The sequence below is a fragment of the Bidens hawaiensis genome, unplaced genomic scaffold (genome assembly GCF_021521415.1).
Source record: "Bidens hawaiensis isolate Kalapana, Puna unplaced genomic scaffold, B.hawaiensis_p1.1 tig00001461_1, whole genome shotgun sequence".
Classification (NCBI taxonomy): Eukaryota; Viridiplantae; Streptophyta; class Magnoliopsida; order Asterales; family Asteraceae; genus Bidens; species Bidens hawaiensis.
Window position 1 is genome coordinate 1,112,745 of NW_027491082.1, and position 103,009 is coordinate 1,215,753.

The following is a 103,009-nucleotide window of genomic DNA, read 5'->3' on the forward strand; positions in this document are numbered from 1 at the left end:
TTGAATTTAATTAAAAGAAAATTTTTGATTGGTGCAAAGAATTTCTTCAACTTCTCACACTAATATGATTTCTCCATTGAATTCAAGCCTATATATATATATATGATTAGGTTAATTTCAGAAGTGTTTATTATTGCGAGAAGTGCAAGAAGAGATTATAACCAATCACATGATTTCTTTTCTATTTTCTGATTATTTATATACAAGGGTATATTAGTGAAATATAAAGTGTTTTGTTTTGTAACTCATTCTCATTAATGGTTTAATAATTAATGATAAATTACTAGCAAACGGTAAGTTACAAATTATTATTATTATTATTTTAATTTTTATTACTATCATCATCATATGATCTCAAATGTGATTTTTTCCTCTTTGATTTCAATCAACTAATGTAGTGTAAGCTTATCTATATAATGCAAATATAGCTACGTAATGTGATTGTGGTGTAAGCACACTTTAAAACGTTGTGTAGTTACAATTAATGTATGTCTTGTCACAACCCAACCTAAGATGGAAATGCCGGAGCGTGATCCGATTGCTCACAGCTCGAATATACTATCACAATTATAAATGAAAATATCTAATTAATTCTTTTAATTCAAATATACACACAATAATCAAATACAACAAAACAATTCAACAAAATAAATACAATCAATTAAATTTAAGTTTGTCTTCAATATAACCTATGGTCTTTACTAAATATCCAAACTTCAATCTAAGCAACCTGCATATGCGTAGAAAATGGAGTTTGTCAACAAAACATGTTGAGTGAGATGATTACCAATTTTAAAACATTAAATAATAGCATATATATGTATATAGTTTGATAAATGATAAATGATAAATGCACAAACCAACCATGTGATAATAATCAATCGAATCATAACAAATATGCATATAACCAAATCATGTGTGCCAATGAAATCGTTACCAAGCGAATCGGGCATTGATTACAATGACTAAGGTTGTCGTTTTACCTTTGCCAAGCGAATCGGGCTCCAGTTACTAAGACGAGCGTATGATCATACTAATGAGAACCCTCTACAAGGGGATATGTTGGACCTCTCCGAAACGTTATCAAGTAAACAATTAAACATATAGCAACTAGCAAATAGCATTCAACTGATATTCACACAATGATTATATTTACGATTTTGTGTATATATATAGATAGAAAATATGAATAAGCATGCATATGTCCCCAAAACATTTGAAAACAGTAGATAAAAAGGGGAATGATCAAATTCACCTGATGGATTAAGCCAAATGGGAACGAACACGACAAGAACGATAATCACAACCTTCGAGAATTACCAACAAGGATCATAATTAAATGATGTAATGAGTGAATTATAATAATATAATACATATGATGACTTTAGGATTCGATATGATTTGAGTTACAATTATGTTTGTTATGTTATGGATTAAACGATTTATCTCTACGGATTTTTGTTATTATTTAATTATAAGAACCATTGTTTGTTATAAAATCGGGTTTACGTACAATTAGTTTTAAATAAATATGAGTTAAGACCTATTATCATAATAAACGTTTAGATATATAATTATCATAAAAATTTATATTTTAGATTCCTTAAGAAATTCGACGGTAAAGATATAATTAATACCTTTAATATGTTTTAATATGTTTATTAAAAATAATACATATATATATACACATATATATATAGATATATATTTATATAAACACAAGCAAATTTATAAAGACGTTTTTACAACGAGATATCAATATTAGTATCGGTTGTTAATAAAATAATATTGGTTCATTATTAATAATAAGATATATGTGTATATACATATACGAAAACTAGTAACGAGATTATTGGACACGAAAAACTTAACTCTTATAAATGTCGTTTTTAAAGAAAATATTGTTTATTTACTAATTAATATATATAATTCATTTAAAACATTTACCATATTCAAATAAAAAAAATACCAAAACACGGTGCTGGCTGACTCGAACCCGCGACTTGGAACAGCTCAAAAGCTTAAACACACACACCCTTGCCGTCTGAGCTAGGGTGTCAGTTGATTAAGAACTGAAAATGATTTGATGTATACATAAAGTAGTGAAACCATATTCTGATTAAGAACCCTAGGTATGAAATCGCTTAATCCGTTCATTATTGGTTAAATCAATGTTAGGGTTTTTGTATAGAATTTCAAGGCGAACTTACTGATATATTTCATTACCTGTTGCGATGCTTATGCACGGTCCAATTGGAATCAAACAGAGCCGGCAACGAGGGTAACTAAAACGCGTATCTCCAGACGTCGATAATACAATCAAACATAGGGGTTTAGCTGGCGACGCTCTGAGTATTGTGCAGACGAGTTTAATTGCATTATGGTTAAGCCTAGGACATATAATCAATTTTAGGGTTAGTCGGTTCCTAGAGATATCAATTACGAGTTTTATTTGATCTTGTTTCTAAATTAATGGAGTTGGTTATGCCGTTTAAGGTAAGAGCAATCATAAACACGATTTAATTCCAAGTTTATGACGAGAATTGTGGCTCAAGTAAGATAAACGGGCATATGGGTATGGTTAACGGGTCATGGATCATGGGTTAATGGATCTGATTTATGGGTTATAAGGTAATATGTAAAATTTGTAAATTAGTCTCTGAAGATTTGGTAGGGAAACAGTAAGGGTTTAAAGTTTATGTTTGGGTTAAAATTGTATACTTTTCAAAGTTAAATGTATTTTAAATAAATATAAATCGTATAAATATTTCTCGATAAACGTGATACTTTCATCGTTAAAATTTCCCGATCCTAGGATGGGTCGGGTTATAGATATAAGTTCGTTTGTTGGAAAACCCGATTTGTCATACGTCTAGTGTAGGCAAAATTAATGTAATGTAGTGTAGGCACACTTTTCAAATATTGTGTAGTCATAACTTATGTAGTGTAGTGCCTGTTACTTTTAAATGTTGTGTTCCCATAACTAATGTAGTGTAGGTACATATCGTTTGACTGTTTGTATCTAGACAACGACGTATGTTCGTACATGGGTATGTGTGTACATACGTATTTGGGTGTACGTTGGTGTGATAGTATGTATGTATGTACGTAAGTGTTTAGGCATGTACGTCTGTAGTTAGGAGGGATGTATGTGCGTAGTTGTAAAGTTTCATATGTAGAGGGTTTTATATAGGTATGACTTTGTGTAAGTGCATATGTGTCTCGGTATGTACCTGGGTATCGGTAGGTATGCATCGATGTATGTAGGTATGCATGTATATATGTACATTTTTAATATCCAAATAAACAACTTTAATTATTATTGTCTTCATTATAAGTTCCTGTGTGACATCCAAATAAACAGCGAATGTGTGAAATAAAAAAAGATTAAATTCCAGTGTAAATATCCAAATAAACAACTTTGTTAAATATTATGTTGTCATCATTTTAGTATAAAATTTATTATAAACAAGTTGTATCTAAAAATAAAAATTTTATATTATGTACTTGCAAAAAATAAAACACATTAAATGTTTAATTACCGTTTCTTTTTTATAGCTACACACTAATGACTTCTTTGCCCTTGTAAGCAATTAACATATGATAACACGTTCTTGATATTTACTAAATTGCTATGGTGTAACATAAACCATTTATTTGTTTAACAATGGTTTAAATTTACTTATCGCACTTCTCGCTATAATATCACTTCTCGCAGGATTCATCCCCTATATATATATATATATATATATATAGGGGGTGGTTCAGAAGAAAAATGAAATTACTGTGAGAAATGTGAAAATCGATCTGAACCATTGATCATGTGTAATCAATGGTAGAAATCAAAATTGGCATGTTTGTAATTACCATGACCTTAAAATAAGCTCATTTTAATTGAAAAGGACAGAATTGTCATCTGCGTATGTGCACAATTGAATCAAAATTAATGCTCATTGTCTAGTTTCCCTAATTAAATTAATGTTCATCACAGGGTTTCTAAATTAATGCTATTTATATAAGAAGTATAAATATAACTTAGTAGCTATTAAGTAGCGTGTGGGGGCTTTTATTTTAAAGTTTGAACGTGTATATGTTTTGTATTGTGTCATTTTAATTATCTTTAGAAAAAGTTGTATGTCTATGTAATACTAACATAAAGCAATATTTGGTAAGATAAATAATTGTGTGTAGGGTGTGTAGCATAATTTGATCACATTATGAAGGGTGTGTATGATAAAATTATTTAGTGTCTAGGGTGTGTAGGATACTGTTGTTAACGATTTAACGTGTATTATGTATTGTATGTAGGATAAATATGTTTACTTTATATGGTATATATATTAATTGGTGTGTAGGATAAATACGTTTATTGTGTAGGGTCTGCTGAATAAATATGTTACTTATTAATTGGTATGTAGGATAAATACGTTTATTGTGTAGGGTCTTTTGAATAAATATGTTACTTTTTGGATAAAATTACTATTCCACTTGTGTTGAGTGTGTAGGATCAATAAGTTTATATGTGTAGGGTGTGTAGGATAAGTATATTGTAATATGAATGTATAATAATGAATCTTTAACTATATTTAAAAGAAATAATTAAAAAACATAGTAAAACGTTATATGAACAAGTAAAATAATAACCAAATTAACCTAAAAAGAATGTTAATGTTTTTAGTTTTAAAAATAACAAAGAAATAAATTAAAATCTAGTGAAACTAAAACTTTGATATATAATACGGATACAATTACACATATATTAGATTTAATTGAATAAATTATTTGTAACTTCCCATAAAATTATGACTTACCAAATATAATAGAATACACATTTTACTACAATGCCCCTATTATTAAATAAATGATAAAAACAAAGAAAATTTGTGATTGGTTGGATTTATTTCACACACTTCTCACATTATGATCATTTCTCACATGAACTATATATATAGGATTTAGTTCATTTCAAAAGTGTTTCTTATTACGAGAAGTATGAAAAGTCAATTGAACCAATCACAAATTTTCTTTTATTATTTGTTTTTATATATAGATAGGGGTATACTAGTAAAAAATGGTTTGTTATATATATGGCATGTAATAATTCATGAAGAGTTACATATTAATTTAATATTAACCTAGCTTTTTTTTATTATTTAAATTTATTGTTAATGTGTATGATTTGAGAGTTTGATTCCATCGGTTGAATTGGGAATACGCCATATATCAAAATCAATTTGATATAGGTTATTGATTATGTTCTTGTTTGTCCCATGCATTAAACAGGACATACTCGACATGAAAATTAATACATAAAAAATACATACTACACAACATATATGAAACTCATACGTACGCCATACACTTTATCAATGTATGTATTTACATAATTACATAGGCATGTACATACGTAGTCACTTAGGTACCTACACACGTGGGGACGTACGTACGTAGGCATGTAGGTATATTCGCACATAGATACGTACGCACCTACGCATGTATGTGTGTACGTACGTACCTACACTTCATATGGATACAAGAGGTTTTTACCAGTTTTGTCACTGCACTCTTGCAAATAACAAGATATTCATCATCCATAAAATTAGATGAAGCATTTGTAAACCTTCAAAATGATAGTACACCAAAAATGTTAAATGATTTTCAAAAGAGAAATTTAATTGTGACTTTAATGGGAAGATTTAATTGAATAGCTAAGTAATTATGAGTTATACATTTGTTTTTAATGATTGTACATATAAATTACTAACATAACCTTTTTGTTATTAAAGTTCATTAAAATGGTGAAAATAAATTATAAGAGTGTTATTTTGAGTAATGACCATTGATCAAACAAAATCAATGGATGAGATTCACTTCTCGTTGTAATATCACTTCTCGCAAGATTCATCTCCTATATATATATATATGGGATGATTCAGAAGAGAAGTCATATTAATGCGAGGAATAAATCTGAGCCATTGATTTATCTAATCAATGAAATATAATATGATGACAAACTCGTAATAAATAAGAAAGCAAAGCATGGAAGGTTTTTAAAAACAAGGGCATCATGGACTTTTTGCTTGGACAATAATCATTTATTAAATGGTCGGTTTTTATAATCTCATTAAATAGAGAACATATACAAAATGATTCTTTCTAAAATCCAAATTTTGAAATTTGAAAACAAACTATAGGATTATCGTCTGCTTTGTGTTTATTATTCCAAATTTTACATAAATTGTTGTTTTTTTTTTGTAGGAATTACTTCAACTCAATGAATAATATTAACATTGGATTATGTGGGGATTATTTCAATATGTTGGAGTGTATGAATAATTTCATTGTGTGGGGGATTATTACACTATGCAGATAAATGATAATAAATTCACCTACACAAGTGACATAATATAATAAAAAATAGATAATATAGGATGAGGAGATAAAAAAGTCTTGGTGTAGGGATTATTGAACTCTGATATTCACCTACACAAGTAACATAATTTAATTAAATATTAACAATGTAGGATGAGCAGATTAAAAGTAATCTTGGTGTAGGAATTACTGCACTGTGTGAGAAGATAAAAAAAATTGGTGCAGGGATTATTGAACTGTGGTATTCACTTACACAAGCAACACAATTTAATTAAAAATAAAGAATGTTGGATGAGCAAATTAAAAATAATCTTGGTGTAGGAATTAAGAAGGATGTTGCACTGTGTAGGTGAGTGTAGGATAATGAAATAAAAAAGAATCTTAGTGTTTTTTTAATTCGATTAAAAATACAAAAAATGAATAGTCTGGAAATGATTTACGATTAAGATAAAAGAGTTATAACTAAAAACATAATTAGCAAATAAATAAATTAATTAAGGTGGAATAATAATGAAACTTCCATAAATTTAATAGTTACCAAAGATAATATGTTTAATTATTTACCATTATACCCATAGATTTAATTAAAAGTAAAAAACAAAAGAAAATTTTTGATTGGTTGAAATAATTTCTCGCATTTCTCACACTAATATGACTTCTCTCATTAACTTAATATATATATGTGTGTGTGTATAGGGGTGTATATGGATATCTTTCTTGTTTCAACTTTTAGGCTGCTAAAATTGTGAAACAAGTGTATTCAGGAATTCTTCCATATGATAAAATTGTTACTGCTTTCCTTTCTGGTGGCGTGTGGGATCTGCCCAAAACGTGCTGTTTTTCACCTCTTGTTTCGGTGGGACCATTGCTTTCTATTTGCTAAGCCTCCTGAAGTAATGTGTGAGATAATGGATGTGTTTCAAAATATGTGATTCACATCTGAATTCAAATATGATGGGGAACGGCTAGGTAAAATGTTATTTAGTGAAGTTGTAAAACATTTACATCTTTTATGAATGGGTAACGAGTTTTACTTGATACAGGTACATTATTTGGCGGATAGTATAGTTTAGATATATAGTAGAAATGCTGAATGGAACACAGAAAAATTCTCAGCATATAACAGAATGCTGAAAGAAACGCAAAAAAATTCTCAAAGACTCATGCCGGCTGGTTTTCATAGTAATACATGCTAGTCAAACAACCATTCTTAGTAAGCAACACATGCCAGTCAAACATAAATTTTATTAGAGACCGTAAAGCGAAAAGCAAAGTTAAAACATTTTTTGATTATTTGTACCTCTATCCTCTTTTTATGGTAATAGTAACTTCATTCTTCTTGTTACCTTGTTGTTGCTTTGCCACTTTAAAACCAAGCCATGCAATTAGCATGATTGCATTGAGGGCTGGGTACTTCTTCAATAATTTTTTCAAGCACGTTATTGTAACGAAGTCAATTTTTTTCAAGCACGTTAGTAGTTTACCCATCTTATTCTTTGTATACTAAGTTTTGAATGATTCAATGTCAAGCTACATGGTCTTACCATCAAGTAACTTTTTTAGCACAAGAAAATAGAGAACTTTAATTTGCCTCAAGGGTCACTAGTTATTGTATCTTATAATAGAAAAATCAACTTTTTAGAATAGCATAAACTTCATTCATGGCTTAGCAAGATCTCATTGAGTTGCATATTGTCATTAAGCATAGTAACGTATTCAATCTGTAAATATCTGATGTAGCTTTATCATCATTATCGTCATTGACAACTTCTACTACATGTATCTTCAGAATCGTGCACGATTTGAGCATGTACTACATTTTACACTGAAAAGTCTTCAATTCACACCAAGAAGTCAAATAAGAGATTTAAAACAGGTTAAACTAGAGCCATTGCAACTGATGAATGCTAATGAAACATGTAAACCTAGAAATTAATAAAAAAAAATTGTGGAGAGTTTGAAGTATGATTAGGCACAAAATGAAATTGGTATGGAAAAAACTTGAGCCGAAAAGAAAACATTGTGGCTCTCAATGGAAGAAACAGTTTGGATTTCGATTGGGAGAAAATTAAGCGTGCTATATTGGTTGAATGAGCAACGAAATGTGCCACTACTGGTACCGAAACTACAGATTTTATTACAATAACGAACCTGTTTCGATTGGGCATCAACTTCAAAATCAAGGGTTTAGTTCATAATGGAAGACAAGAATTTTTAAAATACGGCATAAAAGGGCAAAAGAATACATAACTCAAACACACTAGCTTTGCAACTAGATTTTTAGATGAAGAATAAAATGGGAGATGAGAGAAAGAGGGTGGATACTAAAGTTTAAATGTGTATTGATACGGGTCGGATCCTTACCCAGAGTCTAGTTTGTCCATAGGTATTTCGGAATGAGATGGTGCTAGTTCAATTATTGTACCATACTATACCGAACCTACATTGTACCACCTAAGAGGTTGTTCAAAAAAGCAAATAATTTTAACCCATGTCCTTTAGTTTCAATTATTATTTTATTATTTCTTTTACAAATTCTTTACAATCATAATTCTACTATACATGCGTACATTACATTTATTAGGATTTGAACCGGTCGCCACCACCACACTTATGGGAGGGAAAACACTATACCACTAGATAATTTATCATGAGTTCGGTTAGAGCTATTTAAGGCTTGAACCTACGTGCTGACTAAATATTTGGATATATGCTATCAATATATAATTAATTTATTCTGTTAATTAAAATTGTTTCTTGCTAGTTTATCATCATTTGTTTTTCTTTTATTCGACCCAGTTTTTGTCTCAACTTGACTTGATCCGTTTTCATTAATTACCTGACCCAAATCTCCCTTGAAAAAATATTGTTTATACCTATAAGCTGTTGTGTGTCTGTTACATGTTAGTTAGCTTATATAGGTACAAGTGGTCGTATACGTCGATTGCATGTTAGCGTATAAGCTGAGTGAATACTACGGTACTATAAAAGTTGATGTTTTGTTTAATTATTAGATTGTGCTTTTCGCCTTAATTTCCTTCAAAACTTAATCCGAACACCATCTTATGTTATTATGGATATGATCATTTTCTAGCTTTCCATATAAAACCAAAAGTTGTTAGATATATCACAAGTTTAATCTTCTTATAAACCTTGGGAATTGCCCATGAATTGCAGCTGCAATAATGCTCTCGACTGAGATAATTGCGCAATTATCAATCCTACATCATTGATTCACATGTTCTCAAACCGCCCTTGCGAATCCGTATGCCACAAGAAGATGATTTGCAGTAGTTGAAGACTTAATGTTGGTGGTTCATAAATGTTGAAGTACTTAAAAGGTTTTGTAGATAAATATTAAAGTTATTGATTTCAAATATTATACTAACTTTACTTTTTAATGTTAATATTTAAATTCCATAAATATTATAAGAGAAAATTCTTAAAATAGTTCTTTTTGGAGAGAAGATTCCAAAATAGCCCTTTTTTCCTCAAAATAATTTAAGATTTGGACTGGCAAGACGCATTGGAAAAAGATAAAAATAATGAGGGAGCAGTCCAAATTTTGAAGGAAAGTAGACGGGATTTAGGAAAATAATAAAGGTAAAGTCCAAATTATTTTGTAATCTTAGAGCAAAAGTCCAAATTTTTCCAAAATTTTTTCTTTCAAAAAACCGTCTTGAGAGACTGCTTTTTTATGTTTCCTACCTTTCCCGCCCATATTTTCAAATTCTTGAAAAAATATATTTTTACAATTATACCCCTGAACCACCACCACCATCACCGACGTCGTCGGCCCCACCCCATCACCACCACCGTAACTATCACCATAACCCCGCCTCCACCGTCAATTTCCGTCGCCGGAGAAAACCACCACCACCACAAGCCTGTAATAATACTCCTGTGCCGAAATTGACGAAGATGACCACAAGCCTTCACGGGTATGGTGGTGGTGGTTGGTTCGCTAATGCCAACGAAGAATATTCGTGTTGTCAAAATTGTTTAATACTTGCAAACACTTACCTTTTATATATATATATATATATATATATATATATATATAATACCCATCCATCTTCATCTTTCTTCTCTGCTGGCAGCTCATCAAAAACCTAATTCAACTTCTTCCATGTCAACAGATCTCCGTGTAACCAAGCGTTTCAGAAATTCACTCAGCAACGACCAATCCACCATGGGTGAACCACAAGCCTTCACGGGTATGGTGGTGGTGGTTTTCTCCAACGGAAATTTGACGGTGGAGGCGGCTATGGTCATAGTGACGGGGGTGGTGATGTGGTGGGGCCGACGGCGTCGGTGATGGTGGTGGTAGTGGTGGTGGTTCAGGGGTATAATTGTAAAAAATATATTTTTCCAACAATTTGAAAATATCGACGGAAAAGGTAGGAAACATAAAAAACAGTCTCTCAAAACGGTTTTTTAAGACTGTTTTTTGAAATAAAAAGTTTTGGAAAAATTTGAACTTTTACTCTAAGATTACAAAATAATTTGGACTTTACCTTCATTATTTTCCTAAATTCTGTCTCCTACCTTACTTTCCTTCAAATTTTGGACTGCTCCCTCATTATTTTTATCTTTTCCCAATACGTCTTGCCAGTCCAAATCTTAAATTATTTTAAGGAAAAAAGAACTATTTTGGAAATCTTCTTTCTAAAATGGGCTATTTTAGAGGTCTCATGCTAACTATCAAGTTGGGGCCCTTTTAAAAAAGTTCATATAAACCCTCCTTCTTTACCCAGACTTAAGACCGACGTTGACAAAGTTTAATTTTCTATTTTTTGAAGTTATATCTTGAGTTTGTGAAAAAAGAAATGTTTACATAATTTATATTTCTGGCTTTATTGATTCGAATGGATCATAAAATACGCAAAGTTAGCAATGTAAAATTTGGTAGATTAACATATTATAAAGTAATAATAAACTAATAAGTTATTACTAGCCTCAAATCCAATGATATCTTAATCGGGCACATCCAAATTATAGCGTAAATCCAAACTTTAAAAGAACACCTGCAGACCTCGGTCACTTGGCGGCTCATATTAAAAAAATAAAAAAAATAAAAAAGGCGACTCATAAACACATTTCAATCGGCAAACCCAAAATAAAAAAAATGCAAAATACAAATTCAAATCGCAATAGAAAATTCCAAAGGACCAAAACACGTTAAACATTCCCAAATCACAAGAGCAAGAAATACAATCTCAGTGGTATAAAAAAAGGCGATTTGGTCATTCTCGCTTTCCAAAAATGACGAATTTTGGAGACGTTAGAGATAATTCCGTATAACCATATGCCATGTCCAATTGATTGATGGTGTCAAATTTTTATGCTTTGAAGTCTTCAGCTTCTTTTTAGCATATATATATATAACTCATCTTCATATTATTAATTAACAATAATACAATATATATATTAATAATTTTGTCCTACAAATATGAGGGCCTTAATAAATTTGTGGCCTCAAGCCCTTGTTTGGGTCACCAATGAAGTAGGGCCCGGCACTACTTAGGATATATTAATATTAGTTAGCAACAAAACAAAATCAACTAATTTACATGTGGGTGTGACGATGGTGGATAAAAGGAATTAACAGCCAACATGAAAAATCGGGAGCAGCAAGGAAGGCTTCCTTGACGGTTGAAACGTTGGTTAGCAACCCAATTCTTAAATCTTTTGCAAATAATCTCTAAATCAAAATCATGCTTCCGGTTACCCCCGCTAAATCCTCATTTTTGCGCCCCCATCATAAACAAAAGGGAAAATTCCCTAAAGGTATGTGCGTCAATATATATATATATATATATATATATATATATATATATATATAGGGGAATGTTATTGTACAAACTCAAAATTTGTGCTAAACGTGGGAAGTGAACAAAATAGTAGTGGCAGATTCGTTTCATAAACCACTATGTGAGTCACGTCTTTCTCCTGTTAAAGAAGCATCTTCAAACTTCTTGTGTAGAATCTATGTATGCTTCGTTAATTTGCATCCAATGTTCGCTTTTGATTCCAATTATATATGGATCTTGTTGAATTCATGAAACAGAGCCATACTAATTAATTGAATTGGATCTCTCATCTGAGATTAGTTAGTATCAACAATTGAATGTAAATAGAATACGAATAGATCTTCAATTCATGATATAGAAATCATCAATTCCAATATCCAATCAATCTGATTTTGACTTTTTGTTAGAACTATAACTATTAGATCTTCGTAAATTTAAACCAATCTTCACGAATTGATGATGAGATCATGAATATATGCAATCAAATCATGATTTCAAATTTGATGATATTAATTTCCTTCAATTAGTTAGAAACTTCGAACCATTGAATAATTATTTTACCCAAGTTATAAGATAATTACACTATTTAGAAAAAATGATTACTCTACTTTAAAAAATAATTACTCTAGTTATAAATATAATTACACTACAAAAAAAAGAAAGAAAGAAACTAATTAACACTGCAAAGTAATTCCTGTTCTCATACACATAATTACTCTACTTATATGGCTAATTACACTTTGTAAATAGAGTAATTAATTTTGTTATCATGGTTGTTTTATAAACTAAAGTTATTATTGTGTATAAATAGAGTAATTATTCATATGTGTGTAATTATATGTTTTGACTATATAACTAAAAATTACATAATTACTTTACTTAAGAAACTAATTACTCTACTCCTGAAATCTAGAGACACAATGTATGGTTACATAATCACTTTAAAAACAATTACTCTACTTATATTTGATACTATAACATAATTACTCTACTTATATATTTTTATTATTGTACATGTAATTTATAATTACTTTATATGTAATATAAAATTACTCTAATTGTAATTTAAAATTATTCTACTGGAAATTGACTCAATGAGGTTCAAGCTCTGTAAAACCCCAATAGATTTGTTGTAGAGCATGTCCAATGAATTCTTCATAAAAACAACAAATCAAACAATTGGGAAATTCAATTAGCTTTTATTGATGCGTTACTTCGATTCTCAGGCTCCAATTGAGCAACGCAAAATATTCAATTTGATTCGCAAAATTCAGCTGATACGATTGCTGAAAATTAAATACATTCTAATCGTTTAATTTCAGGCTTCATATGAACACGTTTAATTGACCACGGACGTTTAATTGAACGTTCAATTGAAATTGTAACATAATTACGGTTATGCCACCGTGAGTTTTCCAGATTGTATGTGGTTCGTACGTTTAGTATGAATTTTTTATTTAAAAACATGTGGTTGAGAATTGGTTTCTGGAGTTTTCACAACTCAAATGAGTTTTCATTTGAGTTGTGAAAACTCCAGAAACCAATTCTCAACCACATGTTTTTAAATAAAGTTTAAATCTTGTGATCCACAATTAAAGTGAATAAAAAATGTAAATATAAATATAACTTTTTCTCTCTCTTGAAAACATGTATAAAAATTAGTAAAAAATGTTTAAAAAATAGCAAAACATTTTTTTTTATGTTTCGATGTTTTGTATTAAATGTTACAACATATCATGTAAAAAAAACAATGTTACATAGGGTTTTCACAACTTAAGTGAGTTTTCATTTTATACTTTGCCTATATATATATATATATATAGGGGTGAGATCTAATGACAACTCCTCTTAAAAAGAAAACTTAAAAACTCCTAAAACACTATTTTTAATTTAAAAAAAAAAAATTTGAAGTTTCTTTTTTTTCCATTATTCTTATATTGTTGTTATTGGTTAAAAAAAAAAACCTTGTCAGTAACCTCATCGGTATAGTGCGCATGTGTAATAGTGTGCATTGCATATATGCAAAAGTGTTTGTATTGCATAGAATGCAACACTATTGCATATATTTGATACACACTATTGTATAAATACAATATAAGACTAATACACATATCGAATACACATTAGTACGCATATGTAATACAACATTAACACACATGTGCACCACATCGCCTTTTATTTTATTATTATTTTTTTCCATATAATACAATACTACTACACATATACAATACACAAATATTGAATATATGCAATAAAACACTATTAAACTCAAAAATCATAGTAATACACATGTGTAATACAACGGTATAGCACAGTAATACGTATATGCATTACATCGGTTTTTTTATTTATTTTTATTTTTTCGAATGAAATATAAGAAATTATAAGAATAATAGCTAAAACATAATTTTGAAAATATTTTTTTTATTTTTAATTAAAAATAATTTTTTAAGAGCTTTTAAGTTATCTCTAAATGTGAGTTTTCTCTTGATCATCTATATATATATATATATATATATATATATATATAACATGGGTTGAGTTCAAATAGGAAGTTTCATTTTCCTAAGAAGTCTAGGAAGGATGACATTTTTGTCCATAAAAATTAAAACCCAGCACTCTTCAAAAAAAACACACAACTCTCCCTATCCTCTACCTTTCTCCCACCGCCACCACCTGCAACCTCCATCACCCAACTTTGTCGCTCGCCACTGTCGCCCACCGCCCTCACCTGTAATTCCGGCCAAACTTTCAACCCTAAACACAAACAAACACCACCGTAACTAACCGGCCACCGCCGCCACCTCGATTTTCTGGCATTCGGCGTAATAACAGAAGAGCGCTACTGCTCCGGCAGCGGAAAAAGTCGACGGTTGCGGATCCAAATACAGCGACTCAGACCATGTTGCCGGAAACCACCAACACCATTTTGTCTTTCTGCTTCAACTCAGGTCGTCCTCTCCTCCGCCTTCGGCTGCAGATCCAAATCCGGCGACTGTTCAGACTCCGGTTACTTCCAGTGGCGACATCAACTCCTCCCTCTTCTGTTGAAACTCTATTGTGTCTTTTATTTTATAGTGTGTTTTTTATAATAGTACGTTGCAATGAGAAAATGTAGAGAGAGAGAGAGGGAGGGAGGGAAATGGAGAGAGAGAGAGAGAGAGAGAGAGAGAGAGAGAGAGAGAGTTGAAAGTAGTGGCTGTGTTGAAAATGAAACTTTGTAAAGAACTAATGGAGTGCTTGGGTTAATTGAAATGAAGAAACACAATAAAAATATATTATGTAAAAAATAACAAAGAAAATAAATTAATTTGTTAAAACACAATATATAAATGATTATGTTAAAACACAATTAACAAAAACACAATGTTAAAACACAACGAAAAAACCATTATGCTAAAACACAATATTAAAAAACACAATGCTAAACACAATAAAAAAAATATCATGGTAAAACACAATGCTAAGACATAATTAAAAAAAACAGACTATAGTAAAACACATTTTTGGTAATGGAAAAAAAAACACAATAAAAAAACAATGTAAAACACAATGAAGTAAAAACACAATAGTCAACACCTATAACACAATGCATAAAAAACCAACTAAATTTTTTTTATTTTTATATAGTAATATGGTACTCATATTAAAGATACAAAAGTACTCGTTATTATGATGGTTTTTTTTTTAAAGCAATGTCATATAAAATAGTTATGGGCGTTTTAAAATGATGAAGGAATTTGCATGTGACTTGCATGTGGAGAAAGAAAGCTAACTATATGTGCTATTCCTTTTTTGCCCTTTCCTTTATTTTATCTTTAGTTTTCTCACAAACTAACCTTAACCCTTCAAATCTAAAATCAATTGATAAGATTACTTCTTATCCTTCCTACAAATATCATACTTCAAATCTTATATAACATTACCACTAATTAAGTAAACGAGACCCGGACCAACAAGAAACAACCAGAAGACAGACGGAATCAAACTCTTACTGTATAGAAGCTATTAGTACGTGTAATATCTTCAAAATTATATTTCAGATTAACGCTTCAGTCACCGGAATCGTCAACAGCCACTGTAACTATATATTCAGGACTTCAAACGTAAATTTGGAATCCTTACCTCAACGTACGAGCAAGAACAAACCAGAGAGATGAGATAGCAACGATAGTATCACACGAGCGCTTATGGGCTGAGAACAAATTCACGTCGGGTAACGAACTGAGGCTTCTTTGTTTGTGGTGGTAGCTTCTATGAGGCGGCGGAACGGAACCAGATACGAATAGCGAGCAATGAATTGAATGATTATGGTTTCATGAATATAATGTGCCTATTTGAACTAGGATCTAAGGATTCGTCCTCCAGATTTCTCGACTAGTTAGTTGAAACTGATTAGACTTAGAGGTTATAACTTAGAAGTCATTTAAAATAAGATAAGGTCAAACCAATAAACTTGAGTCAAACTAAAAAACTCCAAAGTGATAATAGTGGAATTAATTTGCATGCAGTCACTTGTGGATAGTGGGTACCAAATTTAAATTTAGATACTTTATATATTTTCTTTATCTTTTCTTTATTTCAAAAGAAATAATTGGTCTATCATCATCATCATTATTATTATTATTATTATTATTATTATTATTATATACACATGGATGAGTTGACACTACTATTCGATCGGTTTTACTAATTATCAACTCGTTAATATCCGTCATAATTTGATATGTATTAATTGTTTTTAAGTTTTTGAAAATCGTATATTACAGATACCGTCATCGATCGTTGCATTTCGATTTTTGATCATAGTCATTTGCTTACGTCATGTTTTAAGCTATCGATGTGATTTTTGACTGATTATAGATGTGATGGATAGATTGATTGAGTTTGATTAATTACAGTGGATATTAAGGTGTTGATTAATTTTCTAATGCTTTAATCTCTTCTAATAGCAACAGAAGTTGAAGTAATCAATAGATAGATATTTTAATCTCTTCTAGGTCTAAGTGTGAATTTTGGTAATCTATTGACTGAGGGAGGATTAAATAGAAAGTGTTTTTTTTTTTGTGAGAATTATAGAAATCAATTAGAAGAGAGCAAAAGAAAAATAATAATTAAATAATTAAAGGCAAAAAGGTAAAGTGCAGGTTCTTTAGAAAAGGAATTTTCTTAAACTAGCCTGGTCGTTAGTTTCAACAAGCAATCACGTGAATCCGTCCCGAGTAACACTCCGAGTTCGACTAACAAGGTTGAAGATAAAATAAGCAATTGATGATCATTGAGGGGATTTCAACTGCCAAGTGTCTCGTTTGAGTGTTGATTGGATCGATTAAGGTAAAAACCTTAATTGTTTTTTGCTCCGGTTTTGTCGATTGTTTCTTTTCTAGGGTTAATGGCGAAATCCGAACCCGTACAGGTACAATGCACCTTAGATTTGTGGGTTTTCTACAAAAATTGAAGTCAATTGAAAGGCTTTGTTGATGGATATGCAGTTGGTGTGTTTAATGTTTTGGGTGTTTGGACGACCACAGTTGGTGTGGGTTTGTCAGGTCAGTGCTAATATTATACATGGTGGTGTTTTATGTGTTGTTGTCAGTAGCATATATGTGTTGGGTTGACATATTTTTTTTATGTGTTGTGATTGTGGTAAGGCTCTGTGTTAGTTCCTCTTGCGTTGTTAATAGATATATGGATGTTAAAGTATGTTTTGTTAGGTTAATGGTGTTATTTTCATACTAATGAAGATGGTGCTGGTAATTAATTTAAGGGGCACATAGTATAATTAGGCTGTGTTGGTTAGTTCTAAGTTGTTAAGGATAATGCAGTTTGTGTTGGTAATGAGATTATTGATAAAACATGTGCTTATTTGATTTTGTTTGTTCTTTCTATCAAAAGTTGGTGTAGTTAGTTTAAACTGGTGTGATTATTGATGTTAAAGTGTGTGTTGTTAAGTTGATGGTGCTATTTCATATTAGTGAAGATGGTGTTGGTAAGTAATTAAGCGGGGACATGGTACTATTATGTTGTGATGGTTACTATTTAGTTGTTAAGGTTTATGCAGTTTGTGTTGGCGATGGGATTGTTGATAAAGTATGTGTTGTTAATTTGTTGTGTTAGTTCACAGTATTAAAAGTTGGTGTTAGTAAGTTCAAAGTGGTCATGTGATTATACTAATGTGTTTGTAAATGTTGGTTTCTAGCAATGCGTTTGGTGGGATTTTTAAAATATATAACTATGATTTTAATTTTTATTCAGTAATCAGGAGGTAAAGTAATAGAATTGCATTAATTAAGAGATTTTTAGCAAATACACAAACATAGCTTCAAATCCAATTGTCTTAGTTAGCGAACATGGAGGTAATTACTTATTTGTATTCTTTAATATAACAAGTTTTTAATTAGAACAAACATGTTTTCTTTTAGAATATATTATTATTATTATTATTATTATTATTATTATTATTATTTGGTTTTGAAGGTGGCAAAGTGTCAACAAATAAACGTGTAACAAAAATAAAAACACAAGTGATTAATGTTGGATCGAAAACAATGACTTCGAAACCACAGAAAAGAAGAGTATGCAACGTTGCCAAACCAAAAACATGTGCTTGTTTATTTTGCTTTCAATGGTATCAATGATATCAGCACATTATTTTATTTTTTGTGTATTTTTATGCGTAGGAGCAGCTCGATGTGTGATTCATGTTGGCTTTCAATGTGAAAGAAGCGAATCAATAGGGTGTGAGATAATGTTTAATCAGAAAGAAAAGGTAAATCTTTTGAAACAAGCACGCCAATCCCAATGGTTATTTAAAAAATATATACAGCAGCAACATGATTCACAAACATGTAGCGCGATGTGTTATCAACGTTGGGTCTTCAACATCAAAGAAGCGAAATGCTGGTGTGTGTTAAATTCTGAGATCATCAGCAAGAAAAGGTTAGTCTTTTGAAAAAAAATAATAAAAGAGCTAGCTTGGTTGGTTAGTATCATTTAGTGTTGGATTAGTGATATTATGTTGTTATATTGATATATACCTTTGTGTTGGCACAGTTATTTCAGATGTGCTGACTTTTGTAAAATGTATTATTTTTAGATGCGTTTTTATTTACCCTTAGTGTTGTCTTTTGTATATAGTGTTGGTTTAGTTATATATCTTTTGTTTTTGTGTAGTTAATTATTAATTCTTTACTATAACATGTGTTGATTACAATTCCATCAGCTGAGTAAGAGTTCAACAAGGGTTATGGTGCTGGTATTGTTTGTCTTCTAGTTGGCATTATAACTAACACATTTTTTGATATTTTCCTTTTCTTTTCGTCATCCACATAAATTATGTGTATTTTTTTAAATGTTACTAGTTTCTATATGTTGGTTGTTATACATTTGGTGGTTCAACCTAGCTATTTAGTAACCTTAAATCGCTTGTTTGTTTATTCGTTTTTTTTAGGAAAAAATGATTATTTTCTCCTATTTCCGACACCCACAGTTTTGTCTGGTTATAGTACTGCCCATTTAAACTAAGTATCATGATGTACCATGTTGGCCAAATTCTAGAAAGCTATGTGTTGTTTTTATAAAATTTTTGCTATTATGAAACCCCCGTATTCTTATAGTGTATTTGTAAATTTACGTCGTTAGTACAATCCTTTAGCTTAGTTCTTGCCGTTATAGAAAACATCATTAATGTTAGAAATCAAGCAACAAAATTTTCCAACATCAACACATGTTCCATAAAGTACCTAAATGAGTAACATAAAGTGTCATAGCAAAACCATGGTTATATATGAACATAAACACAATAGTACACCAGGAACACCAGCACATAAGTAACAATTATGTATAATTTACAACATAACAGTACATAGCCTTCCATAAACTTTCCATGTTCTTTATAGATTACCAACATCAATTGAAAACTCACAAGCCCATGTTATAAATAGTATATCATATGTATTATAGTCGAGTAACATTATAAATGACAACACTATATGTTTTAAATAGCACAAAAACGCCGACACATTTACGGGTTTATCATCATTAATCAGCCCTCAAATATGAATAAACTGCTACGAATGATATCGTAAAAGCAATCCTATCACTTTTTCTCCAGATTACTCTACAAAAAAAAAAGAAAAAAAAAGAAAAGAAAGTTGTTTCAACATCATAACATATCATAACCTTAACTCAAAACAGCAAATCAATACATTAAGAACAAGGTAATACAACATAACAACTCACAATAATACAAACAGCTAATATAACAACACATCACATTAAAAACACAAACACTAATAACACAACTTAACAAACACCACCAATATAGTAACACACTAAAAGTTCAAAATTTATAGCATAGTTTAACAGCACAAAATACTAACAACACTTGGAACCTAATAACACCACACTAACATCTTCAACAGATATAAAACACAATAGACTTTAAGAAGGCACCGGATTAGACTTTTAGTGTGTCACTTGTAAGCAACATTTTTTTAACAGCATAGCTCCTAAACAGCATAACCAACACAATCATACATACAAACCAACTACCCCTATCATTTAACACCTCCCTCATCCAAGACAAAGATACCTAAACGGGCTAAACCAAAATATTTTCAACACGTCCCTAACCATCACATAGCCTTCACTATCACAACAACACCTAGGAACACAAACAACACGTATATAATGTGGACAAACCTAACCAAACCAACACTGACATAGACGCAACACATTCGAAACCATTATAATCCAACTACATGCACATCATCAAGGGAAAAAATAGAAATCGTACTAAGATTTTTGTCAAAAATTGTAAAATCATACGGCAATTTCGCGTCGATGGCATCGGATTTCGAACTAGGATTAGAAGGATTTTTTTACCCTAATCGCTTCAATCAACACAAATACAAGACACTTACTAGTTACAATCCCGTTGACGATCTTCAATTGTCTCATTTTTATCTTCAATTTTGTTAGTCGGAGGAGGTGGAGTGAAATCCGGGACTACACAATTTGGTTAGGGTTTGACTATAGGTTGAACACCAACTAGCAGACAACTTTTAAGCACTATCCTCTTTTAAAAAACACACATTTTTACCTATTTGCCCTTTATCAACCATTTAAACATTATAAGACATACAGTATTGCTTGGAACAATCTCGTCCCTTGAATCTAATAATAAATGGCTAGTATTGTTTCCTACGTTTTCTACCCAACACATGGTTTCTACCATATCCAAACTATCTATTGACTACTTATTAGAAGTTGATATAATCAGTCAATAGATAGATACTCTTTTGATTTTGATAAGCTATTGATGATACCATGTGATTTGGTATATTTGCTGAATCATCGATCTCTTTCCATTAACTTTGGATATATACACACAAAGAATATCAACTTTGAATATATACATGATTACTCATTTACTCAATAGGTAAACTAGGAAACAGAATAGCCTATATTTTATTTTCTCACTGTGAATTGCAGGCTTTCCTACAGTGTAAGATGTGGCATGCTCAAACCGGGCACGGTTCTGAAGATCCGTGTATTGGAAGTCATCAATGTCAAGATGATGAAGAAGCTGGAGTAGATTTAGAGATTGAAGACTTAATCACTGCTGAGGATATGCGACTTGATGAAATCTTGGTAAGCAATGAATGAAAAGTTGATTTTTATGTTATAAAATTGATATTTTATTGTCTACTTTGTCTACCATGACAAAAAGTTTTAGCTCAACAAGCAGCCACTCCAAAACCAAAGAAAGAGGAAGGATTTACCCTGTTGAATAACCCACTGGTACAAGGACTTGACAAAACGGACTTCTTCAAACTATCGTGGGTCAAAAATTTGCTGAAGAAGTATCCTACACTAAATACAATTGTGCTTATTGCTTGGCTCCTAGTCAAAGTCGCAATGTATCAGCAAAAGAAGAAGACTAAGTTTGTCTCTCTAAAAAAGTATATCCTTTCTCTCTGTCTAAATAAGTGTATCCTTGAACATAGCATCTACTGTGTATATGAAATTCCTTATTTTGATATAAGGTTTGATACTTCTCATCATAATGATGATGTATGCGAAGCCTATTTCCACTTATAATATCCTTTTTTGTTTGTTATCAATAAACCATTGAATGTGAAAATCTCAATTTTTATCTCATAATAATTTTTGTTTATTTAAGTGTTTTCATTTATGTTTATTTTTCTTTGTTAAGTTATGTTTTTTTAGATTTTAAACACACGAACATAAATGAACACAAATGTTCATTTTTTAAATAAACGAACGTGAGCATAAATATTTGTTCGATTAAGTGTTTGTGTTCGTTTAAAGTTAAATGAATGAACACGAGCATGGCCTTGTTCGTCTTCGTTTACAAGCTTTCATTATTCACATTGATGAATATATCGGTCTAAATCTCTAGGCCCTGCCGATTTTATTTTTGTCCGTGAACCGTTCGTGAACACGTTCATTTCCTTAATGAACAAACACGGACATAAAATCTTGTCCGGTAAGTGTTCATAGATTGTTCGTTAACACATTATTTTCTTAACAAATGAATATGAACATGACCTTATTCGTGTTCATTCGATTCATTTATAGCACTCACTCTGATTTACTTTATCATTCAAAAATCATTTTCTAAAAATAATATGTTATAAGTAGGTGTAGCTTTAAAATCTCAAACAAGACAAGTTAGTTTGATAATTTCCAACATTACTTGGTCAATACATTGATAACCCAACACCATAAGACCATATGCTAATTGCTATGGGCGATCTTCAGAGGGCATAGAAACACCGCCACGGAGCGCCGTTGGTGGGGGCGCGGAGGGTAGAAGGGCCGTCTGGACGATCGCGGAAGGAAGGGTGGTGAGCCCTCTCTTTCTTCATCACTCACACACACACACACACACACACACACACATATATATATATATATATATATAGGCTAAGTATAAAATGAAAACCCACTTAAGTTATGAAAACTCTAGAAACTCATTCTTAACCACATGTTTTTAATTAATGTTTAAATCTTGTAGTCCACAATTAAAGTGAATAAAAAATGTAAATATAAATATAATTTTTTCTCTATTATGAAAACATATATAAAACTTAGTAAAAAAATGTTAAAAAATAGCAAAACATTTTTTTTTGATGTTTCGATGTTTTGTATTAAATGTTACAACATATATTACATGTAACAAAAAAAAAACAAAACAATGTTACATAGGGTTTTCACAACTCAAATGAGTTTTCATTTTAACATTACCCTATATACATACATACATATATATATATATATATTGGGCGCCCAAGGGGCATTAACTATAGCGGGGCGGGCTTCGATGTCCCGTTTTTTACGAAGCGATGACGTGACGTTGACGTGGCGCCGTTGAGAGGCTTTAAAGCCCCTCATTATAGCGGATAGCCTAATATGCAAATATCAATTCTTTTGTGTCGGGCTAAACACGTCAATTAGAACTTACCTTCCTTGGGAATCAAAGTCTCGCAGATTTTCTCCTCTCTTTTCAATGATTTGTCTAAAGCAATCAAGTATATACAATATATTTATTATATATGCTTTTATTAGACCATATGCAATGTTAATCCCAGTACCTTAGGGAGACATTATCTGACATACATATCATGAAGGGATTATACTCAAATATAAGAGTGCAATGGATAACCCTTCAAATCACTATTAAATGTAAATAACATAAACATTTGATAGGTTAGAGTTTGTAGAGAAAAATATGATTAGTCGGAGACTCGGAGTGGGTGGGAGGTGTTATGTTCAATCCCCCCGCCCGCCCAAACTAAAAAAAAAAAAAAGCCTCAGGGTGTAAGGGTGTTTAGGGGCTATGTGGCACTCTTAACGTCCCACTACGCATGCTCTTATAAATAAAAATAAATGAACTACTTCTTTTCAGTAACTTATGAGTAAAGATATGAAGCAGCTTTCAATTTTATCTGAATAAATCAAATACATCGAACCCGATAACCCAAACCAAAACGGATCATTTTTCAATTCAAAAAACTCGTTCGAACCCGAACCAATTTCACCAAGAACCTTTTTGACCCAAACCTAATGGTTTTGAGAAGAAGAAAAAAAATATATATATATGCGCCTCTACCACATAGGAATGCGGAAGAAGAACGTTAGTTTAAACCCGGTTAGGACTTAGGAGCCTAGGCGCAATACATCACACAAATGTTTACAATTTAGGTGTTACAAAGTCATTGAAACAAATATCGAGTCGAAAAAGCACATTTCTCCCTCTCTTTTGAGAAGGAATTATAATTTAAGAATTTTTAAAATATGGCATTTCAAAGGCAAAATTTGAATGCATAACTAAAATATGGCTTTGTAACTTGGATGAAGAATAAAATGGGGGATGAGAGAAAGAGAGTGCTTACTAGAGTTTAAATGCGCAATTGATTACGGGTCAGATCCTTGCCCACCCTCTAGTTTGCTCACGGTTATTTGGTATGTTAGGATGGTACTGGTTCAATTGACGTACTATGCTAAACCAACATTATATCGTCTAAAAGGTTGTTCAAACAAGCAAACAATTTTAACCTATGCCCTTAAGTTTCAATTAGAATTAAATTTTCTTTTTTGAACATACCATAATTCCCCCATACATGCATACATTGCACTTAAAAGATTTGAACTCACCACTATATTTGTAGGAGAGAAAACACCATATCACCAAACTAATTGGTCATAGGTTCAGTTAAGAGTTATTTGAGGCTTGAACCTAAGTGCTGACTAAATATATAGATAAATGCTATGGATATATAATTAATTTATTTTGTTAATTAAATTGTTTCTTGCTAGTTCAACATCATTTTTTTTTATTTTACTTGATCTTGTTTTTGTCTCAACTTAACCTGATTGGTTTTTATTACTCGACCCAAATTTTCCTTGAAAAAAAAATATTGTTTATGCTGTATATGTTTGTTACATGTTAGTTAGCTTATATATCTAGAAGTGGTTGTATGTGTCGGTTGCATATTCGCGTATAAGCTGAGTGAATACTACAGTACGTACTACAAAAGTTGATATTTTGTTTATCAACTTGGGCGTTTTCACTTGGTGATCGTCTTAATTTCCTCCAAAACTTTATCCGAACACCATGAATACTACAGCACTATAAAAGTTGATATTTTGTTTATGAATATGATCATTTCCAGCTTTCCATATAAAACCAAAATTGGTTAGATATATCACATGTTTAATCTTCTTATAAACCTTGGGAATTGCCATGACTTTGCAGCTGCAATAATGCTCTCGACTGAGATAATTGCGCAATTATCAATCCTACACCATTGATTCACATGTTCACAAACCGCCCTTGCAAATCGGAATGCCATAAGAAGATGATTTGCATTAGTTGAAGACTTAATGTTGGTGGTTCATAAATGTTGAAGTACTTAAAAGGTTTTGTAGATATAGATATTAAGATGTTGATTTCAAATATTATAACAACTTAACTAGGATAAAGCCCGTGTGATACACGGGTAGTTCAAAAAAAAAACAAAATTGAATATTGTGAATCTATAACAGTTAAGAAAAAAAGAAGGTTAACATCAATTCATCCTAGTTGAGTTGGTAGGACACAAACATTTTAAAAGCAATGTAATGGGTTTGATTCATATAACAACATGTTTTCCCTTTTATCCTTCATGAAGGGAAATTGTAAAAATGAAAACTTGTATACTGGTATGGATGGTCTAATTAAATGATATATGGATATATTGTTTTGCTTTAATAGTATAAGGTAGAAGGTAGATTACTTTCTAATGTTAATATTTAACTAGTGTTTTTAAAGTAGAATACTATCCAAATTCGAAAGAAGGAAATAAAGATATAACCACATATTATAGACTTGTAGATAGGGGTGTTCATCGGATCGGATAACGGGTTATTCGGTTCGGATTGTTCGGATTTGAAAATTTTGAAACCCTATCCGAAATCCGATCCGATCCGAATTAGGGACATTCATATCCGATCCGAATTGAATTCGGATGGATTCGGATCGGATTCGGATAATCCGAAATTATCCGAATAATCCGTATAACATATATACAAACTTAAGTTTTATTAAATAAACATACAAAACTAGACAATAAAAATAAAACACTACAAGAACAAGAAAGTTAAGTAGTGTTAGAGAGTATAACGACCACATTTTTGTCTATGGTGTGTTAGGTTAATTAAACGAATAATGAAGTTATGGTTATAAAGTTATTATAAATGTTAATGGACTTGGCTATATATACTAATAATATGTTATATATTCGGATTATTCGGATATCCGAATAATCCGAACTATCTGAAATTTTTTGAAATCCATATCCGAATCCGATCCGAATCCGAATTAGTTATTCGGATATTCGGATCGATCCAATCCGAATATCCGAATAAGAATTCGGATCGGATTAATCGGGTTTCGGTTTTTTTTGAATTGCGGATTTCTTGTACACCCCTACTTGTAGACACCTCTCCAACTCCTCAAAAACATGTTATGGGAGCTGTCTTGTCACATTTTGGTAAAGTCCTCAACGGCTCAACAGGATCACGAGACGTTTATGTGGTGTTACTACTTTTATTTTATTTTTTTCCTTTTTTTTTGTGTGTTTCTAGGTCGTTTAAGAGTAATTTTCCATTTTGTTTTTACCTAAATATTATATGTTTCCATTGAGTCAAACGTTCAATTTTTCAATTGTCAAAAAATGTATAAACACACGATATTTGATAAAATTAAAACATAAAAATGTAAAAGTATTATATCAGAAAACGCAATGTTTTCATAATCGGGTTGGAGAAGATATTAAACTGGTGACCTTACCAATGCAATGTATATAATTGTTACAATAATCAATTAATCATATTAGTTAGATCGAATATAAGTGGTCCCCAGGTTGTTACTACTTTGCTGTATGTATATGTGTTTGTCAGGTTGTTATTAGTGGTCCCGGGTTATTACAAACCAACCAATGCAAACAACTTGCATTTACCTCACAATGTTTACATGTTAAGACAATGTACCAGTTAAAATAATAATATTAGGTAACTAGGGACATTTTAGTATTTTTACTTTGTATTAGGGGCTTAGGGCTTGTAAGTTCTTCTAGTCTTACATCTTATCTTACACTTCTAATAAACAAAAATAAAGATGCTTAAGTGTCCTAACCATATTCAATTCTAGCTTAAATTTCTTTCCTAATTCTCTAATATTTTCTCTCATTCATCCTAGCTATCTATGGGATACGGGTTAAAACCATTTTGACAAAAATGTTATAACTTAGAGAATTAAGAGAAGAATTAAGCTACGAGTGTAAATCTAAATAAATTCATTTTATCATATTTGTTATTTTATCTAGCTCTAGAACCATGTATACATAAGATTTGTTAATATATAAATTAATAAAATGAATTATTTGAAAGAAAAAAAAAAGATACAAAATAAAAACATAAAATAACAAATGTTGCTTGTGTTTATAGTCCTTATGGTAAAATTACAAATGTTATTTATTTATTTATTTTGAGAACTTTGAAGTTGTGTTTAAACTTAAGAAATATTGACTTCTAAATGAATCATGTTTGCATAACATTTTGTAAGTATTTAATATAATTATAATTTTAAAAGATTGATTTTTTTAAAATAAAAAAAAAATGTTTGCAAGTATTTTAATAGTCTTGGATATACTGTAAATTTTTTGTCTTGTGTTTAAGAAAAGTAATTGCCGTACTTAAATGATTTAGGTGTACAAAAAAATTACCGTTTAAAAAAAATGCAAAATGGTTTATATATGTATGAATCATGTAGGTAAGAACCTAATAAAAACCCCAATGAACCCAAAATGGCATGTTTGAGCCAAGAATGTCAAGTTGGTCGGGGGTTGTAAAAAACTTATGGCTTTCATCAAAGAGCTCGTTTGAAATCCATTCATTTCCATACGAGCTGAGCCCGAGTCAAGGTAGGCCCGACTCTTTGGCTTGTTTGACTGACTTGTTGGCTAATTTAAATTAAGGCCGAAATTTTAATATTATATAGGTTTTGCATACATGGGTTTGAAGAAATATTTTGGTTGGTTAATAATCTATGGCTCATCACAACAGGTTTTGTACCCATGGGTTTCAAGATATATTTTGGTTGGTTGGGTCTAAGGAAATGTGCAACGGTCTAAACCTTCGCTTAAGTAAAAAATGAAATTCGCACACGCATATGTATTTCAAAAAGCACATGCATTTGACATTTAACCCTAAATCATCAAAGGCCACAAGGTATGTTCCCAAAAGAAATACAGCTTATGAAATATTGTAACACTTAATAAATCTAAAACATGATCTACCTGCCTAGCTACAAACACAAAAAATATAAGTAAATAAATAGAGAGTGCTTATGTTAAAGTTGCTTGCGTGAACAAGACTAGAAATCCTGCCTCCGCTTATGATAATAATATGCCATTCATCTTGGGACTTTTCAAATCTTGTGACCTATCTGCAAAGATTAATCGGTCAAAGAAACTAACTTATATACAATTCTGATGGGGATATAAAATACTTAAGTATAATAAGATGGAAATTTAAACTGTATATTATAGGGGAGGCTTTACACATTAGTAAATGAAAGAAATCCATTTTGCTTGTTTTTTTAAAGCAAAATTTAAACTCACGACTCGTTCGTTCGTTAATACATACCCAACCCAAGTGGACCCTGGATAATGCGATGAACGAACAAAAGACATGATCACCTTAAACAATCCACCATTCATAAGCGCACTAACAGACATTACTTTAGGAGTACCCTTCATGCCGGAAACCAATGATATCGCAACCCCATAACCAAAATCGGCCACCATACTGCAAAGATGATGATCAAATTAAAAAAATATATAACTAACCACCAAAGACATGTGCATTAACTTGAACGCAACATATGTCTAATTACCTTGTCTGGACATTATCTTCCTTGCCTATTATGTTTTTCATGACATAAAATATGGTTGCATCACAACTCTTCATGATAGTTAAAAGTTTAGTCTTCCCCAAGTAGCCTCTTGTTAGAAAAGATTGTACCAATGGTGTGTACCCTCCAAAAACGGTATAAAGCTTTGGATATATTAATATTAGTCAGCAACAAAACAAAATTAATTAATTTACATGTGGGGGACGATGGTGGGTAAAAGGAATTAGCTAAGCACATATATATAATTGATAAGAGCCTCACTAACAACAGCCAACATGAAGGAGGAACCGAGTAAATCACGAGTAGCAAGGAAGGCTTCCTTGACGGTTGGTAAACGTTGGTTAGCAATACAATTCTTGAATTTTGCATGTAATCTCTAAATCAAAATCATGCTTCTGGTTACCCATCGCTAAATCCTCATTTTTTGCGTCTCCTGTCATAAACAAAATTAATTAAGTGGTGTACTTGATGGGTTAAAAATAAAAACAATGGTAAAACAGAAAGAGCTTAGGTTAAACTTTTTTTTTTTTGTTTTTTTCTGCGGTCGTGATGGGCCGATAGCAAATTTAAATAAGCCCACCGTTTTATTCTTTAAGTTTTATTCATTCAAAATAACCACATATATTCTATAATTCTATATTGACATATTCATGTTATTTTATAAATGGTGACAAAAATAAAAATAATGAAAGAGGATGAGACGAATTTATAGAAAAAAAAAACCCTCTAAAAATATTTAAAAAAATCATAACTCAAAATTTAATTAAAAAAACAAGAAAAGTAAAAGCACAAAAACGTTTCCACCGTCTTCCTTGTTCTAAAAAAAGTCACAATGTTGAGGATAAAAGATTGCGTCTTTTTATTTATCATTATGTTTTGTAGTATTTTCGTCGTTGATTGTGTTTTTTTCCTTGACATTGTGTGCTTTTCTTGATATTGTGTTATATTAGTCAACATCTACCTATTCTAATAAAGTAAAATAATTGTGAACACTTGTCATCTTTTAGTTAATTCTCACAATTTTTTTCCCTTCAAAACTACTATCTTAATTGACCCTAATATGTGTAATAGATTAATAATTATTCACTTTCCTTTTATACTCTATTTATACATTTTTATAAAAATAAATATTAACATATTATTTTACTATGTATTCCAAAATAAATATTTCATGAAATTCAATCAATAACAAACCATGCTTGTCAAAGATTGAAAAGAATATAATATCAAATGTTATCATTAACATATTGTACTATATATATATATATTATAGAAGACTATAAAAAAAATAAAACTCGAATATTCTTTCATTTTACAAAGTAATTTTTTAATGATTAAATTATTAATATGTGCTTAAAAGTCTATCCATTTTTTTAAATCAATCAATTTATCTATTATTATCATTATTATTATTGTAAATTGTTATATAAATTAATAAATTATAAATATATGCTTTAAATCTTTTCATGTATTTTTCAGTTAATTTACTAATATATATATATACACCAATCACCTTAGACATAACAAAGTTTATCATATTTAATTTCTTAGTTTTTTTTATCAGTATTGTTTCGGGTTTTTTGTGGAATTTAAATTTGATTTTTATGGATCAAAAGTTGATAAATAGATTGTTTGGCACAAGTTAACTACATTTAGATTAAAATTTACACGGGTAAAAAATGGGAAATCTAAGTATTTTAAAAAGTTTGAGAATGCAAATAGATTTATTATCAATTTTGTTACGGGTTCAGCGCGTTGGCTTGAAAATGTCAAACAGATGAAAGTTAGAATTTTAAACATGATTCGGGTTTCAAAATTATTTTCAAGGGCATTTTGCAAATAATCAAAAGGTTCGGGATTTGACAAATTGACTATTTTCCCCTCAACTATTAAAATTTAAGAAAATGGATTTCGAACACTTTCTATATGTCACCCCCAGACCTATCAATGCTTACAACTTTTATCAAATTTGAAATATATACGTAAACATAAATTTTTTCTTTAATGGTGATCAGAACGTTGTATGGAAGCATGTCTTGTAAAACTATGCTCAAATGAAGCAAAATATTCACAAAATCGAATGGGTTAATATATAGTTATGAAACTTATCAAAATCTTTTTCATGGTTCAGCTCAGAATAACATAGTTCTTGAAGAACATCCGTCGTTATAATTTAATGTTCTCCTTTATTTCGATCGGTGGTAAATTGATAAATATATTAATAAAGGTAACACTTATTCTGTATTTAGGCTGAGTGGTTATAACTACTATTGTTTGAGAAGTCTTATTCCTGAAATTGGTTAATAACGAAAATTCTTTCAAGTATACATATATGACATTGAGAATGAAATTTTCAATAGAATGAGCGTTCTCGGATACGTTTCTGCATGTGCTTTTTTTTATTAAGCTCATTTAAAAAATCATTTTGTGATATAAATAAAATTAACTTATATACACATAGTATAGATACAAGTATGGATGTAATATATTTTTTCATACACGTTATGCAGTTATTTGCTTTACTTGTAATTTTATAATTTGGATCATACTGTGTGTGACACGGGCTCTAAAGCTAGTTGTGTTATATTTTGTTCTGCATTATGTTATATTTTTCGATCTATTGTGTTTTATTTTATTTATAATTGTGTCTTTTGTTAATTTTTCATCGTTGTGTTTTGTTTTTGGCATTGTGTCTTTTCTTCTTTTTTTTTCTTGTAATTGGAATGACGGTGGAAGCATTTTAGTTTTTAAATTTTATTTTATTTTATTTTTTATTTATATTTTTAGTTATGATTTTTTTATTATTTTTTGAAGTTTCTTTTAATGTTTTTTTTATCATAAATTCTTCTCACACTTCTCATTTTTATCTTTATTTGTATTTTAACTTTTCTCACAAACATTAATACATACCTTCACTTCGATTTTCTTTTTTTTTTTCATAGCTCAATTGTGTTCTTGGTATTGACTTGATTATTGAGTGGTTTGTCAAACACCATCTTCCTATTTATATTAGTTGCTAAACTAATTTTGAAACACTCATGATCTAGGAAATTCTAAACAAAAATCGTGCTACATATTATAGATATTTCTATGGAAGTCTCCAAAACAAATATTTCAATTACCTTCCATAGTTCCACTTCCTTTGTTTACCAAATTTCTTAAGTTTTACGTATTTATTTGAACCTTGATTTATACGTGTCGTAAGTGGGAAAATTGTAATCTTTTAATTACTGCATTTTTCTCGTAAGTGGAAATTTGATCGTTCAGTAAGTTTGTTGTAGTCAGACACTTAAATGCTTCATCATTTACGCTCTATTTCCTAGTTCAATTAAATAAAAGAAAAGAAAGGAAAATTTTTCTTTTAATTTTCTTTCCCTTTTTTCTTTTTTCCTTTAAACTATCGCTTTTTTCCTAGTTCAATTATATTTAAACTCTTGGAATGTTTTATAATCTCGTTTTTATATTTAGACTCTCGGAATGTTTTATAATCTCGTTTTTATATTTAGACTCTCGGAATGTTTTATAATCTCGTTTTTATATTTAAACTCTTGGAATGTTTTATAATCCCGTTTTGATATTTAAACTCTTGAAATGTTTTTAAACGAATTTATATAGGCTTGCTTACAATATGGTAGACCTTGGGATGTTAAATATATATATATATATGTATATACATTATTTTTTGGCCTATATCTGGCGATGTTGTAGTCGTTTCGACTACTGATGTTGTGTATGCCTACTTTGTGTTTGCATGCACTGATGTTACGTGTTTGGGTTGTACGTTTGCTCGACCCTGATGTTATACGTGGATGTTATATATATATATACTGTGATATATATAGAGATGTAATTGAAAGGATGTTTACATATACATTTTGTATATGTATGTATGATGATGTTTAGTTCGGTAATGATGATTTGATGAATGTATCCTTGTACGCTTTAAAATTTTTGGTATGACTATCGTAACTATTACTGCTGATATTATTTACTTAAAACTTGAACTCACTCGGCTCAAGCTGACTTTGTGTGCATGTTAGATTGACTTTCAGGTTAAGAAGTGGATGCTACCGCTTGGACGTGTTGCATGCTACTCGGGAGGTTGAAGGCATATCTAGTCGAAGAATTAATAATGCAAAATGTTTCTTTTAATTTATCACTATAAGCATTTAAAATTTGGTTTTGGGTCACTTTACTGGGTTTTGGGAATTTTGATGTTATCTATTCCGTTGTTTACTACTCTGAAACGATTTTAATGAGATGAAGATTTCAAATAAAACGAATATTTTATTTACAATTGATTTTGGACACCTGTACCCGTGTTTTGGGATTTTTAATACTTAGACTTTTCCGTTGTTATTTACTCTGAACTTGTTTTAAATACAAATAGTCGTTTGGTTTTAAATTTTTGTGAATTTGTTGATGTGATTACCAACTGTAGGATTCCCGGGATTCGGGGTCTTACACAACAATTTCAGAAAACAAAAGAGAGCATTAGCACACCGTTAAAAGTTATCATTTACCATAAGATATAAGAAAGAAAACGAAGAGTAGTTTTTACCGAAGGGGATGTTGAATCTCCTTTTTTTTTCTCTATCTTAGGCCCGATAATGTAATTAATATTAATAAGTGAATGAACAAGTTAGCAAAACATGAACTTCTGATTAATACTTACTTTAGCATACATCTCATCATTAAGCGTGTTCTATTGACAAACTTCCAATATCTTAATCTTAGGAACAGCTCCAGACTTCAAAACAATGATCTTGTTGACAAAGTGATTAAACAAACATGTTATTAGTTATTGTTGACAAAGGATCACCGGTTATAGCGAAGGCGATTGCAGTTAGAAAATTATGAGAGAAGCTAGAAAATAAGATATATCATTTATGGGGTAACTAAAATAAGATATAACAGAAAAAAAAAGTATTATCATTTACCTTCGAGGATGTAAAATCATCCTAAATCACATTCTCCATTATCAAAATAAAACGTAGAAGTCACCATAAGCCATCTTCTTTAGTTCATGTATATATAATTAATGTACTTAGTGCATTCGTCATTAGATTCAACATTAACAAGTGAATGAAACAATAACTTACTCCATCCAACCAAGTTAAATTATCCCCTTCGGTCTTTTGCTTTCTCTCTTGTAGTTTACACTTGTATGCATAGAGAGATCACAATGAAGGAAGATGGTCCTCTCCCTTCCACATTACCACACCACACTTTACTATTCGTCTTAGCATTAACAACGTCTTGTTCTACGTATATGAAAGAAAATGTAGAAGTAGTTGAGCTGGCTACAAAGATGAAGATTAACACCATAGCCCGATAAAAAGGACCTAAACCAGTTTTCGACAACCTCAAGATATGGAGAGGCTACCCACTCTGGTTCTTGGACTCAACAATGCTTAATGCATATGAATAACACCAATCATGGAGCTTATTTGAAAAACAATTACTATCTTGTATTGCTTCTAAATGTTGAATGTAGGTATTTACATAAAGCATAGGATTCGATAAATGGATCAAGGGTTATCTTGAGGTCTAGTCAGCATAGATCAAGGACTAAGTAATTCGAAAGACGGTGTAGTTAGCCACATATATGCAAGGGCTGATGACGACCGTTTTATGGGGGTGCTAATTATGGAAGGAAGGCGGTACCACCGGTCATGGCGGTGGCAACCACGGTTGGACCGCTTTCCTCCCTTTAAATCTCGTCTTGCTAAAAAAACTAGCACTGAAATTCAATAATAAGAAGACAGTTAGACATCCACTTCAAAATCAAAGGTTTAGGTTTGTAATTTAAGGCTAAGAATGTTAAAAATGTGGAACTAGATTTCTAGATGAAGAAAGAAAACAGAGAGATAAGAGAAACAAGTTGGATACTAGAGTTTAAATGCGTAACTGATTCTAGGTCGGATTCTTTCCCATCCTTTAGTTTGACCACGAGTATTTTGGGTTTGTTAGAGATGGTACCGTATTGAACCGGTACTGCACCATCTAAGGGGTGGTACAAACAAACAAACAATTTTAATCCATGCCCTTTCTTTCAACTAGAGTTATTTGAGGTTTAATTTAAGTGACCGTTAAAAAAAGAATTTAAATGATCTATTAAATTGTTGGATGCTTGAATATAGGGTAGGTTTATGGTAAGAAAATATAGTTGTTAAGAAGTATGGGAACAGATTTGGGCATTTGGATCAATATAGTTGATGATTTATATATACAACTAGGATAATAACCCGTGTTATAAACGGGTGGAAAACATATCAATAAACAATATAAAATGTAAAAAATATATTCAATAAACACAAATATTTGAAATAAGTTTTTTTACCAGCAGATATTACAAAAAATGTTAAACCATGTCTATAACATAAAAAGAAAATACTTTATAAATAAATAATTCAATAAATATAATGCTAACAACAATTAGAATAATTAATATCATAATTACATTAATAAGTTACAAAAATATAAAGTCAATATCATTGATTAAAATTTTATTGTGAATATGTGAAAAATAGATTTATGGAAGGTTGATGACATAGAAGCCTATGTGAACAACCTAGCTGAAGGACATGTGGACAAAATTATGTTGCTTTAATATATTAGTTAGATGTCCTTAAAAAACCGTATAGTGTCCGATTTATATGGGGTGTTTTATTTTAGTAATGAGATAATAATATATACTATTTTAAGACTTTCAACACTTCCTACAAAACTATTTATTATTTTATCCCTTCTTGGATACATGCTATGAATATAAATAGTTTACTTTGTTAATTAAGCGTTTCTAGCTATTTCATCATCATTTGTTTTTTTTTCTTTTACTCAATCCAATTTTTGTCTCAACTTAAGCCGATCGATTTTCATTACCGACCCTGATTTCCTTTTAAATTTAGGGTTTCATCACTATTTATAAACACCTTTACTTTCAAGCAATAACAATTTCCACTTTCTAAGAGATGTTTAAACCCACAAAGCATATTATGTAAAAGAGGCTTGATTTAATAGGGTTTAGTTTTAGGGGTGTTTGGGATTCCTTAATTTACATTCTTATTACTTTTTATTAAGTTAATAAGTTACAACATTATAACTTATAAAACTTTTCCTCTCACGATATAAACAATCCCAAACACCTTATTACTTTTCAAAAAGTTAAATTTAAGTTGGTGAAAATAAGCAATCCCAAACACCTTCTTAGACTACTTTTACACTTATGGCATGTGGGCAGGACTGAAATCAATACCATATCGACATCGAACCAATACCAATACCAAAAATACTGATGCCAAATTTCTGAAAAAATGAGTACCGTATACCGCACTGTTGATACATGATACCAATACTCATTACAATATGTTTATCTCTACACGGTATCAGTACCGCCCAAAAATACTAATACCAATTTTATGAAAAAGTGGGTATAGAATACCATACCGAATTCGTCAGTACCAAATGCTTATTCCTACTTGTGGGCCAGTTTTGAGTTTTGGACTACTTGATTTATTTATTATAATAAGTCACGGTTGGAAGAAAACACCTGAGACTCTTATTGGGAACCCTTAGACAATTCTTATCCTTTTTCATATCTTTAAATTCAAAATTACACTAAAAATTACTATATTTTGTTCCTCTATTTCAATTAAATAATATTTTTTATACATTTTCTCTCTCCCTTAGCCATTGGCATGCCCTAGCCTTGGCCAGAAGGTCCAATTAAATTGGGGTAATGGTTAAGACTTGACATTCTTGAGGTCTCAAGTTTGAAACCGACTCAAGAGGGATTCATGATGTCTCACTCATGCATTAAAGAGTTTCAAACGATGTTCAAATAGAAACAAAGAGGAAATTACGAAATCAGTTTTTTCTATGTGCATGTATACAATCCATTGCGTTCTTGAATTTTGCCGAGTGATTTTGAGTTTTACAAATGTTGGTTTAAATTTAAGGTATGGTTCTCATGATGAAAAGTCGGTGTAAAAATATTTAAAATATGAACGAACAAAGCCGATGAATGAGATCCAAATTTGAGTAAACTACAATTCATTTATAATAATTTACTTTATATTTTAAAATTACTTGTTTGGTGGTCTTTAGTATATTTTCTTTTAGATATTCAAAATAAATCAAAAGTTGCTCCATATCTTTTCTCCTAAGTTATTAAAGATGTTATTCACCCATTTTAAATTTTCATGAAAAAAAAAGAAAACATATATAGTATTTATATGTTCCAGAAAAGAATATTTGTTTGCTTTAGAGAAAGTAATTGAAAATTAACTAAATAAAGAAATTAAGAAAATCTAAGAGATTTTCATTTCCAACCAAGGTAAATTATAATTCACGGGTTAGCCCCTACAGCTAAAACAATTTAATGACTTCTATAGCCGATAGATAGCTCGAACTAAACAATATAAAACTACAAGTTTTTCATGAAAAAACAAAAAAAAAAAAAACTCGTAGAGTACACTATTCAAAGTTAATAATAAATTTAGTCTAAACATTACAAACACAGTAATATAAGAAAAACTTTAAAGATATAGTAATGAAACTAAATCTTGTTGAGAACATAATAAAGTCACAATATAGCATATAGCACATAGAAAATAAACTTTTATACAACTAAATAAAAAACTAAATAACCATAACCTTAGTTCACACCCGTGATACACTTGATACAACGACTCACAGTCTATAACACGACAAACTCAACACAAAGACAAAGTTAGTGCCCGGGAAACAAAGTTAAAACAAGTCATCGACACAATTAAAAAACGCATGTCTAGATGGATTTAACCTACCTAATCCATTACAACACCCAATGAAATGTTAATATTAAATTGCAATTGTATGATCAATATAAACAAACTGATTATAATAAAGTGACATGTAAACAAACAACAATCTGTGTCGTGACCTCTTTTGGATAGCAAATCCGATTATACTAAAAAAACAAAGTTTTGAGTCTTGGGTGTCGAAGAAAACACGACCCGTTGAACCCTGGTTAAAAAACTGAAATTGCAATTAGAGAGAATATTAGGGGTTTATATAAAAATAATAATCATTCCACAAGACCCAAGTGGAGTAATGATGAGCCTTCTCACCTCTACGCTGTCTTTTGTCTTCCACCACTTCTCACACAAACAAACAGTCCATTTCTTCTCTTCAGATCCAGGTTACTTTGTCACTCTCTGCTGCCATCTTTGTCTTCCATTTTATAGCTTCCTGTTCTATTCGAGTATTATTTCGACCCTTTTGGATTTAAGTGATTCTTGAACTTAATATGAAGTTATAGTTCAAGATTCATGTTTCTGGGTGGTTATTTTTGTTGAAGATTTTATACCATCTTGGGTGAAGTTCATTTATTTATCTAGGTTAGATACAAGTTAATGTATTTGGAATGACTTGATTTGGTATATTTGAGTGTATTAGATGCTGGTGTGAATTGATGTAGATTGTGCCCACCAAGTGTTTGTTAAAAGTCTTGACCTATTTTATGTACTTTTAGTTTTTAACCAGTGTTGCAATAATAAGTATTATTAATCGTCGACTAGTCGGTGAGCTGCTGATTAATTTTTTCTGCTAGTCTGTAACATTAGTAGACAGCCGGTCAAACTCGGTCAAAAATTGTCAAATCGGTCCAAAGCTGACCTTTATTATTATTTTTTTAAAAGGCAACCGGACCTTGGTTTTCTCGTTGATTTGTTATGTTTACGTTTAATTGTTTGTGTTTGAAGTATTTATGTGAACATTTATACGTAGATTCTCAAAATTATATGTATATATAAACTATATATAATTTTGAAAAATTACTTATAAATATTCCAGTCCGGATGAATCGCTAGTCGGGTACATACCCCCACTGCTCGACTAGCGATTAGTGAGTTCTACAATACTGGCTTTAACTTACTATTTTTTAAGCATTTTTTTAACTATTTATGGCATATGGTTAATTTCCAACTTGATGGTTGCAGGGTTTTGAATGATTTTATGTAGTATCTGTCTAATTTGATATCATAATGGAAGAAATACAATCTCAATCGGAAAACTACAGATCTTCATCATCTTCAGCTAGCAGTCCTGCAAGTAGAGTGCCATCAAGTAATTTCTTTTACTTAAGAAAACAAGGAGCGTTAAGACAACCGATTTCATTTGAAGATTCACCCGATTGGGGAGATGATAATAATACAGATGTGGAGGTTAGAGTGGAAGAGGGCGGTGACTCCATAAACACCGCCACTACTCCCATTTCACCGTCTCTTTCAAAGCTCAACAGTGGGTCCCTACCATCACCACCGTTACCAGAAGGCGCGGTTGTGGCTAGAAAGATTGCAGGGGCTACTGTTGTGTGGAAAGATTTAACGGTTACAATAAAGGGTAAACGAAAGTATTCTGATCGGGTTGTTAAAAGTTCAAATGGTTATGCGTTACCTGGCACGATGACTGTGATTATGGGCCCTGGGAAGTCGGGGAAATCTACGCTGTTGAGAGCACTTGCTGGTATGTAACATGCCTTTTAAAAACACAATGTGATGTTAACGTTTTTTGAACCATTTCATGCAGTAGTTTTTTACCAAATATGAAATTTGTAATCATGCAACTAGCTATTGTTCTTTACTATTTAATGCAACGTGTTCTTACAAAAATGTGTAATTTGTTACTATATAATGCAACATATTCTTACAAAAATGTGCACTTTTTGTATAGGCATATGCAACTTACATTTTTTTAACCATTTCATGCAATAGTTCCTTACGAAAATATGCAATTTATAATCATGTAATGCAACAAGTTATCATTTTTACTATTTAATGCAACATATTCTTACAAAAATAAGCAATTTGTAACCATATTATGCAACATGTTATCAGTTTTTACCATTTAATTCAACATACTTGTTACCATACGTATGATAATTGCACTTTCTTGTAATTTTCTCAATTATAATTGCTAATTTTATCAACAATATTTACTCATTTGTAGCTTTAAATAGATTTAATAGTTTCCCGTTCTCTTTTAGGAAGGTTGGATGATTCAGCCAAAACATATGGTGAAGTATTTGTCAACGGGGCTAAATCGAGCTTGCAGTACGGATCCTACGTAGGTTTCAAGATTTAACATTAAATGACACCACTACATTTTGTGGGTCCCACAACTTCTAACTAATCTTTCGTTTTCTATATACAGGGATTTGTTGAGAGGAAAAACACACTCATCGGTTCATTAACCGTGCGTGAATTTTTATACTACTCGGCACTACTTCAACTTCCCGGTTTCTTCTATCAGAAAAAGAGTGTGGTAGAGGATGCTATACAGGCCATGTCATTAGGTGACTATGCAAATAAACTCATAGGTGGCCATTGTTACATGAAGGGTCTACCTAGTGGTGAAAGAAGGCGAGTCAGCATTGCTAGAGAGCTTGTGATGAGACCACAAGTCTTGTTTATAGACGAGCCACTTTATCATCTCGATAGGTGAAAACTCTAAATCTATTTACCTGTTAAACGGGTTGTGTTCGCGGGTCGGTGGATCCAACCCGACACGAACCCTAAAATCATTTCAGACATGTAAATACGAACACGACATGAATATTCGTGGGTTGACATGAACTCGACCGGGACCTGAAAGTTTGACAGGAACCCGAACATGAAGATCATGTTAGACATATAAAGTCATGTGGGTTGACATGAACATGACCAGAACCCGAAAATCGTATCAATTGTGTAAATCTGAACACAACACGAATATTCGTGTCGGCCCGGAGGGTTCATGGTTACTCTTTTAACCCTTTTATTTTTTTGAGGATGGTTCGACCCACAAAACTGATAAATGCTTTTACTCAACCGTTAAACCCAAACCCATAAATCTCATGTTAGGTTCGTGTCGTGCCAGAAATTCACACTTCTATTTGCCCACAATCCACCCTTAGTTTACCATTTTGCCCTTTATTAACAATCACCCATTTTCAGTGTTTCTGCACTTTTAATGATGGTGACATTGAAGAAGCTTGCAAGCACCGGTTGCACTCTAATTTTCACTATTTACCAAAGTAGCACGGAAGTGTTCGGTCTTTATGACCGAATTTGTCTTCTTTCAAATGGGAATACCTTGTTTTTTGGTGAGACGTTGGCTTGTTTGCAGGTAAATCATCTAGTTTTTATAAGTTCGAAGAAATTAGTCATTTTGTTATATGTTTTTATAGTTACTGAAAGTATGCATATTATATTTTATGATCGTTTAGCACTTCTCAAATGCTGGATTTTCTTGCCCGATTATGCAAAGTCCTTCTGACCATTTTCTTCGTGCAATAAACACTGACTTTGACCGGATTATTACAATGTGCAAAACTTGGCAGGTAATACACTAATTTTTTCCCCATCTTTCTTATAAATATTTTTTTTGTTAAATATGCATAAAAATTACAGCTTGGGTTGGGGGTGTTTATGAGTCGATTTTGGGTGCAAGTTGAACCAAAAACCGAAATTTGGTTTTTGGTTTGGTTTTTGAAAACCGTTGTTTTTTTTATTGGATTTTGGTTTTCATTATGGGTTTGGTTTTGGTATTTGCGGTTTCACCATTTGGGCTTGAAAAGTAATCGGCTAAAAACAGACCCAAAATTATGAATTTGGACTTGAAACTTGGGTCTAAATCCTTTTGAACCTATATTTTCTGAATTACACTGTTTTTATTAATTTCTTTTATGTTATTTAAAATCGTTTTTTTAGTTCCAAGCAGTTAGGAATTTTTTGTTTTTGGTTGATGAAAAAACTGAAACCAAGCAAAAAATCGGTTTAAAAAAATATAAAACCATACCGTCGGTTTATTATTGAGTTTGTTAAATTGGTTCCGTGGCAACCCCTACTTTGGGTGATTTCATCTGATTTACACTGTATCCTTTTAAGCTATTTTCTTCATATTTGACCCGTTATAGAAACATAACACAGATCGACCGTTTCATAATTTTACTTGAATTTACTTTTTCAGGATGATAATGGGGATTTTTCAAATGTTAATATGGACACTGCAGTAGCAATCCGTACACTTGAAGAAACATATAGATCTTCAGCGGATGCAGCGGCAGTAGAGACCATGATACACAGGCTAACCGAAAGAGTAAAAGATGAATTCAAGTTCACATTTTTGTTTTATAATAATTAATTTGGGTGCTAAAATTGTATGCTTTATGACATCATGGTCACAGGAAGGCCCGACTATTAAAATCAAGGGAAAGGCAAACAGTGCTACAAGAATTGCAGTGCTAACTTGGCGATCGTTGTTGATCATGTCACGGGAATGGAAATATTATTGGCTTCGGTTGATTCTTTGCATGCTTCTTGCGTTATGTGTTGGAACTGCGTTATCTGGTTTAGGCCATTCTTTGTCTTCTGTTGGGGTATGCTGCATCATATTATATGTTTATTGAATATTTAATTATTTTCTTTGTATGCATATACAATAATGTGTGTGTTTGTATAGTTATAGTTATAACTACATAGGATCCATTCCAGAACTTCCAAATAGTTAAAGACCTAGTTTAAGACTTTAAGAACTCTTAACAAACACTCATTTTATTTATTTAATATAGTATTATTTGAGGGTTGTTTTGTCACTTATTAAATGTAAGTTTTGTTATTACACATATGTAAACTTGTGATTACATGTATGTAGTCACAAAATTACATATAATGAACGACAAAAGTACCCTCAAATAATTCTAAATATATAAAATAAAATAATTGCTTGTTAGGAGTTCTTGAAGTTTTTAAATTTTTTGGAGTTTTGAAGAGATCCATCACCCTAATTACACATATATAAGAAAAAAAAATATAAGATTTAGTTATTTATCATAATTTTATTTAAAATAAAATTGATATATATATCTATAAGTAATCAGCGTTTTTATGAAAAGAGCTATAAAAGTCAATATATATTTGGGCTCAAGCTCATTTATGAAATCAGCTTCCATTTTGGCTTGTTTACACCCCTTTTTGAATTGCTTTTAATGTTCAATCTTTAATATTGTCATTTAATTGCAGACAAGAGTTGCAGCAATATTTGTGTTTGTATCTTTTGCTTCACTCCTAAGCATTGTTGGGGTGCCTGCACAATTAAAGGAGGTTAAGGTATATTTAAATATTTGATATTGTTAATTTTACCATACACATAATAAGTTAATAGCATAAATATAACATGTTAAACCATGCACATGCTTAATGCAGGTGTATGCTTGTGAAGATTCAAATCAACACTCAGGAGGAATAGTTTTCTTAACGGGTCAATTTCTTGCCAGTTTCCCGTTCTTGTTTTTGATCTCGATCACATCGAGTCTTGTTTTCTACTTTCTTGTGGGGCTTAGAAATGATTTCAGCTTTATGATGTACTTTGTGCTTAATTTCTTCATGTGCCTTTTGGTTAACGAAGGACTCGTGCTCGTCGTTGCTACCATTTTGCAAGATGTTTTCTGGAGTATTTCAACGCTTGTGTTTGTACATGTGAGTTATGCTTAGAATTATGGGTAGCAAGATGGGTTGGGAAATGCAGTTGAAACGGGTCATTTTTAATATGCGTTCTAACGCGCCAGGTCGGGTCCATTTGATCACAAACGCTTTTTTATTTTCTATTAATATAATTGTGAATAAGGGTGTGCATGGATCGTTTTGGGGTTGAACCAAAAACCAAAAATATAGTTTTTGAAACCGTTTGGTTTTGTTTTTTTTTTCTGGTTTTTAAATGGGTTCTGTACGCTTTCGGTTTTACCTTACAGGTTTGAAAATTTTGGGCCTGGAAAAATGGCCCAAAATAATGAATTTAGGCCTACTTTTTTTTGTTAGTGTTTAATCGATTAATATAATATACATTTGGATCTGAATTTTGTGGGCTGTACAGCTTATTACTTTTTTACAAATTACCTTAAATCGTTCTTTTTTTTTGGTTTGGTTTTTCAAATGATAGCAAAACTGAAACAAAAAATCGGTTTTTAGATAGCATAAAACCAAATCGTTTGTTTTTTATTGGGTTTGGTTATTTCGGTTTGGGTATGCCAGCCATTCCGTTTACGATTCGGTTATTCCGGTTTTGTGCACACCTTTAAAGAATAATTAATGTGTTAGTTATGATTAGATAAACAATGTTATTAGAGTGGTAATCTTAATCTTTGAATCAAATGATTTAAGAGGGTGCATGCATAAAAGATTATTGGTAAGGATCAAACAACTTCAAACTTATGAATCTAAAATGCCACTTGTATGATGTTTTACAGGTAATGATGATGCTTTCTGCGGGCTATTTCCGAATTCGAAGTGCTTTGCCCGGACCTGTTTGGATGTATCCTGTTTCCTATATTGCTTTCCACACATATTCAATCCAGGCAAGTTTATGGCAAGGCGGGCTGGGCCGTTAACTAATTTTATTATAATTAATATTATTTTTTATAAACATTAATAAAAACTTTGTTTTATAGCACACTGGTGTTCTGTGTATTGAATTAGGATGTCAATCGTGTCTGGGTGATTGGTTGAGTTATCCCACCCAAACACAACCCATAATGTTATTCATGCCAAATACATCAACCTTAACCTGCAGAAACTTGAAATTGTGTAACATGAAACAACCCGTTTAACCCATTTATCTGAACGTGTAAACGTATCTAACTGGGTTGATGGGTTAAAAAGGTCATAAACAGGTTAGGCTGGTCGACTTTTTTTTAACTAAACAGGTTGGTATTTAACTAAATGGGTTAAAAAGGCCAACTCGTACATGGCCTGTTTTTTAAACAGGTTAGATACGTCAACCCAAAACTGATTATTGCATATTGTTTGCGGGTTAAATTGTTCAGCCTGAACATGATTCATATTTTTGTTCCATTCAAAAACGTCAACACTAAACCTGCACTCCTACCGTCGTGTAACCCATGCACGAGCTTAACTCATTTATCTAAAGTCTAAACGGGTTGGCAGGTAATAATTTAGTTGTAAATGCGTTAATTGGTGGGTTGTAAAAAGCAGGTTAAAGTGTTAAAACAGATTAGTGGGTCGACTTGTTTAACTAAACAGGTTGGCAGGTTGGCCTATTTTTACTGAACGATTTAAACAGTTCAACCCGAGCACGATCCATTTAATAAAACGGATCAACCTGAACATGACCCGCTTTCTAAACATGTAAAGTAATTGACTTTGAATTATGTGTTTTAGGGTCTGTTGGAGAACGAGTATGACGGGACAACATTTGCAGTCGGTCAAGTTAGAACAATATCCGGGTATCAAGCCCTTCATAACGTTTATGATATTTCACCTGATGATAATTCAAAATGGAGGAATCTTCTGATCCTTTCACTAATGGCTGTTGCTTACCGAGTTGTTGTGTTTGTGCTGCTACATTTTTGTGTGAAGAAAAACTCTTCTTTGTTTAGATTTGTGTGTTGTAAACTCAAGATGAATGAATGAATGAATGTGTACGCGTTGTGTAATATGATCACTTCAATTTTGTTCTTGGTTGTTTCAAGTTTTGATTTTTAGTCATTATACTAATAGGTACCATAGCGTGTGATTCAAAACTGACCGTTGGATAAAAATTCAAGATTGTTCGATAAGCCTATATTAAAGTTTAAATCTGATCGTCCGATAAGAACCAAAGCACTCGGATAAGCTCAAAAAACAGTTACTTTTTACTCACTCGTCTTCCTCCAAGTATGGCGGTTCCCTTGAATCTCTCTCCCACGTTTGTTGTTTAACAAGCATAAAAAATAACATATACACAATCGGAATTCATTGTTTCCTTCGAATCTGTTTCAGTAAATTGGGAATCTCATTCTGTAATCCCCTCTGTCAATGGTTATGGTAAACGTTTATGCCCTAAGTTGATTAAAGTTTCCTGCAGTCTTCTTCTAATTTGCAATATGTTAGTTGTTCTTGATTTTCTAATTTGCAGAATTATGATTGAAGTTGAAACCTTGAACACTACACTGATTAGCTATGCGAAAAGGAAGGAACAGAGTATATGCTCATTACGGTTGATTACTCCCGCCAAGAGAGAGAAACAATGGAGTTTCATCACCCCAATTTAGGTTCAAATTTGTATATCACTTTCCAATTTATCCCATGATTAATCAATTGATTTGATTTTACTTGACAGACCCAATGTGTGTTTGTTGATTACTGCGACGAAAGAAAGCAACCAAAAGGTGTTTCAAAGAGGCTGGCAGCAAGGGCTTCCATGGAAGAATCTACTCTCGTGAGTCGGTCACTATTTTTCTAAATCATTAAAATAATCTCATTTTTTTTATCTTGGCTTCACTTTCATGTATGTATCTTTCTGTATGTGTACATAGAACCAACTTTCAGTATTGATGGATTTCTGCAGGTATGAAAATTGAACAATAAAATACATGTTTTGACCGAGGAGGTCGCATTCTTTTATTAATTTTTAATATTTGCGGTGGTTTGAAACGTGTTTTTGATAGGATGATGTTGGTCATGTGAAGCTTTTAGAGATAATTATAGTCGTTGTAAGCTTTTAACTGAGAACTATGGGCATGTTACTTATTTAACCAAAATGATTACTTAGTATTGGTAATAAATATGCATTAACCTTAACAATTTAATAAATTGTGTTCTTTCAAGTTGCATTTGAAAAGAAAAAATTGTTTTGAGATGGTATGTATGGAAATGTGTACCATATTATGCAATCGTTGTTTTATCTATAAGACCCTATAGTTATTTTCCAAGCCAGCTTTCCTCTTGGTTCACTGTAGATAGTAGCATGCCTGTGCATTTGGACACACCACAGTGCTTTTCTACAGATATGTATTCTATGGATCTTAGTATTGCTGAGAAACCTGAGGATGATAAGGTATGCATATTTTCCTTTCTTCTTTTTGGTACGTGTGTATATGTATGTATGAACTAATAAGATAAGCAGATTACCCTGGCACTGGAAACCATTAAAGGAGTATTGACTCATTGGGCAGTATAAGAGAAAGCATAAACCAGGGTCCCAACCTTTGGTGAATGGGGAAATGCCACCTGGCAAGGATATTTCTGGTAGAAGTATTGCACAGGTTATTGGTTCTTGATTTTATAATTGTGTTCTTATACTAAACATTATTCAAGGGTATAAGTTGATAGATTATGGGTTTCAATGTTTCAATATATCTAATGTTTGAAGCATGTCATTCTTATTATCTTGAGATATGCTTTGTATTAGTATAAGGCAATTTTGCAGGTCCATAGTGAGGTTGAAGCAACAAAGATTGCAAGCTTTGTAGCATCTTTAGAATAGTGGTATATTCTAACTTAAGCTTTAAAAATTTATAATTTAAAAGGATTGTTCCTAAATTTTTCTTGTATTAATAGTTGCCAAATGTGGTAATTGGTGCAAGTAGTTAAGCTGAAGCAGCAAAGATTGCACCCAGGTACATGCATATTTTTTGAACTTAAGGTATGAAAATCATGGTGTAATCCACATGTGTATATTTAGTTTCTGTGGATTATCAGAATGGCAAGATACATTGCATCCGTCTAAAGTAAGGCTTGCAAAACGGATGGGTCGGTTCGGGATGGGTGACGGCCCAACATAAGTCCAGGTGAAAGTTTATTCAGGTCTAAACGGATTCATGTGAAAACGAGTTTGGGTCAATGTGGATCGTTTAAAAAATAATCACCGATTTGACTGGGTAACCTCAAAAAAGAACGTTTAATTTGGCCCGTCAAAATAAATAAAACATAAACTTGATCGGCCTGTTTTAAATATATCTCAATTTGGTCCGGTCAATTGGGTCGTTTAGAAAAATACTAAGAGATTTTGAGCTGGTAAAAAATAAGCTAAAAGTTGCTGAAATTCTAATTTCGATTTGATGTTATTAAATATTTTGGTATAATATTTTTATGAACATTCTAATATTGATTTAATATATTTTCTTTACACTCGACTGTATGGAGCAATAAAGTTATGCGTACACTGGTGGTGGCTTCTAGGCAGCAGGTGGAGGTGATGCTGCCAATTGCGTTAGTGGAGGGCAGCAGCAATGGTTGTGCCAACAGAGGCAGTACTAGTGTTGCCGACTGCCAAGTTGTGTTTGTGTTCGAAGAGTTACAATAATGGTCAGTAGTTTTGTTATTGTTTTAACAGAATAAAATCTTTATTTACATATCTAAATTTTATTTCAAATACCATTGAATTGGTAAACTCCAATAAAAACTTTTGACTTTTGCTTGATTTGACTTTTTTTGCTTTAGGAGGCTGATATCTTTCAGAGTTTTATAAGGAAAGCCCCAATTTTTTTGAAGTTTTTATTGGTTATTTTGGTTTAATTGACTAACCGGATTGAATTTAGCTAGGTAATGGGATCAATTTTTTGTTTGATTAACAAGTGAAAAAAGTTTCTTACTTTAAAAGTCAAATTTAACCCGTTAATGGGTCAATATTTTGTTTCATTAACGCGTAAATAAAGTTTTTTCTTACGAGTCAAGTTTAAACCGGTAACGAGTCAACTTTTTGTTTCATCTACGGGGTAAAAGAATGGTCTTTATTATTGGGTCAAACTACGGGTCAACTTTTATATTAAATTAACGGATAAAAAAGGTTTAACTAACTGATCAAATTTAACCAAGTAACGGTCAACTTTTATGTTCATTAATGGGTAAAAAAAGTTTTTGTTATCGGGTCAAATTTAACCGGCTTATGGGTCAACTTTTTGTTTCAATAACGGGTAAAAAAAGGTTTTTCTTGTCGGGCCTCCACAAGGGTCAAATTTTTATTTATTATCGGGTAAAAAATGTTTTTATCTGCTCAAATTTTACCAGTTATCTTCTTTCTTTGTCCTTATCCTTGCCATTTATACAGCATCAAATTTTTGAGTATTTAAGGAAATGTAATGCTTGATCGATCATTCAATAGCCAAACAAATAACATGTAGAAAGAACACTCACTAATTGGTATATAATGTGCAGACATCCATTCTAATTCAGATTGCTTGTGTATGAGTTCATTGACAATGGAAATTTGGGACAACGGTTGCATGGAGATGTCGGACCTATCAGCCTTTTAACATGGGACATTCGAATGAGGATTGCAACCACAAATGTAAAAGGGTATGCTTGTAATCTTTCATTTTCATTTCTCTTTCAAGGGCAATTGTTGAACCCTTTTGATTATTTATCTGAAATCATTTGTAAGTCTCCCGACTTTATTTTTGAATGATTAAATCTCTTTTGTTACTTTTTAAAAAAGTTAGGTTTTAACCATGAAGAATAATATCAAGGGACTTGTATGTTCAAAGAAAATCCATATGGTTTTTCAATAATTGCCCTATCAAGAATTGTTTTATAATATAAACTTTACCAACAAAGTGTATCATTTGTTATTTTCATATGGTTTGATTGCATTTGTTTGGCAGATTTGCATGAAGGATTGGAACCAAAAGTTATCCACCGTTATGTTAATCAAGGGATATTCTCCTAGATAGAAATGGAAGGCACGTATCTTTATTCTGGACTTGCTAAGTTATTAGGACCTGGAAAAAGCCATGTCACCACACGAGTAATGGGCACGTTCGGGTTAGCATCTTCACAAATCCTTTTCTAAAATAATTCTTTTTCACTAAATACCATCATTTTACATTACTTTTATTCTGTTTTTTTCAGTGTACTTTTTTGTTTGTACATTTGATTCACAAAAGGTCATTTAACAACTTAAATTTATCAATGGTTTTGTTTATGTGTTATAGGAATCTTGTCCGTCCAGAGACATGTCAGCATTCTGTGTGGGCAAGGATGTTGGAAGTAAAATGGCTTTAGTTAATTAGTTCTCGAGCGTGTATGATTATCAAGTTTTGTTTGCTCTTTCTCGCTTAAATGATTATAGGCATGAAAAATGCTTTATAAGTTAAAAAAAATTATCATTAAAAGAGTATATTGTAAGAAGAGTGAGATAAATTATAATTGAAATTATTTGGTTACTTTTTCTGTTGTATGTAAACAAAGCACTAAAATATTGAACGTGATAGTTTTAGAAGAGCATGTTGATATGGAGTGGATCAAAAGAAAAAGAGAAATTTGTAACCAAAAGTCCAAACATTCACAATTTAGAGCATTATATTTGATTTGTTGTTTATAAGTGTAAAGTCATGAGTCAATTTTTAATTTCTTATTCATCTAAGAGGCCTAAGAAAAAGATATTTCTAGCTCTCTTTGTCGAGGGCAAAGAAGCTAGTGATTCAAAGTTATTTCATTTTATATAATTAATGATATTTAACATTGAAGTTCTTATTTACTTTAAATGTTGCATGTGTAAAGCTAGAAGAATACACCCAATTGCATGTGCGGATAAGACGATCATTGTCACACCTCGACTTAGGGTCTGGGTGCGACGCCCGTTAGTTGGTATCCGGTTTTGAAAATATATCAAAATTGCGGGTTATTAGCGGAAGTCTTTAAAATATATTATTCATTTATAAAATGTCGGGTTAGAATACCCGTTTGGATATTGTAAAATATCAGCGGAAGTCTTTTCAGATAAAATATTATTATATTGAAATCTCGGGAGTTGAATACCCGTTTGATAATTTAGATACATATCTTTTGAAAATACCATTCTTATAATATTCTGAATAAAATATTTGAGCCACAGATCACCTTTAATGACTATGTCTCCAATCTTCTATCAGTCTTGCCTGTCAGTTCTATTCTTTAAAGTTTCCCTGAAATGTGGGGGAAAAATACGTTAGCACACAGCCGGTGAATGACGCTGACTCAATAATACCAGTGTGTAAACATTAACAATACTTTTGTGGCCATACTCATTAGGCACCCAACTCAATTGGGTTACGATTACCCTAAGTACATGTACAATTAATCATATACACAATATCATTTCTCTGATCAGTCTCGTAGACTACCAGAGACATGTTTGATGATATGCATGGCCTCGGGGAAATCCGAGTCACCATGTATGTATGGATCAAGACACATGTATACTCTTAATTTGAGTATGCCCGTTTCTCATTATTGTAACACAAAGTTTTAAGGATTCGTAAATCCCATGCAAGCAGTTCAGACTCTAAAAGAGTTGTAAAAGTTTGGAGCGTATTCACCTTATATGATTGTAAATCAGTTTCTGACACTGATTCCTGTATATTGATCAGTTTCTGTTACTGACCCCGGTCGGTAAATCAGTTTCTGTTACTGATTCCTGTTTCTGTTTCTGTTTTCAGCTTTCTGATTGATTGATTTGTTGTTATCTCGGACCTATAGTACGAGAATAACATTTGTATAAATATCTAGATCAACGATCTAGCTTAGACCTCGTAGTCTGTTTTGTATAGCTGTAACCTTGATAATTTATTTGTTTGTATAAAACATGTGGACCTTTAGTCCTTTTATTTAATAATTATATGTCAGGTTTCTTTTTCAGGAAGAAACACCTATATCAGGTTTCTGTTTTCAAGAAGAAACATTTTAATTATAACCTGTGTGAATGAACAGTATATTTCTTAATCATTAAGAAATACTATTTAACTATTCCCTTTGCATGTAAATGATTACGTTTCTTAATCGTGAAGAAACAATAATTAACTATAACCTTTGCTTATGAAAAGCTATATTATATTTAACAGTGATCAAAGTTCGTGCTATACCCCCGACTATGGTCTAAGCGATTATAATAATAATAAAATAATATTTAAACAGAACCCCTACCTCGTACGGATATTCGAAGTTAGTTATCTACATCTGATCGAGCGGTACTTCTACTCTATATCGCGTACTACACCATAAACTGTCAGAGCTTCGGAGCTTGGCACGTTCCACGAGGTCGGCACACAAACCGAGGCTAGTGTGTGTGAGAAAGTGTGTGAAAATGTGTGTTGGAGGTGTGATTTGAATGTGCCGTGACCCCTCCCTTTTATAGCCGAATTTGGGATCCATCGTGTAGCGCGATGGTCCCTTGTCTTAAGTCTTCGCGTAGCGCGATGTCAGGAAATTGATGCGTGGCTGCTGACTCAGCCCTAGCGTCTGCCACGTGTCATCCCGTCGCGACACGTGTCTGTTGCGTCATCATGGACCGTCGCGTAGCGCGATGGTCTTGAGGTTGGGCTTATCGCGTAGTGCGATGGGTTCCAGAATTCAGATTTTTATTTTTAGTCCCTCGTCTTTGATAACTTGCCACTTCTTGATCATACTTCCATTTTCCAAAAATACTAAAGCGGCCCTTATGCGGCTCGCGGTGATGTGAGCGTGCAAAATGCCAAGTGCGCCATCAAAACGCCACATTACACCCTTCGCCCGTGTCTGTGTCCGAGTTCGTACGCGTGCGCGTCGGGTGCTTCGCACCCTCCGCGACCTCCGGGAGGACTATGGAGAGTGGTTAACCACATTAAAATATCTCTATGGAAACTTGCTTCCTTATAAAGAGCTTCCATTTCTTTGTTTGTTTCCATGTATGATGAAAGTATCTTTTCCTTATTTATACCCATGTGGAATGTTTTCACTTTCTTCCATCTTTCCATGTGAGATGGATTTTCCTACTTCCTTAAACATAAGAATACTTAATGTTTCTCATTTCATTTTTCCATGACTTATCTTGAGGATATTTTTAATCCCCCAACTTTCAAAGTTGACAACTTTAATCCAAAATAAATATGAGATTTTCCTAGATGTTACATTCATACTTTTGCTTATGAAAATAGAATCCATCAAGATGGAAAGTTAAACATAACATTTAAAATATCTTTTGAAAATATTGAAATGGATCTAATGAATGTGATGTTAGACTTGAAATGCTAGATCGATATTAAATGTACCTAGAAAGTTACATGAATGTTTTTTATTGCTTTATGTTACTTTCAATAAAATTGTTTATTTTTTACTCAAAAGAGTTAGTGCTTTTATCTTAAATATATAATATTTTATATTTTAGTTTTGAATGTAAAGAAAGTAATGCCATTATGACAGTAAACTTCCCGGCTACCGGATGGGCATAAAACTAGAGTTGGTTATTGTTCCTTATGACCTTAGTATTTCATCCATATTTGTTATATATGCTCATTATTGTTACTGGATTAATGTATCCGTCATATTTCCGCATTGATGTTCCCGTCCACCGGACGGAAAAAGTACTAGTTAAAGATGATACAAATATGGAGTTTGACTTGTTTTCTGAAGTTACAATGGCAAAAGACTTGTTTTATATTGCCACCATGCCACAATATTTCAGTCCTGGTTCTAGTTTGACCTGGTCAAACATGAGTACATAACCGTTCCAAGTCATGCTACAGAATTATGGTCCAGGTCTTAGTTTGACCAGGTCAAACATGAACATAAAACTAAATTATGAACTAAAACTACGATTGACTTTTGGCCATGGATGCTGAAATCCATATATACCATCTTTAATATATATTTTTAAAATATAATTTAAACATTAAATAGTTTATTAATATTTTGATAACATTATGTGGACTTTCTGGACACAAAATAAGTATTCTTCTTTCATTTAAAATTTATTTAATTTACTTTTAAATGAATCCAGTTTTTTCAACCATCTTTTAACGAGCCGGCTATGCATACACTTAATAGAGATGAACGTGCTCGGTTATGGGTCATAACTTAGCCTATAGCTGATTTTTTGACACTTAGATTTTCACAACCCATCGGTTTCGCTTATAAATGACTCAGTTAATTATATTAGTGAACAAGATGATTCGGTTAATCATCGGTTTTGGACTCAAGTGGATTAAACTAATTTCAGTTAATAAATTCAACTAAATCTTGAAAAAAATAAGGCATTACCAATTCTTATAAGACAAATTGAAAATTATAACTTATTAACCGACAATAATCCACCCTAACAATGTGATCGATGACACTAATAGCCTTTAGCTTCATTACCAACAACAATCTTACTTTAACATAAATATAACTCTGTTCTCCCTGTTGTTCATTCATATCAATGAGTTCTTCATTGAACACAACCAAATTTATTCCGTATTTGAGTATGATTACCCTTGATAACAAAGTGAAAGAATTGCCACCTATTTCATTATGGTATAATTTAATTTCGATGAATTATTCACTAATAAACAACACCCCTACACTAAGATGATAACAGTATCCAAAGGCATGCTTATTGATTGTTCCCCTAGATCTGGAAGAAAAAAACTCAACAAAGTAGAAATTGCATAATATTATAGTTGGTCTTCCGGTCCAATAACACATGGGTGATCTCAGTCGAATCGCAAGGTTCCACATAATATCTTTCTTGTATCCATCCTTCGCATAACATAATAATATTCCCGAAACGAGTTGGTTGACCAACTTTTCTAACGACCTGCAAACAAAACCCACCGCGCCAATCACCGCTTTCGTAATATCTTCTTCCCCAAATTCACCTATGAATCCGTCAATGCAATTCGCCTGTTTTTGACTACAATTATCCCTCAAACCTAACAAATTGGCATGGCTTCTTCATCCATCTTAAACGGCGAGAGAGCCGTCGTTTTGCTCTTCGTATCCACCATTCTCTACTCCACACATCTTTCCCTCATCTCCGAAGGTCTAGCTTTCTCTGTTCTCGCTCTTTTCGCTTTATTCGTCGAGATCTCAGTCGAATCGCAAGGTTCCACCGCCAATTTCAACACCAGGTAACTTTATTGCACTGAATTAGATCCTTAGGGTTTACCAGTTTTTGTTAATTGCGAGCTGATTACATGTCTGTTTCCAGTAGATTTTGTTTTTCTAACATTAATATTGCATGATTCTCTCTATTGATAATTTAAAAGATCATTTAGTAGTTATCAAAGGATTTACTCTTCAAATTCCACCAAAATTGAGCTATCAGGTTTGCATTTGTTTAATTTGTACAATTTGTTCAGATTCATCCTATTTTGTGAAATGTGTGTTCTGGATTTGTGATACTAGGCCATTTTTAAAATGCTTGTGTTCGTTTGTTTAACTTTAACCGAACAAACAACTGAACGGAATCAATTAAAAGAACAGGGTTTTGTTGCTCTTGTTCGTTAAGGAAATGATCGTGTTCGTTTTCGTTAAGAAAATGCTATCTGGATTTGTGATATTAGGCCAGGTGCTTCATCAGGGATTCTGTTGGGGGCAGTTACTCTTCCTGGTCTTGCAGTTTCAAGGCTGATACAGTTATCAAGAGCTTTATCGGTTAATGAAGTAGAGGTTAAAGGTACATAGCTTTTCAAGTAAATCCATTAAGTTACTTGTTATAATCAATAACCGGAACACGTGATTGAGCATATTTCATTTATGCAGATGTTGAATTTATACGGTTGCAATATTGGGTCACTTCTGCTAGTTGTCTATGTGTGCTGGTTTCTCTGTGCTACATTTTTAAACATGAATCCAACAAGACAAAATCAGCGTCTGTTAATAGCGGCTGGAACACGAAGTTCATTATTAGTTCTATAATCGCGTTTGCAGTGTTATGTTTTCTATCTATTGCTGCAAAGTCGTATAGTGGTGCGTTTGTTGATTAAACTTACTCTCAAGATTCCATCTAATGTAAATTTTGATGAAACAGTAGCATAATAACATAATCATAGCTTTTATTACACGATTGAACAATAAATTTTACAGGATCTTGCATGGCATTGACCTTGTTTTGGATTGTTTGTCATGGATTGGCTGCTGTGAAATTCATCCAGCACGTGCTCCACGCGTTTCCAGCATGTGCTTCGTTCGGTTAGTTCATGATGTTTTTATTACTATTATTATTATTATTGTTATTGTTATTATTGTTATTGTTATTATTGTTGTTATTATTCAAGATTATGTTTTTGCTCAATAAACTTTGCTGTTTACACCATTGTTATGCGTTTAGGTGAAGCACTCTTGGTTACAGCTGGATTTGTTGTTTATTTTGGAGACATGTTTGCAGTCACAATAGCAAAGGTTCCATTTATTCTCCAATTCTTTTATTCATTTTCTTTACAGTGAAAAGTAAATAAGATCTTATTGTTTAAACAGATTAGCAAACACCTTGTATCATATGGGCCAAGTTCTATCACATATGGTGTTAAAAGTAGTGAAATAAGCACTATTATTCAGGTTTACATTTCTTCAAATCTTTTTTAAAAATTTTTAATAATTTATTTGGAAATAAGCTATCACGTTTCTGTATGTTTTCTTATATGCAGGGAATGCTTCTTGGCCTTCTTCTTTCTCCAGTATTATTCAAATTCATCCTTAAAAAGTTGAACTTTTATATGGTCCCACCAAACTCTGAAGTTGGAGGACATCACGAGTATAAACGGGCTATAATATTTTACGGGTCTCTTTCGCTTATTTTGTTAGCAATCGTTCCATTATGGATGAAATTTGTCCAAGATTTCCCCGTTCATCCCTTTTTATGGTACTGCTCGGCTCTATATCTGATTTTCACCTAGGACTGTAAACAAACGATGTTCGTGTTTTTTTGTTAGTTTAACTTTAACTGAATAAACGAACACACATGATCAATTAAACAAAGAGGGTTTTCTTGTTTCTGTTCGTTTGTTAGGAAAATGATCATGTTCATGTTCGTTTATGTTTGTTCGTTGATAGTATAAACGAACAGTTCATGATTGAAAACGAACAAACATAGCTGAACATTATTTGAATGAACATAACTGAGCTAAGTTACTATTTACCAGACGAAGTTCTAATGGGCCTAAAACCTTTAAATGAATATATTAACGAGCGTAAACAAACAAACTTTGTAAATTAAGGAGCATGAATGAACGTAAATGAACGAAAATAAACGAAAGTAAATGAATGAACATAAACGTATGTTCACGGACATAAATGAATGAACAAGACATATGCTCACGCTCGTTCGTTTACCTAAATGAACAAAAATATTTTGTTCATGTGCGTTCATTTTTTAATAAACGAACTGCCACTGAACGGTTGGTTCCTTTACAGGACTAATTTCACCTTAAACTACCATTATTTAATATTTTATGGTTATAACTATTTTCTGTCAGGGTGCTAGAGTTTGTTTTCTCTGAACCACACAAAAGACTATCTTTATGTGTATATTGGGTGGCGGTTATATGTGTATCAGTGTTGCGATTTTACAACATATCCAAGAACAGTAAGATTGAGAGAATTCTTCTCAGAAAATATTATCATCTGGTGGCGGTTTTAATGTTTGTGCCTGCACTTATTTTCCAGGTGATACGGAATTTTATGTTAAGATTAATTCACACCTTTTGTAGAGATGGCAAAATGGGTGGGTTGGGTAACAGGTCAAAAAGGATAATGTTGTAATTTGGGTCGAAAGAGCTATATAAATAGGTGGAGTGTTGATATATGATTATGAAAGTTATATGTCGTCTTAAGAATAATTTTGGTTTTTGAACGTGATTTTGGTGGTTTTATAGTTGATATTATTGCAAAAGTTATATAGTTTCAAGAGTAATTGTAGTTTTCGAGTAGGGGTGTAAACGAGCCGAACCGAGGCAAGCCTGATCTTGCATAGGCTCGAGCTCAGCTCATTTAACTTTTGTTTCAAGCTCTTTTTTAAAGTTTGAGCTCGGCTTGTTTAGGACTTTAGGACTGCAAGCCAGTTCAGGCCCGGGTTCATTAACAAGCTTATTTTTAGGCTCGAGCTCGTTTAAGTTTGGCTCGATTTGAGCTTTTATCTAGCCGGACTCAAGTAGCTCACGACCAGCTTGGCTTGTTTACACCTCTATATTTAAACAATGATTTGTGGTTTTATGGATTAAAGTTACACTTTTTCGCTAATTATTAGTATGACCTGTTTGACTAGTCACATATATAACAGAACCCAAATCGAGCCACTTGAAAGTAAACAGGTCGAAAGTGCCACATCTACCCTCTCCCTGTTGGCTGTACCTTGTTGAGTTGACTTTTTAGCTAATGCAGTCAAACCTCTTTTTTCTGTTTTTGTATTCAGCCATTGTTTCTGAACTTGGCTTTCGGCTCAGCTTTGGGAGTTTTCTTGATTCTAGAAATCATTCGAGTAATTTCCTCTTGAAACTCGTCTTTTAATGTTTATTATTTTAGTTCTTTTTGTAGTTCAAATTGTTTTTTTTCGATATAATTAAATTGTTTTAGGCAGGTATGGAGAATTTGGCCTCTGGGATCAATCATACATCAGTTTATGAATGCATTCACTGATCATCGCGACTCTGACCTTCTTATAGTCAGGTATTTATATTATTTTCATTATTTCATAAAACAAATAAGTTTAATATCAAGAATATTTATAACATAATATTTATCCTCTTTTATGCAGCCATTTTTCACTTCTTTTAGGATGCGCATTGCCTATTTGGATGTCTTCTGGATACAATGATCGGCCTTTGGCTCCTTTTGCTGGAATTCTGAGCCTTGGAATCGGAGATACCATGGTACGATTGTACGAATACAAATTTTATTTTGGTAAATTACATTTGTCCTTTATGTATGTGGTAACTTGCAGATTATGTCCTCTAACTTCAATAGTTAACAAAAATGTCCCTGGAGTTCGTATGCTGTCACACTTTTCGTCGTTTCTACTAAGTTGTGTTAAATTTTCTGTTAGTTCTTTTTTCGAAATGATCATTTTGCCCTTACAGTTAAAAGATAGAATGTGTAATTTAGTAATTTCACAATTCTTTTATATTCTATTTTTTTTTCTTTTCTTTTTTTTCCTTCTTTTTTAACTGTTCACTTTTTTGTTTTTTTAAAATAACTATTTTTGCCCTTACAAGTTACAACTAAAGGACGAAATAGTAATTTTGACAATTATATTCTTTTTTATATTTTCATTATATATATATTTTTCTTTTAATCTATTTATTTCTAAATTAAAAGTGATAAGGCGAATAAAAGAAAAGAAAAAAAATAGAAAATAACATATTTGTGAAACCTACACATTTTGTCCTTTAGATCTGAGGGCAATATTGGTTAGTTTTTAAAAAAGCTAAAACCTTTTAGGGGAAAGGATGAAAGCACGACAATATATGAACTTCAGGGACGTTTTTTTGTACTTATTGGAGTTAGATGTTACGCTTTGCAAGTTACCACATACATAAAGGATGAAATATGTAATTTACCCTTTTACTTTTGTTTTGTTTTCTATGTAATTTGCTCTATTTATACAACCATATTTCATTTTCGTAAGGATAGTTTAAATGCTTTATAGGCATCTATGGTTGGATACAAGTATGGTGTTCTTCGGTGGAGTAAAACAGGCAGTGAGTTAACTCATTTAAGCTTGTAAAATTAACAGTTCGCTAATTTTCGACTATTTATTTATTTTATTATATTATTTGCAGAAAAAACCATTGAAGGCACCGCTGCTGGAATCACATCCGTTCTAGCTGCTTGCTCGGCCCTGCTTCCACTTTTAGCTGCCACGGGACCCATGTTCACTCAGGTCTGTTATCTTTATATATATAGGTTTAGGATAAAATAAAAACCCACTTGAGTTGAGAAAACTCTAAAAACCCATTCTCAACAACATGCTTTTAATTAAAATTAATAAAAAATGTTAAATTAAAATTACGTTTCTCTTTCCTGAAAAATATGTTTAAAAGTTAAAAAAAATGTAAAAAAATAGCAAAACAATTTTTTTTTATTTTTCGATGTTTTGTATTAAATATAACAAGATATATTACATATGTAAAAAAAAACGATGTTTCATAGGGTTTTCACGGGTTTTCTCAACTCAATTGAGTTTTCATTCTATGCATGCCTTATATATGGGCCCCTTCTTTTTCTTCCGCCAACCAAACGGAAACCGAAAATAAGGGGCCATACGTGTCTGAATCTAAAAGATTATTTTTTGCTTTTTTTAGCATATTTATTGTTAATTAATTAATTCCTTAAATATGAATAAAAAGCTATCTTTTTTACAGTAATAGCCTAACATTTTGGATAAAGTGATTTGGAAATTGCATGCATTAACATGCCCAAGTTTCATACCATGTGGCCACCTGTTTGACCCGTTTCCTTTTCAGTCAATATTGATATGTTTTTATAATAAATAAATTGGTTTCTTAATTTTTGAGTGGTGCAGCACTGGTGGTCTCTTTTGTTGGCGGTGACGGTGAGCGGTTTGCTGGAGGCGTACACTGCACAGCTTGATAATGCCTTCATACCCCTTGTTTTCTACAGCCTTCTATGCCTGTAAATACTAAATATTAACATGTAAAAATTATAATAATATTTAGGAAAATAGATGTGTATACCCTTTTTGTAATGATAGATTTTGGATGATTTCAGTGTTAACTTGACTCGTTTGCGATACAATACAGACAAAATTTTGACTAGTGGAACAAGTTGGGTACCTCGGGTTGACATTTATAAATATTTGAACATAAATGTAGAAAGGTTTATTTATGTTTTGCCATCAAAATACCCAAGTTGGTAAATTTTATTAATAATTGGGTTGCGATGTTTGTTAATCAATTTTATTAGTTTGGTCCGTTCAAGAAAGTCAAACGGGCCTAAAAAAGTAAGAAAAACGGTTTAAGCGAGTGGTTCGTTTTTAGTCGTACCCGAACCCGGATTTTATGGTGGGTTCGTCCCCAACAAGGTAAAATTAGTCAAAGAAGTTAATAAAATTGAAAATTCTTAAAAATTTTGAATGGAATCATAAATTTGAAGTTATAACTTAGAGGAAATGATTAAGTGACTAAGAGATGTTAATGGAGTCGAAATCAAGATAATCAAAGTAGAAAATGAATCAATATGCTCATGAATTGGCTTGAATGCTTGATTTCAAACAAAAATTTGTTACATAGACTCTGGTCACGTAGCGCGACTAGAACATAATCGTTGGCATGTTTATGGATCCGTTGCGCTACGCGACGCGACTAAAAATTCAAAATTTTGATTTTTTTACACTTTTGGCCCTTGGACTTTGTTTTTGATGTAATAATGGTTCGAAATACATGAAATTCAACTTGTAAACAATGTACATAACAGGTATAAACGAAATGGGTAAAGGAATTCAAATATAAATTTTGATGAATGTCACGCCCAAAACATAAAATCGAACTAAATGTCCACAACTAAGGCATGAATGATGAAATAACACAATTTCTAAAAATAAAAAGGTGATGCATTAGGCCAGAATCTAGATTGGTCTATGAGCAAACCACCTCTTAGCTATCTCGAAGCATTCTGATGGTTTGTACTCTGGAGCTGTGTGACCGGCTCCCTGCATATATAGATCACAAGAAAATATGATATATTGTCTCTATTAATTACTAGTTTAATTATGAACAGTTTTTGTAAGTATACATGCCTTTACAGTAGCAAATACCAAAGTATAGTTATCACGGGCATAGGTGGTTTTGTATCCTCCATTTTGACCGTTAACATAGTATGCCTCCCAGTTACTGTCTGTGATGCTCAAATTCAGATAATTTATCCATGTGCGTGTGCCCACATCTGGAACCTCCATGTCATGATCTCCACTGTGTACATACATTTTAAATAAACAAATATAAAATGCATAATAATTAATTTAATTAAACATAATTAATTACCTGAAAATCAAAGCTCTACAGTTTCTCTGTGTTAGCTTTTGATGGTAGACAACACTGCTTGGGACATCGAATTCATATTGCGGCATCGAAGTTTTATCGTAAGTGTATTTCATGTCCACATTGCACACCAGCCATTCCTTCACCGTTCCCTAATTAATAATATATATTGAGAAACTTGTTAGAGTTTTAAGAAGTTAAGAACTCCATTTTTAATCACACATTTAATTAAATAGATTAGATTATGTGGTTAAGATTAAATCTGATTAAAAAATTTAAATAGGAGAAATAATAAAGATGTAAGTGATTACACTAATTTTTGCGTCCGTGACACATATGTAATAAGTCGACTCGGTGCGTAAAAAATTATGTAATATTTTTACGTATATGTAACCTACATATATTACGCATGTGTAAAAAAAATTCAAAAAAAAAAAATTGTTACGTTGAGTTCTTTCGAGTTCTTAAAACTCAAAGTGGTTCTAAAATGAAATCTCCCCATATATATATATATATATATATATATATATATATATATATATATATAGGGGAGGGATATTTTGAGAACCATGTTGAGTTTTAAAAACTTAAGAACTCAATTCTATGCCACACATTTAATTAAATGGATTGAAATATATGGTTGAGATTAAATCTGACAAAAAAGTCAAAGTAGGAGAGAGAATAAATATGTAAGTGGTTACAATAATTTTTACGTCCGTTACACATGTGTAAAAAGTCGACTCGGTGCGTAAAAAATTCTGTAACTTTTTTACGTGTATGTAACTTACAAATATTACGCACGTGTAAAAAAAATTCAAAAAAAAATCGTTACACCGAGTTCTTTCGAGTTCTTAAAACTCAAAGGGGTTCTTAATTGAAATCTCCCATATATATATATATAGGGTAAGGTTAAAATGAAAACCCATTTGAGTTGTGAAAACCCACGAAAACCCTATGTAACATCGTTTTTTTTGTTACATGTAATATATGTTGTAACATTTAATACAAAACATCGAAACATAAAAAAAAATGTTTTGCTATTTTTTAACATTGTTTTACTAATTTTTATATATGTTATCAGGAAAGAGAAAAAGTTATATTTATATTTACATTTTTTATTCACTTTAATTGTGGACCACAAGATTTAAACATTAATTAAAAACATGTGATTGAGAATGAGTTTCTAAAATTTTCACAACTTAAATGAGTTTTCATTTTATACTTAGCCTATATATATATATATATAATCACGTTCAGATATCCTTTATTAATTATTCATCTCGATCATACGTATAACTAACTAGTTAAACACATGCATGCATGTACATATATGTAGTGTAATCAACAATGACTTTACCTCGCGCACGTTAAGCGCTTTCATTACATTTTTGTCACTAGCCCAAAGAGCTGCATTGTCATAATATGCACCCTAACAAAACAAAATAGCATCATCATCAGTCATATATATAACTAATGGAAAGTGAGAGAATTAAATTACTTACTCGGCAAACGGCATCATCAGTGAGAGTAGATGATCTCGCAGGAAGCAATATTCTAATTGCATTCTCCTTTGTAATAGGATTTCCACCTCTAACCAAATTGGTTACCTGGATCGCAATCACGCTCCAAGATTTGTTGAATGCTGATGCCTTCGACACGCTAATATTAAAAAAGATAAGTTATTTAATTAATAATGTCGAATAAAATGATAGCATTTGTTATAAAATAGAGACGTTAGTTACTTGGTTAACTTCATCAATATCCAACATGCATTGCAGATTGCTAGAGTCAGCTTCTGCGTAGTTATAATTGCAATCCTTTTGGGTTGCCTATATATAAAATTAGTTCATGTACACATATATAGTTAGTTATTAATGGATGAATGGGAACTTAAATATATCGATCGATCATATGTTACCTCGTATAATTCTTGAGAAATAAGCGCCACACGATAAGCATATTCAAGTCTAGAGTTGATGTCACCAGTTTTGTCGGTCAACGGGTTTCCTCCCATGTATCCCTGCCAATTCGAACGTTATATATATATAGTCAATATATGTACATAAAAGTAAATAAGCTAGCTAGGTTACTTACTTGAATGTTCACTTTTGGTTGTAGTCCTTCATCGTTACCTCTGTATATGTTCTTAGTGATCATCGGAATGACAATCCCTGAATACGAAATTCCAGTAATATACATGGGATTTTTTAAAAACCTTGGATGATCCCTAACAAACTGCATGCGCGATAACAATTTAATTAAGTAACTAAAATCATTTCTTAATTAAATACTATACATATAAATATATAATTAACCAATAACCTTTCTCATAAATTCAGTTGTTTGTGCTGCTGAATCTGTATCACTGGAATGCGCGGCATCCGGAGTTGTAGTATATGAATATTCAGTTAATGTTGGTGCATCCAGATATATAATATTTGCAACCTTTCACAAATCACATAACAAAAACATGATTTGATTAATTGCAGAACACGTCTTGATTCAATGAAAAGCATGTATATATACCTTTGTCCAGGAGTTTGGATCCAGTTGTAATGCTGGAACATTATCCATATAACTCCCATACTTAATTTTCATTGGACCTATTTATACACAAAATTAAAAACATATGAATATTCCTTAGACTTATATATCCTTCAAGCTAAGATAGTAATCTTAGGTTTTGGTTAAGTAGATATGAATAATAAATGTCATTGTTTAACTAATTTAGGAATAAAACCAGTGTATCAAACCCATACCAAATTACGAGCCGAAGCGAGACTGAAGATGAAAAAAACTTAAAAAAGCTGAAACCAAAAAAAAATCAAAAACATCTAAACCGACCCCAAGATGAAATCATATGGCGAATAAACTGAAACCGAACTAGAACGAAACTAAAAGACTGAAACCGGAACTGAAACGAAAATTCCGAATCCGAAAACCAAAATAACTGAAACGAATCCAACAACTGAAAATCACACCAAACCAGGTTCATTAAGTTGGTTAAAGAGACTTTCTTATTTCCTGCTAAAAGTAATTTAAACAAATTATAATCCTCTTAATTATCTTCACTAATCAAATTATTCAATATGAATTTCTGTTCTAGAATCCACATTCCATTTGTTACAAAAGGTCCAAGTTTGATTACTCTAATTGGCATAGATGTTTGGGAGCATGCATACTACTCGCAGGTGATCAAATAAAGTTTCATTCCTATATAAAGTTGCAACATTTACTAATTTATGGGTAAGTGGGTGTAGTCGTCAATAGAGGCTATAGCGGGTGGTCACTATAGCGCACTATGTACAGAAGCGAACTTCCCCGCTATATGATGTTTAGCGATCAAAAAGCGTGAAAATAACGATAATTTTTTTTTTCAATTTTGAGTTGGGTTTGACGTGTGGATTAGATGTGTAGAAACAAGCGTGCTAACATCAAGAATAATCGATTTCAGTTCTTTGGATCTTCCAGAATCAGATTATCTATTAAGAGCATGTTTGGGATTGAGTTTGAAAAATGCTTATTGGCTTTTTCAAAAAGCCATTTTGAAAAGCCAGGATTTGAGGCTTTTGGAAAACTGTTTTTTAACACTTTCAAAAAACTAAAATAAAAACAATTTTGTGACTGCCAAACATATTTTAATTTATTGACTTTTTAAAAACACCAGTAAGCCAATAAGTATTTTTCAAACTCAATCCCAAACATACTCTAAGAGGCTGCAATGCTACATCCATCTCGGGGGAGATTTGCATATGAATGAGCTGTAATTTTGTTTTTAATTGTTATTAACTATCATCGCTATTAAAGGGGGTGTTTTTGTTGCAATTTAATCTTAACTACATGCACCCTAGAATAATGTTAGAATATTTGAAAATTAGGCTATTAGAATAATGTTGTTTAATACATACAACCTGATGCTAATATGTTTGGTGTGAATTCTAAAATGCAAATTTGTTGTAAACATTTATACACTCTAATCTGCTTATGAATACTTGAATATTAGGCTATTAGCATAATACTAAATTGCTAATAAGTATGTGTATTATTCGAACAATAGGAACAATTCAAAAACTTTGGTTCAGCACTACACTCCAGGGATGAGTTAACTTGCTGTCATTGGTAAATTTACAGAAGGCCCCACAGATGACCAAGCCAGAATTGAGTGTCAATTTATTAATGATCCCGGTTGGCTCATAGGTAACTACTCTTATATTTTTTTAATTAAAAAATATTTAATCTTACTAATTATTTTTACAAAGTTTTTATTTTATTTTTGGAGACATAATGTTATTATTATTATTATTTATTATTATTTTTTTGTGTGTGATCAGACTTTAGAGTATGGTAGGAAGACCCGTTCTTATGATCGTGAGCGTGATACTTTTGTATCTTGGAGCGACTTCTGGTATGCCAAGAATGTTGAAAGTTTAAAATCTTTTTAGATTTTTGCAATATACTCAATATTGTTTTGTGCTTATGTAACATGTAGATAAAATGGATTCAGGAACAATTATTATATCTTTGAAGACGGAATATGAAATAGGCTATACTTCCAATCATTGTTTGTAAGTATATGTTTTAGTATGTTTCTTGGAAGTACTTGGTTTGGTTCTATGATTCAGTTTTGCCCGGTTTGGTTCGTGTCAAAGCGTGCCCTTTTAAAAAGGTATATGCTTTGGTTCAGGTCAAAATGGATCATTTTAAAAAGGTATTGGTTTGGTTCGAATCAAAACATGCCATTTCAAAAAGGTGCCGGTTTGGTAAACAAGCCAAGCTGACTATGTTTGTAACAAGGCAAGGCGAGCTCAGTTCATTGTCTTGCTTGTTAGGATTGTTCAGCTAGCTCGCTCATTGGCCGGTTTAAATTAAATCATAAATTCTTAATTTATATTATATTTGTATATAAACTATAACCAAATAACTCCGCAGTTAAGCGTGCTTGGGCGAGAGTAGTACTAGGATGGGTGACCCCCTGGGAAGTCCTCGTGATCGTCTTCGAGCCCCCAACTTCCGTTCTTGATTAATGAAAACATCCTTGGCAAATGCTTTCGCAGTTGTTCGTCTTTCATAAATCCAAGAATTTCACCTCTGACTATGAAATACGAATGCCCCCGACTGTCCCTGTTAACCATTACTCCGATCTCAAAGGCCAACGCCGAAATCCTATGATGTTATCCCATACAGAGCGTAGGCTTGCTTTGAGCACTCTAATTTACATTAATTATAAAGTTTGCAGTTTATTGATTATGTATTATTTTTGAAAACCGAATAAATCTTTAATCGATCTGCGGTATGACTAAATGTTTCTAAAACTGCCTCTTACATGAAAACTAATCCAAAGTTCTTTGCCTTGATTAAAGGTTGTATTGTGCCGAAATGAACCAGCAGCTGATCCCCTACAGTTCCGACCCGTAAACTACAACAAGCTATGGCCCAAAATTTGACCCGTAATAGGTAGCAAAAATGAATTTATATTCCTAAAATACTAAATACACTATGTCTAAGACCTACTGAATTTTAACCTACCTGATATAAAACTGTGACCTGATTTTAGTCTTTGACCTAATTCAAATTTGTTGACGTGATTTCAGTGTTTTTTAATATTCATTGTATTCATTGGAAGTTTGGAAATGGAAGACTCTTGCTTAATCGTGGAAGTCATTGCAACTTCAATAACAAGGTGACATGTTATTCGTTTTGAATATATAGAAATTTTAAACAATATGGCTCGGTTCTTAACAAGCCAAACTAGTTTGATTTGGCTTGTGAGCTCGGATCGGTTTGGCTCATATTATATTACTAGAATAGATTTTATTTTGTAACATCTAGGAAAAACCCATATTTATTTTGGGTTAAAATTGTCAACTTTGAAAGTTGAGGGATTTAAAAATATCCTCAAGATAAGTCATGGAAAAATGAAATGAGAAACATTAAGTATTCTTATGTTAAGGAAGTAATAAAATCCATCCCACATGAAAAGATGGAAGAAAAAGGAAGCATTCCCCATGGGTATAAATAAAGAATGGAATTTTCATCCCACATGGAAACAAACAAAGAAATGGAAGCTCTTTATAAGGAAGCAAGTTTCCATAGAAATGTTTTAATGTGACTAACCACTCTCCATAGTCCTAGCGGAGGGTGCGAAGCACCCGACGCGCACGGACTCGGGCGATGGGCGTAATGTGGCGTTTTGATGGCGCACTTTGCACTTCACGAAAAATCTGATTCTAGGACCCATCGCATTACGCGATGCTCTTCCCCAGAAATCAAAAAGAAGGGGGGCGCCGCGCTGCGCGCGATGACCAAGGGATAAGGGGCATCGCGCTACGCGATGACCCCATTAAGCAACCGGTGCCACGTATCTCAACGTTGCGACGTTGCGCTACGCGATGCCTTGAGCTAAGGGGCCATCGCGCTATGCAATGGTACCCAAATTCAGCTATAAGGGGGGGGGGGGGGTGATCGGCATTTCATTCCACACCACAAACACACACATTTTTCACACACACTAAGCCTCGGTTTGCGTGTCGACCTCGTGGAACGTGCCAAGCTCCGAAGCTCTGACGATTTAAGCAGTAGTACGCGATATAAAGTAGAAGTGCTGCTCGATCAGTCATAGGCATATAACTCCAAATACCCGTGTGAGGTAGGGGTTCTGTTTAAATATTATTATATTATTATTATATAGCTTAGACCATAGTCGGGGGTATAGCCCGAACCTTGATTACTGATAAGCATAATATAACTTTTCATAAGCAAGGATTATAGTTAAATTATTGTTTCTTCACGATTAAGAAACGTAATCAGTTACATGCAAAGGTTATAGTTAAATAGTATTTCTTAATGATTAAGAAGGATACTATTCATTCACACAGGTTATAGTTAAAGTAATGTTTCTTTTTGAAGAAGAAACCTGGTATAAATGTTTCTTCTTGAAGAAGAAACCTGATATATAATTAATAAATAAACAAAGGGACTAAATGTCCACATGTTTTACACAAACAAATAAATTATCAAAGTTACAGCTATACAAAACAGACTACGGGGTCTGAAGCTAGATTGTTGATCTAGATATTTATACAAATGTTATACTCGTACTATAGGTCCGAGATAACAGCCAATCAATCAATCAATCTAAAAGCTGAAAACAGAAATAGGAATCAGTAACAGAAACTGATTTATAGACTGGGGTCAGTAACCGAAACTGATCAATATACAGGAATCAGTGTCAGAAACTGATTACAATCATACAAGGTGAATATGCCCCAATCTTTTACAACTCTTTTAGAGTCTGAACTGTTTGCATGGGATTTACGAATCCTTAAAACTTTGTGTTACAATAATAAGAAACGGGCATACTCAAATTAAGAGTATACGTGTGTCTGGATCCATACATACATGGTGACTCAGATTTCCCCGAGGCCATGCATATCATCAAACATGCCTCTGGTAGTCTACAGGACTGATCAGAGAAATAATATTGTGTATATGATTAATTGTACATATACTTAGGGTAATTGTAACCCAATTGAGTTGGGTGCCTAATGAGTATTGTCACAAAGGTATTCTTATTGTTTACACACTTGTATTATTGAGTCAGCGTCATTCACCGGCTGTGTGCTGACGTATTTTTCCCCACATTTTAGGGAACTGTAAAAAATAGAACTGATAGGCAAGACTGATAGAAGATTGGAGACATAGTCATTAGAGGTGATCTGATGGCTCAGATATTTTATTCATTTTATTCAGAATATTTTAAAAAATGATATTTTCAAAAGATATGTATTTTACAATATCTAAACGGGTATTCTAACCTGACATTTTATAAATGAATAATATATTTTAAAGACTTCCGCTAATAACCCGAAACTCTGGTATATTTTCAAAACCAGATACCAACTAGCGAGTGTCGCACCTAGGCCCTGGGTCGGGGCGTGACATATTTTTATATACATCAAGTTTAGTAAACTCGCATTCTTCTAAATAAACCAAGAATTTGTGATTCTATCATGCATCTAGTAATCTTGAATACACAAATGTTAATTGCTTACACAAATGGTAGGTATACACATATCCTTACCAGGATAACCGGGTAAGGATTTACCGATGCTTTGAGAGGATACAAAATTAAAAAAAAAACGTTAATTATATTAAAATTTAAATATAAAAAATAAAATCCACGTCACCATTCAACGTTACCATAAAAAAAGATAAAAAGATTTACCATGTGAAACAAAAAAGAAAAATGCAAAAAAGAACATGTTAAAACCTTTATGTTAATAGAATATGAAAGTTGGATGACTTAATTGAAACACTTTTTAAACCTGAGTGACCTAATTATAACACTTCTAAAACTTGATTTAATACTTAAAATAACGTTGATCTAGTTAATTAAGCTAGCAGTGACTTACGCACCTATTTCAAAAAAGAATGCCCGGAGAGTGCAACAACCGGGTCCTCCGGTGAGCCAAATAATAAGTGGATCTTCATCTGGGTTCCCTTCAGACTCAACAAAGTAGTAAAATAGCTGCACAGCCTCATCTTCTCCTACTCCAATGTACCTGATTCATCATTTATCTAGGCCTTACTGATTAGAAGCAAATTTTACATATATATGCCATATGATATATATATAGGGATGGATTCTGCGAGAAATGATATTATAGCGAGAAGTAAATCTCAACCATTAATTACACAAATCAATAGTTTATATTACACCATAGCAATTTAATAAATATCAAGAACTTGTTACCAAATGTTAATTGCTTACAAGAGCAAAGAAGTCATTAGTGTTTAGCTAACAAAAATAAACGGTAATTAAACATTGAATGTTTTTATTTTTTGCAGGTACATGATATAAAATTTTTATTTTAAGATACAACTTGTTTTTAATAAATTTTATACTAAAATGATGACAACTTAATATTTAAAAAAGTTGCTTATTTGGATATTTACACCGGAATTTAATCTCTTTTCATTTCACACATTCGCTGTTTATTTGGATGTTACGCAGTAATTTAAAATGAAGGCAATATAATAATTAAAATTGTTTATTTGGATATTAAAAATCTGCATACATGCATACCTACATACATCGATACCCACCTACCGAATAACCCGGGTACATACCGGGACACATATGTACTTACATATAGTCATACCTATATAAAATCCTGTACATATGAAACTTTACAACTACGCACATACATCCCTCCTAACTACAAACGTACATACCTAAACACTTACGTGCATACATACTATCACACCAACATACACCCAAATATGCACGTACATACATACCCATGTACGCGCATACGTCGTTGTCTAGATACAAAAAGTCAAACGATACGTACCTACACTACATTAGTTATGGATACACAACATTTGAAAGTGTGCCGACACTACACTACATTAGTTATGACTACACAATATTTGAAAAGTGTGCTTACACTACATTGCATTAATTTTGCTTACACTATGTTAGATATATCTACACTACATTAATTATAACTACACAACGTTTTAAAGTGTGCTTACACCACATTACGTAGCTATATTTGTATTACATAGATAAGCTTACACTACATTAGTTGATTAAAATCAAAGGGGAAAAAATCGCATTTGAGATCAAATGATGATGATGATGATGATGATGATTAGCCTTGTTTTAAAGTAAAATGATCTTGCATCAAATAGATTCTAATGGTTCAAATTTTGGATGAAATAAATAATAATAATAATAATAATAATAATATTAATTTGTAACTTACCATTTGCTAGTAATTTATCATTAATTATTAAACCATTAATGAGCATGAGTTACAAAACAAAACATTTTATATTTCACTAATATAATCAGAAAATAAAAAAGAAATCATTTGATTGGTTAGAATATCTTCTCGCAATAAGAAACACTTCTGAAATAAACTTAATCTGGGGAAGGATCATGCGAGAAGTGATATTATATTGAGAAGTGCGATAAATGAATCTAAACCATTGATTGTGTTTAATCAATGGTCTATATTATAAATGACAAATTCGTAACTAAAAACACAAATTTATGGCATTTTTAATAAAAAGGTTAGATACGTCTTTTGTGGTGTATACCTCATTAAACCAGATTTTAATGCTTTAAGTGGTTACTTTTTTGTGCCCATTTAATGGTCGTTAGAAGGTTAATATTATTTTATTTTATTTTATTAAAATTATAATCTTTTTTTATGGTTTTGTAGTTTATTTGTTTTTAGAATTTGTTCATAAAACACGTAAATTTTTCAACATTACATTGTATATTACGGATATATTTATATATTACATACAATGTGTTGAAGTAAGCCTATTTTTATTTGTTTTGCCAAAACTTTATTATATAAATAAACTGATTCCTACACAACATTAGTTTTGCCTACACTATATTAGATACTACATTAGTTATAACTACACAACATTTGAAAGTGTTCCCACACTACATTTTTTTTTGTCTACGCTACATTAGATTTGTCTACACTACGTTAGTTATAACTACACAACCATTTGAAATTGTACCTACACAATGGTTAGTTTTGTCTACACTACATTACCTCAGTATGTTAGTTTTATCTACACAAAATTAGTTTTGTATACATTACATTAGATATGCCTACACTACATTAATTATGATTACACAACATTAAAAGTGTGCCTTTACTATATTAGATATGTCTACCTAGGGATGTTCACGGTTCGGTTCGAAACCGTGAAACCACCCAAACCATTCATTGGTTTGGTTTCACGACTGATTTTTTTCCTTAACTTTCGGTCGGTCGGTTTCAAAGATTTAAACCGTGATGAACAGTTTGGTTTACGGTTTATACGAAAAACAACCATATAAAACCGAGTCAGACCGTATAATTTGATTATATTTAGTTCTTTAAATTATTTGTTATTATATATATGTATATATATTATTAGACCTAATTAAATTAAAAATGTATATATATTATTAGACCTAATTAAATTAAAAATTGTATGAACACATATGAAATATATACATACAATGAAAATAAAGTGCGAAGCCCAGTTGCACAAGTTACATAACAATTTAATTCTAGTTTCTGCATTTCTTAAATATTATAACACTAGCACTACAATTTGTTTTTCTACAAATTTAAGAGTTCGAATTATAGCGTTGTTACTTTTTCACGGCTTATTTGAACATTGAAAGCATGTGTTTAACAACTTTTTAAACTCTCAAAATTTTTAACAACTTTGCTTATTTATATATCATATATTTTGGATATGCTGCGTAAAAGCCCAACGAGTCCAAACCGTGAAACCAAACCATTACTAACGGTTTTGTTTGGTTCGGTTTAAAAATTATTTGGTTTGGTTTTGGTTTCGAAGAGCCAAAACCCGTTACTAACGGTTTGGTCACGGTTTGATATAAAAACCGCAAAAACCGGACCGCGAACACCCAATGTCTACCCTATATTCGTTATAATTACACAACATTTGAAAGTATCCTTATACTACATTATGTAGCTATAACTACATTACATAGGATATGCCTACATTATAATAGTTGACTAAAATTAAAGACAAAAACACTACACGTTTGAGATCAAATAAAAAAAATAATAACCTAATACACCATGTATTAGATTAAAATGAATTTAGATCAAATAAATTTTAATAATTTATACTTTGGATGAAATAAAAAATAAGAGCATTCTCATCCGACCCTTATTTTATATGAGGGGTGTTTTTATGATTTAGAGAGTGATTTTGGGTGTTGTAAGTGAATAGTTTTTATATTTTAAAAAAAACAGTGATTCATTCTGTATATTTGAAAAATTACTGTTCACCATCTATAATTTTTTAATATTTTTTGAAAGTGGTTGTGAGTGAGTGAAAGAGAAAAGTTAATGATAAAGGTATAAAAAAGTATTATTTAATTAAAATGAAGAGAGAAAATATAATGAGTTTTAGTGTAATTTTTGGTTTAATAACAGGGGGTAGGATGAGAATGATCTAATAATAATAGTTTGTAACTTACCATTAGTTAGTAACTTACCAATAATTAAGCCATTAATAAGTATTAGTTACGAAACAAAACACCTCATATTTTATAAACATGCCTTTGTATTTAAATAGTCATAAAATAAAAGAAGATCATTTGATTGATTAGAATATTTTCTCGTGCTAAAAAACATTTCTGAAATGACCTAATCTATATATATATATATACATAGTGAGAGAGAGAGATATATGTTGATAATGGTAGGAAGATAAGTGCGTACCCGGTTTCTAGTTTGAAAGGGAGAGGATCAGAATAACCGGGTAAGGATTTAACGATGCTTTGAGAGGATACAAGTATGGTGGAAAAAGAAGCCAAAACAAGGTTGAAAAGGACACAAATGATTGGTTCCTGCATCTTTGTTTTCTTTTTACGTTTCCTTTTATTTTTGGTAAGTGGAATGTTTGGTTGATTTGCTGGAATAAAAATGAGATCCATGAGGGGGTAGGTATGCCTTGGATCAAACTAAAAATATTAAAATATACTGGCTGTTGTGTTTTTCAAGGTAAAATGTGTCTATTTGAAGTTTGTATAAGAGCATTCAGAGCTTTCCATATAGGTCCTAAATCTCCATCTCGATAATCATATTAAAAATCAGTATATTTGTCTCATGTAGCTCACGAGTGGCTTGGCTAGTTTACTCCTCTATGTTTAAACTAGAGATGGCAATGAAACCCGAATCCGATGGAAAAACCCGAAAACCGACATAAATGGGACGGGTAATACCCGGCCTGTTAGAGTTTTGGACGGTTTTGGAAATAGTTTTGAAATTTTTCGCGGGTTTGGGACGAGCTTGGGATTTCTAATATACCCGATTACCCGACCCGATTACCCGATAACAATAGACCCATTTACCCGATTATATACCCGATGTACCCGATATAGTTTATTATATTATACATATACTATATTCCAAATATATTATTTGTCGATACTTGTTTATGTCAATTAATTGAGATATTTTACCTTTATGGTAACTATCTTTGTAATAGATTAGTTATATTATTTTGTCAACACCATCTTCATCATCTTCACCTTCATCTTCTTCTTTGTCATATCCTCCCTTCGCCACCGCCGCCCCGACGAACTCCAAGAGGTCAACCCTTTCCGGCGAGCCACCGCCACCGCCGGTCAAATCCATATGAATTTCCGGCGATGGTGGTGGCTCGCTGGAAAAGGTTGAATTTGACCGGCGATGGCGGTGGGCTCGCCGGAAAAGGTTGAGCTGTTGGAGTTCGTCAGGGAAGGAGATGGGTGGCGGCGGCGGCGAAGGGAGGATGCGACAAAGAAGAAGATGAATGTGAAGATGATGAAGATGGTGTTTTTTGCATGTTTTCTTGAATTTCGTCCCCGAAAGTGAAATTCACGTGAAATTCGTCAGGTCATACGAATTTCCACGGAGGTGATTTTCAGACCAAAGTTATCGGCGAAGATATATTTGATTACAAAAACTCTCTGGGCCAATTGATTTGAACACAAAAGCCATGTGGTATGTGAGGTAATATACACTTGTCAAAATTTCATTGGTCGGCCAAATCTATCGGTGGGATTTCCAAAGTCACGCCGCCGATAATTTTGAGAGGATTATTTTTGGAACTTGAAAATTACAAATCCTATTTTCATAATCACTCTTCTTAAAAGCCTATTTTCAGAATCTTTCCCAGCCTGATAATGCCTTCATACCGCTTGTTTTCTACAGCCTTCTATGCCTGTAAATACTAAATACTAACAAGTAGTAATAATAATATTTAGGAAAGGAGATGTATCGCTTTTTGTAATGTTAGGTTTTGGATTATTTATAAACATAGACAAAATTTGACTAGTGGTGGACTGGTGGTAGTGGAACAAGTTGCGTACCTCAGGTTGACATTTATAAAAATATCTTAACATGAATTTAGAAAGGTTTATCTAACTTAATTTGATCTAATTGAAATAAAACATAAAGAGCCTTTATGAGGCCCACTAAGGTCGGTAACGTGGAATTATCTGAATCAAGTGTTGATGTCGGACATGATCTTTTGTGGTTTTGTATAAATATACCCCGTAGGCCTGTGTATACTTGTTATACTAGAGGTGAAAAAAAAAAACGAACCTGGAACCTGTCCTGGAAAAAAAACTGGAACCGGGTTTTTAATACCCGTGCCCATACCCATACGGCTGTACCCGACCCAGACAGATAGGGTATGCATTACAGTATCAAAACCCGTACCCGGAGCCGATTTGTACCCGGTAATACCCGAAAACAGGAACTAGTTCCATACCCGGAACCGGGGTTTTCAATACCTCAAAACCGGATTTTTCAAATACCCGATCTATACCTGAAATTAACTAAAAAATACCTCAAAAATAACCAAAAAATACCCCAAAATAGGGATGGCAATGAAACCCGAAACCCGACATCTATGGGACGGGTAATACCCGACCCATTAGGGATTGGGATTAGTTTTGAAATTTTTCGCGGGTTTGGGACGGGTCTAGGATTTCTAATATACCCGGTTACCCGACCCGATTACCCGATAACATAGACCCATTTACCCGATCATATACCCGATGTACCTGATATAACTTATTATATATATATATATATATATATATATATATATATATATATATATATATATATATATATAGAAAATGGTTCAAATAAAAATAAAGAGTTTCCTAGCAATGGTAAGAGCCAATAGATTTTTGACATGTGACATTATAGCCTATAATGAAAGAATAATTCTAGGAAACTACGTCGGTTATAAAAGTGAAAGAGTAATTTTAGAAAATTATGTCGGTTTTTGGTAATTTTAAATCTCAACCATTGATTAACCTAATCCAATGGTTATGATTTATTTCTAGCATTCCTAGGAAACTACTTATTTTTATTTTAACCCTCCCCTATATATATATATATATTGCAAATATATTATTTATTGAAACTTGTTTATGTCAATTATTTGAGATATTTTATCTTTATGGTAACCATCTTTGTAATCGATTAGTTATATTTGTCAAAACCCGGTAGAAACCCGACGGGTTTTGAGCCGGATATACCCGACATGTATTTTACCAAAACCCGATAGAAAACCCGAAACTTGATGGGAAAACCCGACGGGTAATTACCTGATTAAAACCCGATGGGTTTGGGACGGACTTTAATAATCGGGTATGGGTTTGGGAATACCTAAACCCGACCCAAACCCAACCCATTGTCATCCCTACCCCAAAAAAGTGCAACCCTTTAAAAGCGCAATCTATACTTGAAAAATACCTTGGGAAAAAACTAGAAAATACAGTCACCTGGAAATAGGTTATTCAAATACATGGTTTTGAAATACCCGATTCTATAAACGACCCGAACCCGATGCATAGAGTGTGATTTTTAGAGACAAGACCCGGACCCGAGCCCGATCTGGGTATTGCAAATATCTGATTTTCCAATACCCAGTCATACCCGAACCCGATTCCGTCCGATTCCGGGTACGAAACCGGGTATTAGAAAAACCCGATTAATTTGTGCACCTCTATGGTATACCTCTTGTTACGTCCAGTGATCGAATTCTGGAATTTTGTGTATGTTAAAACGAATTCAACTTACTATGAATATGAAGAAGATGGATGAACAAAATCTAGCAAAATAAATAAATAAATAAATAAATACTGATCTAATATTTATTTAAAGGGACGTAATTAGATGAAAATGACATCATGATATGAACTTACTTGATTCAAATCAATGTCAGTGTCCCTTTTGTTGTCGATAAAAAAAAGTAGGGGTTTTAACTTTTAATCTTGTTTTGTTGATGGATTAACTAAGTGAAAACAAATGTGGCACATATCGTGTATAGTTTGGTTAGGCCGTTTAACGTTCATTCACAAATTTGAGTACTACTTGACGACTTAATAACATTTTAAGCAACCAATAAACCAAATAAACTTTTTACTTGATTAAGGTTTTTTCATTTGTTGTAATTCATTACCTCTCATTAAGAAAGTTGAGTTTATATATTTTGTTGGAGATTAGAAGAACACATCTGAATGAAAAGTGATAAGAGTAGTTGAAACTAATGAAAAAAGTTACTGAAATTACAAGTGACGAATAGTGTAAGACAAAAGATCAAATCCGTGTCTATAACATACTTTAGTTGTGGGCAACACTACAAGTTCTAATCAACTTCTTTTTCAAATAATGCTTAAACCCAAACTTATTTAAGTTAACGAGTCAACTCGTTTTATAAAGCACATCATGTTCCAATGTATTCTTTATAAAATGGTCACGTACTCACATTAAAGTTGACAAATTTAATAAACATTTCGTAACACGCTTTATGATAAATTGCATTTAATGAAATAAATGAACAACGTCATCGAGATTTATTCGAGTAACTCGATATCAAACAAACTAGGGAAAAAATATCTCTCGAACAATCTTAATCTGTCACACCTTCGAATCTGTCATTTGAGGTACTTTTTTATGCCCCTTTTTCATGTCGAGTTATATTTGTAGCAGTAACCATGTCTCTCATTATTGCAAGTACAACTTCACAAACACAAGTTACAACTAAGTTCGTATGTGTTGTGATTGTCATGGTGGTGTTGGGGTTTGGCCCTGATGCCTTGAGCCTTTCTTTTGCCATCTCAAGGTCCCATATTGTGCATTCATATTGGATAACTTTATTGTATAATACTTGTAATTCATAAGTTTTTCCACTATATATTAACGTTACAATTCTTCACATAAATAGGAACCATATTTTTAAAACACATATGAGGTGTGGATCTGCAAAATAGAAAAAAATTCGTGCGATAGTATTTTGTAATTAAGTAAAAACGTCAAGGGCGGCGGTGCGCTAAAAAGCCATAAAAATCTTGCAGTACGTGGCAAGATTGCAAATAAACGATGAATAATTAATAGTATAATGTATGAATCAGTGAATACACCATGTAGAAGTTTGATAATGTGACGGAATCCTTATAATAAATAAATAACCAATAGTATAATGCATGTATTGGTGAATACACAAGCTATCATTATGTTACTTATGAACTCACTACAAAATAGTTATCCATGCATTTATTAGTGAGGACCCTATTTAGATTAAGTGCAGGGGGGTAAATATGGACGACAAGGGGCGGCAACACCACCCCTTAGGCGACAAAGAGGCGATAAGTTGGGGGAGGGGGGGCATATATTTATCGCCCAGTGTGTTTATGGGGATGCTGACATGGCGATCAACCATTTCCTTGTACTGCCCCTAAAAGAGCATCTAGTCTGTTAATGATTCTATTATCCACAACAAACATTTTAATAGGAAAACTAATTCCATCCCTGAACTATGTTTTTAGTAGGATTTTTACTGTTCCTATATGCACCTTGTTCATTGATTTTCTTAATTCGGGTTTAATAGTCAAAAGTCTTTTTGCTATTTCTCCTCTTGTTAAGAGTGACAAAAATACTTTTCCAGATGCCCTCCCCCTGGGCTACATATCGCCGCCCTTGCCAAGTACCAAAAATCTCCCCTATTTTATAGCCTGTTTATAATTACACATAGCCTTATAGAATATAAGAACGTTTGTGTACCACTAGTAAGTACCCTTTTCTTGATTGTTATTTTATTGTGTACGGTTGTACGCTATATATATATGAATTTTTCATATAGTCAAATATAAGGCTGAGGGGTGTGGAGCGCTAGGAAGGGCGCAAGAGGCCAGACGCTCGCGCCCCGGGGCGCGAGCACCACACCACCGAGGCGCAATAGGGGCGCGAGAGGGGCGCGAGATCGGAAAACGAGGCAGGCGCCAGGGTGCTAGCGGCTGAGAATGGCATGAAGTTTTCTTGGAAAGCGTGAATAGAGCCGTTGGGGGGGTGATTTATTAAAAAAAAAACGTTTTTTTTTCCTATATATAATAACAAACCCATATCAAACCCATATCAAACCTATATCAAACCCGATTTTGTTTCTCTGTATTAAACATATATCAAACCCAAACCAATATCACATACCACACCCAAAACCCGAAATCACCCCATCTTCCAAACCTTTTTTTAAAAACATGGCTGGAAATTGGTACCCAAACCTAGAATCAGATTACAGTTACGACGATTTATGGTCGGCACCGGACCAATAAATTCAACGATCTTGTTGAATCCCTCAATAAATTCAACAAAACCATGGAGGTGGTCTCTATTGACAAAAAGGAAAAAAAAAAATGAGAGATTTGGACTTCCTTGCAAGAGACTTCAGCCACCTAAATCCGGTCGACCAAATGCTGATGGAAAAACAAAAGGAACGTATCCGGAAGAGGTTGATCGAAGAAGACGAAGCCGAATAATAAGAATAATGTTTTTCTTTAGTACTTTAATTTTTTTTATATATTAATGTGTTTTTTTAATTAATGTGTGTTTTTTTAAATAATTTCTTGTTTTTTTAATACATTTATAAAAAAATAAAAAAATAAACCGCTCGCGCCCCCTCTCGCGCCCCTCCACACCATGGCCCGGGGCGCTATCACCACTACCAACACCCATCTTATCAAGTTTCTCTCTCTGCCACACGTCACAATATTATTGGCTGGCGCCCCCACTCACGCCCCCTCTCGCGCCCCCCACACCCCTCAGCCTAAGCCTTATAGAATATAAGAACGTTAGTGTACCACTAGTAAGTACCATTTTCTTGATTGTTATTTTATTGTGTACGGCTGTACGCTAAATATGAATTTTTCATATAGTCAAATGCATTCACTTGTAAACACACCATATGTAGATTCTTCATATGGACTTATGTATTTACGGAAGTATGCACAACTCTTGGATTCTAACAGCTTCTGTATTCACTATTTCTAGATTCATAATTTTGTTTATACAACTTGTAAATACAAACATATATTGATCCTTTGTATAATTTAGTATATTCACTATGTATTCACTAGTGAATACACTGTTTGTAGATTCTTTGGATATATATTTTAGGGGATTCACTTGCTACTTTAAGGTTTTGAGAATTATAGTGTATTCTCCGGTAAATACACTACTAGGTTTTGAGAATTTTATGTAGTCAGTGGTAAATACCCTACTTGAACATACTATTTGTGGATGATATAACTTCAGTGTATTCACTTAGGAATACGTGTATAAACTGGAATACTTGGTGTATTCACTAGTGGCTACATGCATAAACTAAAAAAATACACTATTTATCTATTCAATAGGGATTATTAGAATATAATAAATTATAAAATAATTGTAATATTCTTATTTTGTAAACTCCTTAATCACAGGAGTAAATCATGTACATTTTATGTTTAAAAATAGTACCCGCAACCTCTCTCGACATAGAGGTTGATTTCCATATCTTTACATGGTATCAGCCAACATCCTCTCCTAACTTATCTCCACGCTTATTCTCCAAACCCTAATCCATGGCCGCCGCCGGCGATTCTTCTTCCTCCTCATCCTCCTCTATGAACACAATCCTCCATATGATAACAATGAAGCTCTCCTCCACCAATTATCTCTTATGGAAGAACCACATGCTTCCTATCTTTACCTTTCACAAGCTTCTTGGTCATATTAATGGTACCTCTCCCAAACCGCTGGCCACTGTCACTATTGAAAATGAAGCAGTTCCAAATCCCGAAACTCCTATCTGGGAAGAAAATGAACAGCGAACCATCATTATTCTAAACTCCTCACTCACAGAAGAATCCGCTGCCGAGGTCCTCGGTATTACTAGTGCTCATCAGATCTGGTCCACGCTTGAAACTGCCTATGGCAACTCTTCAATCGAACGCATTCATTCATTGCGTGATTCTCTCCGTCAAATTACCGAAGGTTCCTCTACGGTGACTGAATTCGGTAGACGATTCAAGGCTATTTGTGACCAACTTGCCGCTATCGGCCAACCCGTTACTGATAGTGAAAAGATTTACTGGTTTCTTTGTGGTCTCGGACCATCATTTGAGATTTTTTCTATAGCTATTCGGGCCGTCAAACCGGCTCCAACATTCCGGGATCTACTATCTCAATCTGAGAATAATGAAATGTTTTTACAATCTCTTCATGGTGCTTCTTCTGCCCCAGCAGCATTTCATGCTCAAGACAACCGTACTGGTTCCTCACACCATGGTCGGTCTTCTAACTATCGTGGTTTTCGGCTCCCGGCATGGACATAATGCTGGTCATGGTAGAAATCAGGCAAGGGGACCACCCCGTTGTCAGTTATGTCGTGCTTATGGACATTATGCAACTCAATGCTCTACTCTACCCACTTATGCTCGTCAAGCCTCCACTTCCAGTGAAGACTTGGCAAAAGCTTTTCATGCTCGTTGTCACGTTACCACTGATTCTCCTGATTGGAATGTCGACTCGGGGGCAACGACTCATATGACCCCCGACCAAGATTCTCTTGACCATACCGCTCCTTATCAAGGTAACACGCACGTTATTTTTGGAAATGGAAAAACATTACCTGTTACTCATAAGGGTATCTCCACTATTTCTAATAATATCACTTTATGTGATGTTCTTGTTATTCCTAATCTCACAAAAAAATTGTTGTCCGTAAGTAAACTAACCACGGACCACCCGGTTGATGTCCTTTTTTCTCAACCGTTCTTTCATATTCAGGACTGGAAAACAAAAAGGGTTCTCGCTAAAGGAACTTGTGAGAATGGGCTTTATGTGCTCAAGGATGATCCTGAAGCCTTGGTTGCATCTTCTAGTGTTTCAAGTCGGGCCTCATATGAGTTATGGCATGCTCGTTTAGGCCACGTGTCATTTGATGTTATTTCCATTTTAAATAAATTGGGTGTATTGTATGTTACTTCAATTTTACCTAAACCAACTATTTGCACTCCTTGTCAACTTTCAAAGAGTCGTCGTTTATCGTTTGAAACTAATTTAAATCGTGCATCAAATCCTTTAGATTTGATACATTGTGATTTGTGGGGACCCGCACCCATTTGTTCGAAGGATGGATATCGGTATTATGTTGCTTTTATTGATGACTATTCCAGGTTTACATGGCTATATCCTCTTAAGCGTAAACGGATATCTATATGGTTTTACCCGTCTTTATCAATCTTGTCCAAACACAATGTTCGCGAAAAATAAAAATTTTTCAAAGCGATGGGGGCACGGAATTCGTGAATCACACGGTTAAGAAGATCTTTGAAGATAACGGCACTTTCCATCGGTTTTCGTGCCCGCACACGCCTCAACAAAATGGGCGCTCCGAAAGAAAACATCGACATATTGTTGAAACCGGTCTAGCAATGTTATTTAATGCTCATGTTCTGGCATGTTATTGGGTCGATGCTTTTACCTCGGCGATATTCATTATTAATCGACTGCCAACACCATTATTGGATAATAAGTCGCCCTTTTAATTAATATTTTCTCAAAGCCCGCAATATGCGAATCTTCGATCATTTGGCTGCCAAGTTTTTCCGTACTTACGAGATTATTCTAAGCATAAACTTGAACCTCGGAGTATTCCATGTGTTTTCATTGGTTATAGTGCACAATATAAAGGTTATCGGTGTCTTGATCCGGCCACCTCTAGAGTATATATTACTCGCCATGCTCGGTTCAACGAAACGGTATTCCCGTTTCAAGGTTTGCAAACTTCAAACAATTTTACCACTTTGGATTTAACCACTTTTTTGAAAGATACTAGTGAGCCAATAATCTTACCAAACTCCAACATCTCCACTAAACCTATAACAACTACAAACACTCCCATAATCAATCCCACAGCTCCCCATCCATGCACACTATGTCCTACCACATCTCACATGCCAAACTAACCACCTACTCCATCTCAAACCAACCCCTCTCCTTCAATAACCACAACCGAACCCAACTCAGTGTCTACAAATCCAACCGACCCCACCTCCACTACAAACCCCACTCCTGCCCAGCCTATTATCACCAACATGCCTAACCATACAGCCTCTTCCTCACATCCCTTACCACTTGACAACCCATCTCAAAACAGTCCAGCTACATCCCATACAACAAGTGAACCCATGCCCACTGTTTCAACATCCACACATCAAATGACAACTCGCTCAAAGCGGGTATATTCAAACCGAAACACCGAGCCGACCTTGCCTCTCTCACAACTCATCCTCTTCATATTGCTTTAGCAACTATAACCGAACCTCGCGGATTTAAATCTGCTATAAAAGATCCAAAATGGATGGTCGCTATGAATGAGGAAATCGATGCACTAAAACAGAACAACACTTGGACCTTGGTACCTCGACCACCAGCCACAAATGTTGTTGGCTCTAAATGGGTGTACCGTATTAAATACCACTCCAATGGGTCCATTGAAAGATACAAAGCGCGTTTAGTGGCGCAAGGCTACACTCAAATTCCCGGTCTTGACTACTCTCACACGTTTAGCCCGGTGGTCAAAGCTTCAAGTGTTTGAATAGTTTTATCTCTTGTCGTATTAAACAATTGGAAATTGCACCAATTAGACATCAAAAATGCTTTCTTAAATGGGAATTTGACTGAGGCTGTTTTCATGGAACAACCTCCAGGTTTTATACATCCTAATTATCCAAATCATGTGTGTCGGTTATCTAAAGCTCTATATGGCTTAAAACAAGCACCGCGTGCATGGTTTCAACGATTGAGCGTGTTTCTTGTCTCATACGGATTTACATGCAGCCGTGCCGACACCTCCCTATTTGTGTTTACCCGTGACTCTTGCATCATGTACCTCCTTGTCTATGTTGACGACTTGATTCTTACGGGTAACGATGAGACGACTATCACCACCTTCATCTCCCGTCTTAATCACGAGTTTGCAATCAAAGACCTTGGCGATCTAAATTATTTTCTTGGTCTTGAAGTAGCATCTACTGAAAATGGGTTGTTTCTTCATCAAACGAAATATGCTACTGATATACTTCGACGGGCTGATTTATATCATTCCAAACCGATTGCAACTCCTCTTGCACCTCACGAATCATTCACCATGAACGGGGTATCCTATGCTGATCCGACCCGTTACCGATCTCTGGTTGGAGCACTTCAATATTTAACCATTACAAGGCCAAATTTATCCTATGCTGTAAATCAAGTATCACAATTTCTTCATGCTCCAACAATTGATCATTTTCAGTCAGTAAAATGTATTTTACGGTATGTTAAGGGTACTCTCGGTTTCGGTCTCACTTTCAGTCAGCCTCACAAATCCTCATTAATTGGTTACTCTGATGCTGACTGGGCACGTTGCATTGAAACACGTCGATTCACATACGGGTATTCAATTTTTCTTGGTGGTAACTTAGTATCCTGGAGTGCTAAAAAGCAACCTACTGTTTCTCGATCAAGTTGTGAATCTGAGTATCGAGCAATGGCCAACACCGCTGCAGAAATAATTTGGATTACTCATCTTCTACAAGAGTTGCGTGCATTACCTCCTGATCAACCAACTCTGCTATGTGATAACAAAAGTGCTTTATTCATGACCCAAAATCCCATATCACATAAACATGCCAAACACATTGATTTGGATTATCATTTCATTTGGGAACTTGTTTCCTCTGGAAAGCTATACACTAAGTTTGTTCCAACTAATCTTCAAGTCGCAGATATCTTTACAAAAAGTCTTCCGCATGCTCCTTTTGAGACTTTTCGTGCAATGCTTCGTATTGGTCCGCCACCTTTCCGATTGAAAGGGGATATTAGAATATAATAAATTGTAAAATAATTGTAATATTCTTATTTTGTAAACTCCTTAATTACAGGAGTAAATCATGTACATTTTATGTTTAAAAATAGTACCCACAACCTCTCTCGACATAGAGGTTGATTTCCATATCTTTACAGGGATTACAAAGAAACAAATCAAATGTATATAGGTGAGTTCAAAAACAATCAAATAATTGTAGTGAATTGAAGAGGTAGAGTCTTAAACCCACCTGAAAGAAGTAGAAGACTCTGCCAGCAGGCCAACATCCGCTGGGGAGCACTAACACTTGAAGAAATTAAAGGACATGCTAATAATGGAGGTTTCACCCTACGCTAAACATCCATTCTGAAGAAGATTTGGCCTTTAAGATCATCTTAGGTATGACACAAAAAATGGAGTATCTGGGTGAAAGAGATCTCCAACCAATAAAATAACGACTACACATCCAGTGGAGAAGCTTGGACTAAGACACCGGGGGGGGACTCAAAATGTATACAAAAGTTCACAAACGATGGGGGGCCGGACTCAAATTTTCGGCCGAAAACGCCTAAATTTACACTACACATAAAAAATTTCGGGCTAAAATGGGTAAATTTACACTACTACGCGAAAAAAAACGCGGGGGGGGGGGGGGGGGGATCCCCCGACCCTAAGTAAGCTTCATCAATGTACACATCAGTAGTACTACCACATAGTACATATGACACAACCAGTCAGCTGGTTTATTCACCAACTGTCTTTGGGCATGTGTAAGCTCTGTTATTGGTGGACCTTCTGACCATGCAATTGACCCACTCCTTCTCTCCTCCTTTCCACCTATAAATAGCATCCCACTTCCAATGGTAAAATTATCTTATTCTCTCCGTGCAAATACTCTCTAGTGTTTGGCGATTCTAAATATTCAGTTACCTATACTGATTCTCACGCTGGAGGGTGGTTACAAGAAGACCCCCATCTACTTCTCGTAACGAGCTCACGGTGTTAGTTTTGCAGGTTATACCGCTCGTATTGGCTGCATTGTATACCACCTCGTGGGAAAGACTAAGGTTAACGTAAGGACTAAGTAATTAGACCAAGAGTTAAAGTAGTGTTTCTTCATGAACGATGAATAAACCATATAAAATATTTACATACAGACGAAAAAAAAGAAAGAAAATCTCCTAGTTACATGATTGTAAATATTTGTAAATTTTAGTTGTAATATATATCTACTATATTACTGAAAGCTACATAAGAATTGTTACAGAAGGAATAAATTGTTCTGGACTGCTACATTTTGATCATATATATAGCTAGTGCTTTCAGTGATATAGAAGATATATGTTACAACTAAATTTATTACAATAGTGTTTGTCTTGCGATCTACTTAATTTTTATTATAATATATATATATATATATATATATATATATATATATATATATATATATATATATATTGTAACTCCAAAAGAATATATTAATTCTTTGCTTTAACTCCTTAGTAAGTGATGACACTTTATTTTTCAGTGACATGCACTACCAACAAATACCCCTCCCTCTGTTCTCCTCCACCGGTAAAACAACTGCTGTTTCGTTTGCTCCGGTCAACGTCAACACAAACCTTTTATTTTGCTCCCGAGATGCTCCAAGTTATAGCCTCTTCTTTCTCACACGCTGGACATCACTACAACAAACTAGGGCTATAGCGATGAAAAAAGCCGTCGAGATAGGCCTTGTTGTATGAACTTTATGACAGTTCAATCTCATATCGCTTGATATGCTCCTGTAAACTTTCTTCTTATATGCATGTATGCACATGTACATATACATACAACTATACTTACACATGTACGTACTTACCAGTATATACATCTATGCATGGATTTTTTTGGATTAGTCATTAGTATATGTTTTAGGATTCCGCTAATTAAGTACATTTAGACACCTTTTGAATGTTATAATTAGTAGGCAGTTTGTTGATTACCTTTGTAAGCGAGCTTATTATTATTAAGTTTTGACATTTTTTAGGATTGCTGGTTAATTTGGGAAGCAAGCTCGATCTCATGTTGGCTGGAAGACAAGGATATGTAGATATATATATTGTAACAATATATATATATACCCTTACAGTTTTGTCACCAAACTTAACTCAATTATAGTTTTTAACCAAACATAAATTTTGCCTGTGCCCACCAAGTGAATTTGCCAAGTTTAAACCACCTATAAATACAAGAATTTTCTGAAGAAACGACTAAAAGTAATCAGCCAGATCATAAACTACTACTAATCCCAAAAAAAATTCACCATATATATCACATGCATATGAGAAGTGATAATATGTCTTCAATAAAGTAAGCATAGAAGTGACTATACCTTAACAGGGCCCCTTTATGCTAAAACCTTTAATCCTCATGCACATGCAAATGCTCACAACCAGTACCTTTGTCACTTTCTTCTCTATCTTTATTGCTCTTTTCTTCTCTTCCGTGGTGTACGTATATATATGTAAGGATACATGAGATATAGAGGCATTGCAACTTATCAAGTGTACTTTGATTTAAAAAAAGTCAGAAAATAAAAAATGGCAAAAGAGAGGAATGGTAAGAAAAACAATGGCATTTTGAAGCTTAAGTTAGTCATGGAAAGATTGCAAAAGGGTCTTTTCTTGGTCAAGAAACGATCGGATTCGATTCATGATCAAGAAACAGTCCCAAAAGACGTGAAAGAAGGTCACTTTGCAGTGATAGCAGCATCTGATGATTATGTTGAAAGGAGATTTGTTATTCCAATCACGTACCTCCACCATCCTTCGTTTCTAAGACTCCTAGAGCGAGCCGCGGAAGAGTATGGGTTCGACCACGAAGGTGCACTTATGATCCCTTGTAGACCGAGTGAGCTAGAGTGGATGCTACAAGGCTCTCATGATGATGCAGGATCAGACTAAACTTCTTGTGTAAACCATTGTGGAAAATTGTTTGAAACTATGCATAGTTTTAAAGTTGTTAATTATACGTAAACCCTTACGCATGGATTAGGGTTTTTTTTAAGGATTACGTACGTAAAAGTTCGACGATTAATAGCACGTACTACTTGTACCTGCAAAATCATATTAGTATATAGTTGGAGAATGGTGCTCATGGTCACACTTATTGTGCCACTACTAGGCCAATTTTTCTCTCTTACTATGAAGTTGGTTGTTTGGGTCTTATCCTAATGAACTTTTTATTTCTTTATTTTGAATTATTGTTGTTAAATTATATTTTAGGGTATTACTGGGTGTAATTGGTTTTCTTATCAATGTAGTGGAAGTATAAAGTATTCTTTTTTTTTTTTTTTTGGGGGGGGGGGGGGGGGGTGTCAATGTGTTTTGATTCGTTGGTAACCATCTAATTCATCTCTAGTAGTGGTTTTTAATTCAAACTTTGTTTACATCAATAATTAATGATCAGTTTACTATCATAATATTCTAATTAAATGGCATCTGTTAATACAATATGTGATTAAACTGATCCTATTAGTCAACAAAGTATTAACGGGTGACATTACTAGTATGGCTGTAACCCCCCCCCCCCCCCCACCCACCCCTCGATCAAGAAAAAACAGCTAAAAACAAATTGAAATTAACTATTATTAAGTGGAATGTTTGATCGATAACTGATGATGCTTTCATCGAGTTAATAGTAAGCTATTCTTTGGTCGACATTCACCTTCAAGATAATCTTGGTAACAACTCCGAAATATCCAATTACTTCCTTGCGTAGAGAACATGAGTTGAGTCTTAATATATATGATTAAAGTGTTATGAACTTGATATGTCTCATGTACGTTTATTCAAACCAGTTTATAAAATACAAAATGTTCATAAAATCAACTTCCATAACAAACGTTGTGGTGTCATAAGTAATTTTTTTCCTTCCCTAGCTTCTTTCTAGTTATTTTTTAGTTACAAAAGAACACCATCACAAAACCCCTATATAAGGTCAATATAAAAGTGTTAAGCTTACAAGGTCGTCTTAGGCAAAACCTCAACATATAGTCATCGTTTGGAATTGAGTTTGAAAATAACTTATTAACTTATTGATTTTTTCAAAAGGTAAAAAGTTAAAAAAGTGTTTGACAACAAAAATTCTTCTTCTTTTAACTTTTTGAAACGGTTAAAAACCTTTATTCTAAAAGCCACAAATTTTGACTTTTCAAAATAACTTTTTAAAAAAGTCAATAAGTTGCCCACGTGTTTGTGTTTAGCTCTTTCAATATATATATATATCTGAATCTGAAACAATTATGTTAATTAAATAGGTTGACATAGATATATGTTCTGTAATATTATAAGATATCCACAAGAAGTAGCACGACCATGTTGAATAGGTTTACGTAGCCTCATCCCTCCATTTATGTCACGCGGTTATGTGATAATACTCAACAACCATATGTTCTACATTTTCAAGCATGAAACGACTTGTTGTGTCCCATAATTTAAATCTATATTTTGTACAAGACAAAAAATGGCATTACTATTTAAATGGAAAATACATGATCGTGTCCTACATTTTTAAGTCATGCATGATAGAATCATTTATCACATTTCCACCCAAAAATTGAATTTTCCACCTCTGCATTCCTTTATTCAAATATATATTCTCTTTTATAGTTTTATCCAAATAATGTTTTAACAATTGCTATAGATTTTATAGTTTATCGATCTCATATTTGTTCATGTGGTTGGATACCATGTGCAAATTTTGAGCATCAGGTTTTTTCATGATCGGATTATGGATTTTGAGTCATCCCTAATCTTGACGCACATGTCAAGATTCAAAGCTAGATTGTTATGTTTTTGATGAACTGCTAATAATCTAAGAAAATATGTAATAATCGAGATTTATGCCCGATCAATCACAATCCAAAAACTTACTTTGTTACAACGGTATGCACTTGGTTTAAGGGACTACTATGCTATTTGCCTCGCTAGAAAATAACATTCGCTAACACAATCAATTTCAAATATATCAGCAAGCTCGTTGAGCAGTTCAAACTTCAAATGGATTGTACATACACGTATTCTATAAAACTCGAAAACTTTGATAAGAGTTAATCGAGGAAAATTCTAATTACCTCGAGCTTGGCTTGTAAAATGTCTTAAATTTGCCACGAAAATCTAGAAAATAAACATTATATTTGCATTAAGCAAGGATTCTAAAACTCGATAGGAACTCAAATTAGTGTCCCGTGAGCTAAAGTTTGGCTTGTAGATAATTCAAATTTGATTTTACACTCCAACTTGATATTATATCCTATAAAAACTTGACACGATTGTAACCCTAATCTATGTTTCCGTAGGACACTCCGCATGTAATGTAATAGTCAACTAGAAACAGACAAATGGCCACGATAAATGGCACGTTGAAGTATTCCAAGCCTAGCAGATGTGGTTGTAGCTAGCCAAGGGATTCAATGGTGTAATGGACTTGGGGTCCGGTGGTTTGATTGAACTATTTTCGTTATTATTAAACCATGGACCCAACCCAATCTCTTGAGAATCTTCCATCCAGAGGGGGCTTAAAATATCATAGGCTCATAGCTAATAATTGCCACCCAAAGATAATCATTTTTTACCAGCACGTTTTTGTAGTATGATCCAACAAGTTTTGTGTTGTATTTCAATTTTGGGAGTGGTAGTTTCGTTTTCTGGTGACAATTGGTGTGCATTTTGAGGTGATGAAGATATACGATTGCCGAAGTTCCAATGTTTCCCGAGTACAGTTTTACTAATTTTATACTTTCACTTAATTTCAACTTTCTTAGGTGCTTAAATATGTTATGTATATATAATACATATATCCGTCACTGATTCACGACAAAAGAAAAATAATGAATCATGTTCTTATGACAATATGTATGCTTAGATTTAAATTATTTATTATAGTAATAATGTTAATATTTAGCGTATTTTATTTTGATATTATGTACTTGTGTCTTATGCTATGTATCACTATTTTGAAACTTTTACAAGTAACAATAGTCCCATAAAGCCATAAAGATGCCCAAGATTAACCACCAATGGACTGGACTGGACCACTGAAAAATCGACCTAACAAAAGACCAAGCCTGGGCCCAGATAGTTCAATTAAAGATCCAGATTTTTTTAACCGGCTAATTAAAAGAATAAAAGATCCAATCCATGTATCCATAGATTCCAATCTATGATGAAATATGATAACTAGAATATAGTTTACATCACGAGTCACGACACCATGTTATCAAAATGTTATAGTTTACGGAGAATTAACACGAACGCGACTCATTTAATTCTCGATTTCCTTCCACATATTAATACTCTTAAGTTTATAAACTTTGAGCAAAGTACAAACAACCTTCTGTCACTCTTTTTTCACACACATTTCTCTTTCTTCTCTTCTTACTTCAGCAAATAGTAGTTGAGAAAGAGGTACCCGAGATGTCAACGATGCTGTATCCGCAAGACAAACTCAACCCGTCAGCCACTACACCCGGAGAGCGCCCCTAACCCCCTAATATATCCTACTTTATTAGTAAAAGAATAAAACAAACATGCATCTTCCATTCCAACTGACACCGTAAAAAACTTCAGAGAGTGGGGTCCGTTTAGCAAACCGAACAAAACAACTTTTAGGGAGAGTAAATACATACACATTAAGTTGAAGGGGTATAACCGCAATAAATCAATCATATTTTGAAACTTACCGTTTAATGAATCGCCGGGATCCTTTATCCAGTTAAGCACTCTGTCGGTTACCCTTCATCTCCGGTAAGCTTTATTCTCTCTATATCTCTTATGGCGTCTTTAGTATCCACTATTTCATTATCTCGTTCACTCCGTTTTGCAATTACCAAACCGTATTATTATTATTATTGCGCATCTCCAATCCCTTCTATTTTGATCAATTCTCCATCAAAGGTTATTATTATTATTATTATTATTATTCATGAATCGCTAATTTGACCTAATTTTAGCTTCTTAATGATTTGAATATTCGTTTATTGTATCGGCTGTTTTAGGTTTACGTGAATCGACGTCGTTTTGTATCATCGGCAATGGCATCGGATAATGAATCGCCTGCGAAGAATCCAGGCCTCCGAAGCGATCCGCCGGATGAAGAAACCAAAGGCTATTTCATGCAGCAAACGGTATTGATTAATATGCTTTTAAATTGTGGGTTTTGTTGTAGGAATGGAAGTTAGGTTAAATTAGCTTAGAGGATGTGTTGTGTTAACTAATAGGCATTTTGATGTTCAGATGTATCGAATTAAGGATCCGAAAGTGAGCCTGAAGTTCTACTCGGATGTTTTGGGAATGTCGTAAGTTTTACTGTTTTACGTTTACTAATATTAAGTGTTGGAATTAAACTTGAAGTTCAATTCGAATTCGAATTCGAATTCCAGATTCAATTTCGGTTTTTTTAATATTCATGTTTGAATTCGACTCGAAGTTATTGAATTTCGAATCGAATGCGAATGAATTTGTGATTTTTTATTCAAGTTCAAATTATGCATTGCATTTTTATTTTATACATATGCACATTTAATTATATATATACACACATATATAGAGAGAGACACACGATCACAAAAATGCTTCTAATAAGACTTTAAATTGTGACATTTATGTTGATCAACCCAAAAATCGTTACTCTAGTCTTTAATGTAGTAATCAATTTTATGTTTTTGTATTTGATTTCTAGTTCATTTAGGTTAATGGTTTGTTACTTGATTTTGATTTCTAGAGTTGTTTGTTAACTAGGGTTGTTTAATGTTTTAAGCGGAGTTGAAAAACTCGATTACTCGAAGTTCGATTCGGTTCGAGTTCAGTAATCGAATTCGAATCCAGCTTCAAAAGTTCAAAAGTTGAATAATTCGATTAATTTGAGTATTTGAAATTCGATTTGTTAAACAACCCTACGTACCTAAGTCAAACGCCCAGTTTTCTCTGAAACTTTGTAATTTTGTATTATCGTCATCTGAGGAAGAAGTAGAATTGTAATGGCGACGTTTGCCTCATTTTGTAACTGCAGATTGCTTAAGAGACTGGATTTTCCTGATATGAAATTTAGCTTGTACTTTATGGGCTATGAGGTAACAGTTTGATTCAATTATTATTATTCTGCATAAATGTATATTAATATGTAAAATCTGAAGCAACCAAATTTATTTATCTGAGTATGTAAGTGCTTCAATAAACTGTTAATGGATCTTCACTAACAGGATACATCATCAGCTCCTAAAGATCCAGTTGAGCGTACTGAATGGACATTTGGTAGAAGGGCCACTGTTGAGCTTACACAGTATGATATAGTGATATACCACCACACATACTTGTTCTTTTTCTTATTTTTAATAAACAAATGAACATGAACACAATGTTTTGTTCATGTAATCAAACGAACGAACATGAACTTAATAAAACGAATGTACATGAACACATGTCCTTTTTGTTCATTTACGTTCTTTTTTGTCCATTCATTTACGTCCGTTTATATTTGTATACTTATGTTCGTTTATTTTAATATTCATTCAAATATGTTTGTTACAAATATAATTTAAAATCAATTTTCATATCTAAAACCTTTATTATATATCTTTGTTTACTTTATAAGTTTTGGGTTTAATGATCAATTGATCATGGTATTTTTAGACTTTAATTTGGAACTACGTTTACTTTTAGCAGGAATTGGTTTATGTTTTTTCATTTATGTTTGCTTATGCTCATTTGTGTACGTTTATGTTTGTGAACTGTTTGTTTATAATATTAACGAATGAACATAAACGAACACTAACACGTTCTGTTTTTTAATTAATGAACATGAACAAGGCTATCCATTCGTCTAAGTGTTTGTTCATTTGTTCAGTTAAAGTTAAACGAACAAACACGAATAATCCGGTTCGTGTTCATATGGTTTGTTTACAGGCCTACATATTTCCAGACCTATGTTTAAATCTAACATTTGTTAATACTTTTCTAGCAACTGGGGTACTGAGAATGATCCCAAGTTTGAAACATATCATAACGGGAACTCAGACCCTCGAGGATTCGGTATGATACTATCTAACATGCATATTTTGGTTATAGATTATTATGCTATATTATCTAAAAAGATACTACTTTATTTTTGTTTCATGCAACTAACTTGCTTCTTTTATGCCTGCAGGACATATTGGTATTACAGTTGATGATACTTACAAGGCATGTAAAAGATTTGAAAGTCTAAATGTTCCATTTGTCAAAAAGCCAGATGAAGGTAACTTTACCTCTCTAGACTAACCTGTTCATTTGTTTGTTTAACGTTAACCGAAAGAACAATCGAACACAAACTGAATGAACAAGGTTATCTTGTTTGTGTTTGTTTGTTAAAAAATGAGCATGTTCGTGTTAGTTTTTGTTCGTTTGTTAGCAATATAAGCAAACGATCCATGAACATAACCGAACATAACTGAGCTAAAACTAGTTAAAGTAATGTGCATAACTATGTGTTGTCCCTAAATAGTTATTAAAACTAGACTAACTTTTAATGAGCCAAAAAAGTTTCAAGTGAACATATTTACAGCGTAAACTACAAACTTGAGCAAACGTAAATTAGCAGACATAAATAATTGTAAATGAACAAAAACAAACGAATTTTAGTGAACGAAAGTTCACAAATATAGATAAACGAACGAATGAACCTGTTTTAACCCGAGCCCAATTGATTTTTTTTTTAAATTGTAATTTGGAGTAAAACCCACTTTGACTTGTTAGCTGACCTGACTCGCTCGCTCTGCGAGGCTTAGTCAGCTTCTAAAAACGAACCCAAAAAATCTAGATGGGGCATGCTCGTGCTTGTTTGTTTAGATTTAAAGGAACAAGCGATCATGCATGAACATATAAACAAAAGGGGTATTCTTGTTTGTGTTTATTTGTTAAGAAAATAAACATTTTTTTTGTTCATTTACAATTCATTCATTAATAGTATAAACGAATGGTTCACAAACTTCAACTAACATATGCGAACGTTAACAAACATAAATGAACATAAACAAACGAACATAACAAAATAAATGACTGAACAGTAAAATTGGGCTTGGCTAAACAAAGTTCTAAAATATAAAATCAAGTAGGTTTTAAAGCAATACTTGTAACAAAAATATGTGTGATTATTTAACGACCATAACATGTATTAAGTATTTAAGTTTGTTCGGTGTTGAAGGAAAAATGAAAGGGATTGCATTCATTAAAGATCCCGATGGCTACTGGATCGAGATATTTGACACTAAAAACATTACCAATGTAGCGCAGGCTACTGGTCCAAAACCAGAGTAAAGGTAATTTTTATTAAAGTTTTTTTTATACATGTGTGGATGAAACTAACATTATGAGACTTTATTCTAATCCCAACTATTTGGTGCTTGCAGGATATGTTTTTATGGTATGTGGATCTCAACTCCTAGTAGCAAGTGTCGTTTATGATAAAAAAAATGTTTTATTAAAGTGTGTTGGTGCAAACTATGTCATATGCTTGTACACTCTCAATAAAATCATCGCTTGCACTCATATAAAGGAAACATATTGAAAGTACAACCGTTGTTACATTAGGTACAACTGAATTTAATAAAATGTGCGAGTTGGTAACAAGTCAAATCGAATCGAGTCGTGTCCAGTCCTTTTGGGGTTTGACATGCTGATTTTCTTTGGTTAACGTTTTGAGTTTTATAAATAAAGTGAAAGTATGATTAGAAAACGTTGGGCCAAGTAAGATGTTTTGGTTCGTTTTCATAACATTCGGTTAGCCAATTCTATCAATTAGCCCCCTACTTTATGCGTTAGTCGTTTTAAGCTTATTGTCAAGTCCAATTACGAAAATACTAAATAAAGCTGTTTTGAGCTAGCACATTAGTGAAATTGACTCACCATGGACATGAAGACATAAAATTAACATCCAGCCTGCTGACTTTTAATGAAAATCGATCACAAGAACACACAAAAGGCATGAACTATCTAAAGAAGGACAGGCCTAAGTGATCATATCAAACTAGCTTGCTCCCTATGAGGAGTTTATTCGACCGAACCCTACTCAAACTAACAAACCACAAAAGAGAGAAGCATAACTTGAAACAACCCAATCTTCTCCAACACTTCAGGACCTGTTGCGGAGGCCGTCCCACCCAGTATCCATGCCATTAGGCTTGACGTTCTTCTTGTTGGGGAGGCCGTCCCAACCAGTGTCCATGCCATTAGGCTTGACGTTCTTCTTGTTGGGGAGTCCGTCCCATCCGGTGTCCATACCATTAGGCTTCATGTTCTTGTTAGGGAGGGCGTCCCAGCCGGTGTCCATACCGTTAGACTTGACGTTCTTCTTGTTGGGGAGGGCGTCCCAACCGGTGTCCATGCCGTTAGGCTAGGCGTTCTTCTTGTTATGGAGGGCGTCCCAGCCGGTGTCCATACCGTTAGGCCATGGAGGGCGTCCCAGCCGGTGTCCATGCCGTTAGGCCTGGCGTTCCTCTTGTTGGGGAGGGCTTCCCAACCGGTGTCCATGCCGTTAGGCCTGGCGTTCCTCTTGTTGCGGAAGCTGTCCCAACCGGTGTCCATGCCATTAGGCATTACGATCATCTTGTTATGGAGGCTGTCCCAGCCGGTGTCCATGCCATTAGGCATAACGATCTTTTTGTTGCGGAGACCATCCCAGCCGGTGTCCATGCCATTGGGAGACTTGGCGTTCTTGAGGCCGTCCCAGCTGGTGTCCATGCCATTGGGAGACTTGGCATTCTTGAGGCCGTCCCATCCGGTGTCCATGCCATTGGGAGACTTGGCGTTCTTGAGGCCGTCCCAACCCATATCCATGCCGTTTACTACGGAGTTAACGATGCTTAGGTGGTTGAAGAAGGACCTAATGTTGTTGTCCTCTATGGTAGTGGTGATGATGGTGGTTCTGATGGCAGACACCACAGAGAATGCTAAGATGGCGGTGAAGGTGAGTGCAAGAAGTGAAAGGGTTGCCATTGTTGATTGTTGCTGGAAGTGTGGAGGGAGTGGCGCTTAATTTATAGTACAAATAGTGGATTTGCATGCATGGCACGTGGAGTACTTGATGGCTACTATATATTGGGAATTGCCTGACCTATCATGCTTTAGATTTTGAATTTAATTTACAGGAAAATTACCAAAATATCTTGTTTTATAAAAAGAGTCCTTCAAAATTTAAATCGTCCCTTTGTTTTTCTACTAACTCATCTTTGCCTCTATATTAAAAAATCTAGACATGTTTCTTAACTCGCCGCCTCACTGCCATATTAGCTCATAACTCGTTGTCTCCCCATTATGTTAACTAAAAATTAAATTTATTATTAATATATCTTGTTATTTAAAAAATTATATCTAAACAAGTTACACATAAAATGATTTGATGGCATGCACGAGTTTTCTAAATCATATTATCATCCAAAATCCAATATACAAAAACTTATAACCAATAAAATTTAAAATATTCAAATATTTTTTAATTAAGTTTTGGATCCATGCTTTTAGTAAAGATAGGGTAGATCTTTTTTTTTTGCTAAAACAACGGAGAGACGATAAGTTTTGAGCTAACATGGAAGGAAGGCGACTGGTTATGAACTAATATGGCGAGAAGGCGACGGTTAAGAACATGTCATCTCGATTTCTAACGTAGAGCTAAATACGAGTTAGTAAAGGGGTAAATGAAGAATTTGAATTCTGAAGAGACATATTTGAAATCTTTCTTTTATAACGGGACATTTTGAGAATGTTTTCACAATTTATAGTATTGCGGGCATGCCCATGCAGGGGTCCCTACTGGCCGGTGATGCGTTATAGACTTAAAACGACAAGTGGATTTGCAGTTGTGTGTTTTACAGTACATGAATGCATGGGAACCACGTGGAGTCTATGCATGTTGATTTTTACTGGAAACTTGGAAGGGAGCCTGACTTGTTACAGTTTTACCCGTTATCCTTGTTCAAACCCATCCTTATCCTTATTCAAATTTAGCACGATACCCAAGTAGTTGATTGCATGCATTTACACAAAAAATACTTACCAAATGCATTTAGCTAGGTGTAGTATACAAAAGGTGGCAATTTTAATTGTTGTTACCGAATGCAATTAGTTAAAACCAAATAATATATCCATTATTTATTTACAATAATAGTTTAGAAATATAAACGGTAGTCATTACCAAATTCATGTTACTCGGGTTGTTACCAAATTCATTTAAATCCTAGGGTTTAAATCGTTTAGCAATTGCAATTTGTGAATTTGTCAAAGTAATCACGGGATTCAATCACCTTTGGGTTTTTATCAATTGCAGGGTGTTCGTTAGTTGCGAATTCAAAAGATGGTATATCACCCCTCGATTTAGTTTTTAAATTTTGTTCAATTGCATATTATAGTTCGTTTCTAATTTTGGAGAATCATCTTTGTCTTTACCTGGGGCAAAGTAATAAGTTGTGGATTGCTTATCCATGGGTTTTTAAAACGAGATATTGACTCTATTTGACTAGTCAAAATTAACAAAATGACCAAATTTTTTCAAAGGTGTCCATGCTAAAACCCATTGACTCGCTAACTTTAAATTATTAAATCTATGGTATATTAAGTCAACCAGATTCAAACACTTCACTTCCAAGAAAATTGAGTAATTGCGACTAAAATTTACTACCGAAGAAAAACGGTAGCAATTTTAGCGACCGATTTAGCAAGTTTGCTACCGATAAGCATAGTTACTTGACACGGTAGTTAAGCGGTCGAAGTTTTTACAACCCTTTATTTTCGGTAGGTAAGCGGTAGGAGTTTTTGCAACAAATGGATAGACGGTCGGAGTTTTTGCAACCGGTGAAAGGTGACTGGAGATTTTGCAACCGATGGCATTGAGACCTCTTAGCGGTGGCAAGTAGTAATTTTGATTTCTGACCAATTTGTTCTCTATTGTTTTAATCACAATCGACTTATATAGTTATATAGGAGCACGTGACCACAAGAACTAACTGATTTCACAACTAATTACCTATTTCACAAACGCCGAATCCCTCGCCATCTATCCATCGCTCCGGTTTCCGGCGACTTTCATCTTCTCCGAATAACACTGGCAACTCTCCGGCGGCGGCACATTCTTCTCCGATTGAGTTCTGAAAATCTCTGATGGTGATGCGTTCTTCAATTTTCGACGAATTTGAGTTAGGAATCCAGACACAGTGGATGATAAACGGAATCGAGGTATGTTAATTTCTAAACCTAATTAGCAATTGAGATTCGTTCACGTTGATTTCATGTGTCTAAAGACTTCTAAATTAGGGCTCAAATTCTGTTTATCATCCACTGTGTCCGGATTTCTTATCGAAACAACTTAAAACTAGTCTGCAACTAAATTAGGGCTCATATACTGTTTATAGCTGCTAATTTGTTAATTTAACTAGCAATTGAGATTTATTCATGTTGATATGTTATGTGTTTTCACTACATTGAAGAAATAAGACCTCTAAACTAGGGATCATATTCTGTTTATCATCCACTGTGTTAACAGGTGATTTGAATCATGAACATGTCATACATGCACACCATATGTTTGATAAAAATCTTGTGTGAGTTTTTGCCTCGCCTTTCATTTGCAACTTTTATGGATTATATCTACTGAGTACTGATTATAGATATCATTAAGTATATTAAAAAATATTAATCACTTGTGTGTTCATTAACATATGAATGCTTCTGTAAAGTTTAGTAAAGGGCATGCAACTAATAAAATTAGAAATACCATAATATTTGTAGTTTGGATCTGGAGCTAGTTCTTGATTTGGATGAAAATATGGTTTTCAAGGCTGGATTGACATGATGTGAAGGTTAGCTTGTCGCTATGCTCTTTTCTGGATATTTGCTATTTATCTTCATTAATCCTTTAATTTGTTATTATTGTTTATCAAAACGAAAGAGTGGTTCATGTTGTATGGAACCCGGGATCAAAGTATGCTATGTGGTTGTGAGTGGGGAGAAAGGGGTAATTTATGTGAGCATGTTTGTTAGGGTAATTTATTTCTAGCTGCGGTGGGTCGTCGTATATTAGCTTGATTATCTTTGGAAATTAATGAAAGTTATGTTTTCAGCTTTTGTAATATGTATGATGTGTTAACTATTAGCATCAGTTATCATCATCTGAAAACATTACCAATAATACATTAATTTTTATTAAATAGTGTCTTGATGACAACACTGTGGATCTCATTGGCCATGCTTTAGCTTTGGACAAAGATAATCGCTACTTAAACGAACATGCTCTTGACACCGTGTAAAGAATGATGCCGTTAACACTTTATTGATTTCCGTCATCTGTCTTTTATAATTTTTGATGATCACTAACTGATTTTAATGTTATCTTTAAACTAGGTTTATGCCGAGTCACTTGTAAGTTTTCAATGAGGATCACCTCACATTTATCCTTTATATGGAGTAGGCGAGCTTCCTCAGGTACAACTTTTATGCCACACTTGCCTAATTTGTTTATGTTATAATGTTACTTTGTTTACTTTTGAAATAAGATTTATAAACATCAAGTCACTTAATGTTCATTTCAAAATATTTTTGTGGGCTTTTGCTTGACTCAGTGTTGTTATGGTGGAACCTATATGTTGAATAAACTCAAGTGTAAGGTATTCCATATCAGCATATCATATATTTTTTTTTCCGAACTACAGCTTTCAAATATTCTATAATGTTCACTAAATATTTTTAAACTAATATTAGGTTGAGTTTGATGAAGAATGCAAGGATTTCAGAGGGTGAAACCACTAAGTGCGAGAAAGTCGTTTGTGATCCTTCTTATTTGCCTATCAAGGTTGTAAAGGATGCGAAATCCAAACAAATTTTGCCAGCGGACCTGATGCGCTTCTACTTAATTAGTCGGATTGACCCAAACACTTTTGTCAAGGTTAAAAGAAACTGTACATAAGTAGTAATAATGTGTAATGTGTGTTTGGCAAGTATTGTTTTCCATCTGCTCCTTTTTAACATAGCCAAATCCGAATGGCCGGTTGGTGCAGGAAATTGCTCATATGCACAAGTTTAACAAGTACGAAGCTCTACTGCATGTAGTGGACGTTGACGTATGTGAGGGCTGATATTTAGAGGTATGTAAGTTTTGGTTTTTGATTTGTAACATGTTTTTTATTTGTATATAGAACTCGAATAACATTTTGTTAACATTAAACATCTTTGATAGAGTTTTTCCGTTAGATTTGTGTTTGCATCTGTATTTATATGATATTGTATGCATATAAAACTTTCTAATAATATTTTTCTCAAAAACATTGCGACGATAAAATGGTTGAAAAAGGAGCAGTTGCAAGGCATGGTTTCATAGCGGAGCAGCAGTTCGCAAGTGGTCGCAAGATCTCCAACCGCGCAGCAGTGGTCGCATGATCTCCGACTGCAGCAGTGGTGGCAAAATCTCCTACCGCTCAGCAGTGGTCGCAAAATCTCCTATCGCGCAGCAATGGTTGCAAGATCTCCGACCGCAGCAGTGGTTGCAAGATCTGCGACACTTGTGCAGTCGCAATGTAATAGCGGTCGCAAAAAGGTCGCAACAGAGCAACAGCGACCAGCGTTTTTCCCACTGCGTTTTTGGTTGCAAAACAGTCGCAACAAGGCAATTGCGACCGTTTTGCGACCGTAAAGATGGTTGCAAATGCCTATTTTTGTAGTAGTGCTTGTCGTAAACTCGTAATACTGTTGGTGTGCTAGAGTTTGCTAGTTTTTGTTAGCTTCTAATTTGATTATTATATTAATATCATTAATTTTACTTGTATTTATTTTGTTGTATAACTTTTAAAATATATACAATTTCATAATAATAATAAGCCTCTATTCTTTTTTGTTTTAACATTCCTACTCTTGTTGGTTAAAAGAGAATCAATACTCAATAGAGCATGGGCCAAAATATAGACCCTGGTTTTTATTTAACTTCCAGGCCATCAAAATGGTTGGGCCACCATGTTCATGTTAAGCTTGTCTTCTTTGATGAGAGCAATCCAGTTGTAGGTTTCTTCAACTTTGTGTACTAAATCTGAAATTTTTATTTTGATATATATAGATAGATTACTTTGTTATGCTGCTGCATATCTTTTTCCTTGTTCATCTTCGTGAATTTCTTTTCAAAATTTTTGTTCTGTTTATTTTGTGACACTTTGTTGGAAGTATTTTTCATATCAACTTGTAAGAGCAGCTTGCATCTGTAATCTCTCTAGTAGAAATAAAATAAGATACATACACTAACTACACATGATTGATTATCATTTGCTAGGGGTTCTCTATTCTATATATATACGCTATTGACAAATCGATACATCTTATGAATAGACATATATATGTTGTAAGCTAAGTATGTTTCGCACAATCGAACCCAATTCGTGGGTATAAAATGTAGTATATTACGGTTTGTTTCAAGACGCCATGTACTACAAGGTAACTGATATGTTGGACTGTAGATGGCAAGATGTGTGGGTTGGGTTTTAAGGGGTCTTTTTAGTTTTATTAGGTTGAAAACCTGTAACTACTTTAGTTTTCTGCTTTTTTTACTAATGGC

General features: G+C 33.1%; 4 protein-coding genes and 1 pseudogene across 5 annotated transcripts; 4 read left to right on the top strand and 1 right to left on the bottom strand.

The window, feature by feature from the left end:
• The first annotated feature begins 39,161 nt into the window (after nucleotides 1-39,161).
• On the top strand, nucleotides 39,162-45,668 carry LOC143576664 (ABC transporter G family member 3-like). Its single transcript, XM_077060704.1, has 11 exons — nucleotides 39,162-39,678; nucleotides 40,199-40,278; nucleotides 40,366-40,652; nucleotides 41,148-41,319; nucleotides 41,420-41,533; nucleotides 42,163-42,291; nucleotides 42,380-42,571; nucleotides 43,215-43,301; nucleotides 43,398-43,670; nucleotides 44,438-44,545; nucleotides 45,369-45,668. Exons 1-11 carry the CDS (start codon nucleotides 39,198-39,200, stop codon nucleotides 45,618-45,620), a joined length of 2,175 nt encoding a protein of 724 aa, XP_076916819.1. The 5' UTR covers nucleotides 39,162-39,197; the 3' UTR covers nucleotides 45,621-45,668.
• A 2,455-nt stretch (nucleotides 45,669-48,123) lies between these two features.
• Nucleotides 48,124-60,363, top strand: LOC143578425 (dolichol kinase EVAN-like). The gene is made up of 17 exons (XM_077062021.1): nucleotides 48,124-48,263; nucleotides 49,143-49,265; nucleotides 49,901-49,955; nucleotides 54,621-54,811; nucleotides 55,247-55,359; nucleotides 55,446-55,652; nucleotides 55,770-55,874; nucleotides 56,014-56,084; nucleotides 56,160-56,240; nucleotides 56,330-56,544; nucleotides 57,158-57,347; nucleotides 58,093-58,158; nucleotides 58,258-58,346; nucleotides 58,435-58,549; nucleotides 59,326-59,377; nucleotides 59,459-59,559; nucleotides 60,202-60,363. The coding sequence occupies exons 1-17, from the start codon at nucleotides 48,124-48,126 to the stop codon at nucleotides 60,313-60,315; spliced, it is 2,028 nt and encodes a 675-aa protein (XP_076918136.1). The 3' UTR covers nucleotides 60,316-60,363.
• An 853-nt stretch (nucleotides 60,364-61,216) lies between these two features.
• LOC143578430 (serine carboxypeptidase-like 17) lies at nucleotides 61,217-74,087 on the bottom strand (annotated as a pseudogene). Its single transcript, XR_013143256.1, has 12 exons — nucleotides 73,954-74,087; nucleotides 70,091-70,236; nucleotides 64,202-64,278; nucleotides 63,998-64,120; nucleotides 63,770-63,910; nucleotides 63,594-63,695; nucleotides 63,418-63,504; nucleotides 63,178-63,334; nucleotides 63,033-63,104; nucleotides 61,679-61,827; nucleotides 61,435-61,606; nucleotides 61,217-61,347 (listed from the first exon to the last, which is right to left on the bottom strand). The product of XR_013143256.1 is annotated as a serine carboxypeptidase-like 17 (transcript).
• A 13,903-nt stretch (nucleotides 74,088-87,990) lies between these two features.
• Nucleotides 87,991-88,353, top strand: LOC143578458 (auxin-responsive protein SAUR50-like). Its single transcript, XM_077062040.1, has one exon. The coding sequence runs from the start codon at nucleotides 87,991-87,993 to the stop codon at nucleotides 88,351-88,353; it is 363 nt and encodes a 120-aa protein (XP_076918155.1).
• Nucleotides 88,354-92,223: 3,870 nt separating this feature from the next.
• LOC143576671 (lactoylglutathione lyase-like) lies at nucleotides 92,224-95,879 on the top strand. The gene is made up of 9 exons (XM_077060710.1): nucleotides 92,224-92,346; nucleotides 92,448-92,576; nucleotides 92,686-92,747; nucleotides 93,461-93,521; nucleotides 93,651-93,730; nucleotides 94,409-94,479; nucleotides 94,595-94,684; nucleotides 95,630-95,744; nucleotides 95,835-95,879. The coding sequence occupies exons 1-8, from the start codon at nucleotides 92,224-92,226 to the stop codon at nucleotides 95,740-95,742; spliced, it is 729 nt and encodes a 242-aa protein (XP_076916825.1). The 3' UTR covers nucleotides 95,743-95,744; nucleotides 95,835-95,879.
• Nucleotides 95,880-103,009: the final 7,130 nt, after the last annotated feature.

What these genes read in the sequence shown, in the direction of transcription:
- LOC143576664 (XM_077060704.1), top strand. Translation starts at nt 39,198, where the DNA reads ATGGAAGAAATACAATCTCAATCGGAAAACTACAGATCTTCATCATCT. An exon ending in TACACAGGCTAACCGAAAGA is followed by an intron (nt 42,292 to 42,379) that starts GTAAAAGATGAA and finishes TCATGGTCACAG; the next exon opens with GAAGGCCCGACTATTAAAAT. An exon ending in TCCACACATATTCAATCCAG is followed by an intron (nt 44,546 to 45,368) that starts GCAAGTTTATGG and finishes TATGTGTTTTAG; the next exon opens with GGTCTGTTGGAGAACGAGTA.
- LOC143578425 (XM_077062021.1), top strand. Translation starts at nt 48,124, where the DNA reads ATGCGTACACTGGTGGTGGCTTCTAGGCAGCAGGTGGAGGTGATGCTG. An exon ending in ACCGCCAATTTCAACACCAG is followed by an intron (nt 54,812 to 55,246) that starts GTAACTTTATTG and finishes TTGTGATATTAG; the next exon opens with GCCAGGTGCTTCATCAGGGA. An exon ending in TGATTCTAGAAATCATTCGA is followed by an intron (nt 58,159 to 58,257) that starts GTAATTTCCTCT and finishes TGTTTTAGGCAG; the next exon opens with GTATGGAGAATTTGGCCTCT.
- LOC143578458 (XM_077062040.1), top strand. Translation starts at nt 87,991, where the DNA reads ATGGCAAAAGAGAGGAATGGTAAGAAAAACAATGGCATTTTGAAGCTT.
- LOC143576671 (XM_077060710.1), top strand. Translation starts at nt 92,224, where the DNA reads ATGGCGTCTTTAGTATCCACTATTTCATTATCTCGTTCACTCCGTTTT. An exon ending in TGTACTTTATGGGCTATGAG is followed by an intron (nt 93,522 to 93,650) that starts GTAACAGTTTGA and finishes CTTCACTAACAG; the next exon opens with GATACATCATCAGCTCCTAA. An exon ending in TGTCAAAAAGCCAGATGAAG is followed by an intron (nt 94,685 to 95,629) that starts GTAACTTTACCT and finishes TCGGTGTTGAAG; the next exon opens with GAAAAATGAAAGGGATTGCA.